Source organism: Stegodyphus dumicola, chromosome 4 (assembly GCF_044657685.1).
Source record: "Stegodyphus dumicola isolate Sdum_Otavi_A_Nest chromosome 4, ASM4465768v1".
In the NCBI taxonomy this organism is placed as follows: Eukaryota; Metazoa; Arthropoda; class Arachnida; order Araneae; family Eresidae; genus Stegodyphus; species Stegodyphus dumicola.
In genome coordinates, this window is record NC_140771.1 from 215,224,506 (window position 1) to 215,368,684 (window position 144,179).

At 33.2% G+C, this 144,179-nt stretch overlaps 2 protein-coding genes and 2 non-coding genes across 4 annotated transcripts; 3 read left to right on the forward strand and 1 right to left on the reverse strand.

Moving 5' to 3' along the window:
* Positions 1-9,843: 9,843 nt before the first annotated feature.
* LOC118196490 (uncharacterized) lies at positions 9,844-22,201 on the forward strand. Its single transcript, XM_035367954.2, has 3 exons — positions 9,844-9,973; positions 13,590-13,951; positions 19,799-22,201. Exons 1-3 carry the CDS (start codon positions 9,947-9,949, stop codon positions 20,148-20,150), a joined length of 741 nt encoding a protein of 246 aa, XP_035223845.1. The 5' UTR covers positions 9,844-9,946; the 3' UTR covers positions 20,151-22,201.
* Positions 22,202-24,370: 2,169 nt separating this feature from the next.
* On the forward strand, positions 24,371-24,462 carry TRNAI-UAU (transfer RNA isoleucine (anticodon UAU)). Its single transcript is given in 2 exon segments — positions 24,371-24,408; positions 24,427-24,462. It is a non-coding gene; the product is annotated as a tRNA-Ile (tRNA).
* Positions 24,463-31,618: 7,156 nt separating this feature from the next.
* On the reverse strand, positions 31,619-96,982 carry LOC118196489 (uncharacterized). The gene is made up of 10 exons (XM_035367953.2): positions 96,741-96,982; positions 87,699-87,854; positions 81,381-81,447; positions 78,583-78,656; positions 73,211-73,406; positions 64,750-65,065; positions 57,620-57,802; positions 57,209-57,309; positions 52,036-52,222; positions 31,619-49,599 (listed from the first exon to the last, which is right to left on the reverse strand). The coding sequence occupies exons 2-10, from the start codon at positions 87,806-87,808 to the stop codon at positions 48,317-48,319; spliced, it is 2,517 nt and encodes an 838-aa protein (XP_035223844.2). The 5' UTR covers positions 87,809-87,854; positions 96,741-96,982; the 3' UTR covers positions 31,619-48,316.
* Positions 96,983-137,161: 40,179 nt separating this feature from the next.
* On the forward strand, positions 137,162-137,233 carry TRNAT-AGU (transfer RNA threonine (anticodon AGU)). Its single transcript has one exon. It is a non-coding gene; the product is annotated as a tRNA-Thr (tRNA).
* Positions 137,234-144,179: the final 6,946 nt, after the last annotated feature.

Below are 144,179 nucleotides of genomic sequence, written 5' to 3' on the forward strand. Positions count from 1 at the left end.
TTTGGATTGAACCTGAATGTTGAAATGTGAGAGGAAGAATTAAATAAGTTTAATAAAAAAAGAAAGATTAATAAACATATACCAAACTCAATTAAAATCGAGAAACTAAAATTTTGAGAGTTAATTTTTTAAAAACTACTCCTGCGATTTTTACAAAACTTGGTAGTTTGGCGTAATTTGAGTCGTAGAATGGAAATATGGAAAAAAAATGAGTATGTTATTCCAGAAAAAGTCCGATTTTGCGTTAACATATTAAAACATCGCTATATATTAATTTAATACATATCCTAAGTCGCGCTTTCGAGAGATGAAAACGCAAGTTGAATGTCGTCAATCAGCGCGGTAGAACGGAGAGATATAGAACTTTCCCTCCCCCCCTTTTTTTTTTCTTTTCCCCGCAGTATAGATTATTCTACGGGGGCCAAAAATAGAAGAAGCCAAATGAATAAAAAAATAATAAAATCCAAATAATCAGAATTTAACAGCAGCAGCGTTTACAACTAATTATTCTTAATCATGATTCTTATCAATGTAATAATATAACTGTGTAGAAGAAAAGAACAAAATTAAAAAAACAAAAGTAATATTTTATTTGTTTACGGTATTCTCGTTTTAGTTCTCAGTGTAGAATGAAAACTAAACCGTGTAAAACATCAGTTTGTTTGCGAAAACGAAAATAATTGATTCCGTTTCTAAATCAAATTATATTTCTGAACTCAGTCTTCAACAGAAAATGTTTTTCATTTAAATGCTGGAAATCAAACACTAAATAAGGTTTTATTACAGCTTGTGTAGCAAAAATAAACTTCCCTTCCAAATCGAAAAATATGCCTGTATTATTAGACATTGCTTCCACTAAGTCTTTAACATAAAGAGGCGGTTGTAACTAAACTGAAGTTACTACTTGTTAGAGCAAAGAAATTGAGAATATTTACTTTCGATTCTAGAAACTTAGTTTGCAAAATTTTATCCGATCACTAGCGTAGAGCTAGTAAATACATTTGAAAAAGCTCGTAAATACTGATAACATAATGAATGTACAGATGGAGGACAAAATAATACGAACACCTGTGAAATAATGGAAAATCTTTGTTAATAGGGGTTGGACCACCGTTTGACTGAAGTACAGATTGAATGCGACGTGGGATAAATGCATAAAGGTCATAGACAGTATTTAAAGGAATATTAAGCCATTCCTCCTGCACAGCGGTCTCTAATTCCCAAAGTCCGGATGGAGGTGGAAATTGGGACAAATATGCCAATAAATGTTCAATAATATTCAAGTCTGGAGATGGATGGGGCCAAGCGAGATGTTCAATTGCATCGTCATGCTGTTCGAAACATTCTTGAATATACCTAGCAGTGGATAGGGGCGTTGTCGTCTTGAAAAAGCGGTCACTCCCCAGCGAATGCAGTCTGGAGAAAAGGAGGGACTATGTAAGCCTAGAATGCTTAGATAGTGATTGGATGTAATCCTCCCATGCAGAATAACAAGTGGCCCAAGACCGCGCCAAGATATCGCACTCCATACCATAATGGCGCTACCCCCATGCTTCACAGTCGGTAAGAGGCAGTCAGGATGAAACACTTCTTTGGGCGTTCTCCAGACATAAACGCGTCCGGTCGTGTGAAATAGGGTGAATGATGATTCATCTGACCATATTACCTATTGCCACTGCTGTGGGGGGCCAGCCGCCTTTGTGATCTCTGCACCATTGGCGTCGCTTGAAAGCATTAGTTGCTGTCACCAAGAGTTTACGAATTGCCATTCTGCCATAAATGTTCGCAGCATGAAGTTCCCTTTTGACAGTTTTTGTTGAAATGGGGTCCTGGAGATGACTGTTGATTTCGGATGTTATCTCGGATAACGATTGCTTGTGCTTTCGGGCTACTATGCGCTTCAAGACCCGTTTTTCCCTATCAGCCAGCTTTGACTTTCGGCCACTGTTGTGCTTTGAAGACGTCGTCTTACCCTCTTTCGTGTCCGCTGTCATAACGGCTGATACCATATTCCTTGCACACCCCACAAGGTTTGTTGTTTCCGTAACCGATGCTCCGCTTAAACGCGCTCCAATTATCATTCCTCTTTGGAACTCTGACAACTTCTCACAGACAGTTCGATCGAAGCATGCAACGCAGGTGACTGCTGTTGAGAAACTGATACCTTCCTCTTCACGCTCACTAGGTGGCAGAAATCCGTTTCAGGTGGCGCGGCTGTACTGCAGGTGTGAAATACGTCATACTTTTTCATAGGTGTTCGCATTATTTTGTCCTCCATCTGTATGTGTCTCTATCCGAGTAACACAATAAAACACCACACACAAAAAAATAAATATGTGGAAAAGATATATTTCTCAAGCTTGGAATCAACGCGACCGTTGATTCCAAGCTTGAGAAATATATCTTCTAATTCTAATTCTTTTGCAGTATGAACACGGGAAATAAAAAGCAAATTTCAAAGGGTCTATTCTGTATTGAAACAATATTTGAAAAGAAAAATCTACGTGATTTATTGTGTAATTTCCAAGCGCTTGAACACCCTTAAATTTCCTTACACCGGAAAAAAATAAGAGCTCGACGCTCTTTTAAGAAACTTGTGTTAAGTTACCAATAAAAAATGACGATACAAATTTGGATTTTTCAAAAATATTTTAATAGGTATAAAAAGCTTTTTTCTTTGCGTTGAACAAAGATTAGAAAGAAAATCTAAACTATCGAGAAAGTTAATAGATAAAGATAAGTTCATAGACACGTAATTTAAAAATTAAATCAAATGGAAGTTTTACTATCTCATGAAAGCAAAGAAGTAATAAATAAAAGAAATTATCTGCCTCAAAAAAAATATTTATATATTTTTCACTTTGTAATGAAGAGGGTAGTATAACAACTGCTGTTAGAGTTATTTTTGATATTTCCGGGTCAACATCATCAAATATGTTACTGAATGACAAATGCATGTTTGGCCCTAAATCGCAAGATGGTACAAGTGCTAGTATTTGATCATGAGTTATAAAGAATAGTATGGAGAAAGTCTCCATATTATTCTTTGTAAAGTATGGAAAAGGGGAAGGATATCGTTTAAAAATCTGTTACTTATGGTACCTCCTCCGCTTCGTGTCTAGCCGTAAAGACTCTTTTACAACTTGCTCACGAAGATGCAAAATTTCCGTTAGCTAAAGTCATCCTGTTACGGGATTTTTACGTAGACAGTTTACTTAGTCGAACTAATTCCATCGCTTCTGGATTACAGTTACAGAAAGAATTCGTTTTACTTCTTGATTCTGGTGGATTCCAGGAAATGGTCGTGAAATGTACCAAAATTATTGGATTATTTACCTAAATGTTACATCCAAACCAAATTCTATTGATAATGATAATTCAGTGAAGACTTTAGGAATGCATTGGTATGCAGCATCTGATTTATTTCGTTTTTAAGATTCACATTACCAAAAAAACGGAAATTATAACTAAACGAAAAATATTTTCAGGAGTTTCAAAACTGTCTGTCTGTGTCTCGTGAAACAAGTTACTATTTTAGCCAAATTTATCTTGCGTTCAGAAGCGTTGGATAGCTAGACTTAATTGGGATAAATAGTTTTCAGATAAATTCAAATCAGAATATCTACAGTATAGAAATGCATTTTTGTAACTTGAAGGGCTGAAAATACCACGTTACGTAATGACTGATAATTTTGCTACCATTCAGCTCCATGGATTTTTCAGACGTATCTAAAAGAACTTACAAAGCTGCGTATATTTATGATGTTAAAATCAAGATCGAAAAACAGATGTTTATCTTTTGACATCAAAGCCACATCTCGCCATTAAAACAAGTGTCACTATCTCACATAGAATTATGTGTAACTTCTATTGGCCAAATAATTTAAGTGTTCAGAAAATTCTAAGTGTGAAAATGTACAGTGTTCAGAAAATTCTAAGTGTGAAAATGTACAGTGTTCAGAAAATTTTAAGTGTGAAAATTTATAGTGTTCAGTGTACACTTGGACCGATTAAACAATAGTTTTATCTTGGATTGAAGACTTCTACAGCCAATCGAGTGTCAAAAATCCAAGATAGTATTTCTACTCATTACTAAGATCACATTCCTTCAGTACAAAACCCAAACAATATGATTTCTAGAGGTTCCTTAATTTCAAAATTATTTTAAACAACCTTTTGGTTCATTGGCCCGAGTTAGTTAATAATGTCCAATGAACAGTGGTCAAAAATTAAAGAACAATGTATCTCTGACAAGAATATAAATGAAGACAGATGATCAAAATGTTCGATACGAATTTATTGCACCAGTACAGCACAACCCATCTTTTGGATTTAACCCAAGTATACATACAGTTCTATAAATAAAACTTCGTATTACAGCATGGATAATGAGTTTTATGTCACCTTGGAAAAGAAGTTAGATATAAATCAGCTTCAAATGCTGAGGATATTGATGAAACCCAGAACTACTGGCTTAAAAAAACCCCAAGCCGAATATTTTTCTGAAGAAGTTAGACTCTTAAAAATAAAAAAACTGATCTCTAGGAAATAAAAATTAGAATTTTAAATTCATTTGTTGATGATAAAGGCATACTCCATATAGGAGAGAAACTACAAAGCTTAACTCTAAGCTTTGATACAAAGTACCCCTTTATTTTACCAAAGAAATACATGTTCACTGAATTCATTGTGAGAAATATCCACAAAAATGTATTTCATTTTGGAATTGAGGATACTCAACTTCCCGGAGCTCAACTAACAACTCCTCTTGCTGATTATCGAAACGAACAATCTCAACCATTTTCTGCTGTTAGTTTGGACTTTCTGCTGCTAGTTTCTGCTGTTAGCTGCTGCACATAAAATACAACGAAACTAAGCACTGTATTTTACTATGCACTTGCACTATCATAAGGCGGGGGCACTTCGAAATTTCCAGCAATCTACCAGCTGAGACATTTCTTTTGGTCCTCAGGAGATTGTCACAGGCAGAGGTTTATGTTCAGTAATTTTCACAGATAATACACAGTCGTTTAAGCGAGCTGATATTGTTCTCAGAAAAATGTGGAGAATAAATCAACCACCCAAATGTTAAGAACTTTTATGCCTAGTATGAAATCAAGTGGAGATACATTGTTGAAAAAGCAACAAGGTGGGGCGGGTTTACGAAAGTCTTATACGCTGTGTGGCTTTATGCAAAACTTCTTTGAGTCTTGAAGAATTAGAGACATTGCTTGTAGAAACCGAAGCTGTTCTAAATAAAAGACCCACCGCTTTTGTTTATGCAGATCTTAGGACCCCAGGCCACTTCATTTTAAGAAAATGACCTCTGAACTTATTTGCAATTAAATTATCGGGAGAAATCCTTAAAGGTGACATTAGTGAAAAGATTCAACTATCCAGAGACTACTTCAGGCTATTTTTGTCAAAGGTGGCATAACGAATATTTGTAAATTTTTAAATTAGCAAATCCCATTAATTCCTTAACAAATCTGACAAATTCAAAACCGGTGACATTGTGATTATGCAAGATGACAAATTACCGCGAAATTTATGGAAACTTGTTAGAAATATCAAAACATTTCCTGATAGAGATACAATCTACAAATCCCAAATTGATATTGTTATGAATTTTGTACATATATAAAGAATTTTATTGAAATTTTATGTGAAACTGTAGTATCTTTTGTATAATGTAACATGAAATGCCTCAAGAGACGAAGCTCTTTCGCAAAAATCAGATCTGTTTAACATTGTTACCTACCTCGCTAAATTGGCAAGATATCGCCAAGCTAGCCATGGTTTTAACGACTAATTTTTGTGTCCCCATTTGACGACAAATCGCCAAAAATCTCAAGACATTGTGGCTAGTAAGCGATACTTTGGTCTCCTCCCTGTATAACTGTAATAGGCATTATAATTGATCCCTATATATAATTGTAATCGTATCTGTTCCTTAAATTTAATTTTAACCGTGTGAGCCTTTGAGTAATTTTGTAGAATGGAAGATACTAGAGAGTTCTCAGCAGCCGGAAGGAAAGCTATGTGAGACCGGAGAGAGCAACAGTTGTCAGTTTTTTAGATCAGAATAGACATCGAAGTACTGAAACATCTTGCAAGATGCGCTTTACATTGCATTGTGTTTAATGTTCTCAGTAGTTGGATTTGGTAACTATTAATTGTGCCCCTCTTATACTGAGAGGAGCTGTTTGTACTTTTATGGAAAGCTCCAGAACTGTAAAGTGTCTCCTTTGAGAAAAGTCGGTACTATGTGCATTCATACCATTACGAACCCACACGCACGCAACAACTTTCGGTGTCAGAAAGGGGATTAAACGCCGGTGGCAACAGTGATGGATGAGCAACTACGACAGCTGGTGCCAGCTCTGAATTAAAAGAAAAGGTGGAAGATTCGATCAAGTCCGTTAAGGAACAGACGAATGCGGGCCAAGAATCCGCTAAAGAAGAAACAAAAGTTGTTAATGGACCAGAAGGAGTCAGCGAGTCCAAAAATGCCCAATACTGTTTTGTAGTAGGATTATAGATCGAAATGTCCTGTCAGGACGTGCAAACGAGAAAAACCACGTAGCATTTCGCTTCGACCCTGGAAGAATGCCGGCAGTTTTCTGAGCAGAATATTCTAGGCAGGAAGTCGGCATTTCCATATGAAGATCCTTTCCAATAACGAATGGTTATTTCATATTCTTACATCTCTACATCCATCTAACTACGGCATGCGTAACTTACCCGACCCAAGGCTAGACAAAATTAAGTTAGTCATAAAAAAAGATTTTATTTTATAAATTCTAATGCTTCAGAAATTAAATGTCCGGTAAAATTTACATATCCCAAACATTTTGCTAGTTATTAATGGTCATCTATATCCTCTGTTTTAAATTTATTTTAATAATCAATTTAAATTTACTCCACCATCCCACCTTTACCTTTGAGATGATCGTCAACTTAGAGGTAACCGGTGATCATGACCTTGACTGGTACCGCTGTTATTTAAATAATTTTAAAATTTAGTTTAAATTTACTGCGTCGCTCCAAATATTAACCAACCGCATCGATCTTTACATTTGGTTTAATTTATTTTAGTAATCTATCTAATTAATATAACTTCAAATAAATTTAATTTGTAACATTTACAACTGATAATTTTCACGAACTTTTACAGCATTATTTTAAATTCAATAATTTTTCTAACATAATCTAAAATACGCCTGGTATAAAATGTTTTGATCTGTTTTTCAACGTTTTGTTAGCGTTTTCAAGTTCTCAATTGTTTTGCTATAGTTGACAGTGATTGTGAAGGTAGGCTCCTTCTGAAAATCCAATCAGCCACAAAGAATAAATAAAGCAGAACACAAGAACGCAAGTACACTTGACCTACCTTCAGTGAGAGAAAAGGACTGTAAATAACACTGGCCGAGATCTGTAAGAAAAACAACGACAACTTTCTTTGCACCGTGACGTTAGTTGGAGACAGTAAAAAATAAAGGACGCGAAAGTTTTTATTTTCACAGGTGCAGCGGAACGGTCACTGGTCCAATGTCCTGGAAGTAAAATCTACTCCTAGAATCGCTGAGGCGAACCCAAAGATGCTGACTGATAATTATTATCAATATTGTCGTGAAGGAAGGTATCAAGTTTTAAAAGCTGTGAAACCGTATTCTTATCTTCCTTGTTTTATTATTATTTCTCGAACTTAAAATGCGCACGTTTAGATCTTTTTTTCATTACAAAAATAGTATTACCTATCTTCATGATATATTTTACATCTGTTTAGTAATTATCGCACCACATTTTTTTGCAGTCTGATAATTGACTTTTATGTGATAAACGATGTCAATTATAGTATACAGTTTTGCTTAACTAATTAGTTTAGAAGTTCATGCGAAAAGTAGAATTAATTATATTTTTAACACAAAATGCCTTATTTGCAATACATCTTTTTTCTCAGAATTTGCAATTTGTTCATCTTTCTTGACTATGTGTAATAAATTATAATCATATTAATTTCTACCTTCTAATATCTATGTAATCTATAAGATACGCTTTAGACATTAACAAAGATTATACCAGAGCAAGTATAGCAAGAATTTGATTGTCGCTTTTCCCTTCATTGTTTGCATACCTAAAAAAAGCGACTTAAAACGATAGATTGGCAGACTTCCTTTCATTTCATTAATTACCCCTCAATTTGTATAATAAGATCATTTTGAGTAACACAGTGTTATTTAAGTTCATTCAACTATGGATTTTGCATCTAAGGAAAAAAAAAAAGTTTAAATTTTATGGTCTGTATTTTATTTAAGACTAAATAAATGCCAGAATCACTGCTATAATATTTGTATTGTAATTTGGTTTTAATTCTGTGTAATTGTGTCTCTGGTTTCGTTATTTAATATTAATTGTGTTAATTTATGGTGTAGTTTTACGTAATCGTTGGTGTGTAGTCATGTATCTAATATATATTTAATTTCTTTGTTATTTTGTAGCACTTAAAATTTTTAGTGAGTTAATAGATTATGGAACTGTGAAAATAATTTTAACGGAATTGAAGATATAATCTGTTGATGCCTTTGCAAAACTTTATATCGCTAGCTTCGAGAAATTTCGAAAGATTCATAAAATTACATTGTTCGACATCCTAGGATGGATTTTTGTTGAAGGTTCTTGCAGTGACCAATCGCTATTTTGACTACGGTATAAATAAAAGGCTGAAAAAAGTCGTCAGTAAGTTGGGGCTCATACATCATGACTGAGAGACTCAATTTACCTAAGACTAATGGGTTTCTTCGTTCACTGCTTAAGGATTTTATTTAGTCCATGAATTCTACCAGCGATTTCGTATTTTTATTATGTATTTGCAACTCTTACGTTTGATGGATTTTTGACGGCAACGGTTTGATGGATTTTTGACTGCATTTTAAGATCGGATTCGTGATATCCATTTCTGTTTAAAACAGAATTACACTATTGTCATATGTTCCTAAATGGGCTATTTTATCTAATAGTTTTTATTTGCGTAAGATATTTTTTCTTGGAATTGCAATAAAGGGTCAATTTTTCCTCTGTTCATCTGGACTGGTTATTTAGGAGAGCTCTACAAATCCTAACACGTAACAATATTGTTTTACAAACAACACAGCCTGTTGTTTGTGCCCACATTATGATGCATGTTTTTGCATGTTCAAAGACATTAAGCTTATTTAGTCTTCCTTTTGCGTCTTCAAATAGATGGACTACAGTTTGCTTATTATCTTATGCCGATGGACTGTAACATCCTCGAAAGAGGTAAGTTAAGCAAAATAATCACCGACTGAATCTCCACAATGAGATGAATCAAGCAATGGCTTAACATGCCACTGATTGCTGTTGTAAAACCATTAGTTCCATTTAAAAATATTGATAAATGAGCGTAAAGAAATTCTCAGTTCTATTCGGATACTGAACCCGGAATGTGACATTCAACCTTGCAACAATTTGCCATTACTTCCATGTCTGTCCGAAGGATTTTCCCTTAACGGTTTCAAAGGTTTGATCGCATGCTTATAATATATCTCCGGCACGCGAGAAAATTAGCTCTATGAACAGTGTCAATTCCAATCCATGAATTTCTTTCTCATTCACAGTATCGAACCCTCTAAAGAAACTAACAAAACGAAACACACGCGAAACGTTAGCCATCCGTGTAACCTAGACTATGTAAGTCAGTGGGATGCGCTTTCGATGAAATTTTTCATCTTTCAGTTGCCAATTATACGCAAGATAACTTTCGCCGTTTTCCTCAAAGAGAAATTTCCAAACATGTGGCGTCCATCCAAGTCTTAGTTTGGCATCTGACGTCACTGTAAGAAGACACGCGAGCAAAATGTCGAGATATATTGTGATATGAGAGGGGTATATAACTAACAGGAATATTTTCTTTGATTCTCATAAAATGACCAGAGGACACCTTCGAATCAAGGTGAGTGTGAAATAAGATCTTTTATGGTGTTGAACATATGTGGTCTCCCAGTTAATGATTTATCAAGTAACAGAATAATGATGAATGTGATTAACCAGTGATTACTTTAGAAAAGTCAACGAAATTTAACAATTAATTTAAGATTTAAACATTTTAAGAAGATTTTTAATACATAATTTGGATAGGTTGAATTTTAATACAGTCCTGTATGGTATGAATTGACTTACGCACTGCCGGTTCATGAATATTTTGCCTCAACAGTCTTAAGATTGTGATTGAATCTGAATGAAGTATCAGTTACAAACACAGAGAATGAGAAAAACTAGTTTAACTTTGTTTATTTGTCTGTTTTATAAAATTTACTGCATCGTTAGGTCTAGGTTTTGAGTGCAAGAATATGTAAAATTCTCCCTAATTTTAATATTAATTGCGCATGTTAAACATTTGAGATTTAATGGTGAGTATTAAAATAATACCCTTCATTTGAGTAACAAAAATAAAGTCATATATTTGGAAAATATTTCCATTTTGGTGAATTTCTTTTTTACATCACCAAAAATAACCTAATATATTTCCTTCAAAATTCAAACGAATTTTAAAAAAAAATTTGGCATTTTATTTTAATGTATTTGAACAAAACACATTGAATCTGGACTACTTTTATAGCTTAATAAACAATCCTAAGAAAACCCATTCATACTTTTATTATACTTTACTATATGTTATTTGTAAGACTTTTACATTTTTTTATATTTTTATTCATAAGGGTATTTATTTCTGTAAATTTTGCTACAGCAATAAGTCTAGAATGTATGTGTTTTCTGATTTTACAGTGAAAATCTAAAACATTTAACATCTGACTTCTCGGTTTAAAATTTATACCTGAATAATATTGAATACTTATAAAGTATTTCTCCCGCCTTCTTGACATGCCTTCGTGGTGGGGTGGTCTGCACGCTGGGCGTGGTCTAGAGGTCCGCGGTTCGATTCCCGGCGAAGGCGTTACTAGTTTTTCATATCTCCTGCTTCCTATAAATGCCTAATGTCTCTACATACTAAGAATAAGGTATAGGTTTTTATATTAATCAAAAAACATATAAATTCTAAACTTATTGCTGTAGTAAAATTTGTACAAACAAATGACATTATAAATATAAATATAGTAAAACTCCTGTAAACAACATCTAGTAAAGTAATATAATTAAAGTGTGAATAACTTCTCTTATCAATCCGCTTTTTTAGATTTTTAATTGAAATACTCTCATTTTTCTGTCACGAAAAATAAACAAACACCTTTTCCTCAAAGTTCGTGAAATGTAATTTATATAACATGCACTTGTCTACTTTAATAAGCAATCGAAAAAAATATGACATGACACAAAACAAAATGAAAAAAGACTGATGAATTTATTTTAAATTATTGTATGCTGTTCATAACTGTTGCATTTTTTATATTCATTTATATTTTATTTGCATAACTTTAATACCTGAAAATATTACATGTATAACAGATATTAGTTTCGCTGAAGATAAAATTCGGTTTTATGATAGAAGGATAAGGGCATACCCTAATATTAGTATTTTAACTATTATAATTTGGAGAAAATTGTTGGGACTTTAAAATTTACATGGCATTTAATACACCTTAAAAAGGTAACTGCTTTGAGAACACACAAAAATAGAGATCAGAGATCACTTATTTAATCTGATAACGTAAAAATTATTTTGAGACTGTCTCCAGCTTCCAGCTCTATCAACACAGTGAACTGTCGGAAACTTTTCAGTATTTTTCTCGCACTGTGCTCTCTCCAAATGACAAATTAAATGGTATTTTTATCCTAGTATACTAATAATATTTATCCTAAAATTCGTTAAATTAATAATGTAACTAATTTCTGAAACAGTTTCGTAGGTGAACCTGAAATCTCCATTTCTATTATTGAAGAAAATTTCTCACTTTCGAGTAATTGAAATGAGACTGCAAAAATTGCACAGAACTGAATCTTTTGCTTGGACTGGAAGTACGTTTTTACCACGAATTGCTGCCATTTTACCAAAAGGTATTGACTTTCTCAATAGAGTTATTAGCTAGAAAATCAAGCTAGGAGGAATAGAGTGGTACTTAATGGATCTTACCTCTCCTGAGAGGACTGAAACAGTGTTTCGTAAATAAATCTCCGTAACGCAGCATTCCAGATGTAATCCAGGGCTTCAGATAAATACAACATTCTGAAAATAATGTGAGCTAGTTTACCGTATAGGCTTTGGGAGCATACCGTCATTTTTCCAGCATTCATTTTTAGGCAGAATCTTTTGGTTACTACCGTTCTGGATAAAATGGTGGAGTACTCAGGTTATCTGATTATCTCACCTATGAGTTCAATCTTTGAAATCTTTTTGAGGAAAAAAATTCAGAATCATTCTATATTCGTTCTGGTTCTTCAAAATTACTATTATTCCTGCCGATCTAAAGTGTATATACCGTGTTTACACTCAAATCAGATAAAAATCAGATATGCTCTCTGATTTTTATGAGAACTGTGGCAACAACTATTCCAACTAGATGAACACGATGTACGAGAACTTGCCCTATTAACAAGTATTTATTTTATTAGCCTTGGGTTCTATTAATTATCGTTGTTCTCCATTTAGCATTACGAAATGTCAACTAATATTTTTTGTGATACATAAGTAAATGAAACAAATAATCAGTTTGAGTATTCCCACGGAAATTAAAATATGCAATCAAAAGTCTACTCTAAAAAAGCTTTTCTTCAACTAGATGCCTCAAAAACGTCCTGTACTATAGTCTGTTACGACCCTTCCCTCATTTATGCTCATAACATGTGTTGTCTTCACCGAAAATACTGAGAATTTAGAATTAGCAAATTAGATTTGACCTTCTTTTCGCAGCATTCCTTGTTGTTTGAACGGAAAAAATATTCTTGTGGGCCTATTCCAAAGTAACATACTATAGTCGTAGCAATGGCGCTTGAAAACTAAAAGTAAAGCGAATGACTAAACAAGGAATTATTCCCCCGTGCATGCTTTCATGATACGTATGTCCCTTGCAAGTCCATATAGCTAGTAGAATATCCGTGATTTGAATCCATTCGAGGACGCTGTTCAATTTTTAAATTTCTTGCATCATAAAAGCCAAATAATCTCCATAGGGCCAGAATAAAGACTGCCAGAATTTGGTCAACTGGGCCACGGGCTTCTCCTCATTTGCCTTTAAGTGGGTAGAATATGAAAAATTATTCTACCCTCTCGTTGTTAAGTAATTATAGGTTAAGTAATTATAGCTCTCTCTCTTTGTTAAGTAATTATAGGACATCTATTTAATAATCTTAGATCCTGGCGACAGTACAGTTAATTTTTCATGATTCTTTTACTTCAGAAAAATTTCAGAGTCTTAAAAACTCTAAAAATGGATTTGGATCATAGAAGTCAAAGTTCATGTTTCTTTCCTGATTCAGATTAAATAAATAACTTTTTAATATTTGCTTAACTTCTTTGCAATCGCTGCAGATGAGAATTATTTACGCAAATAATAATAACTAAAACTTCAATTCATAGCAATCTTGCATTCTTTTAAATGGAATGTTCATTTCAGGACAAGCCAAAGGCGAGACGATGCTGGCATCGTAACACTTCATCTCTAGGTCCTCAATGTTACTTACTATGGATTGTTGTCCCTGGTTTGATTTCTGTCCTCTTCATTCGTGAGGGTGAAGCTAGTCACATGAAGAAACTTATCCACCACATGATGATGTCCGCCATGTCTTCAGGAGGCAAGAAACTCATGATGAGTGTAAAAGGTGTACTCGTTCCCATCCCTATTCCTATGCAAGTGTCTTTGCCTTCCCTGCCTTCCATCAGCTTTTCGAAGGGAGGAGACGATAAAGGAGATTCTGGGGGCGGTGGCGGGGGAGGAGATGAGAAGGTTAAAGTAAAATATGTTCCTGTGCCTGTGCCGTAAGTATAATTTCAAATATTTTTTCTCTATAAAAATTGATAATGAGAATTTCAGCTTTGATCCAACATAACACGCACATACGCTATTCCATCCATATACTAAAAACCTACAAAGTTGAACATTTCTTTTTACATAAATTCTAAAAACTTGTTTAGTCATTAGGAATTAAGAAAACAGGCGAATAAATATATTACAATTATTTTATTTCTTACTTTATTTATTTACCATATTTGCCGGCGTATAAGACGCAACTTTTTTTATTTGAAAATAGGTCTGAAAAACGGATGCGTTTTATACGTCGAGTCGACACTTATTGCATCGATACGTCGTTTGTGAATAGGTCAAAGTTTCATGGAATGCTCTGAAAACAGAGACAGTGGTTAAATCATTTAAGAAGTGTGACAATAGTAATGCACTGGATGGTACCGAGGACAGTTTGTTGAATGAGGCTTCAGATGCTGATTTAGAAGAAGTTTCAAGTGACTCTTCATTCAGCTCTGGAGATGAGTGTGTGGGTTTTGACGAAGGAGATTAAAAGGTGTTCTTTCCCAGATAAATCGGATATTTGCAGAGAGTATTATTTTGTATTTGTATTAGTTTATATTGAAAATACTGTAAATTCATTATAATGATCAGTAATAAAGTTTTATCCTTCAAAAATATGTACAAAAACGAGGGTGCGTCTTATACTCTGGCAAATACGGTATTTTATGGTGAACAACTTACTTAAAAAAATGGTATACGTTTTTTAAATACGTAAAGATTGAGCGAACAGGGATTTCTATTAACATTTGAAATTTTACTATTGTTTTTCCCATAAACATCTAATACTTTCTTAGATATATGTTTACATATTCTATTACTAATTTTTATAGGCAGGAAAAGCACTATCATTAGCTTACTATTAACGTTACTATATTGCTAATTTATAAAACCGGAAATTTTTTGTAAAAGAATGAATCGATATTATTCTGGACTTTTCTGTTTAAAGAGAAACAAAGAGTAAAATCTGCTTAAAATGAATATCCGCGGAATTGATTAAATTGATCATTTTCCTGGTTAAAACAATTTTACTTGAAATTTTCGCGATAAATACAGTAATTATTTACATAATTTGTGAGATTATGTAAATTATTAATTATTTACATAATTATTACACTAATTATTTACATAATTAGTAAAATTATTAGTGAGAATTAGTGAGATTAATTAAGCACTATCGTTAACTTACATTTTAAAGTACTAATGTATAAAAATGAAGCTTTCCTAGAAATCTAAACTTTTCCTTTAAAGTAGCGTGAAACCTGCTTTAAGAGACCAATCATCGGAATAACAAAATTTATCATTTTACCTCATTAATAAATACAGCAACAAATTTATTTGAAATTATTACGATAGACAGAATATATTTTGTCAACTAAAATATATAATAAATAAATAAAGTGGAAATAGAAAAATAATTTGGAAGATTTTGCATACTCTGGTATTCTGCAGTGTTTGTTTTCTCACAGTATTGACTGAAGTCATGGACACATTTTTAAATGTTCATTTTTGCAACTTAGCATGAAAATATTTATATATGGCAACAAGAGGAAACTTAAATCCAGTTTAACATACAAAACTTTAAATATATGTAATTACCAAAACCATTATCGTTTAACTGAGCACAAGTAAAATCGAATGAAGTAGCCAATTGAAACTGCACATGTTCACCATCGTAGTCCTCGATCTGAAAGCGAATCAGATGGTATTATATGAAATGAACTATTTAGTTGATGAAAGTCAGTTTTCCTGTTTATTCTGTAGTAAACAAATGATTTAAAAGTCCGTTTATTTATATTATATTTTGGTAGCGAATATTTATTAAATTTATTAGGATAACTTCGCATTTTTTAAATTTTATTTATCGATGTTAGTGAAACACATTTGGAGATATGCGACTACTATTAAATAGTTATGTAAAATGTTTAGATTTATTAGACAGAAATCCTACAAAATTACTCGGCCCTTGTTGGGAAACGAAAGACCATTTTCTGGTTTGAACCAACTCCCCGTTAGAAGACCTTTGAGTTGCTAACCGTCTATGCTGACTAGCGCTTCAAGATAAGTGAGAGGCAAGCCCATGTATCTTTATAATATTTTTTACATTCTCTCTAAAAGAAAGGGCTACTAAGGGAAGAAGCGAGACCTAAACTTGACCAGCTTGGTGATAGGTGATGATGAGTTATCGTCAGCTGTCGATGTCACCGCAATCGGAAATTATTAGACTTCCTGGAGATCGAAATCCTAGCAAGTGGAGGGGGGGAAGACTGCGCTCTGACGAAAACTAAACCGATACCTTCTAATTCATAACTGGCCATCCAGTTCATTAAATTACAAAGATTGATAACCTTTAAATCCTTTGTATCCACATTTAAAGTATGGGAAAATAGGGCTACAGAACTAGAGAAATAGTTTACTGTACACCTACAAATAAACATGATCGATGTAATACGCTAAACTGATACTTTCTTGTGCCGATTTAATGAAACTAGATAGAAAAAGAACTTAGTACACGAATGAAAACTTTAAGTTATTTAGAAACAAAATCACTAAGAAACAAAACAGTCAGCAGCTTACTCATTCGCTATTGGTTTCACCAGAAATAAAGAGGCAGACACAGCTGGTAATTGAGTCCTGGATTCAACTCGATTTGGCAAAGTGATGCAGCTTTATGAGAATTTTAGCTACTTCCTTTATGACAATCATTAATTAGTGTCTCTTCAAAATTCCCCTTTGATACATGTATCAGTCAAAACAAGTACGCTGTCATGAATAAGAAGTCAGCTTAAATGTTTTTGAATTTAGATACTATATGCTGTAATGCCCGTAGTCCAATGAAAGGGGAGGAAATAGCTTGGCGTGAGAAATAATTAGTCCGACGGACCAGTCACTGGTCATCGCCGATTGGTTTGTTGGATGGAAGTAATTAAAAAAAGAAGAAGAAAAGAGAAACGAAAAAGGAAAATGACGACAAGGGGACATTTGGCCCTGGATTGTTGGAGGGAATGGTCAGATTTTTGTCTGGAGGACCGTCGCCATTTTTTTTATGAAGGGAATGTTTTCTTGTCCGACGGGGAAGAGCTGGACTTATATCCCAAATGATTGTAACCTATGTTGTTATCTAATCAAGTTGTTTATTTCATTATTAAGATTTCTTATTAAAAAAATAAAAGGTGTCGTCTATGCGTCGATTGAAGGAACCATATGTGAAAAACGAACGCTACGCTACAGGAAGGAATATGACAATTCACTTCCCATCTATCCGACAACCAAGGAGCATCTATCAACTCATATAGGCTTTATTTTTTTCTTTTAGCCCACAAGTGTAAAAAATAATGAAAAAGGCTAACTCGTTTCAAAAGTAGGAAAATCTTTCCTTTTTATTCAGTATAACAATAAGTGCTTTCTTTCAAATTGTATGATTTCTAAACTATGTAACGTGACGTTTGAAGGAACAAAATGCAGTGTCATAGTGAAAATCTTAAAAGGCTTAACTTAAACTCTGTTAAACAAAATTACTGAAAATTGCCGCATTCATATTTTTGTCTAAAAAGTTGGCAAACAGACTGTTTTATAATCTATGAAAATTTCAAAACGTTACAAATATAGATTTTTCTTCTACAGAAATCTAATTGAAGGAAAAAAATTTATAGATTTTGAAAAAGTCGTCAAAATCATTAAATTAAATAAACTTCATTTGAAAAATTGATTTTCGATCTATTTGATGGTGCAGATAATGAAATTCTGAGATAATTAGCTGTATCACTAAACAAGAATGTGTGGAATATCGGGAAAATTCCGTATAATTCGCTTGTACGTTAAATATAAAAACTGAAAAGAATCTTGAATAAACTGCTGTTGGAATAATATATTGTTATCGCAACTTCGTGCATATGCAAAATGCCAGGAAAATCGTCTCAGTAGAAATAGCTCAAAAACTAATTTCAATATTTCACCTAGACAAACTAATAGAGGAAACATCCTGAATATAACTGAATCAAATGGTTTTAGTAATGCTCTGAATCTCACCTTTGGAGCTCTTCAAGCGATATCTTTGATATGTGGTGGAATACACTAAATACACACATGTCCATAAATTAAGGATAATTCGGAGTCACGCGGAAATCGAACTCTAAAATAAATATATCACCTGTAAAATCACTACACACATCTTCAAGAATCATACGCAAATTTCAGGAAGTAAGCAGATGACATCGATGGTACGTCACAATGACGAGAGTGTAAGAGAGTGATATATAAGGAATACAGGCAAAGAAGTAAAATTGTTCGCAGGCGCTTTATAAGCATTTCAGTGCAATAACCGAATAGTTATGACACAAAGGACGCATTTGGATGATTTTTTACGTGGTAGAATTATCGGCCGTCTGGAATGTGAGTGTACCCAACTGGAAGTATCAGACGAACTTGGAATTGCTCAGAGTATCATCTCCAGGCTTTGGCAACGATTCCAAGATGATGGTAATGTGAGTAGACGTTACAGCACAGGTCGCCCCAGAGTTACAACGCCGAATGAGGACCGGTATTTGGCAGTTACTGTCAAAAGAAACAGGCGGAGCACAGCCTCAGACCTGTCTCGTCAGCTCTCTTCAGCCACTGGTACGACAATTTCAAGGCAGACCGTGTACAGACGCTTAGGGCAGATTGGTCTATATGCTCGTAGACCTGTCAGATACGTTCCACTTACTGCAACTCACTGTCGCCTGCGGTTAGCCTGGAGTAGAGAGCATGCATTGTGGACACCGCAACAGTGGGCTTGTGCGATGTTTTCCGACGAGTCCAGGTTTAGCTTGCAGTCTGATTCTCGCCGGAGTTTCATATGGAGAGCTCCAGGTATCCGTTACCACTAAGAAAACATCATTGAACGACACCGTTACGGTGCTTAAGGAGTGCTCATTTGGGGTGGAATTATTCTGGGTTCCAGAACTGACCTGCATGTTCAAATTGGAACCATGACAACCCAAATCTATCGGGACGTCATTGTGGAACAACATGTACGTTTGTTTCGGGGCGCCATGGGCGCACCATTTGTGTTTATGTATGACAACGCCCGTCCTCACCGTGCAAACATCGTAAGCGAATGCCTTCAATCGGAGGATATCACCCCTACGGGCTCGCCAGCATTCTCACCGGACTTGAATTCAGTAGAGCACGTGTGGGATATGCTTGGCCGACGAGTTGCAGTCCGTCAACCTCCTCCTACATGTCTACCGGAACTTCGGAGAGCATTGCTTTTTAAGTGGTGTAATATCCCCCAAGACTGATCGATAATTTGATACTCAGCATGCCTAGGCGTTGTACGGACTGTATTGCATCGTCTGGGAGACATACAATGTATTAACAAGCATACCAACCATGTAATATTGGTTTTTTGTAAGTAGGTTTTTTTTTTATTGTAATTTGCTCCTGGGAGAAAAAATCGCTAATTTTTTGAATAATATCAAACATATAGCATATTTTTTTTGCTCTTTACCTTTTGTTTAATAAATAAGCTTTACAAATAAGTCATATTTGTTTTGCTTCTAACTCTTCCTTTGCCTGATTTTGCATTATCCTTAATTTATGGACACGAGTGTATATACTGCTAACTGCCATAAATGATCCTCGGTGCGGACAATAGTATAAAGTTATAAAAAACACGCGACAAGAAATCATGAGATAATAAATATTGCTTGTGCAATTACTAGATGCAATTTTGTATACGAATTATTATCCAAATTAACATGAAACTTAAATAGACTAAACTTTATAAAGAAAATTCATGCATGCATATTTTTTTATTTCAGAGTCAAAGGTGGAGGAGGAAAAGGTGGTGGTTGGAGTGGCGGTGGAGGAGGAGGATGGCCCGGTGCCGGTGGAGGAGGATGGCCTAGTGGTGGTGGAGGAGGAGACTGGAACTCCGGAGGTGATTGGAATAGTGGTGGTGGAGGAGACTGGAATGGTGGCGGTGGCGGAGGAGGTTGGAACAGTGGTGGTGGTGGTGGCTGGGAAACCTCTCAAACAGACTGGCATGCACCGAGTTCATCAAGCTGGGCAAAGAGTGGTGGTTCTAGCTGGCCAAGAGGTGATAAAGGAGACAGAGATTATAGTAGCAGAAATAGTGAATATGAGCCAGATTGGGACGATGAATGGAGATGAAATTCTCTTTGAAAAGAGAATAATATTTAATTAAAAAGTAAACAAGTCATGAGTTAATCACATGCGCTGGAGCCATTCGTACTCCTCAGTGGTGAAACAGAAGGAAGCATTCTGTTAATTCACTATGCCAATCGTATCTTGTGGAGAGAGTGATCTTGAAACTGAAATTTAGTTAAACGACTATTATTAATTGCGATACTTTATATGAAAGAGCCATGAAATACGTAACTTTTGGTGATTAGCCCTGAAGTTTAATGTTTGCCATAACAAGTGATTTCAAATGGGCATAATCACGTGCATTGATTTGTAAAATATTTGTGCAGTGTATAAAAGTATTTTCTAATGCAGGCATACTTTCAGATACTGCGAGTTCCACAAAGCGAGTCACATGAAATTTTTATTTTCTCAATGAGCATAAAGCTGTGTTTATCGTATGATATGCGCCTTTTTCCTGTTAAATGTGCAGTGACATTAGGTCTAAAAAGGTACATACTTAAATATAAAGCATTTAAAAGCTTTGTTTAAAAATACTGTTCACTATCTACGCCTTCAAGCTTTGCAGTCTTCTCACTGGTGAAGAATCTCGCTTGATGGCATAGCTACAGGTTAGTGGTTACTGAAAATATGTTTTGCATTTTTTATATTAGGGGGAAGGCTTTTTTACTAAAATATTACGCCTGAATATTTATCTGATACAAACTTTTTTCCTACATCTTCATTCCCTTCTGTCAGCCTTCATACAACTGAAGAAAGTTTAGAGCTTTGATGGAATTTGTGACTAAAATTTGATCTTCTTTTCAAGCTATTAATAAACGTTGCCTGCATCAACAGTAAAGTTGCTTCGCTTTCTTATAAATCAGTAAATTTTTCCAGTATTTTCGAAACACAGTAACACGAAGCGCAATGAAATGTGGTATGCCTGTATAAGCTTAGTACTTTTTAGTACATGTAAAATAGTTTTTTTTAAATATTTAACTATTATAAAAATAAAAGAACTTAAGATGTTATCTATGCAGAATATGTTAATTCTCATGCCATTGGAAAAAAATGCCTACAGCTATTTCCGCTTCTTGAAAACAAATTTTTCATAATTTATGCTCGTAGATCTTACATTTCATAGACTGGCTATAGCTAATTTGGGAAATATGAAAGATTTCATGCCCGCCTCCAAAAAAAGCAAAAACTTTCTCTTTTTCTAAGACGCGAGTTGTCCGCTCAGTAGTCTACCCGAAATTTTTGCAAAATGAAAACACCCGAAATTTTGCAAAATGAAAACATTAATACCAACTTTCTGCGTTATTAAATACTGCTCATTAAACTGTTTTAATCGTGCATTAATTAAAGTTTCTTCACCTCTGATAAGATAACATTTCAAGGAGGAAATTAACATACAACTGTGTTTGATAAAAAAAAAAAAAAAAAGCAAGAATTTCTTAGTTATAAATAATTCCCGTTACATGCATATTAAATTTAGGAATGTGTTCTTTAATGCTAAGCAAAGTAAATAAGATTTATGTCTGAAGGTCAACGACTTACAATGCATTTGCACTTTGGAATTATTTCAAGTGTGCCATATACCTTTCACCTTGGTATAACGTCACACTTTGATGCATCGCTGAAATTCGCGAAAACATCACATCACGAAATGGTGATATATGGAACATGCTTCCTTAAACTTGTAGTATTTCTCTAACAATCATAGCATCTTTTGCTCGCTCGTTGACCTCAAGCATAAATGTCCGATTAAACATTTTTCGAGACACGCAGAGTAAGATATTAATGCGATGAATTGCACACAAGGAATTTATAATTGCAAATTAGCAAAGATGAGAATATAATTTTATAAAAATTTATACTTAATGAGAAATTCTGAATTTAATAACAATTAAAAATATTTGGACATGGTAAGTTCCTTTCAACAATTAATAAAAAATATTGACAGCTTTTGAAATAAATTGCAAATAAATTGCATTGTTAGGCAAAATTCAATCTTGTGGTGCCATTATTTTATCAAGAAATCATCTATGCTTTGCGATAGAGAGAGATTGCAAGAAACGGGAGGCGCTGTTCTCAAAACAGCAAACGTATTCTACTAGTTATGTAGGAAATAGTTATTTAAATAGGTCAAATAAAAATAAATAAATTTGATAAGTTTGGATTGCTTTGTTAATGGCTAGCATATAAGGATTATTTTTTTAATTGTCTATGAAGAAGGAGGACTTCGTGGAGAGGATTATTTAATTTCAAATGGGAATAACAGTTGCTTGCTAGTAAAATTTCAAGGCCTTAATTGAATTAGATCAGTACATCGATTACTTTAGAAAATATTTCAAGCATTCACAAATGTGGTATGTTACTGGGAGACAAACAGCTCGAACATCGGTAAAGAGTGAATGAATTTCTTTTCCCTGAATCATTTACTTATGTCTTACTAGATGAGACAATTCCCAAAACGTAGAATAATCATTTAAAGTCTTGCTGGGCATAACAGGATTACTAATGCAGAGAATTATAGACTAAATCAATCGAAAAGCGACAGCAGCACATTGCCAAACCACTATCACAGCTATACGAGCTCGATATATGATAGTACTGTAAGTCAAAAGCTACATGCAAAACATGTGCAACACCACATGTTTGTGCCCACTCAGGCCACAGCCTTTCGAGCATAATTAAAGTGACTTCAATCACTCACTTAATCATTTTCAGGGCTTAATTTTTAAAATTAGAAGTGCCGGAGCCCTGTGGAAAACCATCAGCAAATAGGAACAAAAATTAATTAATTAATTAATTAACTAATTTAAAATCATTTATAAAATAAAAATTAAATAGTTGATTATAACCAAATTAATTATTTAATTAGTATTAATAATTTACAATTTTCAATTATTATTTAATTAATAATTAGTATTTAATTTAAAAAAATATTAATTAAACATTAAAGAAATTAAATAATTAAAATTAAAATTAAATAAAATATAAAGAGATAAATTGAAATTTAATAAGCGATTTGTAATATCATTTTATTGCAAAAAATAAAAATTTTCGAGATCAAATTTCTGCTGAAATTGTTGTTCAGTTACATAAAAGGAGCGCCGGAGCCTTCTTATTTAGGGCTCCGGCTAGAATTATAATTTATCCCAAAAACTAAGAAGTACCGGATCCGGACTCCTGTGGGCTCCGGCGCACTTGTTAACTAATATTTTTTTACATTTACTCTAAATTTGGCCTGTAAATATATTTTCATCTGAAGAGAAAAAGAAATTTGCAATTAGTCATGTAACGCCATGGAAATTCATGTCTTTATTCGAGGCAGTGTGATGGCATGTTTTGAATTTTGATTTCGATGCAGCTCCAAAAAGTCACAAATAACCCATTGACAATACAAAAGTAAGTGAGACTTTGTGCTGCCCGTGTAGATATATATTTTCTTTCGGGATATGAAAGTGCTGTTTCACATAGAATCGTACCGGTCACGGAACCGATAAAACCGGAACACGGAGATTTACATTGAATCCGGAGTTTCGGGCTCGAAACTGGATACGTGACAACTGGAGCCATACAATTTGCATCAGTTCTAGCGTTTGTTGTGTGTTCATATGAGAATATATTGCGCTGGAATGTAACCAAGATATTAATCTTGGTTGGATTCGACTCTTTTTATGAATATCATACAAAAGCTCGGCTGATACCCTTGGTAACAAAATGTAGCCTGCTGCTTGTTAAGTGAAACATTTATTCTTGTAGACATTTCCTGCTCATTTTGAATCTATATATGAACAAAATTTTTCCATCACCCAGGGTATTTATGTAATAGGAAGAAGCAGAAAAATTTTTAAGATAAAAGTATGGGTGAAAAATTCATATTACAAGGGAAAAAATGTGGATGACTGGGGGGGGGGAGGTTTGAGGAACTGATTTCATATTTGTAATCATCTTATAAAAGTGGATAAGAATGAATATAAGTTGTACATTTAGTAAAAACCTTGTTGACTTTGCTCTAAAAACCATTGTGTATTTAGCCAGGCTTTAGAATCCAGTGTGTAGTTAGAAGAAGTTAAGAAGCGGAAAAAGGAAGAAGCTGCGTTTTGTTTTACGAAGAGGCTGTTTTCCGCAAAGAAAGTGAACTCGTGCCTTTTGTATCTTGCTAAAACCTTAGTAAAGGACAAAAGTGTGAATGGAAACCGCCTTTATATTATTTGATAGAAACAAATGCTATATCCCCAGTGGCGCAACTGGTTAGCGCGCGGTACTTATACAATAGTACAAGCGAGATATGCCGAGGTTGTGAGCTCGATCCTCACCTGGGGAAGGTTTGTTTTGCTCAGTGTGTGCATTTCATTCTTTTCCAGGTATCATTAAATAAGAATGCAATTATATCTTAGAATTAAAAAATGTAACTTAAAAATTATATCTTAGAATTTTACAAAGGTAGTCTTTTGTTATATTTTTACTTTTATTCCCGAGAGACATCATAGCAATACATTTTTCTTCATATATAATTTAATTCAAAATGTCTTGTATAATCTGAATATTTTCTAATTACGACGTTAAACAGAAATATTTATATTAAATTTTATATAGTCTACACTAATTATTAATATTTTTTATTATTTCAATCATAAGACTTAATATTTTAAATATGATGTTATTCATTCTTTTTAATAATATAAGAATCCAAAGATTCTGGAATCGACATTTCTAACGTCAAACTAAACATGTGTTTAACTTATTTCTGTTTAACTGACTTTTCGAAAGTCTCACATATATTTTGCTTTTTGCTCAATATATGAGCTGATATAGTATTAATTGAATGGGATTTCATTAATGTCAAGTGTGGAATGGAAATTGCGTCATTTTGCCGCTCGAAATATGCAGATGTATAGTTAAAAAACCTCATGTAATTGAAACGAAGAAGTAAACTATGACCCCTGTAAAGCCATTTCTAATTTTCTCATCATTTACATGTTCTTTAACATAAGCAAGTGATCGCAATACATTAGTGTGCAAATCTGTTAACAACGCAGACTTTGTCTTGAAGATGTACATAAGTACTTTCATTGATGAGCCATTTCAATTAAAATCTGCAGTTGCTATACACTTGCTATGAACGTTTCCGTTTCGGTGAAATAGAGATTTTTAGCATTCGAGGTAGTGCAAGAAGAGCTCCTAAGTGCTACTATCTCCGCCACCAGAAAAATTGAACACTTTTTTTTTTTTTTTTTCAATTATAGATACATTTTGTTCCTTTTATGCTGCAAATTTTAAAAAGGTTTTAAAATGAAAATTTTAAAGCTTATGTTACTCTCAATTTATTACAAAATAATTATTCTCAAAAATGATGTTGTTACAAATTTCGTACATATGTTCATACGAGTTCCTCTTAATTTTAGTGGAATTATATGTGAAATTGTAGTATTCCTTTTTTATAATGCAGCATGAAAATCTAAAGAAGCGAAGCTCTGGCAGAGAATTAATAATAAGTCTAGTATTTAACATTGAGTAAATGGTTATCTCGCTAAATTGGCGAGATATCGCCAAGCTGTTGACTGTTTTGACAACTAATTTTTAATCGTCAAATTTGACGAGAAATTGCCAAAATGCGTAAAGTTTGGTGACATTTTGGTCCGATGTCTGTATAACTGTAATGGATATTGTAATTGAATGACTGCAATTGATACTATATGTCAGAAGTGGCCAAATTCCACTATGATAGAAACCGCATGGTAAATTTCGTGAAACCTCGAGAGCTGCAGCTGCATTTTCCGAGTCGCAAATCCATATTTATAACATTTAAAAAATTAAGAAACATTTCGAGTAAATTAATGAGAATTTCGCATTTTTGTGTAATTAATATAGTTTCATAAAAATGCGGAACTTTATTTATCCTGCTTTGCAATCAAAAACATATATCCCAACAAATTATAAATTTGAACCTACTATACCGTTCATTTGAACGTTATTTTTTCAGGTAAAAAACAAGCATTTTGTTTTTGTTTCCTTTATTCCTCATTGTTCATAACTATTGTTTGGTTTTATTACAACTGAGCTGAAGTAGGAAAAATATGTATTGGTCTTTAGAAATAGATATTGGAAAAAATTTTTCATTTCAGTGAGGAGTCGCTCATTTTAAAAACCAAATTGAACGTTTTTTCTTAAATTTTTTGCCTAAGGACGGAGAATTAACTTCGAAGCTCACTTATGAAAAGACTAACTATAAGAACTACAGATCTCAAATATTTCCGCAGATTAGAAGAGTTCCCACGTGGACAGCGATTTTCCTCCATGAAAGAGGTCTTTTTCAATAGCTACCCTAGCTGTTCAAAGACTAAGTAAAACTAGTATCCTAGGAGGAATAGCAAATCTTCCAAGACAATGGATCCCGGTTATCATTGTAAAGCAAGGAATTTACACAGAAAAACTGTAAGCAGGAACTATCTAAAATAAAATTAATCTGAGAAAAAAACATTCGAGAGCATTAATTTTAAACTGCCGTCGTATAAGCATATTACCTGATATTCTGATGGCCATTATCTGCACTATAACACTTCAGGAGCTCGCCACGGATGTTGAAAGGGTGTCTCATTTCGCTTTTTTAGACTGGCCAACAGAAACAAGAATATTGTTCCTGCAGTATTTCATCTATGGCATCCGATATCCTGAGATACAGAAAGCCCTAATAATGTCGGATGTCAAGAATTTAAAAAATGCTTTAGTGCATGCCATTAAATCAGGCAGTCCAGCAAAAACTCGTAGAGACCGCCGCCAAAACAGAGCTGCTCAAGTCCTGGAACCTGTGGATAAAGTGACTACTCATTTAGACGATCCGGCACAATACCTTTTAAAGTGGGAATTTCGACAAAAGAAGTGGGAAGTCTAATCAGGCCTAGAGGAGTACACAGCAGGGGCGTAGCTAGAGGTGGGCAAGGGGGGGCATCTGTCCCCGGGCGCAGAATCCAAGGGTCGCCAAACTGATGTTACGACATTTTAGAATTAAATGTTTTCCATCCTTGGCAAGCAGTAGGGGGCGCGAAATCTTCAGTTGTCCCTGGGCGCTGAAAACCCTAGCTACGACTCTACACAGGTAAAATTTTGTGAAGATAGCACTTATCATTTTAATTCTGTGGGTGTGCCCGAAGGGGGCACACTGAATAAATAGAGCTTCGAAAAGAGTGCTAAAATGAGCATTGCTGGGATGAGCGTAAAAGAGTAAGAGATTTTGCCCACGATTTAGAAAACTAAAGTCTGAATACCGTAGCAGATTTAGCACTACCCAGGGTGTGCCATGTGTATGAATGGAAAAAACTTGGGTATATGATATTTACATTATTTACATTTCATATTTACATTTTCGTCTATTTTTTTTCATCCTGGTACTTTTCGAAGAAAGTGACACCCCCTTTGAAAAAGCACAACCCAATATTGCATGTTTCGCATATGGACCGGGATCCGTATCAGATTCATTATGTGAAAACAATTCGTGTAACACTTTCACTGCTTCAGAAATGGTCAGACCTCTCCGATCCATTTGGAAAATAATTAAAAATCCGGAAAAAAAAAAAAAAAAAAAAAAAACTATTATATAATTTGAAACTATAAATTATAAAAAAAAATTAAATAAACGTCTACAAATCAAAACTATTAAACGTAGCGCTAACAAAACTTCTTTGAACGAAAGCGAAACAGAAAAAGAGAACTGCTCTAGTGAAAAAACCAACAGCTAACTTATAAAATTACACCTGACCTTCAGAAAATCACCCCAACAATTTTTTTGTTGATAACAATACCTCCCCTTCCCTACCCCCCCAAAAAAAAGAGAAAAGAAGAAAGAGAAAAACAGGAAATGAAACACAGATGTGGACCCACCTTTCTGTTGTGAATGAGCTGACCGATGAGCTGCAGAGAAACAAAGATAGAGGTTTTAGTCTTGTCCTAGTCTCTCAGTGAGACCACTCTGAGCACACCTGATGTTCGCTGTTCGATTTTAGGCAAGATTTCAAGGTAAAAATTTAAAATTAACATAGAATAAGGAGATTAGCATGCAGACAAGAAAAAACAATTAAAAAAATTCTTTTTATATACTAAAAAAAAATCTGGAAGATTTTGTTTTTGAAAAATGACGGTCTTTAAAAGCTAAACATGGCTAAAATACATGGACTGGTTGTTTTGGGCTGCCATATATAAATAAAGAAGGTTCAGAGTAACCTATAAATCCTTTTTCATTCAATTTTTATGTGCGTGCAGAAGGAAAATTTTAGGTGACCGTGCCGCAAAGGGTTAATCAGGCAAATCAATAATATGATTGATGCGGAATACGAGTGGTAAAAAACCGACCCTAAAGTGAAAGCAGTGGTGAAGGCTACGTACGAAGGAACTGCAGAACATCCCAAGGTATGCAAAATAAGACCGCTCCCCAGCAAGGAGCTACGAAACAAATTAGTGGCCATCTCGCGGACGTTGCCCAGATATTGAGAAGTCCCAATTTAAAGCGCTCCAGATTTCTGCAACGAGTAGCAGTAGTAAAGGGCTTTTCATCATGGGACAAAGAAAGGAATTCCTTGCAATATGACCATCGATTCTACAGCAAATGTTACCATCAGCTGGAAAGATTTAGCTCAACAGTTCGAAGGTAAACTCATCTGGACGCCGCCCTAGCTTAATCTCGAGAATGTGACCGGTAACAAAATCGAAATTGAGGGAAAGTCAAAAGTTAACACCCCGTCTGGGAATACCGCCTACCATAACACAGGCATATGGAGCATATATTACCGACCCTTACATACTCAAATTAAAATTTCTAACGGGAAAAATAAAGAACTGCATTCTGCCTTCGAGGACATAACTCTGTTCGGAATTAAAGATAAGGAAGTTAAATCCATCCATCAAATTATAGCTCAAGACGATATCATAGTACCAGAAAGAACAGAATTCCTACTTTCTGGATCCATAGTCGAGAACAGAGATTTTTGATTTGGTGTACTGGAATATCCCGAGAACTGTAACAGCCGGAAAGGTGTATTAGTAGACCTATCGAGGACCTTTATCCCGATGTGAGTTGCCAATGTAACTGACAAGGCGAGAATTATTCAGAAAAGTGAAGTGGTTGCAGCATGTACTCCAGTGACTTGCGTTAAACGAAACAGTAATCCTCCAGAATATGTGTCTTCGGAGACCCGAACATCGGAGTTACTGCAGAATGAGCAAATAAGCAATGAAGAGAGCAGTGCTACCGAAAATGTCATTCAAGAAGCTTTCCACCGCTCGTCTTCTGACGTAGGTCGAACCAATTTGACACAGCATAGAATTGATACAGAGGATCATCCACCAATCATGTAACATCCAAGACGTCTAAACAGGAAGAGATAGAAAACCTTCTAAAGGACATGTAAGAAAGCGACATTATTGAGCCTTCAGCAAGTTATTCGGCCCTTCGCAAAGTCCTAGGACCCCTGCCAAGAGCTACTGATGACAACAAATACATCCTTCCTGTCACTGATTATTTCATCAGGTGGCCTGAAGCGTACCTTATTCCTGATCAAAGAGTTATCACGATAGCAGAGGTAAGAATACAGCATTGCATTTCTAGGTTCGGTGTGCTTCTTCAGTTATATTTGTGATTAAGGAATGGATTCTATCTCGGCTGTAATAACTCTGCAAACTACACAGCATAGGCAAAATCGAAACAACACAAACAACACTTTTAGATCCACAGTCAGACGGTATGGTAAAGGGGTTTTTAATCGAACCATCATTAATAACCTCTCTCTGATGCTTTCCCTAAACCAACAGGACTGAACCCAAAAGTTGCCTCTGTTCTTACTGGCCTATTGCAGTTTTGTCCAGAAGACTACCGGTTACTTCCCATCCCTTCGGTCATGAATTTCGTCTGCCTTGTGATTTGTTCTTTGGTCGCTCTCTGGATGCGCCTTCATCACCTAAGGAGAGCATTTAAAATCTCCAAGCACGGTTTAAGTAATGCATAATTTTGCAAGAGAGTGAGTTAACTTGGCGAATGAGAAGATGAAGACCTGATACGACACGAGAGCTACAAGACATCAATTCAACGAAGAGGACAAGATGTGGTTATGTAATCTGACTCGAAAGAACTTTGTCCTGAAGTACATTCACCTCGGAGGGTCCTTACACAGTCCTAAACAGGCTGAACGGCGTCTTAGTTCAGATCCGTACGTTGGGATCACCAGCGGCCGAGCGGTAAAGTCGATGAACACTGGTAGTTCGGTCTGAGGTGCGAATCCCGCGAACGGGCTGGCTGCATGGGTGTTTTCGTGGTTTTCCCCATGTGTGACGTGTATACGAGCCAGTTCCCTTAGAAAGTCCTCCACGAAGGCATCCCTCCCCTTAGGCAGATAGCCCTCGAGGCTTTGCCATAATCTTACACACACAGATCCACACGACATTAGATTCTAAGCCTAAACTCCATTCATTATGATAAGCTAACCCCTTACTATGGCCCTAGCACGTAGTCCCCATAGAGTACATAATGTAAATAGTATACTAAGACTATGGTGATACTTTTATATAGATTTGTAAATTTATGCATTTATTTATAGATTTAGTATTTGATTTGGTTTTATAGTATTCAATGAAATTATTGTTTCAGTACTGCATCGATTTTCCTTTAGTTGTAGTTTCAGTCCAGGTATTGTACTGCTCAGAAAGTGCAGTCCTTGGAAATAGGGCAATGCTACGAATTTTGTACTTCTGTAAATAATTTTAGTGAAACTATAGTATTGTTTTTGCATAATGTAACATCAAAATCTGAAGAACCGAAGCTCTGCCGAAAAAGTAAGAATACAGTGATAAGCCTATTTATTTAACATTGAGTAAATCTCACTAAATTGGTGAGATATCGCAAAGCTGTCGATGGTTTTGGCGATTAAGATTGCCACCAAATTTGCAAGAACTCGTCAAACTTAGCGACATTTTGTTCGGTCCCTGTCTAACTGAAATGTCCCTGTGTAACTGAATAACTGTAATTGATGTTACTTAACCGTATCTGGCCCTCATATGCCTTGCAGTAATTTCGAGAAGTGGAAGGTACTAGAAATCTCTTAGCGGCCGGGAAAAAGCTATATAAGTCCGAGAAGAGCATCAGTTTCTGAATAGTAGTTGTTCAGATTTGAATTCGGAGTTTTGAGATAATCGTGTGAACTTCCCTCCATAGATTTGCTTTGGATTACGTTGTGTTCAACATTCTTAGTAGTCTGAAGTGTAACTACTGTCTGCGCTCTACGATACTATGAAGAGTTATACGAGTATTTTTGTGAAAAATTTCAGAACTGTGAAGTGTTCCTTTTGGTAAAATAAATGCTATGAAACTATCATAAATTGTGTGTGCATTCAATCTATTACAAACTGTTACACAAGCAACAATATGTACAGAAATGAGAGGTTTCTATTTTTAATTTTAAGATTTAAGATTTTAATATTTAAGAAAAACAAAATAATGAACATTTCAGAAGATTACTTTATTTTCAGCAATGATAAATACAATGATTGGCACTTTTATAGGTTCAACAAACAGAAGCTTTAGCAAAGTTTGATACAATAAATTGCAACTATTTCAATAATAAGGTGTACACATATAATTCTATATTAGATATTTCCCATTTTATTGGAATGTGCTATAAATAATAATTTTATTCAATATTTGATTAATGAATACAAAATTAATCATTCAATAGTATGGCATGTAACTGATACACAATTACTTCTGCAAAGTGTTGTAATATGTCATGGAAAAAATTGAATTTCAAATTACAAAGATAACTAACTGGCAGTTACTTATTGAATTCAAGTTAACAATTCTGTTATAAATGTATTGGACTTCAATAGGTAAATTATTCTCACAAAACTATGCCATAGAGAAGGGAAAATTATAGTTGTAGCCGGACAGTTTAATCATTTCAAGAACAACTACTTAATATTCTAAGGAAAAAAAAAAAAAAAGATTACTTTTCATTACAGTATTAAATATACTAATTCAATATATAAGAAATAAAGCTATTAGTACAAATTTTATATTATTTTACTACTAAATGCAATGATGTAATGAAGAACTAGACACTGAAATTTTACTAAGAATTAAATTAGTAATGACTTATTTTTGACACTTACGGATCATTCCTTTGGTTCAATAGATGGGAAAGAGCAGAATCACCCACTGCTTGGTGCATTTTTAAGAATTGCACAAACTCTGTATTCATGCACACATTGACCTATTTTCACTTTAAAAATCATCCTAGAATTGCACAAAAATGGCATTGTGCACTCCCTTGACTTTATCCATGTACACATCAACCTATTTTCACTTAAAAAGTCAAAGAAAATTGACAAAAATCCAATTCCTCTTACTCTTGTAAAAAGCACCAAACAAATAAGTGGGTGATTCTGCACTTTACACCAATAGACACATACAAAGCGAAATATGTAGTGGAATTTGTTCATAAGTTTTTTGGTTACTTTTGTTTGGTCAAGTTTTGTGCAAAATTGATATGCAATACCTTTATTGGGAAAAAAATATGTAATTATAAATACAATAGTTTCTCTATAGGGAAGCAAAAAGAAAAGTTACATAAATTACATTAAAATAAAACTGACATTTCACATTTGATATTCATATAATAGTATTAAAAGAAATTAAACTTGGACAGAACTGTGACTGGCAAGGCATATATTTTTTACTATATTCAGTTTGCTGAACCATGATGTTCATGATATTTATTTTTGACCATGTGTTTTTGACCATGTGTTATATTTATTTTTTACCATTATTTTGTTATTGAACCATGATGTTTAATTTATAATACAAATTTCATAGCAACTAGTATAATGAATAATTCTTTATGCTTATTTTCTTTTTGGTTAATGCTTTTAATTGTTATGTCTTCTGCCTCGATGGGTATAGTGGTTAGTGCTGCTGTCTGTTGTATTGCTCGTTGGGCTCAATTCCTGGAAAAGGCATGGATGTTTGTAAGCATATAGTGTCTGCGTGGCACGGAGGAACTCAAAATACACGGTGAGCCCAAAATCCTCTCAGATGGTTTGCTGATAGGGAGAAGAGGGTTGGGAGACTCTCAGACTGAATAATCAGAGTGCTCTCCATCAAAATTGGAACACAACTGGGAAAAGACATATTGTCACCTCAAGGAGTTCAAGGGCATGCTAATGACAGATACAATTTTGCACTCCTTGCCATGATAAAATTCACGGACTTCTTCTGATTAGGTCAGATAAGTGAGACAAACCACAGTCACAATAATTAGGTCAAAAACTATAACAATAATTATGTCCAAAACTAATCTACAAATGTCCTTTTTCAGATAGACTGTAATAGAATATTTTGCTATGCTTATAATATGAGGGATAAAGATTTTATCAAATTACTTAATTCTGATCAAATGCATAGAATACATAAAACTTTTTAAATCATAAGTCACATAATATACTTCAAATTTTCATATCAGAGGATACCTTATTTCACATTCAAAATAATGACTACCGAAAATCATTTGTCTCAGCAAAAATACATATTTCTTTTGCTCTGATGTGAAATGAAAGTTTGTAAAAGAAACAATACCCTTCATTATAACCAGGTAATTTTGGGCATAATTTGTAGCATGATTTAATATTAAGTTATGCAAAACCTTCGGTCACCATTTACAGTAAAATTATAAAATTTCAATTATCTGGGCTCCAAACATCTCACACTTCTTAGTCTTTCTAGGCAAAGTAACATAAGGGCACTATTAATTTATTTTCATATTTTTAATTTTATCAAGGATTTAAAAATGAGATTATTAATTTTATGACCTACAGAAATAAAAATTATTTAAATTGAATTCAAGTAATTAAAACAGATTTTATTGCTGAAAATAATAATGGTAATTTCATATATTTACCATTCAAAATACCATTGATGAAAAAGAAATAGATATTTAATATTTTGTTTTACAGAAATAAAAAAAGATATTTTTGAATTGTATAATCTTTACTGAAACAGAACATGTGAAAACTACTGCCAGAAAGAAAATAAAAAGGGGAAGAAAAAAAATTACATTACTTAATATTACAGTTACTACTTTGTCCTCTGCAGGTCATATAAGCAGCCAACAAAACAGAAAATTTAATTATCTGGATAAGATGTGGCCCAGTCAGTTATTTGTAATTTTACTGTACTTATATTAAATTTGTATTTTGCAAAGATACCTACTTTCCTTAATTTGTACTTTGGTATCATTACTTTTTTAAGGCATATTAAAAATGCCTGTTTTGTCTGAATCGATAAGTTTCATAAAATATAATTTGTAGAAAATATCATAAATCTGCTCAATAATGTAAAATATTTTTCATGCAGCTATTTGTATTAAAATACTGCTTACTCATATGTAATTCATTATTATATTACATCATTCAAAAAATGTAACAACACACATTATTAATTTCTTTATAAAATGGCAGCATGTTCATAAGATATGTATTTAAGCATAGGAACCCGTCATCAGGAAACTGATACTTTATGATCAGAGATTAAAAAGGTATTCTTGTTTCTATCTGTAATTCATAAATTTCATTAAAAAGAGTATTAGACCCAAGAAAAATTCTAGTATACTGTAGAATCCCCCCTCCTCCAAAAAAATTATGTTATTCCTATTTGTATATAGGAGGAAGGAAAAGTAAAAGGTATAAAAGTGGATTAGAACGTTTCCCTTATGCAACAAATAGTTTAATAACATAAATGAAATTCTGAGAAAATGATCAAAATATTAGAAAAAATTTAGAAAATATCACCAAACATTACCAGCCACATTCTTCTAAAAATGTTCAAAGGAAAACATAAAACAGTGATTAACAGCAGCAAATTTCTGAATCTGAAGGAGAGAGGGAGAAAACATTCAACAATCAGCCATTTACCATACTCATTCATATAGCCTCATACATAAGATGATCCTGCTTTTCTGAAGGTATTTTACATGGGAAGAAAAGAGCTTATTTTAATTGCCTTCGATATCTACGACCTTGATGTGTGTTGAAGATATTTTATAAAAAAGAAAATTAAACAGTCTAAAAATTACATGCCAGAAATAATATATTTTCTGTAACATAAAAGTTAAGGGGTAAGGTATAAACTATCTTTATACAGTTTTCATATGTAATAAAGCAGATATTTTCAAGTTCATTTTGAGACAAAAACAGTTTTGAATGCATTGGGTAATAAATATGGTACAGAGTTCAATAATATCATCAGAGTTCTGAATTATAATCACATCAAAGAGTGAATAAAAAAACAGTATATCTTTTTTTTTTCATATGCATAATAGACAATAAATGGTTTTGCAATTATAAATAATCAATTACATGTATATCTGAGCTGAAATAAAACTAATGTAATCCTTATATATTCTAAATAAGCAAAAATGCTATATTTAGGAAATTTTAGAGTTTAACATCAGTACTTTTACTGCGAAATGCAATATACAAAGAACTGAATATTAATCTTGTTAAAGTTTGCAGATTACTTTCAGTTATTCAAGCCCACAAATTACTTTCCTTTTAGGAACAGAAAATTATTCCAAATTGTTATTCCTTTTAAAAATTAATGACATTAAATCTGAATTGCAGGAATTTTCAGATACTAAAATACTACACCTCTCTCACTTCAAGAAACATGAAAATAAACTTGTTAAATATTGATTATACATAAAATATTCAGTACATTATTGGTTCACAAAATATTTCTAGACAGATTTAGCAAGGATATACAAACTTTTAAAATATGCTACAACACAAAAGTTTAGTACTACTATCCCACAAAAATAACAATATATATATATATATATATATATATATATTGTTATTTTTATATATATTATATATATTATATATATATATATATTATATATATAGATATCCATCTGTAAAAATTTTACTTCATTCAGTAATAATATGCTACTCATATTGCACACTACAGTCTAATAAATATTTTGATTTGACACAAAATTAACATATAATTAAAGCACACTATAATCTATGCCATAAAAATATTACATGAAAATGCTAACAAAAATGGTGATATATATATACTATACAAATAACAATAATAATATATTTAAAATGAAAATTATTGAGTTAACATGGATGGAAACAGTAGTGATTATTATGATCCCAGAGGAACTAAAATGCAGAACTATATTTTGTAAAGCACTCTATAAGAGTATTTTAAATATTACTATTTTAAATATTAAAAGATATCTACTCAAAGCTATGCAATATCATCTATATGTAAACAATAACTGTTTCAATTTCATTCATTATAGGCTAAACTAATACTGAGTTAGAAGATAAAATTCTCATTTATTCACTTTTATAGTAAATTAACTTTTTTTCTCATAAAATCTATTTAACTGGTATTTTCTAAAGTAGTACTAAATAGTTTTTTCCCATAAAACTATTTTTCTTCAACTACAAAAAACATCTTTCGTATTTGGGCAGATTCCGTGCTGATTTCAAATATTGCAATTCTCAACGTATAGTCAATACTAATTTTTAAAAATACCTCATAACAAACGCATGCAGAATAATGCATTATTTCTTCATAGAAGATACTATTAAGATACTATTAAGTATCTTCTATGAAGAAAAAAAAAATACAAGCATGTATATCCTAATTAGATCTACCTTTAAAATTTTAATTTTTGGAAATGTATATTCATTTACTTTTCACACAATTTAATATTACTAAAAATAAATGAGATAGCTTGCATTATGCATGGCAATACTTTGCTTTGTAAGTAAAAATTTACAGCATACTTAACCCTTTCGATCCTAATAGGCACATATGTCCCATAGATTAGATTTCATGATATATTGGGTAAAAAAAGCCCACTTTTAAATGGGTTTTTACATTTGCAGTGTTTTTAAAGAATTAGGGAACAAATATATGACTAAAGAAATCTGGCAACACCTTTAAATTGCAAATGGCACACTTAAGTTTTTGAGCATGCCAATTACTTAAATTTCGATTCATCTTTTTTTTTAAACAGTAAATACAACTATATCTAAGGCATGCTTAGTATGAAATAGTTCTTATTAAGTATTAATTTAACTTTTTTAATGTAATTTGAATAAATTCTCTTTGTGGGATATGTTGTCCCCATCAGTGATCAAATTAATACATACTGATATATTATGTTTGTAAAATATATGTGAAAATTTTTGCTACATATGAACTGGTGCATGTGGCAGAGTTTATGTTTTGTAATATTCATATTATATATTACCACATATTTTAGTTTTTTTTCTGAGAAAGGGTAATATCCTAGACCAGTGTGGTCCAACCTTTAGTTACCTAAGGGCCAACCAGACATTAGTATAGGAGAAAGAGGGCCAGTGACATTAAAGAAAGAAAATGAATTACATATAAATCACTAGTTTAATATATCTTAAGGAACGAAAGAAATTGCCGTCTGATGGACAGCTTTGCCAATGTCAGCGGTTTCCCGCTAAATCTGCTATTTTGTATTTGTATTCCCTGCAGCGCAGGTTCGCCAGCTAGTTCCCATCCTAGCGACTGTTTTATACTGCTTGTTTTTTACAAATACAGTTTATTCTGTTAATTATTATTTAAAGCAGTAAGGAGCTTTTGTTTTTCTAAATGATTAACTAACATTTTTTTCTCCAGTAAGAAGGGCAAGTGCCAACAAAATGAATAAGAGGGCCGCAGGTTGGACCACACTGTCCTAGACGACTGGGAAAAATAGTCCCAGTTGACAATATGATTGGGACATATTGCCCCAGGAGATTTCCAGGAAACGGAAAGTTAAAAATTTTAAACTCGTATTACACTTCTTTTAGTATGTCAACATTAAATTGAACTACTTTTCATAATTAAATTTTAATCGTGCAAAAGTCGGGTCAAAAGGTGTCAATCTGTCAAAATCAAATAAAGAGAAGAGAGAACTAAAAAATTTTCAATTTTGTGAATTTACATTTAGAAATAGATACATAATAATAAATAATCACTGAATTACATTACACATTATTTATATAAAACAAAACAATTATTACTATAAATGTAAGTTACTGATAATTAGTACTGAATTAAAAGTTACCAAAAAAAATATTAAGACAGAAAAAGGAATTTACACCATAAGCAAAATTAAAGTTTTGAATAAATTTAAAAACATCACAAAAAAATTGAAATTTAATTAAAATTTAGAACCTGTAGGTAGTAACAAATAAAAAGAATCTAATTATATATATTTATAGAGAGCTGTAATTAAATTCTATGCATGAATTTAATTAATTTATCTAACTCAAGTTTTATATTATATTTTTATCAATTATTTATGCTATGAATAATAGTATCTGTATGATTTTAATGAATTAATTTCTAACTGCAAAAGCATATAATACAAGTAAATGTGCTATCAGACTATTAGTTTGCTTTACATGTTATACTACACTTTGCTCTAGATTAAATCATTTTTCATAGATTTAACATATATTTTAAACTTTTGAATGAGAATATTATCACATTACTCAAAATTCTAAAACAAAATAAACATATATTTATTGAATTTTTTCTATTTAATATACGTAATACTATTATGAAAGGAAAATGAATAAATTGTGACCACAGGTTTATAGCAAGAATTAAAAAAATATGAAATATGAAACACAAAACTGCATAAAAACATAATTTTAAAAATACATATTTGAAAAAAATGCTCCCAGAAAAAATCCATGAAACTAAAATAATTTATATCGATATATAAAACATTTATGAATTTAAAATTACAACTGAGAGCTAAGTCACTTATCTAAATGTCATGATAAACATAACATTTACGAAATATAAACTTCTATATCACATAAACAGGAATCTTCAAAACCAATCCAAAACATCTAAACTCAACACAATCGGCAAGGTCAAATTGCATAGCTGTTTAAAAAGAAGAAAGAAGAAAGAAAAAATCTCATAACATTTTCTAACTAGTAATTAATAAAATTTAAGGGAAAAAAAAAAAAAAAAAACCATCAGCATGCCAATAAATCCAACAGCAATAACACAAAACTACACTTCTTCCTCAAAAGCATGCAGAATAATTTAAAGTAAAAATAATGTTTAAAAGAAACTTAAATTAATTGACAGCAGGGAAAAAAATCATTAAAAAAAGAGTTAAAATAAAATGATTTCATGACAGAATTTTAAAATATCAGTTAAAGGAAACAATTAAACAAGAAAGAAAATTGTCATGAAATCACACAAAACAATAAAAATATCACACTGCAAGAAATAACTAAATATGTTATTCTTTTTAGATCAAATTTTATCTAAATAATTATCTTAAACATATAGAACAAGCACAGAGTTTAGTAAAAAAGCCATTTTCTTTGCAACAACAGCATATGAATTAAAACTGGAAGCAGATCAAAAATGATAAGTTGTTTTAAGATGAATAGTGTTGTCATAATGGGGGGGGGGGAGAAGATAATTTTAACCTAATTCAGAGCAAATTAATAACTCATCCAAATTTCCTGACAGCTGGAACTATCTTTTGTGCCAGTTCAGGATTTTATTTTATTTTTTGTTTATTCTTCCCAAACAGCACATATTTAAAAAATTACTGTTTATTTTAAATAGTGCTGTATAATTAATTTTTATATAAAGGACACCTTCAAAATAGGAAACAAAAATTACCAAACTTTTATTAGACAAATATAAATATGATGTTTAAAGAATATTAAATTCAATATCAACATGCAATGTCAATCAATGTATTGTCATTGATCATAGTGCAACTTGCCTAGCCATGAGGTATTTGAGTGTGACATGTGGGAATCTCATGCAGGGGGGGGGAAATCACATTTACAGCCCATCTGTCCTGTTTTTTGGCAGGTAGCACAAAAGTCCATATATTAGATCATTACAGATTTTGAACTTTGTACTGTACTAAATTTATTTAAAAATATTTATATACATTTTGACCTTCCCTAATTATTAAAAACCACATTCTTATTATGATCTATAACTGCACATTAGCATCTGACTATATAATGTAACACCAGATTTTATGAAAAATTAGCAAGAATTCTGTAATACCTCATTGAAATATCTTAACTTGACTTAGTCCTTCTAGAATCATTCTCGAAAATTTTAATATAGCAACCATTAATCATAGTTGAAAGCTAACTGAATATTTTTTATAATTAATAAAATATTGTGTTTAATATTTTATTCTTCTTTAAAATTCATTAATATTCTCATAACGACAATACAAATTTAATATTTACTTATTATTTGTTTATTTAAAGATATTTCTTTAAAAAAAATTTGATATTAAATAAGGAAACATTTTAGTGGGAAATACAAAATTTACAGCATAGGTTTTTACAACAGCTCTCACAGCTTTACACTCAACTTTACACTGTATTAGAGCCCTCTATTTTTACAGTTAGCAGTAACAAGCTACACAACTCAACTAGTTTAGCAAATGGTTGTACAACTCAGAAATTCAAATATGTAGATCTGGGTAAGTTAAATTAAAACTTGCTATTTACTAGCCTTTTTATTATTATTTTTATCATCTTTTTTTTTATACATTTTGATTGTTGTATATATAGTTTATTTTAGGTTTACAAGCATAATTCCTGTTGGGGCAAGTTTCCAGTAGCTAAGAGTTTCTAAATTACTTTGGTTTTTTTATCTTAATTGCCTTTTAATTAATTTAACTCTAGTCATTTACTTGCCATCTTATCAAAATTCCACTGTTTATTTTTATATATTATTCCACTGTTAAATTTATTTTTTAGTAATACACAACATTTGATTCTACTTTTGGTTTTGAATTTTACTTTTACCCTTGCCTACATGGATGATGAAGCAGGAATTGAGTAATTGAAGAGTTAGGTTCGGAGGCAACTGCCCCTTGATAAGTCTGTCTCCTGCCTGCTCAACAATTATTTACTTATGCAATTTTTTGGAATAATATATTTTTTCATGGTTTTAGATACGTGCAATTAATTTACATATGCTCTTAGAATTTAAATATTGTAAATTAGTTCACAGCAATAATATTTTTTTTTTCATTTTTATTTCTTTGCAATTTCAATTTCTTAATTGGATTTTATATTTGCTTTATACGAATATTGAATATATGTTAAATTCAACTTTATATGAAACTGATTTAGAAATAACACTAATGAATTTTTCAGTAAAAATGAATCAAATTTTCCTATACCCAATACTGTTTACCAAGTTCAATACTTCAGATATGCACGGAATTCACCTAACAAATAAATATGATGTAATGATACACATAGGCATGAGCAATAACAGTTTAATATAAAACAAAATTAAAATATAATTTTTACAGTAACTAGATTCATTATGTATTGAAAGAGTTCATTTCCCCCCCTTAATCCTGACCGCAGCTTTGAGATAATGAAATTTTTATTTAATAACTTTCAATTTTAATTTACATTTGTTCGCTACTTTTATACCTTAAAATCATTATTACTATATACACACTTTGTCAGTATTTATATTCTTAAATATTTAAAACTAGCTGCTATGTGGCCAGGCTTCATCTGGCTTTTAAATGTACCAGAAAACAAACATCCTCTCAACAAACGTCCAGTATCCAAGAGAAACATTAAATTTAAAAATTTCTCAGAAATCATCACCCTTATTTTTGGAGTGGCAACAGTGCTGATTGATATCAGCAACAATGGCAAAAGTGATATATCAACAAGGGCTGTGTGCTATTGTTGCTGCCTGCCATGGATTTGATGAGATTTTATCAAAAAACATAAAATGGTACACTGGCTCTTGTTTGGATGCACCTATGTACCGAATTTTGTAGCTCTGGGTCTATTAGCTCATGTGCAGCACGAACAAAAGGCACACAGGCAGACTTCTTTTTATTACATGTAGAGATAATATCATTCCAATTAAGGTTCAGCTATAGCTGTAACAAACAAACAAAAACAAAAAAAAAAAAAAAAAAAAAAAAAAAAAAAAAAAAAAAACAAAAAAAAAAAAAAAAAAATTAGTAAAATTTTGTCTAACTTTGTTACAGATATTTGCAAGAATTTCCCTCCAGACACACCCTTGTTTAGATGGCCACACACAAGGAAAAAAAGTTTCAATAGCGTGTTTTCTTTTAGTTCTCACGTTTCGTAAAAGATAAATAAACAATTATTGAATGCAATTACCTTCACGTATAAGATGCAGGTAACTTTTTTGAGACCAAATTTAGGAAAAAAAAGTGCGTCTTATATGCCATTAAATACCTAATAACCTATCATCATCATAAGCTTCTTGTCCTTAATATTTCTACTTTGATATATGATCCAGATTAACAGATTTAATTATTCATGGATTATTTAATTGCATCTTATATCAAAATATGAAAAATATATCACTATTCAGTTTTTTTATTTTTAATTTTGAGTCATAAAATTTATTAGTGCTATAATAGCAAAGGCAGGAAAGTTTCAAAATGGTATATTTTCAATAAACTTTCTATTCTTATAAGGAGTTCTGAGGTATAAATTATTCATAAAATTACAAAATATGTAAACCTTAAATAAAAAATTAGGACTATGATAGACTAAAAATTTTTACAGCATCTACATAAAAAGCTTTTCTTTCTTTCTTTTTTAAGAAACATCATATATATATCACAAGTAGATATATCAGATGTGTTAAAAAATAGTGGAAACTTTTTAAAAATGGGATATCTTTCTGTGAGACAACATTTATACATTTTGATGTATGTTCACTTATAGCAATGAAAGTATACCAATTAATACAGGATAAAAAATAGGAAGAATTAAAATTTTACTATGCTAATTTATACATTTAAGATTAAAAATAAACACACTATTGCTTAAAACCTAATGACTGCAAAAATATGATTCGGATTAAAATTATCTAAGGGAAAAAAAAAAATCTGAACACCTTTCAGATTTTACATTATGCCCAAAGGGGCAATTTTTTTAATATTTTATGTGCTACCTTTATTTATTAAATATCATGTTCTTTGCACTTAAACAAGAAAATTCAGTTCAACAGCAATATTGAAAAATAATTTTAAAATGAGCATAACTTTAGAATTTCTGATACACAATTTCGCACGCTGGAGATAATTTTTTTTTAATACAATGTAGCCATTGCTTGCTTTTAAATTGTCTATGTCAATCAAAAATTTTAAAGCATTACAAAATATGAAATCGATAATAAAACAAATTTCTAATTCCAAATTTGGGCTTCTAGATGCTCATTTCGTTATTCAAAATTTGATGGCTCTAGGTACCGTTGTTTTATCGCAATGCTAGAAACATACATACACTTATGCAGATTCTTCATTATAATTTCTTTAAATATAACACAGGGCTTTAATATTTGGTGGCAATAATATGAAAAATGAACTGTCATTTATAGTGAATCAGCGCAAAATGACGAAATGAAATTAATAGCCCTTCTGGGCTAATGCCCTTTGCACTAATAAACACTTGCTGCCAAGAAAAACGGGTAGAGAAATCATACGCTTTGAGGGCTCAAACACAGACAGATGTTCAGATTCACCTCAATTCCAAAGTTCCTATACAATAACTTTAGAGTTTCAATTACTATGCAAAAACTTAAAAATGTGAACAAAAAAAAAAAAAAAAAAAAAAAAAAAAAAAAAAAAAAAAAAAAAAATTCTGCAAATTCAGAGTGGATAACATGCAGTAAAAACAAAAATTTATTCTTAACTTTATTTGCTTTGCATTAGTTAGGGATATTTCATTAAATGCTAAATCACATAAATTATGAACACTACTGAGTATTATAAAGCAAATATCCTAAAATTTACAGCAAAAAATTGCTACTACAGGATGAGAATTCTAATTTGTTCAAAATACATTAAAGGAAAATTATTATTAAATTTAAAAACAGTACAAGTGAGCAAACTATTTTTATTACCATTAAACTAATTATTACCGCATAAATCTTTATTACTAGCAGCTTACAAAACAAATTCAATAATTAAACCACACTGAATGATATAAATTAAACTGGTACTTACATATTACTCCATCAGCCATGAAACTTGGCCAACATCAAATCATGAAAGGTGACAGAGATATTATCAAAGTCTGGCCAATTGTTTCTGCAGAATTCTGAAGGAAATGGCATTTCTTCATTCAATAAACAATCAGTATTTGACCCGCTTCATTTTTTGCATTTCATGAAAAGGCTTTCATGAATTTCTACAATTTAGTTCAGCCCTCTAATTTTACTGCAATTTCTGTTCAGAACACAATGAATACAAATGCTTCGCAGATAATTCTTTCAAATCTATTACCACTTTGTTAGCCATATTCAGCAGCCATATCATGTATATTAATACACACTTCTTTGGATGGAAGGTTTCCATAACTTTGGAAATAATTTACTACTTGCTGTTTTGTAAAAGGCAGGTCCCAAACTCCCCATAATTTTTTTTCTTCCAAAGTGCAAGAAAAAAAATTACAGCAATAACAAGTAATTTATATTCTTTTTTAATTTATATCCTTCTTCATAAAAACAAAAACGGCTTATTGAGAATCAATCAGGGTTACACCAAATGAAAGTGCAGATGCTGTGAGTGCGTTGCTATGCTACACTTTTCCATAAATGGCACTAAACTGTACTGCTTGGCGACAGTCTCACGGTCAATGGAATAATATGCAAGTAAATTATTAATACACCTTATTTTTAATAAAACTAACAATTAATAATTATCTTTGATGGCAAAACTAATGTGGAAATGTATTCATAATAAAAAATGCTTACTTGTTAAGGCCTAGTAACATAAATCAATAGCACCACTATTGATAAAACAATAAACAATTTTTTTTCAATTTTTTTTTTTAATAAAAGAACTAAAACGTCCTAAACATATAGCACATAACAAATACAAGCAAGAAAAGTCCCAAATTTGTACAACACTAATAACATACATCCATACCATTTATAACCACAGATTATTTTTCTAAGGCACATCTAGAATACTAGTTAATTATTTTGGCACAGTTATGAAAATTTGTCGTGTTAAGATTAAAAACACTCATCATGCTTTAACTACGCTTGTCAGTACTACAACAAAACAAACATAAAATGCACCACTATCTATTAAATTATATGGACCATTTATAGTACTTCAATAAGATCCCTTTCTATGCTTTACATTTATTCAGTATTTACCTATTATAACATGAAACAAAAGTTTTAGAAAAATAATCCTATTAAAAAAAGGAAAATATTTTTAAAAATTGATTTTTCCAGAAATTTTAAATAAGTATTAAAAATAAAGTAAATGGCAATCACTTTATACACTTCACAAAAGTTGAAGTAAATAACAGAAAGAATTCAGATTAATTGTCAATATAAAATTAATATCATTATAAGATTTACATACTGCAGTAACTAAGAAAAATAAATATTACTTTGATAACTTAAGCTCTTATTAGTACAGAAAAACTAAATAAGATTTCCATACCATACAAATCATTATGTAAAGGCACTATTATGAGCAAATGTGATACACAAGTTTAATTTAAAGCACTGTTTTGGCAAAAAATAATTATGTTATTTTTTATGTTATTTAAAACATATCATAAAAATTAAATTATGAATTCTTAAACCTGAAAGGAAAAGATAAAGTATAAGTAATTTAAAAATTCAAAGAAAACTAAAACTCGGATAAATAAAAGATGAAAAATTAAAGCATTGTTTTTATTTATACAGCAGTGCATAATCAGAAAATAAAGTTTATTATAGTTATCATTATAGTTTTATGATCTCAAACGCTATCCTATCTGGCAATCTGCCAAAAAACACACACTCATCCCAAAAGGGGCGTTATTACTTGCTGGGACATGAAAGGAAGAGATTCTTCAGGAAGAGATACCCTGGGAGGGAAAGAAAGTCCCTATCCTTTCACACTATTTTGAGAATAATTCGGTTCACATGGCACACACGTGTTTGCGGTCAAAAGGGAAAAAAATTACACAGCTTTTAAGATTCTTATACAAAATCCCACCTTGAAGCATATTTCTCTCTATCCTTTTTTTAAAACGTCTTAAAAGCTACAAATAGAGACATTTAAGCCAATACACTGCCATTAATTTTAGTAATTGAAAGTAAAAATATGCTCATGATACAAATTTCCAAAAATAAAAATAATACAAAAGGAACAAAACTATTTATACTGAAAATATGCATTAATATTTATTACTTTCACTACTGTACTAAAAAAATTTTATTGTCTTCCAACTAAAAATTTCCAGAAATGTCTTAATAGGTAATCCAATTAAATACTGAAAAGTTCCACTCTGCATATTTTATTTTTGCAGATGGTTTGGCTGGAACAGAGTTTTTATGTATTTTTTCACATGAAATGTCAATTCTTTATCTACTTAATTAAAAAAATTAAATTATGAATTCATTAAAAATTCAGTTATTCATTAAAAAAAAAGAAAGTTAAAGGAATAATTTAAAGAAAAAGTTTATAAGAAATTTTCATGATTAAAACTTAACAGAAATAAATATTACTGCAAAATTTTTTTTTCAATAAGTATATAATTATAATACTTATTTATATGAAACAATGTTTGACTTCATGACTATTTTTGATAAGCTATGATTACCCATATCCACTTCCTGAAAAGTTGCCAACCCTTGGTGACTAATATTTTGCTAGACTAGGGCACGAAATACAACAAACATTTTCAAAAATAACTGCACATTCAGAAATACGTAAAACAACAACCAATTAGCACAAACTTAAAAACAGACGAAATATCCATAATAAAAGATTTACCCTTTTTATCGCTGTTTTGTCCATGCATATAGCGATCTGTTTTAGCTTTAAAAAAAGAATCACAGAACTGCAGAAACTCATGACGGTGCACAAGGTACTGCATACACTGTCATTCTTCCCATACACACAGTGATATTTTTTTTAATCCACTGGCAAACTCTATAGTCCCATTCAAATTTCTCACAAGGTGGGAGAAAATCTACCCAATGCACACATGCATATCTGGGTTTTTAGTATGAATACATTTTGGTGATGTTAGAGGTTGCCTATTCCGGTGACAAAAAAAAACTGCTTCATGAATACTTTTCAGGAAGATGCAGATAAACAGAAAGTCTCCTACTGGTTTTATATGGTTAAGAATATTAATATATGTAATTCTGGAAATTTAAATTTCTTGAAGTTGTTTTATATAACACATGCAATACAAATCTTTCACATATTGCAAAGATGCAGTAATTAAATGAAAGTGCACATTTACATATAAAACAACAGCATGCCAGATGATGACAATAATCTTACTAAACTTACATATTTATTTAAGGAATGCACTAGGGAAAAATACAGATGAATTTTTACAATATCCACTTCAGACACTTCAAATGAACAATGCAACTAAAAACTCATCAATATTAAAAAAAAAAAAAAAAAAAAAAAAAAAAATGCTTCAGGTATTGTAAAGCATCATACATAGTCAAAGCATCACAAATATTTACATACTGCACCATATTAATTAAGAAAAAGTAGTTCATACATGTATATTAATACTGAAGCAATTAAGAAATTTTTTAAAAAACATATGAAAAATTCACTATATTAAGAGCTGTACCACTGTAACGATTTACATATAAAGCAACAGCATGCCAGATGATCTCATTTAAAATATGCCAAAAAATAACAAAACAAAATGCACAGTGCTGTAAAAATAAACTTGCATATCATATCTACTCCATTTTCTTTAGTGTAGCACAGTAACTCTACAATCACACATATTTTGATCTCTCTCATTGATTTTCAAAATAAAAATCTTTCTCTTTCTATAGTAATAGACTACTTACTAAAATAAATACTACTATTAATTTACATGTAAAATACCAGTTCCAAAATTCTATATTCTGTCAGAATATCATATTCCTTCTGCTCCTATCAAAATACTTCACATTAATAATAAAAAGTATATTATTAAGAACAAGATAAAGAAATAAAATTTCAATTAAAATAACAAAAAGTGTTGCAACAAATAAAATAATTACAAGAAAGCACAGAAAACACACAACTTGGCTCTAGAATATATTACAAGGAAGTTAAACTAGTTATGCTAGAATTTGAAGTTTTATCATAATCACCATCACATATATCCTGTTTAGACTTTTCAGATTTACCTGACACAAATAAAACAGTGCTATTAGCAGTATGAATGGGCAGACTTTGACTATTCAAGTTTTTATAATTTTGATCAGAATGACCATTAGAAGAATCATTATCTTTATGCACTCTTTCGTATCCTGGATCTGTGTCACTATCTGACCGCTGAACTGTTTCATAGCCATGATCAACTATGTCTGAGCTTTTATTTTGCACACGTTCATAACCAGGATCAGTTGCATCACTTCCTGTCCTAAGTACCTTTTTTATCTTTTCATACCCAGGATCGGCTGCATCACTCTCAGATCGATGCACTTTTTTCACTCGTTCATAATCTGGTTCTCTACTGTCATCTAATTTAACTACGGTGTAGTCTGAATTTGAATCACTGTCTTCAAAATTTCCTGAAATCCTCACCGGTTCATAACCTGGATCGTTTTCAGAGGTGGACTGAGCCACACATTCATATCCAGGATCAAGAGAGTCATCATCCTCGACTGAGTCCTTAACAATTTCATATCCAGGGTAATTTGAATCCCTCTGATGATTTACATCTGAATGACGAAAATCATCGTATCCAGTTTCTGTGTCCACTGCACTTGCTTCTTCTTTAATTTTTTCATAACAAGAATCACCAGAATTATTTTCCTCATTGTATATTCTTTCATAATCTGGCTCCTCTAGATCTTTATTTGAAACAGATAATGAACTATGAGTGCTACTACAAAATACTCTATTCTCATTTATGATATCAGGAAGGTTGGGATCAGCAGAATGTCTACGGATATGTTGAGAATGACTTGGTAAAAGGACACCAAGAGAAGCTGCTTGTAGTCTTCCTGCAATGGGAGGAGGAGCAGGTGGAGTTGTTGAAGCCCATGGAGATGGTGGTGGAGTCATACATTCAGCACCTTCTGTCGAGTATGCAATGTGACTTGGATGAGAAAAATAATCATCAGAATCAGAAATATTTATAGTCATATCAACTCTTTTTTTGCGCACTTTTGCATACAAGTCTTCCACTTTTTTGCGCTTTTCATCTGTAGTTACTAGACTAGCACCTTCAGCTATATGAATGGTCTTTCGCTGTTTATTACTTTTTTCTACAGTAGAATAGAGAGAGGTAGAAGGATTACGAAGAACTGGAGGAGATGAAGGTTCTCCTGGATTTGAAATACAGCTACCAAAAGATGATGTTGAAACTGAGGAAGCTGCAAAGATTTCAAAATATCAATTTCATTCCTTAGAAGCAGCAAAAGATGCATTATGATAAATAATTACTTAATGTTTTGTGGAACCATACACTGATGTAAAACAAAATTTAAATACAAATATTAACTAATAAGATATTAGTGAAGGCTTCATAAAAAGTTCCAGAAAATATATACAACAGATTAAGGCCCTTCAGATCATGTAAAATTACAAAAGAAAAATTATGCTCAGACTTCACTGGAGTACTGTGCTTTTTACAGATGAGATTCAACCTGGGCACTGATTCTCAGCGTACCTTGTCTGGAAAGAGACTGGAACACAATACTACCTCACCCCTTTATTAGGGAAAAGGGTTTGTTCATTATGTACTCTAATCTCCCAGTATGGTTCTTCTAAAACACCACACTGAAAGAGATAAGGTTTAAATTATGAAAAGCTATGGATAATTTAATGGGCCAGCTGTACTCTATTTCCAAAGAGGCTTTAACCCTTTCAGGACGGGCATCCCATATACGCATTCCCTAAGAACGTCTCTTGGTGGTGGTGGTGAGGAGGCAAAGCATAAACAGAGGTAGGCTCTTTAAATCGCCGCGTGCTAATATAAATATTTGCGCGTCTGATTTATATTCAATTCCTTTTTTTATTCTATTCTTTTCCTCTATTATATATGGTCTTTTAGGGTTACTATGTGGAATTCTATTATGTTTAGCATTGCCTTCAGATATATTTCCGTTTCTTCTCTTTTTATTTCGGAAAGCCTCACCTCCAGTCTATTATGGTGGGAAGGCGCTATTTATCAGAGGAATAATACCCTTGTATGGTTAATGAATCATTTACTAACGCAGATGAGAGTGATGATTCTTTTTCTAAAGAGTTAGAAAGTGATACTTTTTCTAAGAGTTTGATACTTCTCTGTGCTTCGAGATTTACCACAGTCTTCATTTTAAATTTTGTTACTTCTTACTATAAATAGTCTTAATCGTATTGTTTTATTAATTTTAAACTTTATTGATGGATTTTATCAATTAAAACTTTGGAATAGTTTGAATAGCGCTTCCGAAAATTATTTTACAAGATAAGGAAATTTTTAAGTATATTTTCATGTAAAATAAAGAAAAAAACGCTATTAAGTGCTAATTTTAACATATATACTCAAGCAATAATCTAAAATTATACCAAAAATCACGATGCTAGAAGTAAAACTTTTTTTTTTCTGATTTTATATATATATATATATATAAAATTAGGTTTAGCGATGCAAAACCTCCGTCCTGTATGGTGACTGCCTTCGATTCCCTTCCCTTTGTTTAAGACACCCGCACGAGCGTCTTAAACAAAGGTGCGCCGTCGCGAAAAGGTTACATTAATGCTTTCAACAATGGGGGGAACTGACAACTGAGAAAAGTGTGTTCTCTTCCATAAAGTCTAATTTTGAAAGTGATTAGGATATCAGATTTTTAGGCACTTTTCCTGGCCAAAATTGGATATATTTTTAACAGATCTTTAGGCATATTTTTAAAATTTAAAGTAAATCAAAAACCAAAATACATACAAAATTCCAGTAGTTAAACCAAAGTAAAAACATATTTTTAAACATTTATTTAAAATAAACTATGACTCGAATATAGGTATAATGTTTTACTTATATATCATCTTTTGCTTTTTCTAGCCCAAAGTTCTGAATATTTTTTCTCAAGGTGTTCAAAAAGCGAGGTTCCCTAAATTTTAAAATGAATTCATCCACATAGTGATTGCTTTCATCTTACTAACAGATTTACTCATGGATTTTGGTTGCATGGACTCTGACTGGTGGAGAAAAAATATGACCTTCATGAATATGGTGATACCTAACAAGTCTTGATAGTCTGACGATTATTACAAGTGAAAAGACAGTAATGAAGATGATAACAATGGTGACAACTTGTAAGCTGTAGTAAGATAAAATAGATAACAGATTCAGCAGCATTTGTGTTTATGGGCTAGGGAGTAGCAATGGACAAAAAATAAGATCAGGGAAGAAGACCTGAAGATACTTTATTAGAGATTGTAATGTTAATATTACCATGCATTATTATTACAATGTAGTTTTTTTTTAAATAATTAATATTGTGATAGTTACTGGTAGTTTATCCATGAATACTGTTCATTTGCTATGTTCTTACTGTAACTTATTCCTTCAAAAATTAAATTATTTGCATAATTTTCTCCTCGTAATTTTCATACAATAAAATTAGCAAAAAAAGCAGGGACATGAGAGTAAATAGAGTATGTGCATATGAAACTACATAAACACAGAATTCAGAAAGAAATTAAGTAATTTTATCATCTAGAATCTATGTACCACTTTTATTTTATTTTACCAATCATATACATCCAATAATGAAAACTGAAGTAGAACAGTTAACAAACATACCATTTCTTAAAATTATATTTACCTTGCCTACTATGAGCATGAGCAACTGATTTAAGGCTTTCCACTGTAGGAGGCACCGGTGGGAGTTCGCGTGGTTCAATATGTGCGTAAGTTATGGACGAAGACCCAGAATCATGGCCTGAGCCAATTTCTGCATACATTTGTTCTTCTTCAGGAACTGCATAATGATCTTCAGATACATCAGAATTCTGTAAAAATATAAATACCAATGAAATACTATAAATGCAAGGTCATGCTATGCAGTATCATTAAAAAAAAAGCAAGCACAATAATTTCAAAGGTACATCAACTTACAAACCACTTAGCAAGTAAACTATCTGAGATATAAACTTTTTTTACAGTCCATGTTGATATCTTGATACGAATTCATACTTAAGATATAGATTTTTTGGCCTGTGTAAATTATTCTCGAGATATGAACTATTGTGATATTTTAACATTACAGTACATGCTTTCTAATATTGGAAAACGGATTTGTAAAATATTTCTTAGTGTTTGTAACATTTTATTTAGTTTCATAAGAAGTGCATATTTCATTTATTCCTTGAAAATGAATATGAATAAATAAACTAAACTCTGGCGCAACAGCCCTAGTGGGCCAAGGCCAGCAGAGTCCCGAAATCTGATTTCTTGACCGTGGGACCCGGGTTGCGTAAGCATATGCCCTGAATAAGTGGTCAGCTTGTTGCAGGACCCCCAGTGTTTAATCCCAAGCAAACTTGGTACTTATTTTATCGACCCAAGGGATGAAATGCTGAGTCGACCTTGCCCAGCCCGGGGATTGAACCCCAGACCTGTGGTGCTGCTGCACGATGCGCCACCCAGCCACTGCGCCAAATATGAATATATAACAATTGGAAAGCTTGCTCATGAACTTTTGAAGAACTGTTTTGTAAAATAAAATCATATGTTAAAAAGCCACAGTTAAGAAACTACAGTTTCCAATGCAAGTGAATTCATCATTCATTATTCTCTGCAATATTCAGTTAGAGATGAATTTTTATTAGTAATAATTCTATACAGTCAAAAGTCGTTAATCCGGACTTGTCGGGCGATTCCGGATTACAAATCATCAGTTTAAATCTCGTAAAATGGCATGCAGAAATTCTAAAATTAAAAATATGAAACCGTAATTTATGAAATAAAGAACAATTATGATCAAAAGGGTATCAAAATTTACAAAAAAAAAAAAGCTTAATATTTATTTGTTTATTTTATTAAACATTTCTTTCAATGTAAGTTGTTTAAGTTGCTTCGTTTTATGTGATAATACTTTCTCTTTAATTCTATAAACAAACATAATTTCTTGTTCAGTTACAAAGTTCCTCTGTTCAAGTCCCGTAATTGCTGTGCCGAGAATACCGACTAACTTGTCAATCGAAATTTTTTCGTTTTCACTAACCTCTCTGTCACCTTCTTCATGTCTTTATCCATTTTTTGCAGCAATTCCACTTTTTGTTTGATGGACATCGAAACATACTTTCGTTTTGTAGATCCTTTGGGAGCTCCAGCATCGGAAATTCTATTTGACATAATTGAAAGTTCAAGTTTACTTTTATAAAATTGCTCTTACAGTCTGCAAAAAATAATAAGCCGGATCCAATTCGAAGATTAAGGAACAATGCAATCATCAACATTAACTGAAATAGATAATTAGATAATTTTAGCTTATACCATCCGTTATACATAAAGCGCGCACGCGAAAACGTATTCTGCGCATGCGCACACGCATATGTGCAGTCGTAAAGGTCTTACACGCGCGTGTAAACGCCTATGCGCATGTGTCAACGCGGCGCATGCACAGAAAGTTTTTAGCCTTGAGGTCCGGATTATAGATCATTCCGGATTATGGGTGTCCGAATTAATAACTTTTGACTGTATATGCAAAATGAATTAACTGAAATCAAAAATTCACTTCATATCACTTCATTTTAATCCTGGTCGCTGCACCTTGAATTTCTACACAGCCCACCAGCAGCTGAGCAGTAAAGTTGCTGGACACCGGTATTTGATGCAGGTTCAGATCCCAGCAAACAGACATAATAGTTTTTATGGTTTTCTCATGTTTCCCCATTCCACGTTAATGTAACATGGATATGAGACATTTCCCTTAAAAGTCCCCCATGAAGGCTTCTTTCAATGTAGATGAATAGCCTTTGGGATGATTTGCCTTAATCGATTAACCTGAACCTGCTTTTCTAAAAAGTATAGGTTGTTTAACTTCAAATTATATATATATGTTACTGTAAAATCCCAAAGTATGGTGAATCCTAGGTTTTACTTGTAAAACTATAATGGTTAAATTTTCACTTTAACCAAATTAGCATTTAACCAAAATGGCTTGGTAAAAGTCCGAAGTATGCCTTAATATGATTCCTTTTTGAACTTTTGCCAAGCCTTTGCAGTAAAACCTAGGAGTTACCAACGCCTTCCAGTAAAAGGTTGAAACCAGGGATTACTTATGATAAGATTTTCCATTCACAGATATATAGCATACAGTGTGTCCTAAAAAAGTTAAAAAGCACATTTAACTTTTTAACATGTTGCCATGCGCATTTTACTTGGTTCGCCCATGGCGCCAACATGAATTTTTTATTATTCGACTCATACTATGCTGAAATATTATATACAGAAGATAAGGTGAGTTATGTAATCATTAAATTAAAAATTAAAAATTTATCTGTATCGATATTTACTCTAATTGTATATTTTTACTGTTGGTCGCGTCGCTGGTAGCCCCACGGCGCTGTAGCCAAGTTGAGTGCCGGCCAGCAGTGACCCCCATGGCAGACAACGTGTTAATTGATAATATAAATTGTAAAAGTGATGAAAATAAGGTATGATTTAAGATTATGCCGATGAAACTATCTTACAATTAAGACACAATAACATGCTGAACAAATACTAATTCAGAAGTCAAACAACAAAAATTAGCGTTATAGTTTCAAATTTTCACAGGACTAGTTTTGATGGTTTTACTGAACCACCATCCTCAGCTGCAAAAGCGCAAATGAACAAGATAGGATATAATGATTAGATGAGATAAGAAAGCCTGGACAGAAAATAAGCTAGTAGCGCCATCTGTTGATGAAACCAGAACTAAAACATAATTTCTTTAAAGGCCGAAGGCAAAGATGGATTGGAATTACGATCGTTAACTAGAACAGAAAGATTTTTTTTTTTAAATGTGAAATGCCTCTAGAAAATCCAGTTCTCCAATGGAAGATGTTTTTTGAATAATTTTGGCAGCAGAAAAATTGAAAGTGTGATTTTCGGACCAACAATGTTGGGCAACAGATTCCTTTTCAGCTGTACATTCAAATTTAAAGAATAATACTTAGCCCTATAGATATCATACCTTCTCATATGGAACTTTAAAAGGCATTCAGAAAAAAAAAAAAAAAAAAAAAAAAAGATTCACTAGCTTAAATACATAGTACAGTGTAAACCTCAAAGCAGAAAAATTACCTTAACATATTAAGAAATAATAATTAATTGTGCAAAATTCACTAGTAAATAAATGATGAATATTTTCTTGCAGCTGTAATGTGACAACATACAGTTTGCATATTTTCTTGCAGAGTCAGAGAGGAATGTGAGGAAAGAAGTGCTCTTTGCTCATAGTGGCGCTAGGCAGAAAGAAAGATGACATGAAAATATGACATTATTCTCATTTTGAATAAAAAAAATCATAATTTGGTGTATTAACTACAGATTAACACAGTCAATAAGAATTTTATACAAAATGGTTAAAAAATCTTTTTTTTTTTTCTGAATTCTGACTTTATATGCATGTGGCATATGCATCACACATGCACAGACAACATTTCATTTTATCTACTCCAATATTCTACCACACAACTTGCTGCATGACTGATATAAAATTTTGGCATTACAGAATAGTGTAAAATAGCAATGGAGAATACTGGACTTTAGTGATAAAGGAGCGTTGATTTAATACCTGCTTGTACCTAATTGCAGTATATCATTTGCGTGAACAGCTGAAATGTCTTTCACAGTACAGCTTTCTCAACACGAAGTACAATACACTGCAGTAAAGACTAACATATAGGACCAAAAGATGTGCAGGAATTTAAATCAAGCAATCGGGTATTATTGGTGACATGGGCATTCTGCACACTTCAAAAAAAAAAAAAAAAAGTTAACTAAACTGTGGCCCAAGAAATACTTTCTGCCATGCTCCCCACAATGTCAAAAGAGCACAACAAACCATACTGTACATTTGGATTGTAATCCCCCATTACAACTATCGCACATGCCAGACATACAATTATCCCTATAAATATTATAGGATCATTGATGACACAGTTTACATTCTTCAGTACTTGCACAGCCTCGTTTGAGTGGTCCTCTCAAGGTGAGAGGATTTTTCTCACTGCAGGTGTAGGTTATCCATATACTTGTAGAGAAAAACATCTATAGGTTGGATAGCCATTACCATGAATAGCTCTGCAGTAAAATATTGAACTGTGCTGACAAAGGATTGCCATCAAACATAGGCCAATAATCTGAATTATTAATGACTACAACTGATAAATAAATAAAATAAATTCTCTCTAAGAAACCTAGATGGTCCTCAGCAATAAAAGTTGTCTTTAGGAAGTGCAAATGATGCCATCTGATAAAGCTGAATCAACTTATATCCACCTCATACTTCTTGTTAAAACACATAATGCATTCATTTTCAATTAAAGAAATTCAATAGCAATTAAGGAAAAAAAGTTATACTTGTATCATTTACAAGGCAAATGAGTTTTCCAGTTTCTGGAAAATACGGCTTAAATATATAATATTTTAAATATATATATATATAGTATGATGCACCTATTTGACACTAAAATCTCATTTCAGCCAAATTAATTTAAGAATTTAAACAACAAGTAGTCAATCATATATTTTCGGAGCCATATCTGTAATATTTCAACTAGGATTACATAAACATCGATGATGATAATTCATAGTATTCTCTTGCATTAATTTATTATCATGCAATGCAGCAATAAAAATCCAATTCTTCATAGTTATCTGATCTGTTTATTTGAAAAATCTATACAAAACTGTCAGATATGCAATAATATTTTGTTATAAAAATCTGAAGTTTCATAAATTAGTCACACAAAGAAGGGACACATAGTTAATTATAAACAAATTACCTGATGCACTGGAGTACGCTGCTTCCTTAATGTTTTTTCTCGAACTCGAGCCAGTGGTTCTCGAACTGAAATAACATTGTAAGGAACTTCACTGCGGTCACCTATAAAAGTAAAAAAAAAAAAAAAAAATTACAAATTAATTTTTATAGATGTAAGACCTCAATAATGTACAAATCTAAAATACTTTACAACAGTATATTTATTTTCCCAGTCAAAATTAAAAAGTATTAATACACACAAACAGGAGTAAAATTAAATCTAATTTAAAGTAACAACTATCTAAAATATTAGTGCTATATTAGGAAGACAATTAATATTATTACATTTTAAAACCAAGAATGCCTTTTCCATTTATCTGATGAAGCATTACTTATTTTACAAATAAATATATTTTCATGAGCAATAAATTACCCGCTATATTGTTTTCTTCAACTTGATCAACTGCTGACATTGTTGGTGGATTATGTAACAATGGAGGTGTCATATAAGGAATGTCTGAAGAAGGTACAGCACCAGCAACTGCGAGACTTGCAGAAGGACTACTAGTACTTCCTTCTCTGGAAGGTTCACTAGGATTTCCAATTTGTATTCGAACTAAAACGTAAAATTTTCATCAAAAATTCAGTATAAAATTCTATTCTATAAAAAAGTGTTTGTCTTTCTGCCATGTCACCCCCTCCCAAAAAAAAAATAAAAAAAATAAAAAAATAAAAATAAATAAATAAATAAATAAAGCAGTTTTAAGCAGGAGGTGTTAAAGTTTTTAAAGCAGGAGGCATGTACAATAAATAAAATTCTTTTAATTCAGTATTTCAGTTTTAAGTTTTCAAACCAAATTAAAAATTAAACTCCATGCCTGAAGATTTTTAATATACATAAAATAGATTTAATTCCATATCTAATAAACAGACAAACCAGTTAACCATGTCTAACAAAAGGACAAACTAGTTCGTTATTTAAGGCTAAAAGCTTTAATTGAAACAACTGAAAAATGTAAAATACAATGAGCATATCTCTCATTTTTTATTAATAGCCTATGTATTTTATTAATTTTACCATAATATTATAAAACAAAGTATATTAAAAAAGTGTTTAATGCAAACATATCTTTAAAACAGAGTTACACATTCTGAATGTTTTTAATTTTTATTAATGTATCATTTTTTTATTTAATTTGCATAAATGTACAACTGTTTTAATGTTTTCATGTAAATTTGCTACTGCCCCAAAAAGCATGTAACACACTCTAATGTAAAGGAATAGAGAAATGGGACGAAATATAAAAAAATAAAATTTTAGTTTTTACTTTTCTTCACATTAATGATCATATAACTAGGATAATCATAATCTACAGACTATCCTGTTTTTGCAATTATAACATACTTCAGGGGTTTTGATAGTGAATTAGCAGCCAATAAGTCCACTGGAAGACTTTAATCTAGTATTAAAATATGTTTTAATAAAATAATTCCATAGATGAGAACAAACAAATTCTATTTCCCCCCTTAACAATAGTTTCTTACACAATTTAAATAACTAAAGCTTTGCACAAAAATACATTAATGGAATGTAATAGAATAAGTATGAAGCCTACCAGAAAGATGTGTTCGATGATGTTATCTCAAGTTACAAACATATTGTTATGAAATGTACAGCCGCAGTGAGATATCTTTCCCGCAAACCACTTTTAGGGTGTCCATAAAATGGCAAAGGAAGGCAGGGTTGCCACATTTGGCGAGAAATCGTCATTTTGCGACATTTGGAGACAAAACTGGCAATATGCCAGGGACGGATGGAGAACTTTCTGGAATGAATTCTTACTGGTTTAGCCCAGAATGTTCTCGAACACAAGACGAAAGCTATATAAACCCTGCTGGTTCGCAGTCAGGGAGTGCCTCGAGTTAGCCATGCGGAGTCAATCGAGTTGACAGCCAAGCAGCAAGTGCCGAGTGGGTCGTTGAGTGCACCGAAGGAGTCTCTTAGTGTATTGCGGTTAGTGCATCGTCGAGAGAGCATGCTGAGTTCCGGGAACGACTGAACCGAAAAGTCGGGAGCTGTGGTCTGTGTGTCATCGAGTGCATTGCGAGTTGTAGCGTGGAGAGTCTCAAGAGTACGTGGAGTTCTGAGAACGACTAAGCAGAGTCAGGAGCTGTACTCTGGTGCTTTGCAGTGAAGCTGTCTCCACCGTTATTGCTTGACAGTGTGAAGGCTGTGTTGCTGATTGTTCCAGCGTGTTTATAGTAGATCTTCGTAGACTGTAAAAGTGTTTTGGAGCTGTCCTGATTGTATTGGCTAACTGGGGATTTGGATTGGATGTTAACTGGGGATGAAAAGTGTGTTTCGATACTCCATCAAGTGCTGTCGTCATTATTCACTCCATATCCACACAAAACCTGTACGAATGTGAAGGAAGAAAATAACGTAACAACTGGTGTCAGAAAAAAAAAAAAAAAAAAAAAACGTAACAACATGCAGATGTTCATTTGAGATATATATGGCTCTCTCTCTTTATCACTGCATTTGTAAACATCTGCTCTCCTAAATTAACTGAAAAGTATCTCATGTTATCATTAAAGATGCAATTGTGTAAGCATGGTTACCAAATATTTTTTTTTTTTTTTTTATTCACACTGTATTTTGTATGAATTCCAACAAAGAAGAAATGCTATAAAAGCATCTCAAAATTTAGTAACAGTTTCGGGTGAAATTTTTCGGGCAGACTGTACAAGAGATGGTTAAAAAAATTTGAAGCAGGTGATTTTGATCTTAATGATAAGCTATAAGCTGGGTGGTCATCTCTGATTGATGATAATATTGTTTGAGACAAGACAGAGCAAAGGGAAAAAAAAATTTTCGACAACATCAGAGACTGCAAAAAGCCTCATTTAGCTCAACAAACCCACTTCAAACCATATTTGGAAACTATGCTATTCCAGATGGATGCCTCATGCATTAAGAAAGAAACATTTGCATGATCAAGTTGTCATATGCTTGCTCATAACAAAAAAAAAAAAAAAAAAAAAAAAAAAAAAAAAAACCCTTTTTGGATTGGATGTTAACTGGGGATGAAAAGTAGATTACATATGAAAACACTGTTAGGAAAACAGCATACTGTGAGCCGGACAACCTGCTCCCTCCATCTCTAACCCGAGTTTGAACTTGGATAAGAGAATGCTATGTCTATGGGCAGATGTCCAAGGACTTTATGAGCTTTTGAAACCTAAAGAAAAAGCTCTGAAAGCTCAATTCAGAGATAAACTGTCAGAAAATGGATGATTTAAACAAAGCAGTCAAAGAAAATAGGTCAGCAATGTTCAAATAGGAAACGCATCATACTCTATCATTATAATGCCAGACTAAATTCTGCTTTGGTGACTCATTAGTTAATCATAATGCTAAGCTGGGAATTCTGCATTCCTCTCTGATTATGACTTGTTTTTCTCCTTGCAAAATTTTTTGAAGGCGAGAAAGTTCAAAACTGAAGCAGTTGTCAGCAAAGCAATACTTGAGTTCTCCGCCACTAAGGATAAAACATTTTTCAAAAACAGTACCTACAAATCACCATTATGCTGGCAAAAGGTCATAAATAATGACAAAAATTAATATTGTGCAATAACTATTATTAAAAATGTAGTATTTTCTTTCCCTTCCCAAATAGACAAAATTTACTTGTAGACCTGAACACAATATCAGCTTTTAGTTGTAATATTATGACTCTCACGAAACAGCTTCAAATGTATGAATTATGAGATTTTGGACATGGAATGGAGTCTGCTATATGAGACGTACTACTTCTGTAGTTATTCTGACATAAACTACAGTGTCATCATAGAATTCATCAAAAACATCTCGCAGAATTCATTACTACTTATCAAGGGAACATAATGGTCCAAAATTAAAAAGTATTTAATGTATGTAACCAGTTTATAAACATTTTGGGCTCTACTCTTATATGTGCCCTAAGATCACCAAATGTGGCAATATGTGTTCTGCGCTGGTTTATGGAGCGATTGCGCGTTGTATGGCTATGTATATCATGTTATTTAATCCCTTTTACTTGAGCTAATTTAACACTGAAAAGTAGGAGTACCATTGATCCCACTGCCGGTGGCAGTACTCATAGTGCTCACTGGAGCCACAATTTCCATCACGACTCGAGAAATGACGCCAGAATGTTGTTAGCTTTTTTGTTAGTGTGTGTGGCTAATACCTACTTACTTAGGGTAAATATTAGGTGGCCCCCTCACTTCTACATAACATAACCCTTTTGACGTTGAATACTCTTTTGCTGGAGTGTTTTAATTGCTCGTTGGTTCGTGTCATGCGTGTTTTGAAATGGCCTATGTTGCAATGAGAGACGTGGTTGCAAGAGGGTCTGGGGGATTATTTTTAGTGGCTGTGCATGATAGAAGTAAGGAAATGCTGATGCAGCGTGGTGGATTGAGACTTTTACAACTCTTTTTTTCAGAGTGGATTGAGCCTTGTACAACTATTATTTCGGATGGCTGGAAATCTTACAAGGATTTAGGAAAAGAAGATTTTGAACATTTATTTGTGAACTATAGTATGAATTTTCTGGATAGTGTGCCTGGCTGTTATATAAGTACGATAGTGATTGCGCGACGGCATGTTAAAGGCGGCATGAAATTGGTATTTGTGTTGTTCGAAAAAGCATTCATTCATGGTAAGTGCATCTTATTTTGTAAAATGTTATGTTCATTGTTTTTTAATATGAATTTCTGCCATTACTACTGTCTTTTTGAATTGTTTGAAATTTATTTTAGTTATTTTAGTTTATTTTGTTGATTAGTGCATAGTGCCTAGATTGTGCAATTTGTAGATGTTTTTTTAAGTTGAAATAGAATGCTGTGTACATGGTATTCTTTGAAATTTATTGTTATGTTAATTTATTAAAGTGTAGTTCATAGATTATTAAAGTTTTGCTGCCTAGATTGTGCAATTCGTAGATGTTTTTTCAAGTTAAAACATATCGCTGCGTAGATGGATTCTTGTCAAATATTTTTTGTTAGAAACTTTACATTTTTGCTACCTAAATTTTTTGTTTTTCTTTCGGATTTTTAGCTTAAATTGTGTGTTTAAAAAGTGGTTTTCGCATGTATGTTTTTGGAGACATTTTAGGCTTAAAGTTCTAAATGAAGACAAAAAATTTAGATAGTAATATGGCACCATGGAGTTTCTCGCCAAAAATGTTTGGCAAGAAATTTGGCGACTTGAGGGGGCATATAAGAGTAGTTCCACATTCTGAAGTATTTTATTTCCTAATGCTGAACAACATCTTTTTAACCAACTATTCATCCTTCAGCACACAATAAATCTTGTTCACAAATATCAAACAGTGAAGCAGTAATTAAAAAGAATACTATAGATGCCACTAAATTACTTCAAACCAGCCAGGATATCACCCTTACAATGGGATATTTCTAAATGAATACAACTACAGTACAAAGTCCGTAATCCAGACATCCATTATCCGGAATGATCTATAATCCGGACCTCAAAGCCACAAACTTTTTTTTGTATGCTTTACGCATGCACGTACATAACACGCCCTATACTTCCACAGTTATATTATAACACCTTGGTTCATTACTCTTATTAGGTATAGTGTGTGCTTTATTTTGTGTGTTAGTACTTGAATAACCCTTATTCTTCATATCTGGCATGCAGATTTTCTCATTAATTTTTAATTTCTCTTTGAATTCAGAAATAGTTTTACACCCATACAAAATAATTTTCTTACTACTCTGATCGGGTATCCCATTGATCACATAATCAAGAATTGTTGAATCATCAACAGAACCGCGACTGGCTATTTCATGCATGGCAATTAAATATTCAGAAAGGGATTCACCAGGTTTTAAGTGTCGTTTAAGTCCAGACATAGTCTAAATGAACTGCATTTTTTTCTACTTAGCAAGATATTACTTGCATAATCAGAACAGCTTGGCTTAATGATTTGTTTCTCTAACCATTCCGGAAATCTGTTAGGGGGAGGGGGGCACAATGAACTGGAAGTTGACCTATCAGTACTATCCTCATCTTCAGGGCAGATGTTTTTATTTTATTCGGCTTATAATTCCTTAATAAGTGTAGTATTTCATCTTGATGTACTTCGTCTTTGATATGATTTAAATCAATTTCCTTGTCATTATAAATATCAGGAATGCACATGAAATAGTTTTCTGGTTGCAATTTTCTCATTTCGACTATGTGTAATGTATGCTTTACCCATGCGCGCATTGAAAGAAATGTTTAATAAAGTAAACAAATAAAAATTAAGCTTTTTTTTTGTAAAATTTGATACCCTTTAGATCATAATTACTTTTTATTTCATAAATTATGGTTTCATATTTTTAATTGTATAATTTCTGCATGCCATCATACCAGATTTAAATTGATGATCTAAAAATCGGAAAAACCCCTAATCCGGAATCGACGAAGTCCCGATGAGTCCAGATTACGGACATTGTACTGTAATTATAAATCCTTGACAAAGAGGTATTAAATGTTCTAATATTTAACCACTGGCATAAAATTGCATCACATGAATATGAAAAGTTAATATTTTAGATGCTAAGTTTTTTTTTTTTTTCTGTCTAGAAAGCTAAAAGTCAAAGCAAATATTAACTGCAAGTGTCTAATATTTTTGTATTAGAAATTTAATATTTTTGTCAACACACTAATTTTACGGATAGTAAACTCCCAATCTGAGCTTTGTAATTGCATGTTAAATTAAAATGAAGTTAATGCTTTACTTGGATTTGAATTCAAATCCACTGTATTACAGTAGACACCACTTAATATAACAGCAGTTAATGTCGCCATTTGGATATTGTTATCAAACTGCTGAAGTACCGTACATTTGTATACATAAACATAGGAAATACATAGCTTACTGAAATCAACAATTCAGTTAATATAATAAAAATATTATAAAATAAATTTTTGAAACTGAAATAAAGTCACCAAATAAGGTCAGAGAAAAATTTAAAATCTGCAATAGAAATATCTCTAAGGGATTAAGTCGGTAAATCATTTTGACAGACTGAAACCGAGAACTTTGATTTCAGTAAACATTTTAAAATTAGACAAAAACACAATCTTAGTTTGACTTCAAATATTTTGATTAAGAATATTGTGATTAATTCTATAGATTCTAAGTGTGATCAGACAAGGGTGGAAAAAAAATCTGTGAAATCTTTTTCACGAAAAATAATTACCCTGAAAATATCTATGCCAAACTAAAGCTGCTTTTTGCAAAAAAGTTATATTAAATAGTTAAATTACAATGCTATTTTTAAAGACATATTTTTTTCATCACATAATGTTATCAAAATAGTTTTGACCAAACGTGATCACATTAAGCACTGCCCATTGTATGTCAAATTATTGTTAAAAACTGATGGAGAGTTAAAGGGTGTCTAACCTTATTACAGAATGTAATGAATATTCTCGGTACATAAATTCAGCAAAATATTTAAAGCTATTAGAAAGAAAAAAATATTTTAAAGTTCTCCAACCTGGACTAGATGCAGCAGAAGTCTGGGAACCTCGGTCTCTCACATGGTCAGCAACTGTATCATACAGACTAACTTCACAATTTGTTGACTGCTGTGCTGAATTATCAACATTTTCAACTTTCTCAATTTTTTTCAATACAACCATACTATTTGATGTTCCAGGCATACTGGCTGCAGGTGGACTTCGAGACTTGGAAATTGATTCTGATACTAGTACACTGTTACCAATTACCTGAGGCACATCATTGACAGTAATTGTAACCGTTACCCCCGAGGCTCCTTCGGAAGCTAATAATGCAGAGCCATTTAAAGGAAACTAAAATGAATAAAAATTGTATAATGTTATAAAGAAACAGGCTTATTTATAATATATTTTCATGCTTAATTGAATAATTTTGATTAATGAATTTGCAAGGCCAAGAAAAATGAAGTTATAAATTGCAAACTAAATCGAAGGATTAACATCTTAGTTGTTTTTCAAAATTATGCTTTATAATCCCCAACTACATAAAAAAAGCAATTTTACTTTTAAAATATGCTTTTTATTAACCTTCCGTTTTTAAGCATAGTTAAAACAGAAAAACTGCGATCTGCATGGAAAGATTCAACTTTTAATATCATTAAAAAATTTAATAATTAAAATATTTGATATAATTTTCCTTTTTAGTTTAATATTCTTGAACTGAATTGAGTAAATATAAATTTATTCTATCACTTTCACAATTCAATTAGTTTGTTTCTAAAAACCCTTTGCAATTCTTAAAAAGTTGAATGGAAACAAAAAAACGAATGCTTGAAAACAACTGCCCCACTACAGAGGCTGTTTGCACATTTTTAAGATGATTTTGCTTTGCTGTGAAAAACAAAAAATCTTCTGCTTTGAATTCTTTTTTAACTGCAACTATATTTTTTAAAGTAAAAATTATCATCTGCTACTTGACAGTTTTGTTTTTAAGCTAAATGTCACTTTTAATATGTATACAAGTTATGACTAAGGAAAGGAAAGCTCTTAATATGTATGCAAGTTAAGACTTTTAAGGAAAGGAAAGCTCTTCACATACATGTCTAAGGCTTATTTGGTAAGAAGCACATCAAAATTTATGAGAACAGGCAAATTTTTCGTCCTCGAAAGTACTAAACATCACTTTGCAACAATAGTACTCTCCAAGGAAAGATAGGTTTTATGGAATGATATATCCAAGTATGGGGAAGAAAATTGTCACTTGTATGCTTCTTACGTTGCTATAAGATCGGATTCAGAGGAAGCTTCCCCCACCGATACATTCTGATTGATAGCTCGAATTATATTGTCAGGGAATCACAGTCAGATAATGCTGAACTCTTCTTTCTTTGTTTTCGATGCTACATTTCTCCATTAAAAATTCCTTCCACACTCTCACGGTGTTTCTAATATTCTCTCTATTTTCAAAAGTGATGATTCAACAGTTTCACCTTTTTTCACTGGTATATGTGAAAATAAATAACTACATAAATAAAATTTTTTAAATAAAAAAAATATCTGAAAGGATTCAGATTTTAAATTACATCCAAATGGGGCGTTTTTCTAACATTTTGTGCATTACATTTATTTATTAAATATCACGTTCTTCACACTAAAACCATAAAATTCAGTTCAACAGCAATATCACAAAATAGTTTTAAAATCAGCATATCTTTAGAATTTCTGATACAGAGACTCACATGCTGGAGATAAAAATGTTTTTTTCTGTACAACATTGCCATTGCTCGCTTTGAAATCCTTGCATTTGTTAATAAAAAATTCGTTAAAGTTTTACAAAATATGAAATCGATAATAAAACAAACTCCAAATTTGGGCTTCATATGCCCATATTTGTAGGAGGATTACGTCATTCAAAATTCGATGGCTCTCTGTAATGTTATTTCATCACAACGCAAAAAAAAAAAAAAAAAAAAAAAAATACATACATTTATGCAGATTTTTCATTATTTAATTTCTTCAAATACAATGCAGGACTCTTAACATTTGGTGGCAAAAGTTTGAAAAGTGAAACAGACATTTATAATGAACCAACGCAAAAACGCAAAACAAAAACAATAGTCCTTCAGGGACAAAGCTTCTTTGGACTAAAAAGAGTCTTTGTTTCTGTTGTCCCTTCATAGCGCATTATACAGTGTATTCCAAACTGAAATGCCACCAAAGGTTATATGAGCTATTTCTTAGTTTTTGAATGAAATATTAATTCCTGTCGTCATTCTTAATAAGACAAGATCCAATATTTTATTTTATTATTTAACGACTTATCATTAATTTAACAATGTATTAAATTTTTATTTATCTCTTTACATTTTAACTTTAATTGTAATATTTTCATTTTTATTTATGTGATTTATATTCTTACCGGCCTTCTAAAGGGCTCTGGCACTTCTAACCTTAGAAATTAAGCTCTGGTTGAAATATTATCTACAGAAAAAATTAATATTTAAATTTTTGCGATTTATTATTCTTCAAACCATTAGAGCAACAATGGCATTATTTAAAAATTTATTAGTACCAATATTTACTCTAATTATGTATTTTCACTACTGGTGAGTCACCGGTAGCCCCCACAGAGCCGTAGCCAAGTGAAGTGCCAGCCAATGATGACTCCCACGTGTTAATTTAAGAGAAATCAATAAGCTAATTTATAAAATGTTGCTTATTATGTGACAGTTTTCTTTGTTTGTGACAGTTTTGGACATAAACATTCACATATCATCAATAATTATTACATAACTATATAGACAGTTTTTTCTTTTGGTTGATTATTGCCTGCTCGTACTTTCTTCACTAGGAATATCTCTATTCAACAACCAGCAATAATCTGCGATCTTTTTTTTATTCCACTCTCCTTGGTACCATATTTCCATGTTTTTTCTATCCTGATGAAATCGTTCACCTTGTTCTTCACTGACTTTTCCTAGGTTTTCTGGAATGTAATCTATGTGTACATGTAAAAAATGTAATTACATACTCATGTTGCATCCGAATAATCTTAATTTTTGTAGCACGTCTTCTACAATAATTTTGTAATCTGGATGTTTCCTGTTCCCTAAAAAATGTTAATTAGCCTGTTTAAAATTCAAACATGCTTCTTTTTCACAATCATTCATCGAAGCTTCAAATTTCGAATCTAACACGAGTTTTCGAATTTGAGATCCAACAAAAATTCCCCTGTAAGTTTAGCATCAGAAATGGAAGGAAATTTGCCACAAATGTATTTAAAGCTATCATTTGCTTTATATAAAGCTTTGACAAACTGTTTCATGATATCTAATTTAATGTAAATATAATATATAAATAATAATTTTGGATTCAACTAGTGGTTTGTGAAGAATATTTTTAAAACCAGGTGATTACACACTCTCAGGAAGGCCAGTTTTATTTTTCCCAGTGATTCTTTTTAATTTGATTATCCCAATCACATAGAAAACATGGAAATTTAGTAAAACCAGATTGTTGTCCAAATAAAATTCCAATTCCCTTCAAGTCACCAGATAAACACCATTGATGTTTGCTATAATCCACCTTGTCTAATAACTTCTTTTGAGAAATCTATAAATAGTCTCCAGTCAGAAGAATTTTGATTAACACCAAAGAAATTCATTATTGCATTGACATAATGCAGAACACAAGCGAGGCTTCTTCCAAAAAATATGGTACCAATTCTTTTTTCATGGTGTTTATACCATGAAAAGTGTGTTTGTGATAGTGGTAAATTTTTAGCTTTAAGGCATGAACCAAGTTCGGCACACAGAGCTTCCTCTTCTTCAGTTACTTGCAAATCTGAATAAATTTCTGTATCACATATATTTTGCATATTAACTTGAGGATGAGAAACAGAAAGATTTACGTTTTGACCTATAGGTCTTATTGCTGAAGGTAGATTTGATATACAAAACCTCCTTTATTTTTTGCATTATAACCAGCAACCTATGTCAAACAAAAATAACAATCATTATAATGATTCTTTTGTTCTCTCCACACCATTGGAATTGTAAAAGGCATTAAATTTTTCTTACTTTTATTCTAAAGGCGGAAAGCTTTAACACAAGTTCGACGCACTTGATGCATAGATTTCAACCTGCAGCAGAACTTGTCAGTAGTCAACTCGCGAACGACATTTTTACAACTATGTGCATGACGCATGTTGTAATTAATCATTCATTAACTTTTAATGAATCATTAATTGTAATCAATTTTGTTACATTTAAAATCCATATACATATAAAACTGAATAATTAAAAATATATATATCACTAAATCTACTATTATATGAAGAAAGCAAGTATTACTACTGATCATAGAAATCAATCACTACTAATCATAGAAAAAAATAATCAGAATCCATAAATCATATATCTTTATTCTGGATTTGATTTCCGCAGGGAAATAAAATTTAAATAATCAAGAGTAATACATGTAAGTATTAAAAAAATACTTATAATTTACGAATGCAAAGATTTATATGTAGCATGCTTAGCAAGCTTAAGTTCTGATTTTGAGAATGTTTTTTTATAACACAGTTCCTCATTTGCCTGCATGCTTATTTTTTCAATCAAAACTGTTTCTAGAGTTTTAGGACCTAAATTTGGTTGAAATTCTGTCTGATTTTTTTTAACAATAGAAAAAATTCTTTCACAAGCTGCATTTGAATGAGGTATTATTAAGACAGCAAGCATTACAGTATGCAATACTTTGTATTTAATACACCCATTCATATTTTTTAATTTGGCAATTTCTCCCCATGCTATATCAATACGCAAATCTACAATTTCTCTCAAATCATCTACTTGATACATGGAAAATTCAATTTTCACTTGATTAAGATATTTTCCATCAATAATGGATGGAAAAGTATTTGATCAAGTAAAGAACAGATGAAAATGAAACTTCAGTCCTCAAGTTGAAGTCAGCAACTTCAGCATGTTTTAGAAATGGATCACTTAGTGGAAATTTATCTATTATATATGAACATGCAGTTACAAAAAAAGATCACACAGAATTGAAAAATGATTTTACTTCACTTTCATTCAACTTGGCATTTTTAAAATACAGTACAAAGTCCGTAATCCGGACTCGTCGGGACTTCGGCGATTCCGGATTAAGGTTTTTTTTTTTTTTTTTTTTCGGATTTAAATCTGGTACGATGGCATGCATAAATTATAAAATTGAAAATATGAAACCGTAATTTATGAAATAAAGAGCAATTATGATCTAAAGGGTATCAAAATTTACGAAAAAAGTCTTAATATTTATTTGTTTACTTTATTAAACATTTCTTTCAATGTAAGTTGTTTAAGCTGTTTCATTTTTTGTGCTAAATGCGCATGCGTAAACATTAAACTCGCATGCGTAACATTAAACGCGTACCAAAAAAAAAGTCTGCGGCATTGAGGTCTGGATTATAGATCATTCCGGATAATGGACGTCCGGATTACAGACTTTGTACTGTATAGTCTTGTTTCCGCACAAATCACTACATTTTCATTTTCTTTTTGTTTACTATACTTTTCAAATGGGAGAGATGTTAGAGTAAAATCTTTATTTTCTTTAGAAATTACTAAAGAAATCATTTTACGAATCTAACAAATAAATTCATTAAAAGTTCCACAAGTTCTCTTCTCATTTTATGTATGTAAGAAGTTTGTTGTTGCAAATTAATATTTACTATTATAAACAAAGGCAAAGTATTTTTCAAAAATAACAAGTAAAATTTGGTGGTAGGTGATTATAACATTTTTTTAATGTTCTGCAGTTTCTTTCCTTCATTCTCACTGTTATCTGGTTGATCTCCAAAAAAATTTATCACAGCATCCCACTGTTCCAAAATCCTTGTTATAGATTCTAAAAGAGATAACCATCTCGTACTGCAATATTTCAAAATTTTATGAGATTTTGCATTCTGTCCCAAAATTTGTTGAGCAACTTTGAAGCTATGCTTATGTTTTAAACTTTTCTCTAAATAAAAATATATACCTATTAACAACATTTCAATTTCTGAGTCAATTTTTCAGTAGCCTTTTTTGAAGCTATATGCAAGAGGTGGCATGGACAACCTCAGATGATTATACTTGGTTGATGCATTTTGATAAACAATGCTACACCTTTAAACTTTCCAATCATATTAGTAGCATTATCTGACGAAAATGATGGGCAATTTTTCCATTCTAAACCTTCGCTTTTAAAGTTTTCATTTATACAATTGAAAATACCTTCTCCAGTATTATTTGGGTATTATTTGTGCACTTTAAAAAAGAAATCAATGATGTAATTACCACTCCTGTTTCTTTACTGTAATATGTTATAATCAATGGATATACTTTGTTATCAGTACTTAGAGAAAATGATGTATTGCACACCGATTTTATAATATTGGCAATAGTACATTCTGCAAGCGTTTTCACAATAGCGGCAGTTTTGGTATGACCGCAGCTAATTTTTTTTGCTATGGCAGAACCTTGAAACATTGCTTTGAAAAGCTCTTTGGAATGATCCGAAACAGAAAGCGGTAGATTGTGTTTAATTAAAAATCGAACAAAATAGCATTCTGCTTCTATAGGACCCGTTTCTTCATCTTTTGTTAAGAAATCTTTTATTAAGTTATTTCTTTAGAATTTACAGTGCAAAGTTCTATATGCTTTTGAGAAAAACATGCCGTTTACAGTTATCTTTTCCGCCATGTGCAACTGAGAAGTCTTTGTTGCATACACTGCAGTGTGCATGATTCACACAAATTTCAGATGCATTAGTGCACGGAAATTCTGAAGAATGTGACTCTTTAAATTTCTGCTTTGATAATTTTGGATTTTTCGTTCGAGGTCGCATTATTTAAAAAACACTTCCACCTGAAACTCAGTTCACAAGACACACGCTAAGCTCTCTCCGTAATCCAAACAATGGAGCCAAAGGCAAGCTAATCACGCAGCAGAAACAAACCTAGGAGACAGACACAGTAGACAGATGTTGCGGGGTAACTATTGACAAGTCATTAACGGTTGGAGTTACTGATCTATGATTGGCTATTCTTCAAAACCAGCAATGCACTCAACACGTGATATATGATGACACGAGTATTCAGCCAATCATCGGATGAATTAGTTGGTTTCGTTTTGCGTACCAGTTCTCCTACTCTGTTTCTGTAACATTCGTAATTTTTCCATAGTTTTTGTAACTCGTAGTTTTTCACGAATTTCCATAGAAAACTACGGAGAATGCGTAGTAGTTGTAGTCTCTGTTGATGCAGAGCCCACGGCTTGTCTTGATCGTCTATTTTAATTCCAAAATATGCAAAGTATGCATTTTAAATAAAATCTGTGACAGTTTTGTTTTACTGATGCATAGTTTCCACAAATATAACAGTATATATCGGCATCATTCATACATTTACGAGAAGCTATACTTCATGAAATATTAGTTAAAAGCATTGGAAATAACTACTTGAAACGATTAATTTAAGGATAAGAAAAAAATGACAATTTAAAAGAGTCATGTGACTAAACCATTCTAAACAAAGTGCTGCCATCTATTAGAAAGAAAACTGCAAATGCATATTTTCCATATAAATCATTCTGTTGTGAAACTGATTAGTAGTATCTTACAAACATTAAAAACAAATCTCTTCATTTGATGTACGAGGTACAGATGGCATTGGATGTCATTTAAGTAGGAAGAGAAAAAGGATTTTTCCCTTTCGACCTCGTGACGTGAACCGATTAAGATGTGTAATAACTTCAGGGGACAGAAAAATTTCCTGAAAATTGTTAAATGATGTATATATTTTAGTATTGTATTATTTTGTAGTGTAGATATATAATTAAATAAATCAACTTATTCGGGTTTTTATCTAGTTTTTCTGGATTGCTCGGTATCTCGGATGATTGAAGGAAGTTTTTTTATTTTAATTGATGAGGCTATGTTTAAGTAATAACACATTAAATAAAAAAAAATTTAAAAACCCTTATGTGATCGGGAAAAAATATTTATATTTCTGAAATCAGTATCAAAAATATTTTTAGAAACAATGCAGAATATAGAAATATCAAAAACCATGCTGACCAGTGTCATTAATAAAAAAATTAACTTGATACTGTTTTTGTGCACTGTCTTAACATTGCTTCTTATAACAAATCTATAAAATATGAATATGAAAACTTTTATTTCATCTGATACCTAACCAATCAAACAATTCTTTGCTCTAAAAAACTGCATATCTTTTTATTAAATGGAAAAAACAGACAATCAACTTTGTAGACAGCCATCAAAATAAGTAAAAAGATGAGTGGTATAAGATAATTATTACAAGATGTATACTTTAATGTACATAAAACATGAAATAAATCGCAAATTTTAAAATTAAGCATTGCTATATTATTAGCTTTGCCCTTTAACAGAACATAACAGGAATATTTTTACCATGTATAGCTATTATAATATATTTACCACTTTAGAGGGGTCACTTCCGGGTGGTTTAGGAGCAAGTGCTTTGTTATGGCTTTTAACTTTCACACGCTCAGTAGTTGTACCCATGGTGTTACACTGACCATTATCAGAAATAGCCGAGTGATTACTAATTATAGAATTGGTGGTAGAATTTGGAATTTCTGGCAAAGCTCTGTCTTTAACTGTCCACGAGTTCCTATTACAAATATATAAAACATTTATAACATATAATTTTTCCAAAAACAGTTTTAAAAAAATAGATAAATCAAAAGCAGCAAATAATTTATATTTACAGTTGGCAGTATGATTCTACAGAATATTCTGCAAGCAATTTTAAATATATAATACATAAAATACAAAAATTATTCTTATAATTAAATAACTAGCTTTTTCAACATTTAAACTTTGAAAATAGTTTATAAAACAGTGGGAGGGTATCTGGGCAAAAGTAAATTCTTTAAAACTAATACAAATATTTAGCACACTCCATTTCAAAGATTTAGAATAAAATATTTCCAGAGTAATTAGTCACAACAAAGTATTCATATATTAAATATCCCTGTGATAGACTTTCAAAAATATATTTATGTTGCATAATTATATTACACACACAGAAACTTAAAAATTGCTCATACAACCAACACATATCATTAAAAAGAATTCAAAACAGTATGAAAGTTACTAGACATAAGTGACTTCAAGTAATCAACAGTTACTGGGTTAACATGAAAATAAGAAGCTATTTTCTATTGCTAAAGTATATTAAAATACAACTAATTAACTATTTTAAACATGTGTATATTTAAGGAATAGAAATAACTCAAATGAAAATGGAAGCTATGAAAATTCCATACATAAAAATTTAAATACTTTAAAGTATCATAGATCATTAAGTAATAAAAAAATTAATGATTTTAATCAGGTAAATAACATAACTGGTTATTCAATTATTTAAAATACTGATTACAATCAAAATTTTGTATGTTCAAAAATATAATACTTTACATTTATATTTATTAATTAGTAAAAAGAAAAGCTCTAGTGTAGAAAAGGGTGCCCTCTAATTTGGTGGCAAATAGCAAATACTGATGCTGATACTGGCTTTCTGGTAACTTGTAATCAATTCGGTTTTCCCATTGAAATGGATGACTTTTTTTGGGGGGGGGGATTATGTGCCAATGTTTTTAGTTTAATATGACTGGAATTTCTTAGTTCAGTGATCGAGGGTGGCTACCTGATTTGTAGTACATGTATCATGTACTGAAAATCCCGTATTTTATATTTTGACCATATTTTGAATTATTAGAATTTTAATTACCATTAATTTACCTATAGTTTTCATTGGCTGGCTAGTTCTAATTAATCACTGTCCCTTCACCTTCACAAAGAAGTATGTTTGGTAAAATACTCATTTGTTTCATGATTTAGAGTGAAATGGTAACTGATTTGGTGTGTGAATGAAGGTTTAATTAGTTTTCACTATGAATGTCAAGTTTGTACAAAAGATATGCGTTTGGTTAAGCTTAAAGATCAATTGGATGGCTATGAATGGGTTTGTTGCAAGAAAGGTGCTCATATCAATAGAACTGAGAACCTGCGGAGCCACACATTTGGTATTCCTCTCTTGCAGAGTTTATGTGGTATCACCAGTATTGGGATCAGGAGAGGGAGGATCAATTCTAGGACTACATGATTTGCATTATGTATGTGCAGCAGTCATCTGACACTGACAATGAGATGTAGCCACATATAAGGTGAGTATTTTTGTTGTTTTTGAAACATACATTTTTGATGACAGCCATCTTGGAGACATTACTTTTTGGTATCATAAAGATCACTAAAAATATTCATTTATTTATTTATAAGGGCATCCTATTGTAAAAGTTTACCAAAAGCAAAAATTTATCAGTCTTTTACAAATATGTCAATTTATTAAGTGCATCCATAGTGTTCAGACTATCAATAGTAAAAAAGCATCAATGATTTTAACAGGCAGTTAAAATAACTAGTTTAAATAACAATTTCAAACTATATAAAAAGTAGGAAAACATTATTAAATATAACTATGCCAATTTATTTATTACTTAAATTTATTATCTCTATCACTATATATCAATGTTAAATTTAATGACAAAGATTTGCATGCATGAACTGCACATTATAACTGAAAACTTAGTATTTAAAAGTGCACAGAAGTAAAAGAACCAAGTGTTATCAAAACATTATTCATGATTACAGCAATATCACTTGATACTAAAAGAATGCTGGTACTCTGATATTAGCCTGGATCAGCCAATACATTGCCAACCACAATTCTTCTTTCCAATATGCTTACTTTAAGCAGATTACTAATGTGATGTCCTTTTTTTGTGGCAAAGACAAAAGATGACAGAAGTTTAAATCTGTATTTCTTTTTCAATGCTCCCCAAATGACCTGGTCCATTGTGTGACATACCAAAGTTACATTAGGAGGAAGACACATGGCTCTGTCATCATCTCAGAATTGTTCCACATCAGGATGAAATGAGGCATTGTAGAGAATAAGAAAGGCTTTCCTAGGTTGACTGGCAGATTTTACAATTTTTATACTCAAGGAAAAAAACTGCTGATAAAACCAACCAGTCCACTTCTCTATCCCTTTAACTGATTCCTGTACCAAACAAGCAGAGAATAGAATGTGTCAGTCTCATTAGTACAATTTTTCATGTTTTTAAATGCTCAGGAATTTTTCTATTTGCTTATGAATGCTAGTTTGAGCTTGTGGCTGTCTGTGAAGCTTGAAACTCTCTCCTTACTTCTTTCACAGCCTGGGACCAATTTTTCGCCCCTGAATACAAGTGTTTTCAAAGACAGGATTCAAAAATTCAGATCAAACTCACCATATTTGTAAATTTGACCACCCAGACAGACTCTCCTTTTCAAACATTCTGTGGAAATTTTTCTAGAATGCATTAACATTTTCCAAGTCAGCAATTAGTTTTTCATCACAAACTTTAACCAGTCTCCAGCTACAGCACTTTTCCCCTCTTTTCAGTCAGTCAGCCCTAGCAGTTAATTCTGGGCTTTGCTTCTCAAAATTTCTAATTAAATTTGACAGCTAACTCTTGCATAATGGATCTTGAAATAGGTGTTCCTTTTCCCTTTACTGCTTAAACCACAATTAATGCACCTAACTCATTTTCATCACCTCTCATATTTTTCCTTTCCTTTAAACTACTAATATATGCTATTTTCACACACTAAGATACAATTCAGACCTTTCCCCCCAACCCTATTACAGTAGTTCATTAAACACCTAAATCAATGGCAATATTAATGCTTTTCTTTTTGCCTAGTCTATTTTAGGCATCCAATTTAATTTCCTTTGCAATGTTAACTTGTTTTTCCGCACTCGTGTTTGACCTTTTCCACATGCTTAGACAACACAATACTTATAAGCCTTGGATGTAAACTTAGAAATTAATAATGTAAACTGAAAAAAAGCCAAAAGTTTAGATCACAATAAAGTAAAGCCAAAAACTTCAGGCAAGCCTGCTAATGGTTAGAAATAGAAAGAAATGCAAGTGGTGATTAACAGCAGCCACCTGATTTTCTTCACCCGCTTTGTTATTGAGATGGGGAATGGGATATATTGAAATTCCCAAGAAAAGAACAAAACTTTTAACCAAATTCATTGGACAGTTCTATGACTAACTGTCACGAAGTGGCAGGGATAAAAACTGCAAAAATAGAATATGTAACAAATCTTTGAACACAACAAGGAAACGTGTTGTCATTCATATGCCACATAAAAAATACTCACCCTGCCATTCATAAGAAATACAAATTGTGATTAACCCGTTAACTGCTGCGGAAAATGTACAAGAGTCATTTCCCAGTGCCACGGTTTTTTACACAGGCGCGCGTAGTTATGTGTTGTATTGGGGGGGGGGGGGAATAAGTGCAAGTTTTACTTTCTAAAAACTTTTTACTTTCACAAAATAAAGAATAAAAGAAAAAAAATGAATGCACAAAATTTAATGTTTTGAGTAAAAGTATAATAAAAAAATATAGGTATAATAAAAATGATGTTTTGTAATAAAAAAGGTCCCTAAAATTTAGTATTGATCAATTCATTTTTGGACCAGTAAAGTGCAATATCAGGTTTCAGTGTGATACATTGTGAAATCAGTATGCCTAATAAAATATATATTTCTTCTGAACTGGTTGAATGCCACAATTTTGTTCTTGATTTTTCATTTGCAAGGTGTTAGTTCATATACTCGTCTACAAAACGGTTAGTTTCAGTAACAATATGAAGCACAAGCAGTTCATCAAAAGAGATAAATGGGTTTGAAACATCAGTTATATCTTTCTTTATTCCTGGAACCTACTACAAAATGTAAACGAAAATGGAGGACACAGAATAAAAAAAAATACGTTTTATTCACACAACACCAGCCAATACCACACAGTCATTACTTTCACCGCTTTAGACGCATTCTTCTCTCCAATTTCTGCCCACACTTCTCTGAAATAGTATCCTCATTCGCATACTTTGTCAAGGTCATTAAGGTGCAGCTTTGTGAATAATTTTACAGGTAGCAGCGCAAAGCAAATGATAGTATTTTGAATGGGCGTATATATACGCCTGGGCCAGCAAGGCTCGGCTGAGCAAGGCGTATACATTTATGCCTGCGGCAGTTAAGGGGTTAACAGCAGCCACTTTGCTACTGAGATGAGAAATGATGTATATTGAAATTTCCAAGAAAAGATCAAAACTTGTCATCAAATTTGTTACACAGTTCTAGGACTAAGTGACATAGGTATGCATAAAAACTGCAAAAACAGAAAACACATATCTTTGAACAGAACAAGGAGACATGTTGCCATTCATATGCATAAATATGTATTGTAATTACAAAATTGTGGTAATTAAAAAATTCTATATTCTTTCACCACATAAGCAATGTTATAAATTATTACAGTCTAGCTATTAATAAAACACAACATTATTTAAAAGATAATGTCCTTCACTTTTTACACTCTTGTCAGACCAGCAGAAATCACTTCACTCTTTTTTTAAAGTGTTTATCAAGTTTGCAGGACTTTACAGTATAAAAGTAATGAAATATTTGCTCATACACAGCATTTGCACATACCAACAATCATGAAATATTTGCTAATACACAGCATTTTCACATACCAATTACTGAAAATTTATGAATAACAAAATTAAATTATATTAATGAAAATAATTTTACTGAATATTTTCATAGTTTTGATGGCATACACATTATACCAAATGTATTTATGACACTTAATAAAAATCTGATTTCAAAAATCCAGAAAAACTGGAGGAAAAAACCTTACATAAGCATAACAAAAATCACCTTTTAAGATTTCCATCTTCTAAACTTGTATCACTCTGCTTAGATATCATAGATATAGTACCTCCATTCCTTGGCTACAAAAGATAAAAATACATTATAATGATCTTTAAAATTAATTATTATCATAATATATCAATATTATTAACAAAATGTTACAATTCTTCGATCGTAAATATACAGGTATATTTAGTAAACAGCACACATATTTTATTAAAATGAGCCATTTATTATTACTTGAAAATTCTGGATAGTTGAGCATAAAAAAATTGCAAATCATAGAAGAAAAGCCAAATGAATGGAAGATGAAATTTCTAGCCTAAAAACAGACACTTTTTTGTTGACTTATACAGCAGAAACCTACATTAAAAGTTATGTAATGTTTCAGGTTAAAAAAAAAAAAGAGAGAAAGATACTTTTAGACATTTTGAAATACCTTCAACAACTGTAGTTGGTGCATATGCTTCCAAACTTGCACCAATTATTAATTCCGAAGTTTACAGAAGCAGATCATTCTTTAGTTAAATAATCAAGTTACAAGTTACAGATAAAGCAAATAAAAATTGAAATCACTTGTGTAATTTTTCCCATTGCATCACTACTGTTTATATGTATTCAAATAAAATTGCATGTCATGTCCATTATCAGATACTTTTCTTGATGCCAGGATCTTGTAACTTATATTAAATATTACACTGCATGCTTGTTTCTTAGGAGGCAGGTCCCAAATTTTAATATTTTTTTTAAATGTGAGTGAAAAACAAATAAATAGCAGTTAATTTATATTCATCATAACAAAAATTAAAACTGACATTTACAGAGTTGATATGGTTTGTATAAAACCAAATGCAAAAATGTTATAATTGTGTTGCGACATCACACTTATCCATTACTGGTGCTAAACAACACTGTCTGGCAGCAACACTGGCCAAACAGTTCCCTATATATGCTTTATGATAATTTTAGAAGTCTATTATTTAATCTTTTTTTTTCAGGGGAGGGGGGAGGGAGACTATAGATAATTCTATAGACAATTCTAATTACTTGAGTTTTCCAAAGTTAGCCAAATGACAGATATTTAATCTTTTACAGTAATTAAATTAATACTTTTCTGAAGTATACCTGTGGAAGGAAAAACATTTACTTTTCAGGGTAGAAAATTAATGTTACTTAAAATGATTTGGAAATGTCTTTCTCCACCAGCTAGTAATGTATATACTAAATGACCTTTCTCAGAAGTTGACACATTTTATGGAAAGAAGCTGAACAAAATTTTGCAAAACAAATACTGAATAACTGTTACCTTTACATCATAATTTTAGCAACTTGGAAAATGGCAAAAATGTATAAATCTTCAAGAACGAAATTTTGAAATACTGACAATTTGACTTTAAAGAAAAAGGACATGAATTTCACCCTTCCCCAATAAAACTTACTTTGCTTACTCAAAATTCAACAAAAATCTATAATTATTTTTAAAAGCCAAGGACACATCAACATATGTTTAATTTGCCAGATAATCACAAAATATAGCTGCTCCCAAATATTCAGAGCAGCTACACCAGAAACAGCAAAAAAACTGAGTCAAACATACCTTGCATCCATATTAATATAAAGTTTCTAAACTAGCCTTCACTGACCAGCACAGAGAGTGTTTAAAACTGATTTTCAGCTTTCTGTCCCACTGTGGAAATGTGAATCTAGGTTTCACAGTAACTGTATAAACATTTTGTGAATTTATCCATCCTAGTCAGCTTTTCTTGGTAATATTTGATAAACATTTAACTATATACACTAACAATAAATAATTCACTCAGATGTTTGTTCTAAATATGAACTAAATTCCTTAAACCAATTCCCTACTCTTATTCTACTATTTACATACATTTCTAAAACTCTCTCTCTCTTTTTTTTAAGTACAACTAAATTGATTGGGCCCTGCCATATTTAGAGTTATTCAGCATTCTGAGAAAAACAGCAGGCTTTGTTTATTACCCAAAAAGACCTAAAGAAAACACTGCAAAAAATGTTTGATAGATTAATATGCAAGGACTGGATTTGGATTATTCAATTATGTCAAAGCACACAAGGGTTATCTGCCTAAAGGGAGGGATGCCTTCAAGGAGGAATTTCGTAGGGAAACTGGCTTGTATACACGTTACGCATGGGGAAAACCACGAAAACGCTCATGCAGCCAGCCCGTTCACGGGATTCGAACCTCGGATCGAACTACCAGTGTTCAGTGTCTTTACCGCTTGGCCACTGGTGGGCCAATAAATATAGAAGAGCTGAAGCAACTAGAAGATGCACATGCAGTTAAGAGACCATGGCTAAGATTAAACACAGTTGTAATATAGGGGCAGGAATTTAGCAATGAACAGAAATTACTGATATCAGTTAACAAGTAAATATATATATAAAAAAAACTACCATTTTTATGGCCGGGTTGTTCTCGCATTAATAAAAATTCTTTTAAAACTGCTTTTCCATGAAAATTTAAAACGTCAAAATTTTATAATTAAAAAATTTTCAGTAAATTAGATTGATATTAAATTAATTAAAAATGAATTCTCTACGATTTTCATTTAGCAGCAATGTGAAAGATTATGCTTAAAATTTGAGATATCAACAGAGTAACAGACTACACTATAAAAATGTATTCAAAAAGTAATCTTCTAAATTTCATTTTGTATTTTTTCTAGAATTTAATAAAATATTCCTATATTATTAGAATTTACCTGATACTGAATAGCTGGGGAATTTCTCGTGATATAAATAAAGTAATAATTCATACAATTTACCTGATATTGAACAATTGGGGAATCTCTCGTGATTGATAAACGTCCAGCAGTACCATACTCTGGTGACCTAAGGAGCATAAACATACACCATTAAAAAGTAAAAGTATTTTTAAAAACTGTACATGCATTTATTCCTCTCCATACATCTACACTCCTTATAAAGTATTTGGCTTAAATAGGGTCTTGGTTTTTTTTTTTTTTTTTTAATATGCATGTCTCTCATGGAAGTAAGAAAAAAGAGCGATGTTCAGGCTATATGGTGAGTGTGGTAAAAGATTCCAAATGAATCTGCTCATAGTCCAGCTGGTGAATGCAGACACATGTGGTCTTGCATTATCTTAATGGAACATTACCTTTTCATGCTGGAACTTAGTTCGAAGTTTTTCCTTGATAGCAGCGTCAACACGGACTAGCATACTTTACTATTAAGAGTTTTACCTTTTCCCAGATACTCTTTGTGGATAATATCATGATAATCCCACCAGATACAAAGCATGATCTTTTTGTTAGTCAAAATGTGCCTTGCGATGCTGCCAGTGGGCTCACCAGGCACAGAACAACCCTCTTTTGAGCCTATCTTGTTGAAGTAAATCCACTTTTCATTAAAAGTGATGATATGGTGCAGAATTTTTGTCCTTGCATTGATATTTGAGCAAATTAGTGCAGGCCTGAACACATCTGTCCTTATCTGCTTGAGTCGATTGAGCTTGTATGTCAAGTTTATGTGATGGATAGTGTGACTAATGGACATGACACTAATTTCTAACTCCATAGTCAAGCTCTTGAGTGTTTGCATACTGATCTTCCTCCACAAACTCTTGCAGGTGGGCCTCATCAACTTCAGTTGGCCAGCCCGAGCACTCTGCTTCTTGAATGTTTTAGTCCTTATTTTTTAACTTTCTGTAAACCTTCACAGTGTCGTATGTTACAACATTTGTACCTAAAGCAATACATGTGATTTGGTGACATTCTATAGCTGACCTTTTGCACCAGAACAGGAAATAAATTATGGTTCTTATCTGTTAGCATGATAGTTCCATTTTAGAAACCTTGTACTTAATGATAACAATACTTTTTTACAAATTTCACAACACAGTGTTCTAAAGCAAGTCTCTTTTTTTGAAATATCAAAATTTGTTTGACACACCAACATGAACTGTTTGAACATAAGATATTTGCGGTGACAGGAAATTTTCGTTAAAACACGATATTTCTCAACAGTAATAAGATCGCTAATAAAACATTTTCTACTTAATGGTTTAATATTAACAAATATAAATTTGAATTTTCATACCCATTTGAATTTCATCAATTGTCCCAGTAGAATGAGAGATATAGAGTCCCCCCCTTTTTGGGGGGCAATGTCCATTAACATAACCATCTTTACCCTAAAATAAGGGAAATCATAGAAAAATTTAGAAACTGGGAACTGGCCAAATTCATGTTTCAAAAGAGACACTGGCTCATATTTTCATCAAGCACACATGAATACAACCATACAGATACAATATTCCAATCCTAACCCATCCTAATCCCAAAGTATTACACAGTAAAGTTGTATTCATGCATGTTTAATATGCATAGAACCAGTGTCTTTTTTGTCATATGAATATCAGGCTCCAATTTTCAAACCCATTGTGGAGAACATTAGTCTTCTAAAAAGAATCCCTTCCCTTAGGCAAATAACCATAGTAAGCTTTGCTTTAATTCAATATACCTTATACTTTCTATTCCAAACAGTCCATATGCCTAACCTTTATAAAATTATGCTTCATGTAAAAAACACCACTATAAAAAATATGCCCTCCAGACAGACTATCCACCTCCTTCACTCTCCTTTAAGCTACTATATGTATACTTAAAGCTATCCTATTAAAGTAGTTAACATGAAATGTGAACTAGTGCAGCAGCTCATAAATTCCTTTTTTGAGTAAGCAATTCTTTAAAATTAAACAAAAGTTCAACCTAAACTGGGTATCGACTTCAGATGTACAGAGGTTATAAAATTTTTATAAAGATGTGACGTGCTTTTCTTCATCAGGGCAAAGCATTCATTGTTGCTGATGAAAAAAATACGTATAAACTGCAATATACAAGGTTAATAATAAGATAAAATAGAAATGATTTAAATGTGAAAAGGGTTTTATCTAGTATATTATTTAAACTCTAATATTTGCTACAATTTTGAATTGTGAGTTTATAAAATTTTTAAATTATTATTTTGTAATATTTGAGAACAACTTGTACATCTAATTGTGTTTTTCAAAGAGAGCTATAGTCGAAAATTAATTTCTTAAAGCATTTAGGATTTTGTAGACATCACAGGCATAACTAATAATTTATCAAAGTTAAATTCTATTTTGGGGATTTTATGTTTGCTAAATTTGTGCATTATATTGTCCATTAGCAAGTGTACTAATCCTTGTTAAATGTTATTTTCGTTTCCGAAGTAATCTCAGATTAATGATCTTGTTCGATGTTGTTTTCCAAATATTATGTAATTGTTAGGGGTAATTAAGAAACTCAAAATTTCTTAACATATAATTTTTCTTTAAACAAACATTGAACTTTTCAATGAATATTGAAAGTATAACATGCATTTTTGGGACTAACCAGAAAAAAGATCTGCAAGTGTTAGCCACAGAACTGGGTCTGCCCGTCTCGGATAATTTGAAAGTGATTCAACTCAAAGAGCTAATTACGCACACAGACAAAAATCCCATAAATTTCCAATTAAGCTAAAGTTCTGAAACATCTACTTTAGTAAATCTTCGAAGTGACAAAGGTAAACATCTACATACAAAATGGCATACTCAACTAAATCACTTATTGCAAAAATTCAAGAGAACTGCTTGGAACCGGTGGGAGATCCAACCCCATGTAGTAAAAGTTTAAAAAGAATCATCCCGATTCAGTGAAGGTTTTAAGAGAATCATCTAGATTCTGTGCTGTTGAATGAATCATCCTGATTTAATGAAGTTTAAAAAGAGTCATCCTGATTCTATGGAGTTTTGAGAGAATCATCCCGGTTGCATAAGAAAATCACTCTGATTCTATGTGTCCTGTGTGATGAACCATCCCGATTCAATAAAAGCATGAAAAGAATCATCCTGTGAATAAATAATCCCGATTTAATGAGGTTTGAAGTGAATCATCCTGATTCAGAAATGTTTGATGAATCACTCTGATTCAATGAAGTTTGAAGAGAATTGTCTCGATTCTATGCTATTGATGAATCATACCGATTCCATGAAGTTTGAAAAGAATCATCCTGATTCAATGAAGCTTCAAGGGAATCATCCAGATTTCAAGTTGCTGATGAATCATCCGAATTTAATGAAGATTATGAAAAGCACAAAAATATATTATGGTCAAAAGGCTTCTTATGAAACATTCTTACGAAACAGGTGATAGAGTATGGATGACGTTACATCCTATTTGCAGACCAAACAAACATATTTCTGGCTTTTTGCCAAGATGTCGTAGGAGCCAGAGGGGGAGTCTGTAACCCCACGGTTCAATGAGCGCCCCCTAGTGGCCGCCAGAATAAACACCAGAAAGTATAACAAAAACAAAGACTATAGCAGTCAGTCGATGTGCGGGAGTCATGAACTAAGCATGTTATTTCCACGAGACTTAATTTGTTAACTTAAATGTGTAATTATAATGTCCTTAATTGTAATGTTTAATCTTAATTGTGTTTTGTTAATTAAAACTATTTAAAAAGGCCAAGTGAGTCTTTTGTTTATGGTAGTTTTGGTTATATAAGTATTTTCTTTAACCTTTCTTTCTTACAAATAGGTTCTTCCAGGTTTTTGGTATACAGTCAAAAGTCTTTAATCCGGACTCGTCGGGACTTCAGCAATTCCGGATTATCGGTTTTTTCGGATTATAGGTCATCAGTTTAAATCTGGTACGATGGCATGCATAAATTATAAAATTGAAAATATGAAACCGTAATTTATGAAATAAAGAGCAATTATGATATAAAGGGTATCAAAATTTACAATGAAAAAAGCTTTATATTTATTTGTTTACTTTATTAAACATTTCTTTCAACGCGTGCATAGTTATGCATTATGCATTATTCATACAGTATGCATAGTCGAAATTAGAAAATTGCAACCAGAAAACTATTTGATGTGTATTCCTGATATTTATACTGACGAGGAATTTGATTTAAATCATATCAAAAACAGAGTACATCGAGATGAAATACTACATTTAGTAAGGAATTATAAGATCCTTTGGTAGCTCCAGAATCGGAAATTCTTTTTGACATAATCGAAAGGTCAAGCTTACTTTTATAAAATTGCTCTAACAATCTGCAAAAAATAATAAGCCGGATCCAATTAGAAGATTAAGGAACAGCGCAATTAATATTAAGTGAAATAGATACTTAGATATTTTAGCTTAGCTTATACCATCCATTATACATTAAATGCGCATGCGTAAATGTATTATGTGCATGCGTAGACACATATGTGCATGCGTGAAGGTATTATGCACATGCGTTAACACATTATGCATTAACGCATTAACACATAATGCGTTAACGCATAACGCATGCGCAGAAAGTTTGTAGCTTTCAGGTCCGGATTAAAGACTTTTGACTGTACTTCGAAAGTACAAGCGACAATAAGTGCAAAAATCATATGTGACTGAGTATATATGGATTATACTTTATTTACTATTACTTTTTATTTATTAATACACTTTATTTTAGCTCAACAGTACAGGTTACTGGTCGAGTTGGCCTATGACTGGAGTGTTAGACATTTGGAGTTTTGATGCCAACTTGTAAGAAGGAACTAGAGCTACAACAGTGAGATGAGTACTGTTGAACTGTTCTGATACAGTTGGAGATATGTTAATGATGACAAGATACTTTAGTTTGCAGAAGATTTGGGCACACGCATCACTTTGAGCAATCAAGGAAAGACAGAACTGTATAGCATTTTATGAACAATGTGAAACTGCAGCTAGTGTGTAAGCTAATGTAGGAGGACATGACATTTAAACATATTGGCAGCTGATAAACAAATACAAAACTGAAAATATACATATCATTACTGTCCTATGTACAAATTTGAATATGGGTAACAGCAGTGAATACAGAGGAGCAGCGTGCCACTTTACTCCTATTGTTGGATATTTACGTTGTAGACGTGTCTGAAAAAGACTGCATATGATTTGATATGGCTGAGTAGGCAGTGGCATAATATGTAATGATGGAGTCTATTTTATTTTATGCATTTCTGTTACTGCTAGCGTTAGTGGCCCACACTGAGCTTGTGAAAGTTCACTTTTTAAGGGATATGAAGTATGTAGGCAATTAGATATGCAGTTACGTACACTGTTTCTTCTCCTAATGCATACACAGAAACTTGTATTACTGCACTGGAATTGGAGCTCCTGCATAACTTTGCTGTCGCCTTTGGGAAGAAAAGAAATGTCCTGTGAGCCATCTCTCCTGCTATGCTTTAGCATTTGAGTGGTCCACTTAAGACATGACAATGGGATGAGAGTGTTGCAATCACTTCATCTTGGACATTGTTTGCTGCCTGCTTTGCTAGATCACAGCCCAGTAATACCCTTGTAGGCTGGAACACAACATAGAACAGGAATAGTGAGAAGAAGGAATTCACAACATTAGGTGGTGAATGGCATGTACCAATAGGCTTCTGCTGCATATGCCCAATACAACCTGGTGGAAAGATCTCGCATCACTAAAAATCATGGCATTTGGGGCGTGGTCAATTGTGTAACAGATTGCATGGCAATTAGTTCCACTTAAATGGGATTGTTGACTTCGAGCCAGCTCCTCCATTTGTATTGAACAATGTTATTCTGCAGATGACAAAAGCCACTGCCAGTACCATTTTCTGTCTTGGATCTGTCCATGTAGATGGCTTCTTCTACTTTAGTGCATGGCGAAGGGCAAACAGATGTAAAATATAAACATTGGCCCCATATTTCATGATTCTTATAAAATGCTTTTCATTATTGTTCATGATGAAAACAATATGCAAGACCAATAAAGACAGACAGACATGTAGTTTTCACATGTCACCAAGAATTAGCAATTTTTCATGGGGTGTGCAAACAATTAAAAAGTACCAATATAACATTAGGGTCATCAAAAATTATAATTCTTCATTTCAGGTGATCTAATCAAGCCAATCAGATCTGATTAAAATAAGTGGAATGTATGCCTATTGAAACATTATATGTGACAACACATTTAGCATTATGAATTAGAAACATTAAATTCTTAGCATATTGCTACAATATCCTCAAAATACGATTTCTACTTACTTTTCATGGTCCTTGAAGCATACACAAGTGGTGATAAGCATGACAATAACAATTAAGAAAAGCAATGTACAAAGCCATGAAAGTTCTGGAATGATGTTTTCTGTAGCCATTAGTTCATTTTAAGAATGTACACTTTAAAGGAAGCATAATCCATACCTGGAAAATAATAACAGTAATATTAAAAAATAAAAATTTAACAAAAAATAAGATACTAATACATTTTAAAAGTTGGTGATTATTTATTATAATAGCAAAGTAAAATTATATTTAAATATTACACCCTTTTTTTTCTGTCATCAAATTCAAGACCGGAAAAATGTATGCCAAATGACAAACAGCCTATGCCCAATTATGAAATAGAGCTACTGAAATAAGTTCATTGCTATTTTCCCTCAGCAGACATGACAACATGCTTATACATATATTGTCCTAACTTGGGCAACTGGGTGGAAGAAAAATGAAATTGAATGAATTTCTGAACCTCATGGATGTCTCAGTTGCAGGCCACTCCTCAGAATTAAAACTTCATCTTCTCCATCTCTTACAGCCATAAATACTAATGGGAGGCCATGGCTGTCAGTAGTTCAAAGCATCTGACTCCCTCCCTCTTCCATGTACTTTCAGTTTCTTCTTAAAATTCCTTCTCCTTTGCTTTTAGCAAACCCTAATTCAACCAATCCATCCTGCTCCATCTGTATCTTCCTCTTTACATGTAGTCCCACCTTCTCGTTCTCCACCTATAACACAACCCATTCCCAAACGAAGAGAAAGCAGTTCTATAACACCTGCAGCTACAAATAATTCTGTGAACATCTTTGTTAATAAAAACTCAGAACTTGATACTGTGGAACCTGTGCATAGATATAAAGAAATCCATGATTTTCTTGGAGCTGTTATTGAACATAATATGCATTCTTGTGATAGAGATTTAATGTGCAGTTCAGAAGTCACTCCTACAAATATTCTTGACGAATTTGACCCATATTCATCTCCTAAGCAGCCAACTGAGTTGTATGATAATGTACCAGACAATTTGAACTGCTTTTACAGTACCCATAGGTATGAAGATATTCCAGATGATGTTATTTTAAAGGCATAAACATTTTAATGTCGTTTAAAATTTTGTAAAAAGCCAATAAATAAAGAAATAAATTTGTAAAAAGAATTTACTTTGCTTTCATGATTCAACACCCTGATTCGCTGGTTTATATCACGTGACCTCAAGTGATGGGTAGAGTAGACTTTGGCCGATGCTATTCGCACCAACATTAACCACGCATGCACACTGAATTGTCAAAGGCCGGGTTTCTACCTTGGCGTAGTTTATCATTTTTTAAGCGTTGGCGACTTTCAAAAGTTTAGAAAGGAAAATTGGTTCTTTTTCTTATAAAAAGAAGGAACACATTTCCTTTTATTAAAGTATATATAAAAAAGGGCAGATTTTTATGTTCGCAATGTTTATTCTTTTCCTGAACGGTTTGGATAGTTTAAATGGCTGATTTAAAGGGGGGGCAAAATCGTGTTGACATTTTTTGTACATCTTAGAATACATTTAGCTTTAAAGATGTGTTTTGTGCAATCAAGCCTTTTATTCATTCCTCTTTGAAAAATTTCGTCCGATAAAAGATACTAAAAATTAGACAGAGGATTTCTGTGTAGAAATTTAGACATGAAATAAGTTAAAAGCGATTATATGAACTATTAAGTGAATAATTCTATATGCCTGCTTATTTTTTTTATGGAAATAATTGGCATTTTCAGGACACAAAAAGTGCTTCAAAGAACTTTGAAATATTAGTACAAACACATTAATCCATTAAATTGAAATAAATAATGGGATGGAATTTAAAAGACACAAATAATTTAATGTAAGAGATTTAGATTTAAAAATTTGCACACACAAATGATTTATCAGATTTTGCAAGGTTTTATTTCATAAATAACTTTGATTTTGAAATATGGCACTTGAACCTATAAACATGAATGGATACTGAAAAAGTGATGAATATCTAAGAATATTATGATTTTCACTAAGTTTTCTTATTGAATAATAAATTCTGACAGTCATATGCTATAAGACTAGAGTCTAAGTTTGCATATAAATTCCTCCGTTAAATAAAAGAATTTTAGTAATTTCTGTAGCCTTTTTGTCAATACATTAAAGATTTTTTAACTAATTACACGTCCTCGCTTGCAATTAGAATCATCATTAAATCCCTATTTCATCTAATCATTTCCTGAACATTATCATGTATATAGATTGACCTCGTCTTTGTAACTGATAATTATTACTTGCAAATTATTCTCTTGCTGGTGAACTATTAACAGCCCTTTCTATTGCTGAGTTAGGGTTAACAACCTTCGCTCTCACTACCGCCTGCCTTACGGAAATCGGCGTAAAATGCTGGTACCTGGGCTGCTTGTGCGCATGCGCGAACGTAGGTGGTGTGAATAGCCTGTTAGCTATTTGCACCATCGATGCGATTAGCCACTGTGGTAGACTTTAAGGTACCCCTTGTTTTATGGTGAAGTTGTTGTTTCATTTATGGTAGCCTGAGTAGTTGAATTTTATGGAAGCCCTATTATGACGGAATCGGGTGCATGATTCTTGGAAATTTTTAATCATGGGATGTTTTGTAAGCGTTTTTGTGGTGTGTGTTAAAACCGCTTACATGGATTTGAATGGGTTTGTAGGAAGAAAGGTTCAGATGGTCACTATGTGAAGTGTTCGATCAGAAAGAGTACCTGGTTTGAAAAAAGTCATTTGAGTATGATTGATATTTTGATTTTTACATGGCTCTGGGTGTACGAAGCGAACTCAAAAATCATGGTAAGTGCACATTTGCTTTTGGTAGTGCTTAAATGTATAACATGTTTTTCCTTTTTTATGTTATTTTATTGTTTGGTTTAAAATGTATTTCATTGAGATTATGTACTTTTTGTTTGCCTATATTGTAGAATTTGGTGCTCCTTTGACTTTTTAAGTGAAAATATATTGATGTATATATGGGCAAAGTAAAGGGAGTGTGCAATGCAAGTTTGTACAATTCTGGGATTTTTTTAAAGTGAAAATAGGTCGACGTGTACATAGATAAAGTTAAAAGAGTGTGCAATGCCATTTTTGTGCAATTCGGGGTTTTTTTTTTTTTTTTTAAGTGAAAACAGGTTGACGTGTACACGGATAAAGTCAAAGGCGTGCACAATGCCCCTTTTGTGCAATTCAGGGTTTTTTTTTTTTTAAGTGAAAGTAAGTCGATGTGTACATGGATACCGAGTTTGTGCAATGGTTTGTCTTGTTATTTTGGCTTTGTGTAGCGGCGTTTTTGGCCCAAAAATCACCTCTTCACAAGCCAAAATAACGAGTCAAAGAATTGCACACAATCGGTATCATGTACCGCCAAAAATCGCCAAGTTTTGCCAAGGGGTACCCTAAACTATACTTTTACCCAAGTGATCTTATCTCACATAAACTACGCTACAAAAATCTAATTCTCTCAGTAATTATCTACATTAATTTCAAGTTAAATCTTAATTTGGAATACTAGTTTAAATGCAGCAATTATTTCAATTTGTACGAATAGCTTACTCAGAAATTATGTAAAGCCAGTGCTGTACTTTGCTAGTCTCATTAACAACATTTTGTTGAAGCTTCATACTCAGATGTTTCTTATTTATATTACCATGTCTTCAAAGCATAACAGCAGATATGTAATCAGTGTTTCTAAGGTTATAAGAGGCCTGTTTTAGCCATCAGCAAGAATATAAAAATTTTGGATATCACAGAAACAGTGAGGGGAAAAAAATCATTTGCAGAAATTGCCAGGTTTTTATGGCAATAATTAATCTTCAATGCATAAAGGTTTTGAAGAATAAGGAAAACACTTCATGCTAGTTCTGATATTGACATAGAATGCAATATACCACTTTGAAGATCATATTTGGATCACTGAACTGTAAATCACCAAAAGAACTTCGTCAACCCTACAGAAAATTCTAATACAGTCAAAAGTCGTTAATTCGGACACCCATAATCCGGACCTCAAAGCTACAAACTTTCTGCACATGCGTTGCGTTCACGCATGCACACAGGCATTTACGAGTGCGCATAAGACCTTTACTGCTGTGAATATGTTTGTGCGCATGCGCGTTTAATGTGTAACGGACGGTACAAGCTAAGCTAACATTATCTAATTCAGTTAATGTTGCAGATTGCGTTGTTCCTTAATCTTCGAATTGGATCCGGTGTATTATTTTTTGCAGACTGTTAGAGCAATTTCATAAAAGTAAGCTTGAACTTTCGATTATGTCAAACAGAATTTCCAATATATATTTACTAATATGCAATTTGTATCTACAAAGCGAAAGTATATTTCGAAATCCGAAATCTGTTTATCAATTTCACGCCGCGGATTGGAAGTTGATCTATCAGCACTATCCTTATCTTCAGGGCAGATGTTTTTATTTTATTTGGCTTATAATTCCTTACTAAGTGTAGTATTTCATCTTGATGTACTCCGTCTTTGATTAGATTTAAATCAAGTTCCACGTCATTATAAATCGCTTCCGATAGTGAAGAAAGTGACCCAGAGATTATTGAAAACGAAAACATTTCGATTGACAAATTAGTCGGTATTCTCAACACAGCAATTATAGGACTTGAACAGCGGAACTTTGTAACTAAACAAGAAATTATGTCTGTTTAATAGAATTAAAGAGAAAGTATTATCACATGAAACGAAGCAACTTACATTGAAAGAAATGTTTAATAAAGTAAACAAATAAATATTAAGCATTTTCTTTTTGTAAATTTTGATACCCTTTAGATCATAATTGTTCTTTATTTCATAAATTACCGTTTCATATTTTTAATTTTGTAATTTCTGCATGCCATCTTACCAGATTTAAACTGATGATCTATAATCCGGAAAAATCAATAATCCAGAATCGCCGAAGTCCCGACGAGTCCGGATTAACGACTTTTGACTGTACTCACAAGAAGTGAATCATGTTAAGAGATCTTTGAAGCTAAAAATTCCACACATAACATGAGGAATACCACATAGCAAATGCCTACATGTTATCTAGCAAAAGCATGAATGAAATCTGTTAATAAAAGTTATGATTATTTTTTATCTATGCTGTGCAACATTCATAATGTATACAGCTAAATGACTGATAAAAATAACCCTTTTAAGGATCACTTCAGCTTTCATTTAAATTTCATTCATTTAATTTGTACCAATTTAATGGAATTTAAAATTTAATATGTTAACAAATTAATTAATGAAATCATTTTTATCCATGTAGTCTTAATTATTTGCCTTTATTTACATATTTAAAAATAGCATTTTAGCAATGCTATAAATAAAACCACTAGATTACATATTACATCAATAGCCTAGTTCTTCTCTAGTATGACAAACTGCAAATGTGCTAATGAAAGTAAAAAGACCCTTAAATTTTTGACTGGAAAGTATGAAAAAAAGGACACTTTGACATCGAAATGTTGCAATAAAAAGCAGCTACATGAATTGCAAATGCTAAATAATAATCATAAATGGAACAGCACTACAAATTTTATCCTGCTATAGCCTTGAATTTTTTATTAGAAAGAATTAACATCTACTGATGGCAAGGTCTCAGGGCCAAAACAAAAACCTCAAGATTATATAAGGACTTTCAAAAGACGGGCTGCCAGAAGAAATTCAGATTTTTCCACTAAACACAAGATAGCTGTATAGAATTAACAATGGGATTAATGTAAAAAAAACATTAATATATAAGACCCCTTTTATCACAATTGTAAGCAAAAGCTTACAATTGTGATACTTTACATGGAAATAATTTAAATATTTGACACTAAGTATTTGTAATGTTTGCGGTATGAATTCGTTGGTGACGTTTATAATATAATAGATAATTTAGAGGTAAAAGTTTTTGGATATTTTATTTATTTTATACGTGGAAATGTTCATATTTGGAAAGGGTATATACTTTTTCGTTATTAGGTAATTTCATATATGTTCTTTTTAACGGGTTTAAAGATTCAGAAAATTGTCACGCATTTTTGTGAAATTTTTCTAATTTATGAGAAAAAAGCAGTGTACATGGATATGGTGAAGAGTGTGCGCAATGCCATATTTGTGCAATTCTGGGATTTTTTTTTAAAGTAAAAATAAGTTGACGTGTACATGGTTTAGTGATATTTTAATTAAATGATAGTTATTTTGTGAATTTTATGTTTGTAGGAATTTGGTATACATTTTAGTTGAAGTAAACGTGCATGGAAATAATTTAAATATTTGACACTAAGTATTTGTAATGCTTGTGGTATGAATTCGTTGGTGACGTTTATAATATAATAGATGATTTAGAGGTAAAAGTTTTTGGATATTTTATTTATTTTATATGTGGAAATGTTCGTATTTGGAAAGGGTATATACTTTTTCGTGATCAGGTAATTTCATATATGTTCTTTTTACCGGGTTTAAAGATTCAGAAAATTGTCATGTATTTTCGTGAAATTTTTCTAATTTATGAGAAAAAAGCAGTGTACATGGATATAGTGAAGAGGCATGCCATTTTTGTGTAATTCTGGGATTTTTTTTAAGTAAAAATAAGTTGACGTCTACATGGTTTATGTGTATGTGTTATTTTGAAAAACGCGTAAGGAGTATGGTATTGTGCACTTTTTCCCAATTTTGCAGTGAATATTTGTCATGATTAAGCAGTTTTGTTAGATAAAATTTCTAGCATAAGTGTAATTCGGCTAGTAGATTGTTGGAAGAAGTGTTCAGTAGATAAAAAGAAAAGAAACATGTCTTTACTTCGTGAAGACAAAATGGCGGCGGGAAAAAAAAAATAGAGGGTTGCTGTAGGAGAGTTGGTCGCCAAATTTTCGCCAAAAAATTGCCAAGTTACCATAATCTAAAGATCAACCAATCATTGCTAATAACAATTTTCCAATAATACCAATTTATTTATTTACTCCTTACATTTAGAACAATGCATAAAAATAATATCCTCAAATAATTAAAAATACTAACTTACCTAATCTTCTACACTATCTTGAGTGCATGGCGGATCACAAAATGTCCATTTTCACCAGATTTCTTGCACCGCCATTCAAACTTATCTGTAATATCCTTCCTTTCACACAATCTCATTTCATACCCACATGTTCGACATTCATACTTATCCGCAATTAAGCAATTCTTTTCAATTACGCATAAACGCAATAAAAATTTTGGATTTACTTTATATACGGCCATGGGATCCAAATATTAAACAACACTGTTTCACAGAACATAGAATAAAACTAATGTTGTACAGCAGATATTTTTACAAATTTAACCCCTTTTCCGATTAAAGAACAGTGATTCATCCTTAAGACACAATAACACGCCGAAATCCAAAACCGCAAATGATTTTTGTGGTTTTGCAGCTGAAGATGATGGTTCGGTAAAACCATCGAAACTAGTCCTGTGAAAATTTTGTAAATATAACGCTGATTTTTGTTGTTTGACTTCTGAATTAGTGATTCATCCATTAATGTCACATGACATATCTCATGATCTCTCATTTCCCTCACACAAAATAATGCATAATCGGAACTGAGTACTTCTCACATTATTCCCAAAGTCCTAGGTAGTAACCTTTATCGCCTCCAAAATGTCGCTGAACTACCTGTTACCATATTCCAAAGATCAGCCCTTATGTTATATGTATATGCTATGCATGATGTTATGCAATTCTCTAGTTCACCCACCCCCACAGAAAACAGATGAATATACATATGGAAAAACAAATAGCACACACACAAGAAAAAGGAAAAAAATAGGCAGTATTGGATGTATCATTGAAACTAAAGATAGGTAATAATGTTATTCAAATCAATTCTTCACTCAAAGGTTGGCAACGAATTTGCAGCTTTTCAGTACCAATGAATTGATGAGTTTTCTAGAATTGTTTGATTTTAAAGTTTTATTTTGATATTATAATTTTAAATATTGTGCTATTTTTATACAAGCTGAATATATACAGTCAAAAGTCTTTAATCCGGACATAAGACGTAATCTCAGGTAAGACATGGATGTTTGTAAATATATAGTATCGGTGCGGCATGGCAGAACTGTAAATATGCGGCGAGCCGAAAGTCTTCTCATGTGGATTGGTGGGTGAGGAGAGGAGTAGAGACCCCTCTCCTGATCTCACTGTGGTGCTCTCTCTTAAAATTGGGGTGGAAAATAGAAGGCCAACTCTCTTCGGAGTAGGCTCTGGCAACCATTGTTCTGCAACCACATGTAATGTGGACACGACAACAACAGTCAGTTGACAGAAATTTGTAATATTTCTATTTCATGAATAATGCATATAAGTCATCAAAATTTATCCGTAATCCAACTACATTCAAATAAAAATTTTATACTCTTATAAAATTTCTATTCAAATAGTATGGTACAGAATAAAAAGATATGTTTCCTTTTTCTTACAATATGCAAGCTAGACTACATTTGAATAATATGCAAACTATTCAAAACTATCCCTTCCCCAAAAAAACCTAATCTGAGTAAGAATTCCTAAGAGTAGGCTTGCATTTTTGTTATTTATGGGAAAAGTCATGACAACAACAGTTAAATTATCCATACTGTCAATCGGCTAGACTGGAATTTTAAACTCTATGAATCATATTTTTTAAATTATAGCGAAACTATAAATACTATTTCTCATATTACTTAAATATTTTCTAATATGAATTTGAAAATAACATGTAATAAATGTCACTCATAAATATGAGATATAATAACCAAACATGAATTAGAGCCTGTAACCTATAGATAATATCAGCCTTACTGTATAAATAAATGCTGAAAGATTCCATGGGCAACATCTTTAATCCTGTAATAACAATATAAAATATGATACTTGAATTCTAAATTTATAATACACATTCTAACCAAATACAATTTTGAAATAACATTAAGAAATTCTTTACAGTTTTTTGGTACGGGTAAATATTTCAAAAAGAAAATAAAGCATTACCAAGCGGGAATGAACTACACAGTGAAATTTCATTTCCGATTTTTGTAAAGCAAATCTAATTGAAACAAAATAACTTTTTCTTCATCAAAACATCAATATACGCGCTTCAGCTCTCAGCGGAAAATATTCTAGGTACATATTAAGTAATTAAAACAAATAAATAAATGACTGACGTAAAAATAGAGTCATCTACCATAAATATAAAAACAAAGTTTACACATAATCAACAGTTCAAGGTGCCAACAAACTTTACGTGTAGTCATAGTCATAGTGTTTTCACTGAAGATTTTAATGAAGCCAAAAAAAAATGTGTACAAAACTGTGAATTCAAATGACGCTGAAAGTTTAACTGAAAACCTATGTTAATGAAACTATTATTGAATATGTTCACCGAACATATTCGTTGTTATATCCGTTGTAAAATTCGCTTAAGATCATGTAAAAACTAAATGTGTTTAAACATTAAGAAACTAGATATTTTAGCCATATTGCTCACAGAATAGCAATCCGCCAAACACGTATTGGCGATTGTACTGATTGATAGATGGCGCTTCAAATTCATTTACCCTTTCAAATAGACCTGATATGAGAGTTATTTATACTGTGTTGACTGTCGTCGTAAGGAATTACATAATGGAAAAAAGACAGCAGATTTCAGTAAACTGAGAAAATACTTATAGATTCCTTGCTTAAGGACAAATGTTTAGCAGTATACTGTAGAGAACAAACTCCTTTAAACAAATTTATTAAAGAGAACAGAAGTAAAATGATAACAAGTTTCGTGAGGACAGGTGCTTAAGTGAGAACAGTATTTAACTACTGCTAGAGAAGGTGAGGAATCATTCTTGCACTTTTTTTGCGAGTGATCAGAAAGACTGTTGATCTAAGCGAATTTGGTATAGGGTAGATTTTAACGGCTTGAAGACTCGGAACTAGTATCTCCGAAATTGCACTACTGGTAGGTTGTTCATAATCTATTGTTAGTTGTCAGTATTTATACAAAGTGAATATGATTTATTATGATACAAAGCCATATTTATACAAAGTAGAAATGATAGTGAAAGCAGAAGTGGACGCCAAGGTGTTGGACTACCTCATCAAAGAAAAAAGACGTCGGATATTGTCCCGCTTGGTACAGCAAAATCGACGTCAGACATAGGCTCAGCTGACAGCCGAATACAATGCAGGTCCAAGTGCAAGTGTTTCGGAACACAAAGTTCAGCGGACACTGTTGAACATGACACTGCACAGCAGATGTCCCACTCCTGTGACTCTGTTGACCAGGCGTCATTGTCAATTAAGCCTATAGTGGGCTCGAAAACAACGAGACTAGACCATGGATAAGTGGAAGATAGTTGCCTGGTCGGATGAATCCCGATTTCTCATTCATGACGTCAATTGCTGTGTCAGAGTACGCCTTTCCCATATGAACAGTTGCTCCACTCCTGTAAGGGGAGTCATACACAGGCTGCTCGTATAATACACCTAGTTGCTCTGACGTTGCAGTGACATTCCAATGTTACATTTTCGTCACATCATATTTGTGACCACAGTACAAAGTGGCAGAATTGTCACATTGTGATGTGGACGTGAATGTCACTCGGATGCTACATACACGTCGCAGCACACATTTAATGTGACCACAAGAAATTTCTCAGACTCCCCCACCCTGACTTATCTTGACCTTACTCACGTTTAATGGGAGGTATTCTTGCGCTCTGACCTTGCCCTCCCGATTTATTGCTAAATGTTTCAATAAATCTTTCTAAATAAATTACTTTTTATGTTAATAGCCTGAAATTTTAGTTATTTCTTTTTTATTAAAAATATTGACAATTTTATAAGGTGTTTTTATTGATGTGATACTTAGCAATCGTTGAACTATATTCTGTGGTGAATTAATACACATTCTACCGTATTTAGTCTTATCAAAGAGAGGCTGACCAAAAAGTTTATTGTTTGCATATCGTTTGTTTGTCTTAAGGATTTTCGCAACCATGTTTTTTAGTTCTGTTCCTTCTGTTCACCGAACATATTCTAAATTTTCAGGTAAGCACTGTTTGTTGTATATTGAATGTGAATGATTATCAGTAATAATTAATATATAATAATAAAAGCGTAATTTAAATGTTATGAACAAAAAGAAATTATGAACTGACAATCAATTAACTTTTATTTGTATTACAAAGAGAAGAAAGCACATTATCAAAAGTTTACGTTCATTTTTGTCTCACTGCTTAGAAGTTTTAATTTAGAGAGTCAATTTTATTTGGTAGATATAATTCACTTTTTGTTGTTTATAATGTTAAGAAATAATGTGAAAAAGAATTTATTTTATGCATTTTATTGCAGTACTTTCATCGCACTCAACTATTTTTCGAAATTATTCACAGAATAATTACTTACTTCCGTGAATGGTGCTTTAACGTCACATTACAAATGATCCCATACCCCCATAACCATGTTCTAGTTATATATAATAAAATTTAATTATTATAACTTTAAAAATGATATAATACATTACAACACTGAACGTTTTCTTCGTATTTTCTTTACGTAAATTTCTGAGATTATTTTTAAAATTTATTATATTAGATCTTTTCTTCGCATAAATTATGTCACACTTTTACGTATAATATATTTAAGTTAAGTTGTTAAAGTAACCCAATTTTCTTATTATGAGATTTAGTTAAAGAAAATACTTCTTAGTTTAGGTTAGGTTTTTTGATATCGCAAAACACACGTGGGTTCTAAGAGAAGAGATGGCATTGTAGAGGACTTTCTAAGGGAAACTAGCTCGCATTCACATTACGTATTAAGAAAAACATGAAAAACCAACTATGTAAAAGTATTTCTGACTTGAGAGATTAAGAGAATATAATTAAGTTATTCAATTTTTTAATAGATGCATAAATTATTTGAACTATAACAATATAAATATAAGAAAAATTCCATTTCATCGGTACTTGCACGTGAAGGAATTTCAAATCTCATTTGTGACAAAAGAGTGTAAATTAATATTATTTTGTCTCCAAAACTACAAGTTACTTCATTTTATAAAAGAAACTGAATTTCAAATTGTATATTAAGAAAATTTAACCTATTGCCGAAAATTTTATAAATGTAATGAAAATTACTATAAATCGAAATGTATATTTAAGCCACACCGATAAATTTTATTCAAAATAATAATTTTATTTTAAAATAATATATTGTTGCGTGCGTACGGGTTCGTTTGAATTGAATGCACAAGTCCGATGAAAAATGGACAAAATTTAATTATTATCACAATAAAAATGCTTAAATTTCCTCAGATATTCTCTCAGTATTACAATATCTCACAGTAGTTATCTTTTAACTACTCAAACGTTCAACAGAACTTAACTCAAAACAGCTAAAGAAAGCTAATCCGCGAATTCGCTACAGTCAACAAGAGCAGTTTTCTAAACAAACTATTAAAACAACAACAAACTAACTAACAACTAATCACGAACTGAGAGGTTTTCCTCCTTTTATAAAATTTTAAATCGCGCGCGAGAATTTTCTGGAATTTTCTCGAAATCAAAAAGAGATATTTATTTATTAAATGTTAAATCCATGTGCTCTTGTATTTTTAATTTTCCGGCTTAGCTTTCCTTTAATATTCATCACGCGCTACACTGCACGGGGAATACAACAATTTAATTTATAATTCAACTTACATTAGCTATTTAAATACCAAATCTGTAACAATATTTCCACTTCTGTAAACAAGGTACTTTATTGTGTTATTAGAAATACAATATTTCACTTCTGTAAACAAGGTACTTTATTGTGTTATTAGAAATACAAAAAGGACATCTAACCCTCTAATTACGTCTAATTTAATTATCTAACCTAATCAAATCTAGTTTGGCTTTAACGTATCCCTTGCAGAAATAGACAATGAAAAGATATTAATTTCTGCAATCGTATTGAAAAAGCTTAGAAAAATTAAGAAAGCATTTTTTCGTAAAGGAATGGAAAAAATTCATTGCGATAACTTGGAAATTTGCATATTATAAAAGATTGATTCATTAAAGGGGATTCTTTGCCACCATCCAGGGGAAGAAAAACTAATTTTAAGGTAAAGTATAATTTCATGGAATTCTTTTTATTCGGACAGACCTCAGTTCTTTGCCGCATTTAAATGAACAAATAAATTTCTTCGGAAATTTGTTTATAGCAGAAAGCCAATTCCTGGAAAGTCAATCGAAGGATCTGAAAACTCCGAATGATTGCGCTGCCTTTTACTGTAGGACAAACAAGTGTTTCTTTTAATGTAAGAGGTGGAGTTTTATGTTTTCGTTATTTTAATTTTTAACAAAAGTTGTAAATTTATTCCTACAAAATTAAGTAGTGGAACTACTTTAATTTTCAAAAATACAGCCAATTTCCATTTGAACATAAATGACTAGAATTCAGTTTTAATTGCGTAGATTCTAAAATGAAAGACATAAACATGTTTTCATACTTACTGTGCTTAAGGTAAATAAAAAAAATTATTTTTATATTAAAGACATCATATAATCTACTTCTCTTCAATTAAGAGTATATTAAGTAAAATGTTTCTTTAATTCCTATCTAGTAAAAAAGCAATAAAATTCGTACTAAAATATGTATTGATGTCTTTTTTACGTTCTGCAGTTTGAAAACATTGCTGATTTCAATAAAGAAACTGAAATGAAAACTTTAAAGAAAGTCCAGTTTAAAGAAAAAAAGAAGTACTTTATAAAAGTACAGTATCAGAGCCTTTCCATCAGATTTTAATATCAGAAATTAATCTCATAACTGCATCTCCTAAATATTTTATTACCTTCCAAATCCTTATTTATGGAATACTTGTTCCCCATTACTGGCAAGTGCTGATTCACTTAAAAACGGTATGGCTCTGTGTTGTGCAGATTAATTTAGATTAAATTAACAACTTTTTGAAAGTATGCATTGTAAAATATAATATCTTCATGTTATTTAAATCAAATCAAAAAACTGAATCATGTTTATGTTAAACGAGAAGAACGGCAAAAATGAGTATATCTAATGTTACCTCATCTTTACCTCAAAACACATTTTCAGAATCTCCATCTTTGCTCTGTAAAATCATATTAAAACTATTCCAAATGCCCAAGTTAAAACATGGTTCTAATTTCATTCTATGCTTGCAGAAATCTGTGGATAGCAAAGAATCTTCATTGATTTTTCTCACGCTTCTATAAAGTTCATGCATCTCTGGTATTTTTCTCGAGGCTAATTGCTTCGTTCTTAATAATAATTTTTAAATTTCGCTTCAATTGTTGTATATTAATTATTACTGTTATCACTCAAGTCAGTATACAATAATAAGTGTTTACTCTCCGTATGTGTTGATTAAATAAAGGAACTTACGAAGTTTACCACATATACAGCTGAGTTTCATATTCAGTTTTCCATATGAGCTACTAACAGTATTTAAGTATTGCTATGAAGGTTATAGTATAATGGATATTCTCAGAAGTGAGTAATATATATTTTCCGTAATTGAGCTTTGATAACAATAATTTGTTTATGAACTAGAGTTATTAACTCATGCAAATTTGTTATGCTTTTGCATAATAAACTGTGTAAAACTGTATTAAATTTAAACTCTAATTATTAAGAGAACAGAAAAATGTGATTGTAAAATGCAGAAACATTTAAAACAAGTGATTCACATTAATCATCAAATGAAATAAATTATACGACATTTTTACTTAATACAATTATTTCAATATGTTAAAGCTGTACAGTGTAAAATTGTTATTTAAAATTTATAGCTTAAAAATCTCATAAAATTGTAATTTGTCAATGGAGAAATAATGGTGAAAGAGAATGCACATTTTCTATAACTAACTATAAAGATATATATTTTCTTAATTTGTTTCCATAACTACGTTTTACATCTATTGATTTTTGTACCCATAACTATTTATACAGTCTTATAGATTAAGCAACAAATCGATAATTTGAAAAGTAAGGTTGTAGTTAACTAATTTGGAAACTATGATTATGTTGATTTACAAAAGCTTTTCATTCAAAAAGAAACATTTCATTATATAACAAAATATTCAAATAGGTAAATGTCCTATAAATATAGTACTAAAACGATTTTTCTTCCATCCAACTATCAACATAATTTAGGCCTTTTCTGCAAGAAAAGCAATTGAGGAAGACATAAATGGAGAAGAGAAAACGATATTTTAAAAGCTAAAACAATTAAAAAAAATATTCCAAATCAAGTAGAATTTTTTTGAATATTTCTGTTTAGAATGAGGGAAAAAAGGTATTAAATTAATCAATATAGTTATTATTATAAGAAATACAGTTCTAATTTCAAGCTAAAGGAGTTATTTTTTAACTATTTCTATTTTGAAAGAGGGGGAGAAAGGTGTTAAATTAAGAAATATAGTTAAGTTTTTAATAAGCTATAATAAGAACTCATATTTTTAATGCAATTTAGAATTTTGGAAGAATATTAAATGTCTTTAAATATTAAATTCTAAAGAATGAAAGCAAAATTAATGAATGAAAGATTTGTGATAGGGGGTTGTGGAAGTTTTCACCAACCGTCCCCTATCATAAAGCTCAAATTTTACTGTTACTTGGGTCACTGCTATTTTTCGAACAGTTCCTCGAATTCGATCTGTATCTTCGTCTTTGCGGATTGAAATTTCTAGATCTACTCAGTTCTACCATCTGCAGTGCTAAGTTTGATATCTATTGGGCGATACTGTTACCGAATTGTGTTAGAGTGATTCAAGAAGCATAAGGATAAATTCCAATTAGTGTCCTGGCTACCTAACCGGCCGGATCTTAACCCGATAGAGCACATTTGGAATGTCATGGTGTGGCAGCTCAGAGATCAAATACTACCATGTCGGAATATTTGGACTTTTTGTGACCGTTGCTTAGACATTTGGTACAAACTGTCTCCAGTCATCTACCAAGAACTTATGGCATCCATGCCAAGGCAAGTTGCAGCTATTTTGCAGGCCAACGGTCGCACAACGCGTTATTCAGTAGGTGGTCATAATATTTTGGCTCTTCAATGTATAGACGTCTCAGTTGGATTCTATGACTTTCAATTGTCATTGAAAGCTGAAGATTCAGTTTTCCTGTTCCGAGCTCTGATACTTGTATTGCGGTGTGCACTTGTAAGCTATGTCGAGAAAGCGTTGGTGAAAATAACAGTTACTTGGGTCACTGCTATTTTTCGAACAGTTCCTCGAATTCGATCTGTATCTTCGTCTGCTCAGTTCTACCATCTGCAGTGCTAAGTTTGATATCTGTTAGGCGATACTGTTACCAAATGGGGAGAAACAGTCTAAGCTGCCTGAGGTGGATTGGGATTAGATTCCCATATTTTGTCAGCAATTGTCGATAGTTTGGTCATAAATCATCGCTGCTTATAGAATGCTCTGCATGCTAGTTACATCCACAAGGTTTTCAAAAATTCATCCGCATCTGCTCAGTCGCCAAACTGTGATTTCTGCAAATCTACGTTGCAAAATTTCCTGGAAAAAATGGAACAAGAAACAGGAATCATGGTTATATGTTCATTCATATCCCTACTAAATCTTCTGATCTATCACAATTTCTTTTTAGTCCAAAGGGACTTGAGTCCCGAAGGACTATTACTTTCGTTTTGGCATTTTGCGTCGGACGGATAAATGTCGGTTCACTTTTCAAACTGTTGCCATAAGATGTTATATTGTCCTGCATTATATTTGAAGAAATTAAATAATGAAAATCTGCGTAAATGTATGTATATTTCTCACATTGTCATAAAATAACGGTACATAGAGTCATCGAATTTTGAATAACGTAATCCTCCAACGAATATGAGCATGTGGAAGACCAAATTTGAAATTTGTTTTATGATCGATTTCCTATTTTTTAAAACTTTGACGAATTTTTGATTAACAAATTCAAGGATTTCAAAGCGAGCAATGGCAAAGTTGTGCAGAAAAAACATTTTTATCTCCAGCGCGTGAGTCTCTGTATCGGAAATTCTAAAGATATGCTCGTTTTAAAACTATTTTGCGATATTACTGTTGCACTGGATCTTATGGTTTAAGTGCGAGGAACATGATATTTAATAAAGAAAGGTAACACACAAAATGTTAAAAAAACGCCCATTTGGACGTAATTTAAAATCTGAAACATTTCAGATTTTTTTTTTTTTTTTTTTCCGTATTTGTACTTTGTTGTCCAAAGCGATAAAACGGGAACATTCTCGTATGTTAGCCATAGACGAAATTGTCACTGGAAAATGCTAAAAGCAAAACTATTTTCTGTTTAGATGATTTTGGCAAATTCAGCTTGACGAAGAAAGTAATAATTTGTGCACGTTCAACGCACCTTTGGGCAGTGACGTAGCGAGAGGGGGGCAAGGGGGTGCATGATGCCCCGGACGCCGCTCGTAGAGGGACGCCAAATGGTCTCCAAACAAGATTTTCCGGAAAATTTCAGTTTTTATTTTGATCGATTTCTGGAAAATATATTTAAACTTAACAACTATTGTAATTAATTATATATATAATTAATTATTTATTTTCTTGATTTGTCTGATAAAATGTGTAATAAAATGTTTGCAGTACATCAACCGAAACGTTCTTCCTGACCACTTTATTTCTCCAAAGTAGAGATATATTTATATTTTTTTAAACGAAATGATGCACGTATATGTTCTGCTTTTAATTTAAAACGATTTCTCAAACATATCCAGTTTCCAAAATCCGATTCCATAATCTGGAAATGACATTTTGGGAAAATCCTAACGCTTCCGCTACAATGGATTGCGTTTGACTCTCCTGTAAACGACTGATGGCCTTCCTGGCTACCGATTCAACTAAGTCATCTTGCTGAGACATCGTATATTCACTGCTACGAAGCATTCAACGCATGTCAATTGTTTTTAAACTCCTATTACAAAAGGAATACTGCAGGTCGCTCCGTACTCCTTATCTAAAACGCATAGTTTTTGACGTCACAGACTAAATTTGCATATTCCCAACTTTGTAAGCGTTATAATTTTCCTTTATAATCTCTTCTATTTCCTCTTGTTCAAAAAGGTTGTCGATTATATGGTTATTTCATACCAAACCCACAATATCCCCTAATTGTTTTGAGCAGTGAATGTGACTGTATGACGTTACTCCGCAGTAGAAAAGAAACGGAACCTAAAACTCCACTACAGATCTACATAGAAGAAAATGTTTTTCCAAACCTAAGAGTCGCACTTCAAATACTACTTAGTATTTCATTATCAAATGCTAACTATGAAATTTCGTTCAGCATATTAAATAAATTTTCACATATTTACAATCAACGACGGGACAAGATCCCCTAAGTCATCTAGTATTTTTAAGTGTGGAAAGAGAAAAATTTGAAAGGGTCGACTTTGATGAAGTATATAATAAATTTGCTTCATCCAAGGTACGAAAAATGTATACATAGTAATTAATTGTATTCATGTATTATATTATTATTAATAAAGATAAGTGCCCGACCAAGTCGAGGTGCACGTGATTGAAGAGAGATGAGGGCAAATTAAAATTTTTAAGTTGGTTGGTGGTTTGTCTGACAATTTTAGTTCTTTGGCACTCCAAGCACGAACGTGTGTAGTTGGTTATGTCCTTTTGCATGCTAGGCCATACAAAACGTTGCTGTATCATTTTTTTTCGAAGCCTTGATGCCAGGATGTGACAAACGATGTAACTGACTAAAAATGGCATGGTGAAATTCGGAGGGAACATAAGGTCGAAATCTTGAATCCTAAACATCACAATAAAGTGATTTTCCAGGTGACAGCTGCATAGGCTGCAAGTTGAGATTGGTAGAAGATTTGCTTTTCAAGAGGGTTTGTAGTCCTGAATCCCGGTGTTGTTCATCCGCAAGGGCAGCAAACTTTATTGGTGAAGGAACGGCTAGTTCTTCAATACGAGACAAGGTGTCTGCAACAATATTCTGCGAACCCTCAATATAACGGATAGCTGTTGAAAATTGCCCTATGAAGTCTAGGTGTCTCATTTGAAGAGGAGAAGTTTTAGCTGGTTGAAAAGCATAAAGCATAAGCCCTTTTTAAAGGGCGACTGGTGTTTTCAGGGAACCCCATCGCTAAATCCTGGGTGTGGAGAATACTCATCCTTTTAGTTCGAGCGCCACTGTAGAGACATTAGGATATTTGGAAGCAAGAGAGATTGAAAAATTAGCAACCGCCTTCGCCGGGAATCGAACCGCGGACCTCTGGAGTACCGGCCCAGCGTGCAAAACCACCACACCACGAAGGCACACTAGGAAAACGGGAGAAATACCTTATAAACGTAGAGTGATAATGGTTTAGATGCGGAAGGATACTGCAAATTTGTTGCCGAAATTAAATAATTTTTGCATTTTCGGAACGTTTCGCGAGATTCTGCGATCCAGGTTATATAACACGTTTATCGTTTTTCTTGCTTCTAACCAAAAACGAATTTAGAGGTGCTTGTATGGTTACTGCATGAGGTAAGAAACATCGATAAAAATTGAGCATAGCAAGAAATCTTCTTAAGTTCTTCACTGTAGATGGTTCGGGCATATCGCGGATAGCGGTGACTCTGGAAGGGGTCGAACGCCATCAGCGGAAATTTCATGACCAAGAAAGGATACTCTTGGTTGGCCAAAAACGCATTTGGAAGGATTAAGACTGACACCGTACCTTTGGAAACGTTCAAAAACTGTTCTCAAATGTGATAGGTTTTCTTGCTCTGAAGAGGAGGCGATTAAGACGTCATCAAAATAAAGTATACGAAAGTCGAGGCCGATTAACACCTGATTCATGAAGCGTTGGAACGTTTGAGCAGCACTACATAAGTCGAAAATCATGACCGGAAACTTAAATAGTCCAAAATGCGTAATAACCGCAGTTTCAGCTGGGTTAACAGCTGGGAATATCAGCTGGGTTAACGGGCATTTGGTGATACGCCCGCTCAAGATCAAGGGTTTTGAAAATAGCTTTTTCCTCTAAAACTTGCATACAGTCTCGAATGCGCGGGATTGGGTAACGATGAGAAATTGTAGCTGCATTTAACCGGCGATAATCGCCACTTACCATTTCGTTTCCGAACTAGATGGCCCATGCACTTTTTGAAGGACGGCAAATTCCCTGTTCGATCATGTATTAAAATTCCTCTTTGGAGGCTTTAAGCTTGTCCGGAGGTAAGCGTCCAGGTTTAGCGGCAATTGGAGGTCCGTTAGTTTCAATATAATGTAGTACATCGTTCTTGGGTTTGGAAATACCCATAACTGTGCGCATGATTGTAAGGAATTCTCTGAGAAGTTGATGCCATTGGGGAGTTACCAGAAATCAGTTTAATGCTCATATCTTCACTATTGCGAATTACTCCCGGATAAGTTAAGTTGGTTATGGAATCTATCAAACGGCGATTCTTAATACCGACAAGCAAAGAAAATGTATGTAAAAAGTCAGCGCCAGTAATAGGACAGTAGCAATAATGAATTGCCATTGGAAGTTGCGGCGCAATCCTAAATCAACAGATATCAGGCGTCCACCAGATGTTTGAATAGGAGTTCCATTTGCTATATAAAGTTGTAACTTAATAAGGCGTTTTTGTTCGTGAAAATGTGGTGGAACGACAGAAACATCAGCCCCGGTGTCTACAAAAAACCTTAAGCCCGAATTCTTTTCGATGACGAAAAGGCGTGCAAAATTCCGGCCGCTGTCATTCACGACTTCGGGCAACGGCCCTTCTCGTTTCCCTGGTCACGGTGGGTGACGTTTGTTTGCCTTGTTTCCAAATTTGTGGTGGTAAAAACAAATACCCGGAGGAGGGCTTTCATAACGTTTCCTCAGTGGGTTAGGACGTGTATTTCGACTACGTGATGTGGAGAGGTTGGGGCGGAAAGGTTCAGCTTGGATGGCTACTAACTGAGCAACCTGTTTGGACAAATCACCAATTTGAGCCTGTAACGCCACAATACCTGGACCAGGAGCCTGCACTGAGTGTATTTGCGCAGAAATGGCCAGTTCGTGAATTTTATCAGTGATTTCGGGAAGATTTTTAAGTGTCTCGCTACTGGCCGCTAAAATGGTTTGCATGTTAGATGGGAGTCTATTCATCCATAATGGTTTAAGAATGTTATCCTTTAGGTTACCGGCGGCTAAGTCTGACATTTCAGACAGCAACTAAGAAGGCCTTATATTACCCAACTATAAATCGTGCAACAGCTGCTTGATTTTAACTGTCTCGTATTCTTCATAAACAGAAATTAATTTTTTTTAAAGATTTGTATTTGTCCGTCGTCATTGGATTCAAAATTATTTCACGAGCTGTTTGCAGTACCTCTGATTCTGACGCGGCGATCGCTGTATAAAATTGAGTTTCGTCGGCAGTAATGTAACTCAATTGAATGAACCATAACGATGGGTCTCGGGGACAAAAAGGCGGTGGCTTAACTGCCACTAGCGCCACTTGTGAAGCAGCATCGTTGTCAACCACTTTAGATCAATCAAATATGCACACTAATAATATGTATAGAATATGCACGATAATAATAATACCAAGAAACTGTGTCACTATATATATATTGATTATATAGAAAAATAATTAATATGTATATAGTGACACAGTTTCTTGGTACTTGAAATCAGAGAAGTTGGCGGCTAAAATGCATCAGGCGATACATATATCCGCTGAAATTATGACAGAAATATGTTGACTCATCGGAATGTCGCACAACGCTTGAAATCACAGGTGAAGTGTCTTACTTGCATCTCATCATACTGGATAACTTACTGGTGCTCAGAATTTTGACATATAAACTCCATATTCGTGCAATATTGAAAATTGCTATTCGTAATAAATACGGGTCACCAATTATGGTAGTACAATTTTTTGAGACAGATCGTTAAATAATTATAACAATTGAATAGAATAAATATTATTTTGTTTTTGGTTGCTATGGGTTACCAGACTGGCAAAGTTGTGTTGTAGTAGGCAAGTTGCCACATATCTATTTAATAATGTATATTAAACATTTAATTGTCTAAAAATTGTACTTTTTAAAAACACTTATATAAATATGTAAAATAAATAACAGCTTTTTAACTAATTCTAGATCATCGTATGTCTGATTTGTTTCGCCGACACAGATGCATTTCCGAACCCAAGGCTAGTGTAGTTAGGTAGTGACTATTCTTAATATATTTTTAAGTATTTTATGGCAGATTCAGCACTTTATTATTATTTTCATTATTTTATTATTACGAATATATTCTATACATTATATACTGAAAGTTTTTTTGTGGAGGGGGCGCCAAACGGTATTTTGCCCCGGGCGCCAGTTATGCTTGCTACGCCTTTGGGCAGATACAAAGAAAAAAGATTACCATTTGGCATTTGTTCTGCTCTAGAAATTTGTCAAAGAAAATTAAAAGAAATAATAGAAGATCTAAAAAGAGCTGAATGCAGTGCAGATGATATCCTAATTTGGCGATCTAATGAAAAGGAACATGCCCTATAATTTAAAAGGATACTCCAGAGAGTGTGAGAAAACAGCCTGAAGTTCAATAAGGATAAATGTGAAATTAAAGTTAATCGTGTGAATTAACAAGGCATGAGTTAAAGAGACAGTGGCCGATGATTTTAGAAAAAATTGGCCAAAAATTGAGGAAAAAAATTAACATGATAATCTTCTACGGTTTTAACTCTATCGTTTACAAAAAATCGCTTGTGTGTAAAAATATTTTTAAAGAAGTTATAGCATTTGAATACGTTTGTTTACCTTTTAGTGATATTTAAAAGAACATTTAAATAGCAATAAATAGGCAAAGAAATACTTGAGAAACGTTATTTTATGGTATTTTAATTTCCACAATAATTACTTTTTATTATTAGTAAGATATGAATGTGAAAGATATAGAAACTGCAATTTATGCTACTTTGTTTCACTGTTCTTCTCCGGATGACTCATAATAAATGCCCATATATCACTTCATGGTGCCTTTTTTTTAAATACAGTGTTGCCAAAAATGAGAAATCTAAATCCCATTTAATGATGAAATTAACAGAAGATATTTTATCTAAAATACTGCCAATGTATGAAAGACTAGCCAATAATGAACGTTTAGCAAGATGCATATCTGGAGAAACACGAAACAGTGATGAGAGTTAACATAGTGTCATTTGGAGGACATCTGTATCGAAAAAAAAAGACTCAAAATGGTTGTTACTATAGCAATTAGTGACTTTAATTCTGGATCTTTAAATACTTCAGGTATGGAACTGGAAGATATAAATTTGTGTATTATTTCGATATGTATTGTACAGAGGCAAGATAAAAGTCGTGTAGACCAAAGTGAAAAGAGGTGTAGTAGCTAAACATAATGAAAAGGTAAATAAGGAAGGGGGAAACGAACGGTGCAGAAAGATTTTTAAAGTGATTCACGGTTTATAAACATATTTATTTCAATTTACCGAAAGTGTTCGAGAAAATTTCTAAAATAATAATAAGTATTTCTCACTATTCTATAATTTTATTAGTAGAAAACATATTTTTGCATAAATAAAACAATGTTAAAATATTTTATGTTAAATAAGATAATTTATTAGGACATACCGAGAAGTAAGTATTAAAGGAAAGTGTAAAAATGTTCTTAAAATGTATTTTTCTCATAATGAAATTTTCATGATTATTGCATCTTTAAAAAGCTCCACACGTTTTAGTTTATGTTCAAAGTGATTGTAGTTTTGTAATTTAGATTCCTGTTCATATATATGACAAAACTTGATGATATGCATTTTGAATGCAAATTCACGAAGGGTATAAACGTCCAATTAAAGTGTATTAAAGTTGTTCCAAATTTAGTTATATGCAAAAGAAATATTAATTAAAAATGAACATGTTATGCCATTTATTAATTCATACCAAATTGTGTTCGTAAGGCATTTTCAATAAAAAATAAAGCAAAAGTAACAAGAAATTAAAAAAAAATTAATTGAAATGAGCCAGAATTTTTTTCAAAGGTATTTAGTATAATTATGGTAAAATATATATGCATACAAAATTTTATATCTATATGACAATAATTAAAAAAAAATATTTGAATGTCCTCTGTACCCTGAGTTATGTGAAGATGGCTTAAAACCTGACCTGTCTAAAGTGGAAGCAATTGATAAAAGATCACAAACTAAATACGTTTTTCTTAACAAAGATTTTTTTAAAATGATTAATTATTTGGTCAAATTTGTTTCTAACTTAACTGCGTTTACTGAACTGTTAAGACAATTATTTGAAAAACGTGTTCAGAAAAACTTGGCAGAAAGTTCTTCAGTTGGCAGAAAAACTTCAAAAAAGGTTTCGAAAGACGAACAGGTTGTAAAATCACCTATATCAAAATTCTACTACGTTGATAAAGATAAAACTCTTTCAGTAAATGCAAATTCTGAAGGATTAGATGCTAAGAAAATCAACCAATTGCTATGCTTCCAGAGCTCTTATATAGAGTCAGAAAAGCTATGCTCAGCTAGAAAAAAGCTTTTAGCTATTACTTTTGGATTTTCTAAATTTCCTTAGTATGTATGCAAATATCAGCTGTGCGACGGCCCAACACGATTGGACAGAGAGCTCAAGACAAGAGGATGATGAGATTGAAGGTGAATGTGCATTTCGGTTGAGAAGAGAGATGACGTGAAAGAATGATGACGACAAGTATTCATCTAAAATACTTTTTTGTAAATAACATAGCCATCAGTGTGCAGCACAAATAGTTTCATCAAATAATTTAATAACGTATATTCGTCTCTTTTGCCTACTAATCTCCTAGACGCTGAGTCACATACATGTGGATGGCAAACGTATTATGGTTGAACTTGATCATTGACTTTTAGAAATCATAACTAAGAAAATTCTCTTCAGGCACGTCAGTGACTAAAAAGAATGCTGCTAAATTTAGAAAAGTACGATCTAGGCCAGAGTTTCTTAAACTGTGAGTCGCGTCCCTAACTGGGGTCGCCAAAAATTTTAGAAATTTTGATTTTTTTAAACTTATTATAATAATTTTACAGTTACCAAATATTTATACATAATGTATCTGAAAATAGATAAAGATAAGTTAATACAGACAAAGAAAAAACGAAAACGTTTTGACGCATATTTTTATAATAGAAACGTTCATTTTACTTCAAAAATTGGAGTTAATGATCTAAACCTGTGTAGAAACTGTATTGCACCAGATGGCGCTGTGTGCGCTTGAATTCTTCGGTTCAGGCAAGGCTGGTGGGCTTGCAAATCGGGTTCCTACGCAGGTGCGTTACCCCGTGAATAATAAAGTGTCCGATTTTCTAATATGTAGGAGAAATGAGCAAAGTTACATAACAGTCCATGGATAAAGTGATAGAGTTCGTAGACAGGCATAATGGCATAAGAGTTGACGGACGTCTGAGGAACCGAGGAGAAACATTGCTACCCCAGGGGCAGTACGCATGTGGTGCGAGAGAAGTATAAGCAAGTGCACAGAATGATATCGAATCAAGAAATTGTCATAAATAGACATGTGTTTTAAATGTACAATAAAAACAAAGAGGTTTACCAAAATAAATCTTAGATATGATGCAGTAATACAATAAGAATACAAAATGTGAATTTTTTTTTTTTTTTTAATTAAATTACGCAAAAGGGGACAGCCTAGAGGAGGTGCCGAAGCACCGCTCGAGGTCTCTTTTTATTTACATTGCTGGTGGGGTCATAATATAGAATTGGAATTGTGGGGTTGTTAACTTTGTTGATGTTTTCAAAAAATTTCTTTGCTATTTCAGCGAAGTAGGTTTGTATTTCTAGAATGTTTGTTACGTCATGGATAGCTTTATTACGTATGAACCAGCGGCTCTTGGTTAATTCTCGTAGGATAACATTTTGCGTAGTTTGAATCCTTTTTATTGCAATGGGGCTTGCATATCCCCAAACGGGGCACGCATAGATGAGCACGGGACGCAAAATAGCCTTATAGATCAGTAACTTGCATTCTAGAGACAATGCTGAGCTCCGAGCAATTAAGGGGGTAAGTGTAATTTTACGCGCTCGGAACTTTGATAGTATATGTGTAATGTGAGGGGCCCATGTGAGTTGGTCGTCTAAGGTGACGCCTAGGTAAAGGGTTTGCTTAGTCCAAGGGATTGGCTCTCCATACATATGGAGCGTGATGCTTCTGTCGATGTCCTTTCGTAGTCTGGTGAAGAGGATGGCATCAGATTTCTGGACGTTAATTTGGATTTTCCATGCGACAAGCCATGATTCCAGTGCGTGTATGTGGTTTTGTAATGTTGTGACGGCTGAGCTAAAAGATGCACTTTGAGAGAGAATCGCAGTATCGTCTGCATAGAGTGCCAGTGTGGTGTTGGGTGTTTGTGGGATGTCGTTCGTGTAAAGGTTGAATAAGAGGGGGCCGAGAAGGGACCCTTGGGGGACCCCAGCCCTAATGGGCCTGGGGGTGGAGATAGTGTTATTAACACGAACGACAAATTTTCTACCTTTTAGGTAAGAGTGAAGGATGTGTGTGATGTACCCTGGTATGCCCAGGTTAATGAGTTTGTAGAGTAGGCCCCTGTGCCAGACACGATCAAAGGCCTTGGCTACATCGAGAAACAGTGCTGCCGTAGTAGTTTTGTCATTCAGGCCTTTGGAAATGAGTTCGGTCACCCGATACAACTGGTGGATAGTTGAGTGCTTTCGGCGGAACCCATGTTGTTCGTTGATCAGCAGGTTGTGTTCTTCGACATATGCGAGCAGTCTGTTCATAATCACATGCTCAGCAACCTTGCTGAGTGCCGGAAGAAGGCTGATAGGCCTGTATGACCCAGGATCTTCTGCAGGCTTGCCGGGTTTGGGTAGCGGAGTGATGACTGCCGTTTTCCACAGTGCGGGGAAATGTTCCAGCCGGAGCATGTGATTAAGGATCTTTGTGAGCTTTAACAGCATGTGAAGTCCCATGTTCTTAATCATTTTGTTTGATATTTGGTCCAGGCCAGGACTCTTCCTAGTTTTCAGCTTCTCGATGTATCCATAGACCTCCTCAAGCAGTACAGGGGAGGTGTTGGTAGTGTGGGGATGTGTTGAGTAGTTGGAGAGTGTTTCTGTGACAAGATTGTCTGTGTAAGGGTGTGAAATGTTGTTTGTGCAGAACTGAGTAGCATAGTGATCGGCAAGCGACTCAGCTTTCTCAGTCTCTGTGTATGCGATTCCTGCATGGCCAGTTAAGGGCGGAATGTTTGTGTGGCATCTTTTCAGTTTGGAGGTAGTTTTCCAGACTGAATTATCCTCGTTGGAAACAGATGATAGGTAAGTAGCCCAGTCTTGGTCTGCGATTTGCTGTGTTAGGAATCTGACTTGTCGATTAAGCTGATTGAGCAATGTTTTGTCAGGAGGATAACGTGAGCTCTGCCACTGTTTCCTTACAGCATTTCGTCTTTTAATGAGGTTGATGAGCAGCTTATTACATTTCTTCGGTCGGTTGGTGGTGCAGGTACTATTGTTTTTCAGAGCAGTTTGCAATTCGTTGGTGAAGGTGCTAATTAGTGCGTCTAACTCATCACTCGTCTGAGGTGTTGGGATGAACAGTGTGGTGTTGTTTAAGGCTTTGGTATAACCAGTCCAATTAGTGATAAAGGCCTTTTTGAGTGAATTCTTCGGACAAGTGCAGAACCTTGATGATTGCGAAAGATGTAACACCAACGCGAAACAACCAAAGTTTATATGTGCCTCTCTTTGTTGTAAATGTATTTGATTGTGTCGTCAATAAAATATAGAGAAAATGATAAAAGGCAAGAATGAGTCTGACAGGTAACTGAGATTTCTTTATATTTTGATTTGAATTGAGTTTTAGCGACAAAGAATGTATATGCGTATTTACAACCTGCAATAGTATATTACATTACAGGTGAAAAAACTGATAGTTTCACTCACGAGTGTGTCGGATTTGTGCAATGCTTATGCGGTTCACAAAATTTTCATAAATATTATGGGATCCCCACACCAAAACGTTTAAGAAACTCTGGTCTAGATGTACGTTACAAAAAGCGGAAAGACTTACTAATAGCAGAGCACATTTCAATACAACAGAAGAAGATAACAATGAAGATACATAAATTTGTACGCTAGTTCCAGAATCTGATGACAAAATTGTGGACCTGAAGAAAGAGAGCGAATGTTATGCTACCCTACAGTATTTAAAAAAGTATATTCTGGAAGATTGGCCAGACAGAAAACATCAACTAGAACCTGAAGTAGTATTTTGGAACTACAGAGATGAGTTAACAATAAAAAATGACTCTCATTTTTCAAAGGAGCAAGGATAATTATCCTTTTTTAGCTATGCAAGAAGGCATGCTAAATTTAATAAATGAGGGAAAGTTTGGTAGAGAAATGTGTAAGAAAAGAACTAGATTTGTTTTATTTTGGCTACTTATGAACAAATAAGATAGACGATAAAATTTCAAAATGTACAAAAGTATATGTAATGAATATCAGAAGAAAAACGTATGAAATGATATATTATCGCCCTGTAAAAGAAATTAAATAAAGGAAAATGTGCATGAATGCAGGTATGTTTCTTGCATTGTGAAAAAGCAACTTTACTTAGAGCCACCAAATTTTTAATAATGTTATTCTCCATCCGAACATGGGCACCTGGAAGTCCGAATTTTGAATTCCGAATTTGTTTTATTATCTGTTTTATATTTTGTAAAACTTTAGCGAATTTTTAATTAACAAACTCAACGTTTTCAAAGCAAGCAATGGCAACACTGTACGGAAAAAAACATTTTTATCTCCAGCGCGCGAGACTGTGTACCGGAAATTCTAAAGATATGCTGTTTTTAAATATTTTGTGATATTGCTGTTGAATTGAATTTTATATTGTTTAAGTACAAAGAACATGATATTTAATAAATAAGGGGAACGCACAAAACATTACTAAATGGCCCTTTGGGCGTTTAAAAAAATATGAAAGAGATCATTGAACAGTCAAATTGTAGTTCTTTCTTTGCGTTCGACGAGTTAGCGTCAATATTAAAGCATAAAAAATCATTCCAGACAAATCATTTCGGATTGTAAACAAAAGTTGAAGACAAAAAGAGTTAAATGTCCAGGGTACAGGTTACATTCGGTGATCATTTGAATTTAAAGCAACATTCAATTCGTTAGAGAATCGGAAGCTTACTAGTTTTAATGACAATAGTTAAGATACTATGGTTCGGAGACTTCTGTAAGTACTTAATCTAATTTCTTATATGTCCCTGCAGAGCCAAAATTCGAATGAGTAAAATATTTAGTATGCTTTGATGAGTAAAATAATTTACAAGTACACAAATCGAAGAGACGTGTGTAATTAATTTTTTCATAAGGTAAATTGAAAATTTAATTATGGAATCATTAACAGCCTAAACAAGAAATTTCGAAGTTGCTCTCAAAGCTCTTAGAATTCTCTGAGTTCTCTAAGTTGCTGAAGGGGAGGTAAAAATTGCTAAATTTCAATCAATAAAAAGTAAAAAATTATCTGTGTCAATAAACTCGTTTTCGATTATATGCGTTTGATTTATTAAAGTTTGACGGGTATATTCTTAATTGACATCCTGTTTAATGGAAATCATATAAAAAATCAGATTTTAGCTTTACACAATTCTTCCCATAATTTCGCTTTTTATGTTTCGGTTTCAATACAGCAGGTTGTTTAAACGGCACTGAATTTTGAACGCGCATATCTTTTCTTGTTCTTTCTTAAAAGTACACAGTTCAATAAGTGCAAATAATATGATGGGAAATTAATCTTTAAAGAAGTATTTTATTCTTTTAAAAACCTCAATTTTTTTTTACTTATCTAAACATTTTGTGCTTTCCGAAGCCGTTTAGAATAGATAAAGTACTTGAAGGGGAGATGCCACTGAACATCTTTGATTAGAACGTTAACCTAATGAATGACAAAAAATAAGCATATTCTGAATCTGCAATTCATTAAGAGTCATTATAATAACTGCAAATGACTGTGCTTGATCGCTGAAACATTTTGAAGGTCAATCGCTGTAAATGACATTGATACAAATATAATTATTTGATTGGAAAAGGTCACTTAGAATCTCTGGGCTAAATTAATACCGTTTTCCTCTATGCGAACGAAGGTATCATTAACTTCTTTATAAGTGGTACTAAAAAGAACATGGAGGAATTTTAAAGCTTTAGGAAAGGAATTCAACATTTTGGTAAACCGTGTCACACCCTTCAAATCTCAAAAATAGGGTTATAGATTTAGCATTCAAAAGAATGGAAAAAAAAATAGCGGCTGACACTAAAAATTGAGATATTTTAGGAAGCATTTTTCAACGTAACAAGTATTTCAACTTCTTACTCAAACATACTCAGTTGCATATGAATCACAGTTTCTAAAAATCATTAAACTTAAATACCACGTATTGCTCAGCACCATGGGCAAATACAATGGCACAAACAATAAAGAAGTAGTTTTGTCTTCACATGTAGAATTGCTCAGCACTTTTTATGATGGTTTAAAAAATATAAAAAGGGTTTACATAACACAAGGTAGCACATATGTGAACTTGATCTGTGAAATTTTTCTACGAGAGTGATTATTAAACGATCCAAACATCGTGTCATTGACGTAAGACTAAGTAAATACATTTTCTTTAGTGAAGAAGCTAAGGATTAAGTGAATTCTCAACAGGCACTAGTTTTTTTTTCTTTGTACTGTTTGAATTTCTTTGTACTGTGGTCATCCAGGTTGTACTCTGGCGAAAAAGGAAAGGGAAATTAAGAGAATTTTCACATTTGGTCGACTATCTCCAGAAATAACAAGCAGATTTTAATGAACTTTGGTACGAACATAAATTGATATAATACAAAAATGACGCTACATACGCAAGGCTTATCGGCGTAGTGAGGTAAAAATAGATGGGGAAAGATGGACAAAAAAAGTAGGCTAACAGGGTTAAGCGTGGTTTTGTACTGGAAACGAGGCAGTTAATAAGTTCCTCAGGTTGTCGGTCTCACTCCTGCAGTAGTGCTGTTTTCAGTTCTTTGAGTATTCTGAAATTGGAAAGGTTAGAGAATCCCAAACGTGTTTTATAGGGCTTAGATCTAAAGATCTGACTGACAAACCCGTCCGGTTGCTATCACTTTCCAAAAAATCACCTACCAGATTAGCCCTGTGTGGATGACCATTGTCATAAAATGAATTGAGGGCCAACATCACTCCAGAGAAGACAAATATAAGATTCTAACATGTCTTCTGTATACGTTGCAGCAAGCAAAGACCCTCTGTGAAACACTGAAATTCTGTTCGCCTGTCCTACATAACCTGTCCAAATCATCAATGGCGTGGGCCCCATCTTCCTCCATGGCGTAAGCCAAATTCTCCGTCTCCATAGCTGCAAACAAACGAATAATTAATTTTGATTGTGCAATGAAAGATTATATTTACATTACGAACTAGGGTTTCTAGAATTACGATATGTATATTACGTAACGATTAACTAATTTATGGGTTTAAATTATGTAATTACGTAAATGAACCGTTATTTTTATAAAAACTGGATGTGTAATTGGAAACAAAAGTCAGATTATAGTATTTACTATTCAAATATACTATACATTGAATTACTCCTACATCCTAATATAGTTAGCACAGGTACAAAAATTTTAGTTATTACTTATAAAATTGACCGTATATTATAAAGTAAATACTAGTTCTAACTAGCAGGTAAATAAAAAATAAAATTGTAATACTCACATGGTTGCATGTATACCAAGAGTCGAACATATAGACCATCGATTTACAGTTTATATGAAATTTTTCGACAAAGTTCAATAATTTAACGATCACAAATCACAACCCGCACTTAAAGAAAATCATTAATTGTAACAGCTTAATTGAGTCACTGCGAATTGGAAGACTGATGTTTCAGTTGTTATTCAAAAGTATTGAACTCTGTTCTTTATATGAAAGGATAAATTCTCCGCAAAGCCACTGGTTAATACAGACGGTGTTGCCAGTCGCTAGTGCGAGTGAGATGACTACACTCACTCAAAGAAAGAAGATTCCCAGGTTCCGTTACAGATTAAATAATAAAAAATTCCATGTAGCCGCCCAACCGGGACAGTGACTAGTGACTCTGAGTGCCGTACCGAAAGGCCCGGGTTCGATTCCCGGAGAAGACATGAATGTTTGGAAAAGTATAGTGTCTGTGCGACATAGGCGCATTTTAAATATGTGGCGAGACGAAAGTCCTCTCGGAGGATTGTAGGGAAAGAGGGGTGGGAGATCCTCGTACCCGTCCCTCGGGGTGCTAAGCAAAGTGGGCGGAGCTAAGCAAAGTCGTATTGTCACCTGTATGGCTCTCAAGGCGCTTGCCAACGACAAGCGCAGCTTTACATCCCTTGCCACGATGAATTTCATGGGTTTGTTCTGATGTTACTGTCAGAAAAAAGAGATAATTCACAACAACAGCAATAACAAAGCTCCGCGCTTATTTTAATCAGTCCGAATTGTAGCTAGAACAAAAATATGAAAAGAAATGGTTCAAATTTATAGTGCAGTTTACAAGACATTATTATAGTATATTGTGAAATTTTGTCGCCTCCAAAAAATCCCACCCGGGGTGGGCCGCGGCCGCACGCTACTCCAACTGGTATTATATTAATAAATGTGCGTTATGCACAGGGACGTTTTAAAGCATGGGCCAACAGGGCTCGGGCCCAGGGCCTCGCCTTCAGAGGGGCCTTGTCTCGTTCTTGACTCGGCTTTGATAAGATCATGATGCGAATAATTTTAATCGACAAATGTTTGTCTAGGACATTTTCTCCAAAACAATAGGAATTTCCAACTATATGCTAACTGGCAACAGTGGCAAGACTGCATTATTATGTCATGTCGATCGTTCGTGTCTAGGCCTAGTCCTACCGTCGTACGTCATCATTAATCATTTAGTCGAAAAGCGGCAGTCAGTCGTCTCGGTTTGTGCCTAGATTTGTGAGATTGAGATTTATTACGGGTTAGCGTTTGTACGAGTATTTAACAGCTTATAATATTGCCTACTTAAAATCTATAGGTTAGAACAAAGTACTTATTTTATACCCCCACAATTACTTTCAACATTTATTTAATTATTCCAGATTCAAGATAAGTCAGAAAGAACAGTTTTGAAAGTGGAGCTACAAAACGTACAAAATCGATGGAAAAGAAGAAATCTATTGATAAACTACCGAAGCTGTGACAATTTTTTATTAATACAAATCCTGCATCTACATCTTCATATACCTCTACCACTTCTACCAGTATATCGATACACCAGAAGTGAAAAGATAGGGCCAGCGAGAAACCAACTACTTAAGAGTTCAACAAGAACAACAAACAACAAGATCTCCTGAAATAAGCACAATAACTAATACGGTTATGGATGTTTAAAATATTTTTTTGAAAGTACAGATCCAGTGTTGTGGCTTTCACATATTGACAAGAGTTTACTATCGTACTGGCCTGAGAAAAGTTCGTGAGTTTGTTCCAACAAATATAATGATTTTGAAATATCAGCACGTATATACAACGAACGAAAAGATAAACTAAAGCAAGATACCTTTCTGTGATGTGGTTCAAGAAAGAGTTACTTAATGGTGAGGTTGTAGACCGCGAATGGCAAATATATTCTTCGTTTTAATGAAAAGTGTACTGTTTCGTATGTAAATTGTTTCCATCTACCAGTTCTACATTCAACACAAGTTGATTCAATGACTGGAAGCACTCAAATATGGTTTCTTCATAACATGAAAACTAGCCTGAACACAGAAAGTGTATGATGAGCTACCACACTCGTTTACAGTTATCTAATGGTGTAGATAGCCAGCTTATCATACAAGTCAATGATAAACGTCATTAATGGAAAGAAGTGTTGAACAGCATAGTGGCTGTCATAAAGTTCTTAGCATCACGACGACTACCTTTCAGAGGGTAAAATGAAACTATTGGTTCGGTAAAAAAAAAAAAACGAAAATTATTTAGGTACTTTGGAACTTTTAAATAAGTTTGATCAATTTTTGGATGAACATATCAAAAAGTACGGCAATTCTGGAAAAGGTAATCCCTCTTATCTATCTGCTACAATTTGTGAGGAATTCATAGAAGTTCATGGCGTCAAAAGTCTATTTCAGCAACTATCGTCACTGAAATACAGAAAGCTAAGTATTACTCTATCTGCTGATTCTACTCCATATATCACTCATGCCGACCAATTAACATTTATTATAAGATATGTCCAAAATGGCGTACCAGCTGAAAATTTTTTTGCAGTTTATTCATATTTATGGATATACTTCAGACTATCTGAAGGATGTTGTTTTTTCATTTTCGAAAAATAACAACATTTTACACAGTGATTGTAGAGGTCAAAAAGGAAGATTCATAAGAAATACAATTTTACAATTGCAAATGATGATGAAAGAACAGTCATTGAATGAGAAAATTGGGATTGGTATCAGTACACTCTTTATACATACATATATAATGAAAGACTATTCGCAGTGTTCCCAAATGTTGAAAGAGAAATGAAAATTTTCTTGTCGATGGGGATTACTAACTCGAGTAGTATTGTATGACTCAATTTGGTTTGAATAATTTCAGTTTGATCACTATTGAAGACGAAATATTATTAAGAATTGATTTTGAACAGATAATTAATGACGCTGCGAATTTAAAATGTATAAAACGAATTTTCAATTAGAACTTCATTTTATTATAGATGGCTTTTATTAAACCTAACATTTAATGAAATATAAGGGGCGCAGGTGGGGCCTTCTTTTGCCTAGAGGCCCAGGACCTCAAGATGTCTTAAGACGTCTCTGGTTATGCTAGATAAATTTAAAGTTTTACCTCTTCAAAAGGAGTCTAATTTTACATCCTTTTATTAAAAAAAAACTAGCAGCTACGGGCCAGCCTTCATCTCAGCTTAAGTGTTCCGGGAAAATGCCTGAAGGGAACATCAAACGTTAAATTTAAAACTGCGCAAAATTTTACTCTGCCAGCAACATATATTCTATACTATGCAACTACCTAAAGGACAGGCGACTCTTAGCCGTCCACAATGCTGGAATCTTGGATATGGTACAAACAAGAGGATGTCCACAAGGGTCGTGCGCGGGGCCACACTTATGGAACATAACGTTTAATGAAGTGCTCTCTGCCGCATGGCCCGCGCACCGCCTATGCTGATGACGCTGCAATGGTCGTCAAGGGACGGACTAGGGACGTTCTCCAGACAAACTGTAACGAAGTGTGTCACATCTTTTATGTCAGGTGCACCAATCTTAAACTGCAAATAGCAGATCATAAATCTAAAATCCTCTTGATCCCTAAGAAAGGCGGATCACTTGCAAGACGCCCTACGATCAAACTAAATGGGCAGAGAATTAAAATTGTGAATACCTTGAAATATTTGGGTGTCACTTTTGATACTAAAATGACGTGGATCCCCCACATTCAAGATCTCAAGCTAAGAACCAGTGCTATAGTTAAGCAAATGCGCCAGTTTTATGGTTATAAGTGGGGACTCAATCCACACATACAAAAAGTGTTATATACGACAGTATTGGAAAAGATAGCTACATACGCAGCAGCAGTTTGGTGCCACCCAATGCAGGGCAGGAAGATTAAACATCTTTATATCATACAACGGCCCTTCGCATTGGGCATTACAAGGGCCTACCGTACAACCTCATCGGATGCTCTTAATGTATTAGCTGGTCTACTCCCACTACACATACGAGTTGAAGAAGAGGCGGCCAGACAGATTATACTGCAACTCAAAAAGCCAACTGTGTTTGACGAGGAATACTTCCATCCGGAAGAATATGAAGTCATTGATCGACCACTGCATGCCCACCCAGCGAGCAAAGGCCCTGGTGTCAAAGTCACCATCAACCCGTCTACGACTAATTCCCCAACACTATTTAACATCTTCACCAACGGCTCCAAAATCGATGAAAATGCGGGATGCTCATACATAGTCATGCGACATGATACAATTCAAGCAAGATGGAAGGCACAACTGCGGCAGCATAACAGTGTTTTTCAAGGAGAAGCGATAGCAATTGCCCAAGCAGTTAACTATTTGCTCTCCTCTAACATCCATAATGCCACCATCAAAACCGACAGTTTGTCGTCGTTGCATGCCATCATGAACCCCAACCATGTCAGTAAAATAATACAGGGCATTCAAGCAAATCTGCGCCAATACAACCTGCACATCAAGCTTGAATGGATCAAAGCACATGCGGGTCATCTCGGAAACGAGATGGCGGACCAACTTGCCAAAGAAGCGGCGTTAGGCCCGACAGATTTGCAGTTCAATATCCCATGGCCGGTCACATTTCTAAAGAAGTAAGACTTAAAGCCATTGGCAAGTGGCAACAAGAATGGGATGACAGTATCACTGGAAGACGTGTCCACTACCACATCAGCTATGTGGACACAGAACGGAACATTGCCAATTCACAGCTGGTTAGGTACATTTCGGGACATGGACCTTTTCCTGTATACTTCTACCGATTTGGCATCTGTTCCTCAGATCAGTGTACGTGTGGACACACAGGCTCCCCGGAGCACTACCTAACTTCTTGTCCACTCACAGAGGGACAACATGTTCCTATACCAACGACTAACAGACAGTCATTTTGTAAATTCCTTATTAAGCAGCGCCACTTAATCCAAAAAATTGGACGTATGATGGATAAGCTGGCAGACCTAAACACAGACTTATGCCAAATATAGCAGTCCGCGCAGCCTAAGCACACTTGCATATACTCAATGCAATATGAACTGCATAACGTTACAACAGTTACAGTGGAATTTGTAATGAATGGACGCCTAAACTCTGCGTCTGATTTTACACCCAATATGCAAACCACATAGGCACATGTAATATTAAAACGCAATAGTATCTGTAAGTTTGTTCCAAATGTAATCTGCAAATTGCAAACTGTGCGTATGTATGTCTAAGACAAAATGTGCTATACTACAGTTCAAATGTATTGATGTAACTCCAACATAGTAAGCGAAGCTATAATGTAACCAGTGTTCAAGTCATTGATTTATATGTAACGTGTGTTTAATGTAAATATAGTGTCTAAACTATTGATTGTACTCAGTATATGTTTTTTTTATATTTATGATACTTGTGTATGTTTTTTATATTTTAGCATGGTTTCTTCATATAACTGTCCAATGGTTTATTGTACCGATTTTATGTAACATATGCTTACTGTACCCATGATATCAGGGACTGTATTCTGTATTGTAGCATGCTCCCACATATGGTTATCCTATGCAATTTTGTGTAACTGTCTTCCATGCTTTACCCCTGTATGTATATAACTATGTTCCATAGCATATTCTAACACGCACCTGTGAGGCGCAGTAAGTGAAGTTTTAACGCAACCAGAGTTTCAGTCCTTGATATATATATATATAATGTTTGTTTAATGTAGACAAACTCAGTCATTGATTTTCATGTAATGTATGTGTAATGTATATATGATATCTGTGTTTGTATTTTATATTTAAGCATGTCTCTACATATGACTGTATTATGCATTAATATGTAATTGTTTTTCATGTTTTACCCCTGCATGTACAGGGCTATGTACCATGGAATATTTTAACATGCTCCAGAGTAGCGCAATAGCATCTGAGTCTTTGATATATGTCAGGTTAATGTAAACATAGTATCTCAGTCACTATTTTTTATGTAACATATGTTTAGTGTTTATATAATATTGTTTCCATAATCGTTATGTAACTCTCCACAAGTTTCAACCCTGCATGTAAATAACTATGTACATAGATTATTTTAACGTGCCCCTGTATGGTGCAGTTAAGTGAAGATTTAATGCAACCAGTGCCTTCATTTTTTGATATTTAGGCTACGCCTTTTTAATGTAGATATAGTATTTTAGACATTAAATTTCATGTAACGTGTGTGTACTGTATGTGTAATGTATCTAGATGTTTCCATGTAATGTATGTGTAATGTATCTAGATGTTTCCATGTAATGTATGTGTAATGTATCTATGATATCAGTGTTTGTATCTTATAATTCAGCATGTCTCCACATATGATTGTCTTATGCATTATTATCTAACTGTTTTCTATGCCTTACTTACCCCTGCACATATATAACCTTGTACCATAGAATACTTTAATATGTGGCTGGGTAGCGCAATAAGTGAAGCTTAAAGCACAACGTCTGAGTCTGTGATATCCATGCAATGTCTGTCCAATGTAAACATAGTATCCAAGTCATTAATGTTTACAAGTTTAATGTATTTAGGATATTGGGTGTTAATAATTGTTAAGTAACTTTTTCCATGTTTTACCCCTGCATGTAAATAACTATGTACCATAGAATATTTTAACGCACCCCTGTGTGGAGTAGTAAGTGAAATTTTAATGCAACTAGTGCCTCAGTCCTTGATATTTAGGTAATGTTTGATTAATGTAGGTATAATAGTATGTTAGTTATTGATTTTTATGTAACATATGTTTAATGTATCTATGATATCTGTGTTGGTATGTTATATTTCAGCATATCTCCACATATAATTGTTTTATGCAATATCATCTTACTGTTTCCATATCCTACCCTGCATGCATATAACCTTGTGCAGTAGAACATTTTATCTTACGCCAGTCAGGCGCAATAAGTGAAATCTAATGCACCTAGGCGTCCGAGTCCTTGATATTTATATTGACACTGGTGGACGTGGCGCTACACCAATTAACCGTATGGTAAAGGGGTGGTGCCCACCTCCTCCGTCGCATGTCGCATGTCTGCAGAACAGCTTCATAGGGAAAAAAAAAAAAAAAAACCCACGAATTAAAAAAAAATATTACACATAACAAAATTACAATAAAATAAGCAATATCCTTAAATAGAAATATTAATTATCCTAATAAATAAATTAACCAGCTTCCCGTTGCCTTCTTTCAACAAACGTCCCGTATCCAAGAGAAACATTAAATTTAAAAACTGCACAGAATTATCGCCCTCATTTTTCCAAGTGGCAACAGTGTTGATTTTCAACAGGCAGCAGTCCAGTATAAAGTACTGAATGGAAAACTGTTGCCAAAACCACATTTCTAAAAGCATGAAACTATTCAAAATGATAAGATTAAATCGAAAAGATAAAATAAAAAAATCTGATTCGAATTTTGAAAAAACCGCTTCGAGGTGCATCGGTTCTTGTCTAGATGCACCTATATACCAAATTGCATAGCCCTGGGTATATAGCTTACGTGCAGCACGAACGAAAAACACACAGACTCTTTCTTTTATTATATGTAGAGATATACATTAAAACAATATTGTTCAAGTAAAACCTCTCATTATATATTGTCTAAGCCAATTTTCCCGCACTAGAAAAGAATACTCAAAAGATGCAGATGTGCTGACACGCAGAAAAGTTTTAACTATTTTTATAAATTAAATAATTTAATTAAAAATAAATGCATAGTGTTAATCTTAATTAAAATCATTCAATAAAACCAGCAAAAAATGTTTTTTTAATTGCTAATAAAAAATACTAATAAAAATTTCATTCCATAGGAAATTCAAGATGATATCTTGCTGTCCATCAAATGAAAAAAACCTAAAGTAAAGCGAACAAAATGAGCAGTTAAACTTTTTTTCATAGGCAGTCACACACATAACTAGTCAATATGCATCAAACTGCGTATTTAGCCCACCAGTGGCCGAGTAGTAAAGTCCCTGAACACTGGTAGATCGGTCCTAGGGTCTAATCCCGCGAACGGCTGACTGCATGGATGTTTTCGTGTTTTTCCCCATGCGTAACGCGTTAATACGAGCCAGTTCCCTTAGAAAACATGAAGGCATCCCTCTCTTCCGTCGAGTGCCTTATAACGGAACACGTAAATAATAATAATAAAACGCGTAATTACTACTTATGTGTGTTTCGAAAAAGTAATGACCTTATTATCAAACATCAGAAGATAGTTACAAGGGATAGATAGCTTTTGTTTTGAAAATATTGTAAACTAAAAGTTTCATTTGAACACAAGAATTGTATGACCACTTTTTATGGACTCTTTTTTTAAATCAGAAAATAAAAAGAACTTATTTCTAGAATGAATAATAACAATTTCTACAATTTTTTTCTACGGAGGATATCACGAATCAAATCTTGTTATCATAAAACTGGTTGTCTCAAACCTTCATTTCATGGTCCAAGCATCCTACGTTCTAAACTTTTTGAATGATACAAGTTTCAGATAAGATTAAGGGGGGGGGGTACCTCATTTTCCTTATTAAAAAAATAGCTTCTAGTTACATAAATAAATTCTTAAATATCATTCTTATACCACATCTCTCTCTCTCTCTCTCTTTTTTGAAGGGGGGAGGGGATCTAATTGATTTGCAGAGATTTCGTCTTTTCTTTTTTTTTTTTCTACTGAAACAAATAATCTAAAATTACGCATTTGTGAGGGTCCTTGACATATTTTGTTTTAGCAGTTAATAAAGACACAAAGACTCACTCACGTGGAAGTAGTATGCACGAAGTTTTCTTATCAGTTTATCGAATTTAGTTACTATTTGACCTTCACAAAGGATAAAATTACATAGATCTTTCGAAATGCTCTTGTCAATCATTTGAACTCACTATTCTAAATTCAAATTCAGGGTTTAGGAACTTTCTGCACTGGAAGATCCGACGTTATTTAATCTTCATTATGACCAAGGGCGACACGCTGAGAAAATTGTACTCATAACACGTGAAAAAAAAAACTGTAAGCAGGAAACGACATAACATTACATAATTATATACATATATGTTATTAAAATCTGCATGCGTCTATTTGTATGTTTGTGACATCCTCTGTTCCGGAATGGCGGAGTTCGTTTTTCCGAGTGCCAACAGGCTCGCGCATTGGAGATAAATTTAATTTGAAAAATCGTATTGAAAGCTAGAAGCTAGTTAACGTTATTATTACGTGGAAATACTGAATTTCTTTTTTGTTGCTTTTCAATTTCACCATTTGTTAGTAATTTTACACAAATGATCGCAAAAATCATGGTTTAGATACGTCCTTTCAGTTACACATTTCAATCTGTAAAACGCGTTTATAATTATAAATAAGCATCACCCTTGAGCAGAGTGCTGTCCGACAACTCAGTCAAAGAACTTGAATGGAATCAAAGAGGTGATTTAAGTTGTTTGTCCCAATCCCATCAATGATTCTTTGTTGCAGTGGGTGACACAGAAGGTTCTCATAAGGCACTATTTTTCCAAACTGGTACTATTCGGTTTCGAGGGCCGTAAAAAATCGCGAAACTATTGTTGATGCCAATGCTGCCAAAAATAATTGCGGCAACCCTAATAATTGCGGCAAGAAAGGAAGTATAATAGTAAATAACTATCTAAGATTATTGTTTTAATTTAGATGAAAGGGTTAATTTCATATAATATTTTTTTATTATTATAATTTTTATGAAAAAGGCTAAACATGACTGAGTGGAAGCATAAGAGTAAATAACTATTTCAGATCATTATTATAATTTATATAAAAATTGCTAAACATAACTGATTGGATGCCTGCATCGCTATTTCGCTACCGACTTATCGCTAAAGCATAATTTCGTCTCGTTGTTTGTTCAAACGTAATTTTCTATAATGAATGACGCATTTTCTTTGAAAATATTCTCGGTAAAGTGCAGAATCGCGCAATATTATTTGTTTGCCGCTTTTTACAAGGATAAAAACAATTGAATTTTTGTCAATTTTCTTTTACTTTTTAAGTGAAAATAGGTCGATGTGCACATGGATGCCGTCTATGTGCAATTCTTAAAAACGCGTCAAGCAGTGGGTGATTCTGCACTTTACTCAAAATTCTATTGCCGACTTTTCGTCCTGGGCAATTCCCAAATTGTTAAATCCATAGGATATCAAAAAAGGATTTAAAAATTAAACTTACGCAATCTGAAATCAACGCGTACGCTAGATTTGGCGCGATGTTAAATGGGCGCGTTTGCTAGATTTGGCGCTTTTGCGCATACATTTTCGCTGCAATTTTTTTACGGCCCTCAAAACCGAATAGTACATCCAAACTTTTTCTATCGAGAAGCACATTTTAAGCTGTAAACTTTTTAAGGGCCCTAGGGTAAATTTCGCCTTTTAATCCTAATAAATGGAAATGCAGATATGAATAAAATGAACACTTATTGCAGTTTTTATATTATAAGAAAAACCTGATGTAAATACTACATGACTTTCTTGTGCTGCCTATTAAATTACACTTTTTGCTGCATTTCATTTAAACTTATTTCTTCGAATGTCATTAGAGATATATTTCTCATTCAATTAATTAAGTTCTCACATACGTAAGAATACATAAAAACTCAAAACATCTTCATTAAAAATTATTGTAAAACGCAGAAAAAAATAAAACACCAAATACAGTTAAAAACAGTTTTAAAAAACAATTCTTAGAACTAGAGTCTCTATGCAAAAAACAAGAAATTCGGCCAGCGGGCGGGAATACAGATATTTCGGTGTACAAAATTTTGATCCCACTTGGGAAAAAGACACTGAAGCTGATGCACAAACTGACTTAATTTATTATTCTAGTAAGATTTCCAAATGTAAGCAAATGGCTTCGTTAGGATTAGTACCACTTAAACAACTTTTTTTAAATTGTTGATAATTCTACAATTATTGCATGCAGATTAACAATAAAGCATAAAAAATTTAACCGGAAACTTAAGAAAAATACTATTTAATCACTTTTAGAGAAGAAAATGCATAATTTACCAACATTTAAGAATAAAAAATCTGAGCTCACGAAGACTGGGCAAATGAGTGGGTATATGTATATATATGCTTGGTGTGGGCGATTGCAACCAAAACGGGAGATGCACAAATACATGGTATAGCAGTCCCATATACAAAATTTCAGCGTTCTGAAGCTGCTCGTTTTTGAGTTATGCGAGAAACATACATGCGTACGTCCTTCGTACGTACGTATGTATGTATCTCGCATCAGACATCAGGAAAATACCTCCGATAGAGCGGTGTTTCATTACACCCGGGTGCCTCGGCAAGAAGCCCTACCCCATTTAGGACATTTGCAAAATTGCGATTGAATGTCAAAAAATTAACCAAATAAATTTCTCTAACTTAGATGAATTAGATTAAAGACTAAATTTAAAAATATTAAGTAAAATTTAGATGAGAAACAAAAAACAATTAATTTAAAATATTTAAAGTAAGCAAAATTTGTAATAACTGCAGGTGAGGAAAAGCCGTCAAATTAGTCAGCAAAGAAGTGACTGAAAATTAAAGTTCATAAAAATATGAAATTACTCACTAATAGTATATTCCATGAGCTTCTGCACGGTTTGGAGCACGGATCGTAGCTTCTCTGTGATGTTTATATTCTGTAAGAGGCCAAAGATCTCAAGAACAATTTTACCCAGTTCTTGAATGTTCGAATTGTAGAACCATGATAAAAGTCCTTCGATAATGTTAAGTACTGAAGCTGATTTGTTTTTAACTTTATCACTGTAACGGGTGCTGCTATGTATCTGAGTTGGGTGATTGTTGGTCCTGGGTAATTTCGGAAAGTTCGCTGTCGACACTTCAGGAGCAGGTTTCTGCAGAGCTCTTGGTTGGTTTTTCTTTTCAAATTTTGCCTTGTAGGCCACACACCCACAATAGCTGCTCGGATGTTCCTCACTACAGTAGATACAACGAGGTTTCTCGTCGGGTTTTTTTACTGCACATGTTGCTTCGATGAGAGATCCTCCCCATTTGACACACCGCTCGGGGTTGTTGCATAGGTGCTGAGTATGTCCGTAGGCCTGGCAAGGGAAACATTGCATAGGCCTTTTTCTTGGTTTGTACTTTTCCACACGAACATCAAAACTGAACATGTGGTTCAGTTTGAAGATCTGTTTTCCACCGAGGTTTCGTTTCAGTTCAACAAAAAAGATCGGAAGCTTTACTTGGACACCATTCTTGTTACTTATAAATTGCTTGACTTTAACTGCCGGGAATTTTTGTCTTGCCAAGTCGTTGAGGATAGCCTCTTCTTAGATAGATGCAAGAAGATCTTTGACAATCACTCTGATGTTTCGCTCACTCTGCCGTTGAAGCGTATAAAAAGCAATGCTTCTATGACTTAAAAGTTTTGTCATTTTTTTTAAAGTCCTCAGCGTTCTTTATATAGATAGACCTTATTTTACACATGGATAGACCTTATTTTGGCACTGGATTCATTAGTTCAGTCAGGAAAATATCTCTTCTGAATTCATTTTGCAACACGCTCTGGGAAAGCGAATCCTTTATTCTGACCGCACGTACAGATGTCGTGCAAAAACATCGCTCAAATGGATTCGAGAGCGGCCAAAATGGATATTTTCCTTGGATACCCGAAGTTTTTTATGATTACAATACTTTCTTTACTTCGTACAAGGAAGCGAAAACGAAAGACTTAAGCATAGTATTATAGCGGCTATCGGTAAAAAACATCATATGTTTGGCAAAACAGTTTCCAAGTTATGGTCAACCTCCCAACAGTCCTAAATTTAACATCTTGGATTTGGGATTCTTAAGTGATATACAAACATTACAACATCAAGTTTTGCCTACCAACATAAACCAACTTGTTCAAACTGTTTGTAATTCATTCAAAGCATCAATTACAGGAACATTAAATGATGCTTTTTACTTCCTTCTAGGAAGTATTGCAAACGCGAAAATTTTCGGTTATCATATTTCAACGAAAATATCCATTTTGACAGCTATCGAATGCAATTTAACGATGTTTTTGCGTGACATCTTTACATAAGGACCGAATAAAGGACTTTATTTCACAAAACGGGTTGCAAAAACAAAATAATAATAATAATAATAATAATAATTAAATTGATTTAGAGAGGAGATTTTTTTCCGTGATGTCTGTGCGTACATACGCACGTATATTTATCTCGCATAACTGAAAAACGAGTAGCCTCAGAACGTTCAAATTTTGTATATAGGGCTGCTATAACATGTAGTTGTGCACCTCCCTTTTTGGTTCCAATCCGCCGCACCAAAAGTATATATATATATATTCACTTCCTTGTAAGAAGCAAAGGAAGTACTGTAATCACGAAAACTTCCGAGTATCATATTTCAACCAAAATATTAATTTTGACCACTATCGAATGCAATTAACAGACTAAAAGCACTGTTGATTGAAAACAACATTATATTCATTTTTAAAACAACAGTATTTTTAATGAAAATATTATTCTTATTATTTAGCATTAGTAAAAATTTTAGATTGACTTACCAGTTTAAAAAAGAAGGTACAAAGAAAAAAAAAAAAAAGTGAAATGTCCGAAGAAAACTATACGCTTTTAAAATACTAAAGTGGCACTGAAATACTACTTCTAAGCGCAGAACAGGAAAACTAATAGAAATGCATTTAAAATGTGTTTCGTTCCCACTGTAAACAATTTGGTTTAATTCATTTGAATATGGCAAATCACGCAAGGGGAGAGCTACCTTAGTAGAGAACCTTTTAAGGACTCGTACTCATGCTACACTCGGGAAAAAAACCACGAAAAGGCCAAGTTAGCCTGGACCCAAACACAGATCGGGGAACACAGGGTTCAACGATTTTGCCACTCGGTAGCTAGCGAGCTATAAGCAATGTGGGAGCCACCCAAACGATATAGTGGTTAGCGTCTTTGACTACTGCACCGAAGGTCCCGGGTTCGAATCACGGAGAAGGCATGGATGTTTGTAAATATATAGTATCGGTGCGGCTTGGTGGCACTCTAAATATGCGGCAAGCCGAAAGTTCTCTCGTGTGGTTTGGTGGAAAAAAAGAGGGGTGGAAAAATCTCCCACCCAATTCCACCATCAAAACCGGGGGTGGAACTGAGTTAAATCGCACTGTCACCTGAATGGTGCTCAAGGCTGTTGCCAACGGCAGACGTAATCTAGCGCTCCTTGCGAAGAGAAATTTAGTGGGTTCTACGTCAGGCAAGTGAGCATAAGCAACAGCAAGCAATGGGGTGTCTTGTTACCTTACTAAATTCATTACTTGCATGAATTAAATCACTTCGTTTTATATTTTCTTTCAAAATTTCATTTAAGGGTTGTGTTAAATTAGTCATTATTCTCCAAACTCAGTTTCGTAATTTTTTTGTGGAACATTTAGTGATTGTTTGCGGAGATCAGTTTGGAAAACTCTGCCCTAGGGAATGCTTATTGTGTGCCGCGATTTTCCAAGAACTGCTACACCTGGCTCGCATAGCCTTTTATTAGAAGATGGCTGTGAAGATAAAAATAATAGCAACCTAAAGGAATTTTTCGTTATTCTGTGTTCGCGAGTAGAAGTGGTGTTAGCACCAGAGGGCTCGGACTCGAGGTCTGAAACTCCATCGAAATTGCTCGATTATTACGAAATACTGTGGTCCGAATAATGGTTGATAATAAGGAGCTACTTGAGGATTAAAAGAAATATAAGGACATCGTTATGCGTATAAAATTCAGCAGGTGTTCATAAGTTGATGACATGAGGTTGCTGCTAAAAGTTCTTATCAAAGTATGCAGATGCTACACAAGCAAGTGGAACAATTTTAGGCAACATTCACAATACATTAACGCTTAGAAAACTGAAGCGTTCACTAATATGTATGCTTAAAATACCGAAACGCCTGAAATGTCTTTCGAGATTCATAGCAATTTCTTCCCCTATCCGTCTATTAACGCACAAAGAGGTGTGAAGATTTCAAATGTCAGCGCAACTTAAAGATAAGAAACAATAAATTCTTTTAGGATAAGCTGTCTGCAATAAACTGATACAACGCATTTGGGGGAACTGCACTTACTGCATATCACAATCTCGACCGTTTCGGGCGGTTCTAGTTCCGTTTGAATGAAAGTCCATCTCGGGCGTTAAAGCCTTCAAACGGTTAATACAGAAGCAATAAGAAATGATACAAAATTTGTATGGTGCACGAAACAAAGTACAGAAACATAATGAACAATTTACAAATTATATCTTAAGATGGTCATTAGCGGCTTCATATATTTAGGAGAAATGTAATCATGATTATAGGTAGGTATTATTACCTTAGGACGTAATTCCGCGCAATCTGAAGTTGCTTCCGGTTGTTTTTGCTAGAGCATGCTCGAACAGTGCAGGCATAACTGAGTATAAGACGTAATATGGATTTATAAATGTCGCAATATGGTTTTACAACTTGTTATCTAGAGACAAAACACCGTTCCGGAAAATTAAAGGGAAAAGTTTAACTTTACTTGTTCTTATAGCCTAGACAGCATAAAACAGTATAAATTTAAGTGTTAGTAATTTTTCAGTTCAAAGTTTCAGAAATTCTGAAAAAATGTTTGAAAATTGCAAAAATATCTGCAATCCAAGATATCTACAAAGTTTGTTATATCCGACTTTTACACATACGGAAATTCGTTATCGACGTATGAAAGTATATTAAGTTTACAGGAAATTCGACGGGGACAAATATCTTTCATAGAAAATATTATTACTGATAGCTCAGTATTTTCGTTCAGTTTTTAAATACTGTAAAAAGGACTACAAAAGTTACCGAATAATCATTAAAAAAATACGAATTTCATAAATTAAAAATGCTCGAATGCATTTAATTGTATTACATATAAAAGCGCTCATTTGTTTTTGTTTTTCGTTTCTTCTGTTAAGAAATACCGAGAAACAGCTATGATTAGTGCTAATTTGTTTACCTAAGTTTGCGTAACCTCGCATTAGTGTTTGCGTAATATTTACCGAATTTTCATTTTGAGAGGTTTTATTAAATAGGTTAATAGGCGAATATCTAATGAGCAATTACGGAAATGAATTTATTCAAATGTTTTTTACATACCGTCATTTTCGAAATGTCCTTGAAACCGTAGTTTCGAACGCTCTTTAAATATGGGTTGCTACTGAGCAATATACTCCGCTTGATTTTTAAAAGACTTTATCTATCACTTAAAATTTAAAAGAAGAATAATTATTTGTGTTTTTACCCTGAATAGCTCTTTTAATAAACTAGAAATATAATTACTTCCTTTAAAACATTCTGCCCAATTTTGACTGGATGAAATCAGAAATAAAATATGCAAAAGCTATTCTGAAAGACTTTTTAAGGCGCCGGTGAAAGCAACAACAACTTAAGTTTGTATTTTTACCTTATTTTAGAATTTGGCGTGATTTTTTTTTAATTACAAATGAAAATATGTTTCATTAACAACTAATTCAGAATTAATCTAAAAGCAATTTTTTCAAATCATTGGAAAAACAGAAACATAAAACATTTCATAGAAACTTACCTTCCAAAATTTTCTTGTATTGAAAAAAGTCGTTTTTCTAAAGGTAAAAGATATAGAAAGTCGCCTTTTACAATATCTTTTTCATTTCATTTCATTTCATGCCAGAGCAAGAAATAAAATTGGTTATTTGAAAGATATTATGTTTGTTAAAATTAACTGAACGAAAAGAAGAGCAAATTCAATTTAGTTTAAAAATTCAGACATACCCTTCCCTTTTTTGCCGATTTTTTGACAAACTATTTTGCATCTGAGAAAACCACTTAACACCAATAGGTATCTCTCTATGTAATTTGTTTGCTTTATAAATCACGCTGTTAGATATTCAAGCTCAATATTTACGTTAATTTTTCATGGGAATAGAAGTACATACTTTGTATTAATTCACTTAAATTTTAAGATGTTAAATAGGAGGAAAGTAAACTTCGGTCTTTATAAACTCAACAAATCAGCTGCAGAACAGGATATCTCCACAGCTCCCAGCTATGGTAACTACATTTGTAGATCGCTCCACAAATATTTCAGCTACTGCGAACTGACAATTCAATACAAATTCAAATCGTAGAGAGAAGACTGGCTGCGCAGGTGTTTTCGTTGTTTCCTTCATGGATACGAAACAGTTTCCCACAGGAAATGTCACATATACAGAAAGAGAGGGGCCAGGCATTCTCCTTATAAGGTATTTTTCCCACTTCCCTAGCGTGCCTTCGTGGTGTAACGGTAGCACGCTGGGCCGGTATTCCAGAGATCCGTGGTTCAATTCCCGGCGAAGGCGGTTGTTAATTTTTCGTCTCTCCAGCCTCCGAAAAAAAATTCTAATGACTCTACAAGTGGCGCCCGAACTAAAAGGGTTGTGGATGATGATTCTGCGCACCCAGGATTTGGCGACTAGGTCCCCTAAAACCCTAGTTCCCTTTTAAAAAGGGGAATATATAAGGTATTTCTCCCACTTCCCTAGCGTGCCTTCGTGGTGTAACGGTAGCACGCTGGGCCAGTATTCCAGAGGTCCGTGGTTCGATTCCCGGCGAAGGCGGTTGCATATTTTTTATCTCTCCGGCTTCCAATAATCGTGATGACTCTACATATTAAATGAAACTTTATTTTTTATGCATAAGATGACGCTCACAATACAATACAGCAAACGCCTACATACAACTGGACGGAACATCAAAATATTGAAACAGAAATTGCAGTAGAATAGCGGCAAAAATAATACGGTAATTATTTGAGGAGGGGGCTAAAAAAAGTTTGCCGCGAAGACACTGGACAGAACGGTCTTTCGTGGTTTATGAAAATTATTCAAACATGAGTGTTTGATTTCATTTTACCCCACTAATACCTTCCAATAATCTAATAGTGGATTCTGCCTTTTTTTTTTTTTTTATAATGAAGAGAAGCATTAAAGAATGCCTTTTTCGTACAATAGTCATTATTCGGTTTGGTGGAAATATTTTTTTATTATTATTATTTGAGAACAGACTACTCGCTGATAGATTTGATACGCTTAGTATCTGAAATTCCCTGAATACAAGCCACTTTTCTATTGAAATTATTCTATGAATGCATTCTGTCTAAGGCAGACAACCTGTAAATGTCATGCCACAATTAGCAACGTAAATTAACCTTATATATTTGTAAGCAGCACCCACGCATCAGAAATGCAATCTTAATTTACTTCGTCAAATTTTGTAGATTTAAATGCAAATTTCTGTATAAGGAGAGAGAGAGTTTTATGTAACTTTTAGCTATGTGATAACTCTTTAAAAATGTTTTCAGGGCATTTTTCAGGGCATTTACAACATACGATAAATAAGTTACATCAAGAATGCATGAAATTATGAAGTTATTTTTAAGAAAATTTGCAATGCAAAATTTTTAATTGTAATTATGTTTACCAGATGGCGTTGTAATCCAGAATCCTGAAGACATAGCTCTGATTTTGAACTATTACCGTCAAAAGTCAGTTTGCTAACTTTTATACGAAAATACCCTTCCTAATTCGATGAAACACAGGAACTGATTTTCTGATATTTGTGCGATGTGTAGTTTGTAGGGTTTATATTTATTTTAACTAACATTTATTTTAAGCTATCTTTCTTGTCAAGCCTTTACTTTCCCCTAGAATTGCCAATGCTAGAGTATGTAAATTGTAGTAGAGCGCGCAGTGTATTCAAATTTAGCAGAAGTAAGTTGAGTTTAAATAGAAGGGAAACGAGTTTGTATGTGTGCTTCTTGAATGGTGAACGTGAAGGTTGCTAGGTAGAAATTTAAGAACCGCGCGTTTCGGCCTGTGTGCCTATCTCGGCAGTTTTCTGAATCTTTCAACTGCTTAATTAGTAAGCTCGCTGAATTTTAGCTGTATTTTTAGAACGCGGTTAGGTTAGTTAAGATTTCAGAGCCTCGTGGATAGTGATCTAGCTATTTATTCATCCAGTCATTATTTTTCAGTTTAACATTCTGTTTCTGTTAAACCGCCGGGTCGGCGTAGTTTGTGAGCGTCAAGTGGACGCAGCTGTTATTTTTAAAGTGGAATAAAAAGGGCTTTAAACCCTTCTTACGTGTTTTGTAAATTTACATTTCGTAGCAGTCACTACCACAATTGCTGACAAGTTGGGGCCACACAAATACTACAAGTTCACCTCTTATTGCATCTCTCTTGCTGTCAACTTTAACCAGTGTTGGAAAAATGAGACGTCATCTTCACGTAGACCTCAAATCCTGCGATTCAGACCATGATTCTGTTCTCCATACTACTTAATTTATCTTCACATGGTGCTAAAAAGTGAGGCTTCTTGCCATGTTCAGCAGTTCTTAAGAGGTACTGGTTTTGGATGAAGAATCGTCTGAAGAAGCACAATTACGATTAAAAAATTTGCATAGTACAATTTCTTAGAATTTGCGCGATTTTGTGCATTTTTTTCCCCTGACTGAAAATTTACTTACTTGTAAATTTGTTCTTCTTCGCAGTTTAAAAATTATAATTTAACTAGCAGAAGTACCCGATGGCAGTTAAGTAAGATTGAGGGTAATGTATCTAACATAGAGTATAGATACCGCTGTAATCCAAAGTAATCCAAAGTTAGAACTAAGCCATAAATGCAGTTATAAACATTACATTGCAACAACAAACAACATGAACAATAAATGCAATAACTAAGTTAAGCAAATCAAATGCTATCAAATACTAAAATCAAATATTAAATACAAATCAAATACTAAATACAAGTCAAATCAAATACACATCTACAAACAAAAAGGACCAATGTCTTACACTTTTTGCAATTATTTACACTACGCACTATGGCCATAGTAATGAGGTAACCTGTTGTGATGAACGACTTTAGGTTTAGGGTTCGATGGCTTACGGATTCGAACTACAACGTCGTTCAGTCTGTTTAGAAGGACTGGGTAAGGACCATCCCAAGGTGACTGTAATTTAGGACTGACTCCTTTTCGTCGAATCGGGTTCCACAACCACACCTTGTCTCCTTCGTTGAATTGATGTCCGGTAGCTCTCGTGTCGTATCTGGTCTTCACCTCCTCCGTCGCCATGCTGACTTGCTCTCGTTCAGAAAGGTGCATCACTTCAAACCAGGCCTGGACATCTTGGATGTATTCCCCAGGCGATGAAGAAGCATCCGGAGGGCTTCTGCCTTGTGACCAAACAGGAGGTCACAAGGCAGACGAAGGTCTCGACCGAAGAGCATCTGGGATGGAGAATAGCCGGTAGTCTGGTGTTTCTCTTCCACCCTAGTATGATTTCGGCAGCTTTCTGTTAAGGGTATTTCAGACAAGATGTCGCCGTTTCCAGGTGAGGATCCCTTCTGAGGATGGATAGTCATGTCCTCAGATGCTGAAAGCAGTTTGTTGTTTTTGAAGTCTTATGAGTATCCACGGCTCTGTAATATCCGCCACATATGCCATGTGATGGTAGGCGGCACTTCCAAACGTGATGTTCACGTTTAACTTCCCAGCTATGTCGATCTCATTACCAGACGCAGTCTGGAGGATAACACATGATTGCGTCCAAATGACTTTTTCTTTAAACTGCTGAGCTAAATCTTTTCTAATGATGGTGACATTAGCTCCTGTGTCAATGATCATATTTGCAGGGACCTCCATCGATATTATGGTGTCCAGTAATGGACCATTGATGAATAGTCCATTACTGTTGCCACTCACTGCAGAAATCTTGAGCGCTTTAAAGCGGTGTTTTTCATTCTCTGAAAACCTCCGTCTCTCGATATGGTCATTCTTTTGTTTCCTCCGACTTTGCTGAGAAATAGTCTTAATTTCCGTGCCCTGGGGTGTTCTGCAGTTCCTTCGCACGTGGCCTTCAGCTCCGCAGTTCCAGCACTTTGTTTTCTTGTTACTTCTTTTCCGTCCCATGGCATTTAATTGTCTGTTTAACTCGTTTGCTTTATATTCCGTGCTCTGGGGTGTTCTGCAGTTCCTTCGTAGGTGACCTTCAACACCGTAGTTCCAGCTCTTCAGGGTCGGATTCGTTTTACCAATATTCCGTCTCAAGGCATTAACTGGTCTTGTCAAATCATCCGTTTTACTTTCAGTGCTCTGGGATTTTCTGCAATGCCGTCGCATATGGCCTTCAGCACCACATCTCCAACACCTTAGAGCCTATCCGTTCTGACTCCTTTTCCGTATCAAAGCGTCGAATTGTCTGGATAAATCATCTAAACGAGCCATCAATTGATCCACTGGCTCGTGGACTCGCGCAGCTCTGACTGGGTAGCGATCTCTACGAGTTGCTTGCTGTGCTGCCTCAAATTTCACGGCGTACAACAGAGCGCTTTTTATGTCCTTTACATCTGCCACTCGCATAGCTTTCTGGAGTTTCAGAATCCCGGATGCCGTCGCTGAAGTATTCCAGGGACAGGATTTCCCTTGTTTCTGTCTGGTACTCCGAAAAGACGAGATGGGACAGCCTTTCAGCATCTGTGGCGAGTTCCGGGAGTGTTTCGTGGGTTTCTCTGGCGGGATTTTAATTGAAGCCTGCTGTAATCTTTTACACATTTCTCCCCAAAGCGCAGCTCCAATACGCCGGAAAGAGCTTCGAAAGTTAGCCTTTGGTTTTCTGGGAAAGTTTGAAGAATATCTGCTACGTCTGTTGTCAAAGCGGTGAAATGACAGGCCTTATCTTGAGAATCCCATCTGTTTGCATCCGCCAGTATAGAAATTTGAGCCTTATACTTGCCAGGAGGTCTTTCCATCATACGTGGATAGCTTCAGAGAGAGACGAGCAGGCATGGGTAAAATTTTGAAACCTTCAGAATCTCTTCCTTGCCGTCGCTACGAATTTCTTTAAAGTATCAACTTCTTTCGCAACTACCGAAACCGTGTCATCAATTTGTTGGATCGCAGAAACACTTTCTTCTATTTGTTCTTTCACAGAAGAAACTCTTTCTTCAACGGCGTCTATTCTGCTTTCCATAGACCCAAATTTGTTTTCTATTACGCAGGTAATTTCTCTTTTCATTTCGTCTTTAGCAGAGTTGGCGGCCCCTTCCATCTTTTCTTGGAACGCAGCAAATGCAGTCATCAATTGCCTGAATTGTTCTTCCATCGCTCTTGTAAGTGGCATTCAAAACCCCACTCCTGACAGAAAACATTGTTGAGTGCGTATGGGTTCGTTATGAATTGAATGCAGAAGTCCAATGAAAAGTGAATAATAATTTACTCTTATCACGACAAGTAAAACAAAATGCTTAAAGTTCCTCAGAGATTCGTACAGTATTCCAGTATCTCTTTTTAACTACTAAAAACGTTTAATAGAATATTTAGTAGTATAGTATTTAAAACAGAGAAATGTAGAAAAAGCTAATCCGCTCTCACCGCGAATTCGCTACAGCAAACAACAGCAGTTTTCTAAACAAAACTCCTAAAACAACTGAACTGAGGTGTTTTCATGCCGATTATATAAGCTTTTTTTAATGCACGAGAATTTTCTGGAATTTTCTTGAGAAGTGTACAATTACGAGATATATATTTTTTAAATGTTAAATGCACGTGCTCTTGTATTTTTAATTTTCCGGCTTAGCTTTCTCTTTATATTCGTCACGCGCTGCACTGCACGGGGAATAAAACAATTTAATTTATAGTTCTACTAACATTAGCTATTTAAATACCAAATCCGTAACAATGTATAGTAAAATTACACTAATAAACTATACTAATACTAATTAGCATGCATTACCTTACATTGTTACTGAAATGGCCCTTTTGCTGAATGCGTTTGCAATTTGTGTAGTGTCGAATAGACAACAACAGAGTTATGTGTTAACGCAACCACCTTAGTAGAATTACCAGTCTTCCGGCAACCAAGCTCCTAACAATCCTTCCAGTCAAGCAACGCCGCCTCTTTTTGTATGCGTTCTTTTCTGTTGTATTGCAAGTTCCAACAGTTTTGATAAACAAACTGTGTGTTTTTTTTTCCTTAAACTTAGTTTTAAAATATAAACTTCTAGAACTTGACAGCAATGGAAGATATTGCAGTAAAACTTCTACAGGAATACAGAATTTTGCTGAAAATATTCTGTAGGGAACAATGAGGAAATGCGTTTCCTAAATAGCCGCTGCTGCCGAGATTTGCACGAAGTCGAGTCTCCGCAACTCTCTGATGCGTTTTCAAGCGAAAACGGATTGTTGTGTGCTTCGAGAGAAGAACAGCGTAAAAAAGTACAGAAAGATTTGAAGAATAGTGTAAGCGTTTTATTTTTTAATGGGTCACTTAATTCTTACTTAATAATTCAAATTTTTATTTAAAAATTAAGGCCCGATGGCGCAGTGGCTAGCGCAGCAGCACCACAGGTCCGGGGTTCGATTCCCGGCCTGGGCAAGGTCGACTCAGCCCTTCATCCCTTGATTTCCATCATTTGGGTTGATAAAATGAGTACCAAATTCGCATGGGGACTAAACATTGGAGCCCCTGCGACAAGCTGACCACTTGTTCAGGGCATATGCTTACGCACCCCGGGGCCCACGGTCAAGAACGTAGATTTCGGGCACTGCAGGTCTTGGCCAATTAGGGCTCTTACACCACTGTGTTTAATTTTATTTAAAATTGCTAAATTATGTTTTCTTTTTATATGTTGACCGATTTAAGATAACTATCTATTCTTTGGGGAAACTCTAAAAAAAGGGCTTGAAAACCACCAACTTAGGAACGAAAAGGTAAGTAACTTTTACCCTTTCAACTGTAAAAAATCGCCGAATTGCACAAAGATGCTTGCCTTAACACGTAAATATCAAATACAGTTGACTTTTGAAGTATATGGTTACTACTGTTGACCTTCAAAGCATGCGAGTTTTCACTCCCTGTGTCCTATTAACTCGCAGATTTATGTGCAAATATAGTGGAAAATGTTCTGGAAACTTAAGACTTAGGCTTGATAATACCAAATTTTAGCTAAGTTAATGGTTAAACCCTAAAATGTTTCAGAGTTAGCTGTCTAGACTTCTTTAGACAGCTAGAATTTATTTAATAGAAAGCCTAATTTATGGCATTGCATAAGGAAAAACTGGTATCTACCAATCTACTATCTACTACAACTTCGTACAATTCTGTCAACCGGAAAGTTTATTAGCAACAGTGCTGAAAGGTAGTAGTTATTTGACTAATTTGACTAATAAACAGGTAGATTGTATGCGGGATTTTTATAGTTTTATCCACGTCTATTTTCAATACGAAGCAGAGTAAATCATCTTAGACAGACATTTTAACCTAAGGTAGCCAGCCGTCAAAAGCGTTTTTGTACAACAATTTAATTAATTTATAATAGCTTTAATAAATTTCACTTATATATTTTTCGAAAAATTAATAATAAATTTCGGTGAAGCTACTTATTTTTGTTTTGCTAGTGTTTATTTCATTTGTTAAGCTGTCTTACAATATATGGTATTACAGAAATTGTATGTGAATATTTGAAATAAACGTTTGAATGCATGTTTTAATTCCATAACAA

Coding starts and splice junctions, on each gene's coding strand:
- LOC118196490 (XM_035367954.2), top strand. CDS start 9,947: ATGACCAGAGGACACCTTCGAATCAAG. Junction 9,974..13,589: donor GAGGACACCTTCGAATCAAG/GTGAGTGTGAAA, acceptor TGTTCATTTCAG/GACAAGCCAAAGGCGAGACG. Junction 13,952..19,798: donor TATGTTCCTGTGCCTGTGCC/GTAAGTATAATT, acceptor TTTTTATTTCAG/AGTCAAAGGTGGAGGAGGAA.
- LOC118196489 (XM_035367953.2), bottom strand. CDS start 87,808: ATGGCTACAGAAAACATCATTCCAGAACTTTCATGGCTTTGTACATTG. Junction 81,448..87,698: donor TGCTTCAAGGACCATGAAAA/GTAAGTAGAAAT, acceptor TATGCTCCTTAG/GTCACCAGAGTATGGTACTG. Junction 65,066..73,210: donor GAAGTGACCCCTCTAAAGTG/GTAAATATATTA, acceptor TATTCATTTTAG/TTTCCTTTAAATGGCTCTGC.